Below are 144,179 nucleotides of genomic sequence, written 5' to 3'. Positions count from 1 at the left end.
ACTGAGGTCTACTCACTGCACCTCCTCCTATATGGATACACAGCAACTACAGATAGAGCATTATATACTGATAACTGTACTGAGGTCTACTCACTGCACCTCCTCCTATATAGAGACACAACAACCACAGATAGAGCATTATATACTGATAACTGTACTGAGGTCTACTCACTGCACCTCCTCCTATATAGAGACACAGCAACCACTGATAGAGCATTATATACTGATAACTGTACTGAGGTCTACTCACTGCACCTCCTCCTATATAGAGACAAAGCAACCACAGATAGAGCATTATATACTGATAACTGTACTGAGGTCTACTCACTGCACCTCCTCCTATATGGATACACAGCAACTACAGATAGAGCATTATATACTGATAACTGTACTGAGGTCTACTCACTGCACCTCCTCCTATATAGAGACACAACAACCACAGATAGAGCATTATATACTGATAACTGTACTGAGGTCTACTCACTGCACCTCCTCCTATATAGAGATACAGCAACCACAGATAGAGCATTATATACTGATAACTGTACTGAGGTCTACTCACTGCACCTCCTCCTATATAGAGACACAGCAACCACAGATAGAGCATTATATACTGATAACTGTACTGAGGTCTACTCACTGCACCTCCTCCTATATAGAGACACAACAACCACAGATAGAGCATTATATACTGATAACTGTTCTGAGGTCTACTCACTGCACCTCCTCCTATATAGAGACACAGCAACCACAGATAAAGCATTATATACTGATAACTGTACTGAGGTCTACTCACTGCACCTCCTCCTATATATAGACACAGCAACCACAGATAGAGCATTATATACTGATAACTGTACTGAGGTCTACTCACTGCACCTCCTCCTATATAGAGACACAGCAACCACAAATAGAGCATTATATACTGATAACTGTACTGAGGTCTACTCACTGCACCTCCTCCTATATAGAGATACAGCAACCACAGATAGAGCATTATATACTGATAACTGTACTGAGCTCTACTCACTGCACCTCCTCCTATATAGAGATACAGCAACCAAAGATAGAGCATTATATACTGATAACTGTACTGAGGTCTACTCACTGCACCTCCTCCTATATAGATACACAACAACCATAGATAGAGCATTATATACTGATAATGACTGTACTGAGGTCTACTCACTGCACCTCCTCCTATATAGAGACACAGCAACCACAGATAGAGCATTATATACTGATAACTGTACTGAGGTCTACTCACTGCACCTCCTCCTATATAGAGATCCAGCAACCACAGATAGAGCATTATATACTGATAACTGTACTGAGGTCTACTCACTGCACCTCCTCCTATATAGAGACACAACAACCACAGATAGAGCATTATATACTGATAACTGTACTGAGGTCTACTCACTGCACCTCCTCCTATATAGAGATACAGCAACCACAGATAGAGCATTATATACTGAAAACTGTACTGAGGTCTACTCACTGCACCTCCTCCTATATGGATACACAGCAACTACAGATAGAGCATTATATACTGATAACTGTACTGAGGTCTACTCACTGCACCTCCTCCTATATAGAGACACAACAACCACAGATAGAGCATTATATACTGATAACTGTACTGAGGTCTACTCACTGCACCTCCTCCTATATAGAGACACAGCAACCACTGATAGAGCATTATATACTGATAACTGTACTGAGGTCTACTCACTGCACCTCCTCCTATATAGAGACAAAGCAACCACAGATAGAGCATTATATACTGATAACTGTACTGAGGTCTACTCACTGCACCTCCTCCTATATGGATACACAGCAACTACAGATAGAGCATTATATACTGATAACTGTACTGAGGTCTACTCACTGCACCTCCTCCTATATAGAGACACAACAACCACAGATAGAGCATTATATACTGATAACTGTACTGAGGTCTACTCACTGCACCTCCTCCTATATAGAGACACAGCAACCACTGATAGAGCATTATATACTGATAACTGTACTGAGGTCTACTCACTGCACCTCCTCCTATATAGAGACAAAGCAACCACAGATAGAGCATTATATACTGATAACTGTACTGAGGTCTACTCACTGCACCTCCTCCTATATAGAGATACAGCAACCACAGATAGAGCATTATATACTGATAACTGTACTGAGGTCTACTCACTGCACCTCCTCCTATATAGAGACACAACAACCACAGATAGAGCATTATATACTGATAACTGTACTGAGGTCTACTCACTGCACCTCCTCCTATATAGAGATACAGCAACCACAGATAGAGCATTATATAGTGATAACTGTACTGAGGTCTACTCACTGCACCTCCTCCTATATAGAGATACAGCAACCACAGATAGAGCATTATATACTGATAACTGTACTGAGGTCTACTCACTGCACCTCCTCCTATATAGAGACACAGCAACCACAGATAGAGCATTATATACTGATAACTGTACTGAGGTCTACTCACTGCACCTCCTCCTATATAGAGATACAGCAACCACAGATAGAGCATTATATACTGATAACTGTACTGAGGTCTACTCACTGCACCTCCTCCTATATATATAGACACAGCAACCACAGATAGAGCATTATATACTGATAACTGTACTGAGGTCTACTCACTGCACCTCCTCCTATATAGAGACACAACAACCACAGATAGAGCATTATATACTGATAACTGTACTGAGGTCTACTCACTGCACCTCCTCCTATATAGAGACACAGCAACCACAGAGCATTATATACTGATAACTGTACTGAGGTCTACTCACTGCACCTCCTCCTATACAGAGACACAGCAACCACAGATAGAGAACTATATACTGATAACTGTACTGAGGTCTACTCACTGCACCTCCTCCTATATAGAGATACAGCAACCACAGATAGAGCATTATATACTGATAACTGTACTGAGGTCTACTCACTGCACCTCCTCCTATATAGAGACACACAGGTGGGCTCATCCTGAGCTTCCTGGTGCCTGCACTTTGATTTGTAAACAGGAAGAACAGTTATAGGAGACAATTTCCGTATTGACACAACACATGGGGTGCGGCGCGGCCCTCATGATGATGATGATGATGATGACATATTTACACAGCGACGCAGGAGACGTTACTGAGCTCCACCGACTCCATAAAGATCCTTCCTTGATAAACACCGAAAAAGTGATGGGAAAGGCAGGATCATAAACTGCTGCCATCCACACTGTGCCACAACACCTGGAGCCACACTTAACATGACTCTGCCACGCTGAACGCCTCTGATCTGGTTTTATAAAAATACATTAAAAAATGTTGCAATAATTATTTATTGGCCACAGAGACCGTCAGCAGGAGGCCTTCTATAATATACGTGTTACATAATAATGGGATGGAGGATGTGCTGACTGCCGTACACATCTCAGCAGTGCCTCCAACTTAACTGCATTGTCTACTGGAGCAGGCCATCCACCATGCTTTACTCTACAGGTCCAGCCATGATCAGTGACTTCAGCTTAGCTTCACTGTCTACTGGTACAGGCCATGTCTCATTAGATACCATCCACCATGCTTTACACTACAGGTCCAGCCATGATCAGTGACTTCAGCTTAGCTTCACAGTCTACGGGTACAGGCCATGTCTCATTAGATACCATCCACCATGCTTTACCCTACAGGTCCAGCCATGATCAGTGACTTCAGCTTAGCTTCACAGTCTACTGGTACAGGCCATGTCTCATTAGATACCATCCACCATGCTTTACACTACAGGTCCAGCCATGATCAATGACTTCAGCTTAGCTTCACAGTCTACTGGTACAGGCCATGTCTCATTAGATACCATCCACCATGCTTTACACTACAGGTCCAGCCATGATCAGTGACTTCAGCTTAGCTTCACAGTCTACGGGTACAGGCCATGTCTCATTAGATACCATCCACCATGCTTTACACTACAGGTCCAGCCATGATCAGTGACTTCAGCTTAGCTTCACAGTCTACTGGTACAGGCCATGTCTCATTAGATACCATCCACCATGCTTTACACTACAGGTCCAGCCATGATCAGTGACTTCAGCTTAGCTTCACAGTCTACGGGTACAGGCCATGTCTCAGATACCATCCACCATGCTTTACACTACAGGTCCAGCCATGATCAGTGACTTCAGCTTAGCTTCACAGTCTACTGGTACAGGCCATGTCTCATTAGATACCATCCACCATGCTTTACACTGCAGGTCCAGCCATGATCAGTGACTTCAGCTTAGCTTCACAGTCTACGGGTACAGGCCATGTCTCATTAGATACCATCCACCATGCTTTACACTACAGGTCCAGCCATGATCAGTGACTTCAGCTTAGCTTCACAGTCTACTGGTACAGGCCATGTCTCATTAGATACCATCCACCATGCTTTACACTACAGGTCCAGCCATGATCAGTGACTTCAACTTAGCTTCACAGTCTACTGGTACAGGCCATGTCTCATTAGATACCATCCACCATGCTTTACACTACAGGTCCAGCCATGATCAGTGACTTCAGCTTAGCTTCACAGTCTACTGGTACAGGCCATGTCTCATTAGATACCATCCACCATGCTTTACACTACAGGTCCAGCCATGATCAGTGACTTCAGCTTAGCTTCACAGTCTACTGGTACAGGCCATGTCTCATTAGATACCATCCACCATGCTTTACACTACAGGTCCAGCCATGATCAGTGACTTCAGCTTAGCTTCACAGTCTACGGGTACAGGCCATGTCTCATTAGATACCATCCACCATGCTTTACACTACAGGTCCAGCCATGATCAATGACTTCAGCTTAGCTTCACAGTCTACTGGTACAGGCCATGTCTCATTAGATACCATCCACCATGCTTTACACTGCAGGTCCAGCCATGATCAATGACTTCAGCTTAGCTTCACTGTCTACTGGTACAGGCCATGTCTCATTAGATACCATCCACCATGCTTTACACTACAGGTCCAGCCATGATCAGTGACTTCAGCTTAGCTTCACAGTCTACTGGTACAGGCCATGTCTCATTAGATACCATCCACCATGCTTTACACTACAGGTCCAGCCATGATCAATGACTTCAGCTTAGCTTCACAGTCTACTGGTACAGGCCATGTCTCATTAGATACCATCCACCATGCTTAACACTGCAGGTCCAGCCATGATCAGTGACTTCAGCTTAGCTTCACAGTCTACGGGTACAGGCCATGTCTCATTAGATACCATCCACCATGCTTTACACTGCAGGTCCAGCCATGATCAGTGACTTCAGCTTAGCTTCACAGTCTACTGGTACAGGCCATGTCTCATTAGATACCATCCACCATGCTTTACACTACAGGTCCAGCCATGATCAATGACTTCAGCTTAGCTTCACAGTCTACTGGTACAGGCCATGTCTCATTAGATACCATCCACCATGCTTAACACTGCAGGTCCAGCCATGATCAGTGACTTCAGCTTAGCTTCACAGTCTACGGGTACAGGCCATGTCTCATTAGATACCATCCACCATGCTTTACACTACAGGTCCAGCCATGATCAATGACTTCAGCTTAGCTTCACAGTCTACTGGTACAGGCCATGTCTCAGATACCATCCACCATGCTTTACACTACAGGTCCAGCCATGATCAGTGACTTCAGCTTAGCTTCACAGTCTACTGGTACAGGCCATGTCTCATTAGATACCATCCACCATGCTTTACACTACAGGTCCAGCCATGATCAGTGACTTCAACTTTTTTTTTTTTTTATCAGAAAGTTATACAGATTTGTAAATTACTTCTATTAAAAAAAATCTTAATCCTTCCAGTACTTATTAGCTGATGAATACTACAGAGGAAATTCTTTTCTTTTTGAAACACAGAGATCTCTGCTGACATCATGACCACAGTGCTCTCTGCTGACATCTCTGTCCATTTTAGGAACTGTCCAGATCAGCATATGTTTTCTATGGGGATGGGGAGAGGTGTCAGCAGAGAGCACTATGTTCATGTCAGCAGAGAGCTCTGTGTTCCAAAAAGAAAATAATTTCCTCTGTAGTATTCATCAGCTAATAAGTACTGGAAGGATTAAGATTTTTTTTTATAGAAGTAATTTACAAATCTGTTTAACTTTCTGGAACTGTTCTTGTGGCGTACGCGGCTTCCGCCCTGCTCCTGGATCCCAGTTTTGCGGCGTGACGTGGGTCAACTGCCCTTAGGAATACGGTACTTTTTTGTATAAATGACATTTAATTGTATTGTTGTTATGAACCTGAGCAAGACGCCTGCTCTGGCGTTGAAACGCGTTGTTCTGCAATAAATGACCTTTGGTTATTCACATTGACCCTACTTTCCTTAAGCCATTCACCAGCATTGCTGTATATACCTAGTTCCATTGCCTGCGCCTGAATTAACCCTGAGTGGTTTGGAGGATTTATATGTAACATGTATATCATTGAAGGCCTCCCCGGAGTACCCCTTTAATGACCACAGCTTAGCTGCATTGTCTAACAGAACAGGCCATGTCTAATTAGAGGCCATCCACCATGCTTTGCCTTGATCAATGACTTCACCTTAGCTGCTTTGTCATCTCATCAGACGCTCAAGCTGCTGCTCTGCCTCTCCCCATGCTTTACACTGCAGCACAGCTACATAAAGACACAGCTATGGATAGTAACTCCCGCATAGCTGCATTGTCTATTAGAGTCTGAGATAATCTGAAATGCACTTACTATATCCTTACTATGTCCCCAGAATCTCAGGCTGCTTCTTATTAATCCCCCTCCATGCTTTACACTACAGCTCTGCTCGTTCAGCTCGACTGCTGCTAAACATACAAGCTCAGCAGGAAATGAGCATATATATATATAGCAGTGTTTCCCAACCAGGGTGCCTCCAGCTGTTGCAAAACTACAACTCCCTGCATGCCCGGACAGCCAACGGCTGTCCGGGCATGCTGGGAGTTGTAGTTTTGCAACAACTGGAGGTCCACAGTTTGGAGACCTGTTTAGAACAATGATGTGCAACCTGTGTGTCTCCAGTTGTTACAAAACTATAACTTCCAATGGCTTTCTGGGCATGCTGGGAGTTTTAGTTTTGCAACAGCTGGAGGCACACTGGTTGGAAAACACGGATATAGGTCTCCAAACTGTGGACATGCTGAGACTTGTAGTTTTGCAGCATCTAGAGGTTCACAGTTTGGAGACCTATATCAGTGTTTTCCAACCAGCGTGCCTCCAGCTGTTGCAAAACTACAACTCCCAGCATGCCCGGACAGCCAACGGCTGTCCGGGCATGCTGGGAGTTGTAGTTTTGCAACAACTGGAGGTCCACAGTTTGAAGACCACTGCTTTAGAACAATGATGTGCAACCTGTGTGTCTCCAGTTGTTACAAAACTATAACATCCAATGGCTGTCTGGGCATGCTGGGAGTTGTAGTTTTGCAACAGCTGGAGGCACACTGGTTGGAAAACACGGATATAGGTCTCCAAACTGTGGACATGCTGAGACTTGTAGTTTTGCAGCATCTAGAGGTTCACAGTTTGGAGACCTATATCAGTGTTTTCCAACCAGCGTGCCTCCAGCTGTTGCAAAACTACAACTCCCAGCATGCCCAGACAGCCAACCGCTGTCCGGGCATGCTGGGAGTTGTAGTTTTGCAACAACTGGAGGTCCACAGTTTGGAGACCACTGCTTTAGAACAATGATGTGCAACCTGTGTGTCTCCAGTTGTTACAAAACTATAACTTCCAATGGCTGTCTGGGCATGCTGGGAGTTTTAGTTTTGCAACAGCTGGAGGCACACTGGTTGGAAAACACGGATATAGGTCTCCAAACTGTGGACATGCTGAGACTTGTAGTTTTGCATCATCTAGAGGTTCACAGTTTGGAGACCTATATCAGTGTTTTCCAACCAGTGTGCCTCCAGCTGTTGCAAAACTACAACTCCCAGAATGCCCGGACAGCCAACGGCTGTCCGGGCATGCTGGGAGTTGTAGTTTTGCAACAACTGGAGGTCCACAGTTTGGAGACCACTGCTTTAGAACAATGATGTGCAACCTGTGTGTCTCCAGTTGTTACAAAACTATAACTTCCAATGGCTGTCTGGGCATGCTGGGAGTTTTAGTTTTGCAACAGCTGGAGGCACACTGGTTGGAAAACACGGATATAGGTCTCCAAACTGTGGACATGCTGAGACTTGTAGTTTTGCATCATCTAGAGGTTCACAGTTTGGAGACCTATATCAGTGTTTTCCAACCAGCGTGCCTCCAGCTGTTGCAAAACTACAACTCCCAGCATGCCCGGACAGCCAACGGCTGTCCGGGCATGCTGGGAGTTGTAGTTTTGCAACAACTGGAGGTCCACAGTTTGGAGACCACTGCTTTAGAACAATGATGTGCAACCTGTGTGTCTCCAGTTGTTACAAAACTATAACTTCCAATGGCTGTCTGGGCATGCTGGGAGTTGTAGTTTTGCAATGACTGGAGGTCCACAGTTTGGAGACCACTGCTTTAGAACAATGATGTGCAACCTGTGTGTCTCCAGTTGTTACAAAACTATAACTTCCAATGGCTGTCTGGGCATGCTGGGAGTTTTAGTTTTGCAACAGCTGGAGGCACACTGGTTGGAAAACACGGATATAGGTCTCCAAACTGTGGACATGCTGAGACTTGTAGTTTTGCATCATCTAGAGGTTCACAGTTTGGAGACCTATATCAGTGTTTTCCAACCAGCGTGCCTCCAGCTGTTGCAAAACTACAACTCCCAGCATGCCCGGACAGCCAACGGCTGTCCGGGCATGCTGGGAGTTGTAGTTTTGCAACAACTGGAGGTCCACAGTTTGGAGACCACTGCTTTAGAACAATGATGTGCAACCTGTGTGTCTCCAGTTGTTACAAAACTATAACTTCCAATGGCTGTCTGGGCATGCTGGGAGTTGTAGTTTTGCAGCAGCTAGAGGGAATTCACAGTTTGGGGAACACTGCTTAGACCAACCTGTGTGTCTCCAGCTGTTGCAAAACTACAACTCCCAGCACTTTGTGGTGTCAGAATCCCATCAGCCTTCTGCTTCTTCTTGTCACCATAAGTGAAACGCTTCTTGTTCTTCCCTCTGATGATGTCATCAAACGTCTTCAATAGCCGCCCCCCCCCCCTCCCCCCGCGCCAAACACAGACACAAGGAAAACCGTCTCTTTGTGTCTAAGTTGCAGGTGACTCAATCATTGTGCGAAGAAGCTGGAACACGGGGTCAGGGCTCCGGAGTCTCTGCCGGGTCTTATTGGTCTCGGGATATGAAGGATGAGTCTAATAACTTTATAAGATCCGAAGCCCTCGGGGCGACACAAGTGATATAGATTACAGTGAGAACGTGGTGACCGGAGCGGAGGACGCCTCCTGGACACAGACTGAGGTGTTTCCTACCATCAGTCACTGTACAGATACATTTCTATCCATTACAATGTTCTTAGGCTGCTTTCACACTGTGAAATAGTTCCGTTTAGGAACTTCCGCCAGAAGTTCCGTCACTATATCGTCGTGACTAAATTGCATTGCATGCAGTAATTTTTCCGCCACGATGTCCCGTCACTATATAACGCCCGTAATGAATTACGGGCACATGCGGGTGCAAACGGGCAGTTACAGAACCCCATAGGCTGCAATGCAATTTAGTCACGGCCGTCAGGGGTTTTGTAACGGACGGGTTTTGCAGCTGTAGTGACGGAACATGTGACGGAAGTTTGTAAACAGAAAAATTCATAGTGTGAAAGGAGCCTTACACTGTGCACTTCTGAAATGGGATCCGGTGGGGATCACAGCCAGACTGTCAGGGAATGATGGGAGTTGTGGTTTTGCAACAGCTGGAGGGCCACAGGTTGGAAAACAGTGCTAAGGGACATATGCAGACAATCAGGGCATGATGGGAGTTGTAGTTTTGCAGCAGCTGAAGAGCCACAGGTTGGAAAATACAGCTTGGGAACACACGTAGACTGTCAGGGCATGATGGGAATTGTAGTTTTGAAACAGCTGAAGAGCCACAGGTGTGAACACAGTGCTGAAAAATGTATGCTGGCGGATAATGGATCACATGCAGACTGACAGGGAATGATGGGAGTTGCAGTATTGCAACAGCTGGAGGGCCACAGGTTGGAAAACAGTGCTGGAGAACATATGCAGACTATCGGGGCATGATGGGAGTTGTAGTTGTGCAACTGCTGAAGAGCCACAGATTGGAACACAGTGTCGGGGAATACACACAGAGTGGTAAAAGGAACACATGCAGACTGACGGGCAATGATGGGAGTTGTAGCACTGCAACAGCTGGAGGGCCACAGGATGAAAAGCAGTGCAGGGGATAACAGGCAGACTGACAGGGCATAATGGGAGTTGTAGTTTTGCAACAGCTGAATCCACAGGTTGGGAAATACTGCTGGGAAATACATGCAGGGTGTTAGGGCATGATGGGTGTTGTAGTTTTGCAACAGCTGAAAAGCCACAGGTTTGAACACAGTGCTGGGAAATGCATTCGGGTGGAGGAACACATGCAGACTGACAAGGGAATGATGGGAGTTGTAGTACTTCAACAGCTGGAGGGCATCAGGTTGGGAAATACTGCTGGGGAAAACACGCAGGGTGTTGGGGTATAATGGGAGTTGTGGTTCTGCAACAACTAAGGAGCAATAGGTTGGAAAAGAATGTAGGGGGAATACATGCAGAGCGACAGGGTATGATGGGAGTTGTAGTTTTGTAAAAGCTGAAAAGCCACAGGTTGGAAATCCGGGCTGAGAATATATGGTAAAGGAACATTTGCGGACTGACAGAGCATAATGGGAGTTGTAGCTTTTCAACATCTGGAGGGCCACAGGTTGGAAAGCAGTGCGGGGATCACACACAGACTAAAGGGGAATGATGGGAGTTGCAGTATTGTAACAGCTGAGGAGCCATAGGTTGGACACAGTGCTGGGAATACATTAGGCTTGGGGATCACTATTCTAGATCATAGTTGTGTTCTGGAGCACTACACAGGTGATGGACTGATATGCGTCTTCTCTGTACAGCGCCGCAGAATATGTTGGTGCTATATGATAAATCAATAGACTAAAACAGTGTTTCCCAATCAGGGTGCCTCCAGATGTTGCAAAACTACAACTCCCAGCATGCCCGGACAGCCGTTGGCTGTCCGGGCATGCTGGGAGTTGTAGTTTTGCAACATCTGGAGGCACCCTGGTTGGGAAACACTGGACTAAACAGTATCTCCAGTGCCAGGACTCACCACGTTTATACAGTAGACATCTCCTACACAGCGGCCATGATGAAGCCTATAGGATTTACCACTTACCGATAGTCGACACCACCGTTCCCACAAAGTAGAACGCTCCGGTGAAATCCCACCTGGGTCTTATGGTGTCCACCCTGATCCCGGCCACATTGGCCTCCTCGTAGTCACGCAGGAAGTTGTGCAGGTCACTTTTGCTGAGGTTGTATTTTTGGGTGAAGTTGTCGAACTTATGCTGCCACCTCTCCTTGGCCTCCTTCTCCTTTGGCTGCTCGATGGCTGAGAAGACGGCGGCTCCGCACAACATGTAGAGGACGATCAGGATGGCCAACAACAGGAAGCGACCATTGTCTTCATTCAGGTGACCAAATCCGCAGCAGCAGCAGCAGCAGCCACCTCGACAAGCCATCCTCTGCCCCCGGGCAGTGTGACCAGGACTCCGGAGGACCAGCTTCTTACATTACGAAGATGTTCACAGAAAACCCAATGGACCAAATATCAACTTACAGGACAGGTCCAGCTCGTTGAGTCTGTGGTTCTAGACTTGGTAGTCATCTTACAGCTCACCTGAAGACATCACTGGATCTTCTTGGTTGTCTACAATGATCCATAAAGTTTATACACCCCCAGCCCATTGGTCAGCAGAGCTTTGTGCCCAGCGATGGTAAGAAAAGGCAATGGCGGGTTGGGTGGTCATGACTCTACTTGGTGCAAAGATTATCCCAGCTCCATGGTCCTGTCTGACACCATCCCTCACCCTACGTATATTGGACCCACAGTGGACAACGGTGAAGGTTCTGACCCAGCACCCAATGACCGGATGATTTGGCACATAGCCCCCTCATTTCTCAATGGTCAACAATCGCCTTTTGTCAGGACTTTGGATACAGAACCAAAAAGTTCCTTCTCCCTGAGCCTTGAGGAGATCAGCAAACCCTTGTTGTGGAGTTGTTGTAGATCCAGTGTAGTCCAGGAGAACCAAGGAAGATGTTACTGTAGATCCAGTATAGTCCAGGAGATCCCAGGAAGATGTTACTGTAGATCCAGTATAGTCCAGGAGATCCCATGCAGATGTTACTGTAGATCCAGTATAGTCCAGGAGATCCCAGGAAGAAGTTACTGTAGATCCAGTATAGTCCAGTAGATCCCAGGGAGATGTTACTGTAGATCCAGTATAGTCCAGGAGATCCCAGGGAGATGTTACTGTAGATCCAGTATAGTCCAGTAGATCCCATGCAGATGTTACTGTAGATCCAGTATAGTCCAGGAGATCCCAGGGAGATGTTACTGTAGATCCAGTATGGTCCAGGAGATCCCAGGAAGATGCTACTGTAGATCCAGTATAGCCCAGGAGATCCCAGGAAGATGTTACTGTAGATCCAGTATAGCCCAGGAGATCCCAGGGAGATGTTGCTGTAGATCCAGTATAGTCGAGGAGATCCCAGGGAGATGTTACTGTAGATCCAGTATAGTCCAGGAGATCCCAGGGAGATGTTACTGTAGATCCAGTATAGTCCAGGAGATCCCAGGGAGATGTTACTGTAGATCCAGTATAGTCCAGGAGATCCCAGGGAGATGTTACATCCAGTGCATTGTGACTATTACAGAATTGATGGCAGGTCTATGAGGTCCCAGCTATGGTCTATGAGGTCCCAGCTATGGTCTATGAGGTCCCAGCTATGGTCTATGAGGTCCCAGCTATGGTCTATGAGGTCCCAGCTATGGTCTATGAGGTCCCAGCTATGGACGGACATGTTAACTTTTACAGCACATCTTGTACTTCTCTTCTGGGGCTCCAGTCTGGTCCATTGTGTGAGATCCTGTATGTTCAGCCCTTCATTGTGTCTGGTGCCCAGCCATTGGCTATCCTCCCCAGGATGACCCCATTCACACCTGATTCATAACTTTGGGGAACTTCCCGGCTCCGTCTTGTAGTCGGGCTGTGCAGACTCTCGGTCTTTGTTTTCCACAGACGTGAAGGGTCTTCGGAGGAGACTTGCAAAACACAGGATCAGTTCCCTGAAGGGTTAATGTTTAACCCTCTCCTGCCCGGCTCCTGGTGGGCTGCAGCTGTGACCCCAGCTCGTGTGTAGTGATCACTAGTGTGTGGAGCCCGTGCAGCCCCCGGTCCTCGCCTCCCCCGGGCTCCTCAGCAGATGCTGCTCCTCTCCCGACTCATCCCTTCTGCTTCCTCAGCCTGGTGTCAGCGCCCCGTGCGGTGAGCGGAGGAAGTGCAGCCCGGTAGTGTTATTATTACCGAGTATAAGAGCCACGTGAATACAGACTGGGCAGGAGACATGGTAACCAGGAGTGCCAGCCTGATCCTGGCAGGAGACATGGTAACCAGGAGTGCCAACCTGATCCTGGCAGGAGACATGGTAACCAGGAGTGCCAACCTGATCCTGACAGGAGACATGGTAACCAGGAGTGCCAACCTGATCCTGGCAGGAGACATGGTAACCAGGAGTGCCAACCTGATCCTGGCAGGAGACATGGTAACCAGGAGTGCCAACCTGATCCTGACAGGAGACATGGTAACCAGGAGTGCCAGCCTGATCCTGACAGGAGACATGGTAACCAGGAGTGCCAACCTGATCCTGGCAGGAGACATGGTAACCAGGAGTGCCAACCTGATCCTGGCAGGAGACATAGTAACCAGGAGTGCCAACCTGATCCTGGCAGGAGACATGGTAACCAGGAGTGCCAACCTGATCCTGGCAGGAGATATGGTAACCAGCAGTGCCAGCCTGATCCTGACAGGAGACATGGTAACCAGGAGTGCCAACCTGATCCTGGCAGGAGACATGGTAACCAGGAGTGCCAACCTGATCCTGGCAGGAGATATGGTAACCAGGAGTGCCAACCTGATCCTGACAGGAGACATGGTAACCAGGAGTGCCAACCTGATCCTGGCAGGAGACATGGTAACCAGGAGTGCCAACCTGATCCTGGCAGGAGACATGGTAACCAGCAGTGCCAACCTGATCCTGGCAGGAGACATGGTAACCAGGAGTGCCAACCTGATCCTGACAGGAGACATGGTAACCAGGAGTGCCAACCTGATCCTGACAGGAGACATGGTAACCAGGAGTGCAGCCTGATCCTGGCAGGAAACATGGTAACCAGGAGTGCCAACCTGATCCTGGCAGGAGACATGGTAACCAGCAGTGCCAGCCTGATCCTGACAGGAAACATGGTAACCAGGAGTGCCAACCTGATCCTGGCAGGAGACATGGTAACCAGGAGTGCCAACCTGATCCTGACAGGAGACATGGTAACCAGGAGTGCAGCCTGATCCTGGCAGGAGACATGGTAACCAGGAGTGCCAACCTGATCCTGACAGGAGACATGGTAACCAGCAGTGCCAACCTGATCCTGACAGGAGACATGGTAACCAGGAGTGCCAGCCTGATCCTGGCAGGAGACATGGTAACCAGCAGTGCCAGCCTGATCCTGGCAGGAGACATGGTAACCAGGAGTGCCAGCCTGATCCTGACAGGAGACATGGTAACCAGGAGTGCCAACCTGATCCTGACAGGAGACATGGTAACCAGGAGTGCCAACCTGATCCTGACAGGAGACATGGTAACCAGGAGTGCCAGCCTGATCCTGACAGGAAACATGGTAACCAGGAGTGCCAACCTGATCCTGGCAGGACACATGGTAACCAGGAGTGCCAACCTGATCCTGACAGGAAACATGGTAACCAGGAGTGCCAGCCTGATCCTGGCAGGACACATGGTAACCAGGAGTGCCAACCTGATCCTGACAGGAAACATGGTAACCAGGAGTGCCAACCTGATCCTGGCAGGAGACATGGTAACCAGGAGTGCCAGCCTGATCCTGACAGGAGACATGGTAACCAGGAGTGCCAACCTGATCCTGGCAGGAGACATGGTAACCAGGAGTGCCAACCTGATCCTGACAGGAGACATGGTAACCAGGAGTGCCAACCTGATCCTGGCAGGAGATATGGTAACCAGCAGTGCCAGCCTGATCCTGGCAGGAGACATGGTAACCAGGAGTGCCAACCTGATCCTGGCAGGAGACATGGTAACCAGGAGTGCCAACCTGATCCTGACAGGAAACATGGTAACCAGGAGTGCAGCCTGATCCTGGCAGGAGACATGGTAACCAGGAGTGCCAACCTGATCCTGGCAGGAGACATGGTAACCAGGAGTGCCAGCCTGATCCTGACAGGAGACATGGTAACCAGGAGTGCCAACCTGATCCTGGCAGGAGACATGGTAACCAGGAGTGCCAACCTGATCCTGGCAGGAGACATGGTAACCAGCAGTGCCAGCCTGATCCTGACAGGAGACATGGTAACCAGGAGTGCCAGCCTGATCCTGGCAGGAGACATGGTAACCAGGAGTGCCAGCCTGATCCTGGCAGGAGACATGGTAACCAGCAGTGCCAGCCTGATCCTGACAGGAGACATGGTAACCAGGAGTGCAGCCTGATCCTGGCAGGAGACATGGTAACCAGGAGTGCCAACCTGATCCTGGCAGGAGACATGGTAACCAGGAGTGCCAGCCTGATCCTGACAGGAGACATGGTAACCAGCAGTGCCAACCTGATCCTGGCAGGAGACATGGTAACCAGGAGTGCCAACCTGATCCTGACAGGAGACATGGTAACCAGCAGTGCCAACCTGATCCTGGCAGGAGACATGGTAACCAGGAGTGCCAACCTGATCCTGGCAGGAGATATGGTAACCAGGAGTGCCAACCTGATCCTGACAGGAGACATGGTAACCAGGAGTGCCAACCTGATCCTGGCAGGAGACATGGTACCCAGGAGTGCCAACCCGATCCTGGCAGGAGACACGGTAACCAGGAGTGCAGCCTGATCGTGGCATGAGGCATGGTAACCAGCAGTGCCAGCCTGATCCTGACTGGAGACATGGTAACCAGGAGTGCCAGCCTGATCCTGACAGGAGACATGGTAACCAGGAGTGCCAGCCTGATCCTGACAGGAGACATGGTAACCAGGAGTACCAACCTGATCCTGGCAGGAGACATGGTAACCAGCAGTGCCAGCCTGATCCTGACAGGAGACATGGTAACCAGGAGTGTCAGCCTGATCCTGGCAGGAGACATGGTAACCAGGAGTGCAGCCTGATCCTGGCAGGAGACATGGTAACCAGGAGTGCCAACCTGATCCTGGCAGGAGACATGGTAACCAGGAGTGCCAACCTGATCCTGGCAGGAGACATGGTAACCAGGAGTGCCAACCTGATCCTGGCAGGAGACATGGTAACCAGGAGTGCCAGCCTGATCCTGACAGGAGACATGGTAACCAGGAGTGCCAACCTGATCCTGACAGGAGACATGGTAACCAGCAGTGCCAACCTGATCCTGGCAGGAGACATAATAACCAGGAGTGCCAACCTGATCCTGACAGGAGACATGGTAATCAGGAGTGCCAACATGATCCTGGCTGGAGACATGGTAACCAGGAGTGCCAACCTGATCCTGACAGGAGACATGGTAACCAGGAGTGCCAGCCTGATCCTGACAGGAGACATGGTAACCAGGAGTGCCAACCTGATCCTGACAGGAGACATGGTAACCAGGAGTGCCAACCTGATCCTGACAGGAGACATGGTAACCAGGAGTGCCAACCTGATCCTGGCAGGAGACATGGTAACCAGGAGTGCCAACCTGATCCTGACAGGAGACATGGTAACCAGGAGTGCCAACCTGATCCTGACAGGAGACATGGTAACCAGCAGTGCCAACCTGATCCTGGCAGGAGACATGGTAACCAGGAGTGCCAGGCTGATCCTGACAGGAGACATGGTAACCAGGAGTGCCAGCCTGATCCTGGCAGGAGACATGGTAACCAGCAGTGCCAACCTGATCCTGGCAGGAGACATGGTAACCAGGAGTGCCAACCTGATCCTGACAGGAGACATGGTAACCAGGAGTGCCAACCTGATCCTGGCAGGAGACATGGTAACCAGGAGTGCCAACCTGATCCTGGCAGGAGATATGGTAACCAGGAGTGCCAACCTGATCCTGACAGGAGACATGGTAACCAGGAATGCCAACCTGATCCTGGCAGGAGATATGGTAACCAGGAGTGCCAACCTGATCCTGGCAGGAGACATGGTAACCAGGAGTGCCAGCCTGATCCTGGCAGGAGACATGGTAACCAGGAGTGCCAACCTGATCCTGGCAGGAGACATGGTAACCAGGAGTGCCAACCTGATCCTGACAGGAGACATGGTAACCAGGAGTGCCAACCTGATCCTGGCAGGAGACATGGTAACCAGGAGTGCCAACCTGATCCTGGCAGGAGACATGGTAACCAGGAGTGCCAACCTGATCCTGACAGGAGACATGGTAACCAGGAGTGCCAGCCTGATCCTGACAGGAGACATGGTAACCAGGAGTGCCAACCTGATCCTGGCAGGAGACATAGTAACCAGGAGTGCCAACCTGATCCTGGCAGGAGACATGGTAACCAGGAGTGCCAACCTGATCCTGGCAGGAGATATGGTAACCAGCAGTGCCAGCCTGATCCTGACAGGAGACATGGTAACCAGGAGTGCCAACCTGATCCTGGCAGGAGACATGGTAACCAGGAGTGCCAACCTGATCCTGGCAGGAGATATGGTAACCAGGAGTGCCAACCTGATCCTGACAGGAGACATGGTAACCAGGAGTGCCAACCTGATCCTGACAGGAGACATGGTAACCAGGAGTGCCAGCCTGATCCTGGCAGGAGACATGGTAACCAGGAGTGCCAACCTGATCCTGGCAGGAGACATGGTAACCAGCAGTGCCAACCTGATCCTGGCAGGAGACATGGTAACCAGGAGTGCCAACCTGATCCTGACAGGAGACATGGTAACCAGGAGTGCCAACCTGATCCTGACAGGAGACATGGTAACCAGGAGTGCAGCCTGATCCTGGCAGGAAACATGGTAACCAGGAGTGCCAACCTGATCCTGGCAGGAGACATGGTAACCAGGAGTGTCAGCCTGATCCTGGCAGGAGACATGGTAACCAGGAATGCCAGCCTGATCCTGGCAGGAGACATGGTAACCAGGAGTGCCAACCTGATCCTGACAGGAGACATGGTAACCAGGAGTGCCAACCTGATCCTGACAGGAGACATGGTAACCAGGAGTGCCAACCTGATCCTGGCAGGAGACATGGTAACCAGCAGTGCCAGCCTGATCCTGACAGGAAACATGGTAACCAGGAGTGCCAACCTGATCCTGGCAGGAGACATGGTAACCAGGAGTGCCAACCTGATCCTGACAGGAGACATGGTAACCAGGAGTGCAGCCTGATCCTGGCAGGAGACATGGTAACCAGGAGTGCCAACCTGATCCTGACAGGAGACATGGTAACCAGCAGTGCCAACCTGATCCTGACAGGAGACATGGTAACCAGGAGTGCCAGCCTGATCCTGGCAGGAGACATGGTAACCAGCAGTGCCAGCCTGATCCTGGCAGGAGACATGGTAACCAGGAGTGCCAGCCTGATCCTGACAGGAGACATGGTAACCAGGAGTGCCAACCTGATCCTGACAGGAGACATGGTAACCAGGAGTGCCAACCTGATCCTGACAGGAGACATGGTAACCAGGAGTGCCAGCCTGATCCTGACAGGAAACATGGTAACCAGGAGTGCCAACCTGATCCTGGCAGGACACATGGTAACCAGGAGTGCCAACCTGATCCTGACAGGAAACATGGTAACCAGGAGTGCCAGCCTGATCCTGGCAGGACACATGGTAACCAGGAGTGCCAACCTGATCCTGACAGGAAACATGGTAACCAGGAGTGCCAACCTGATCCTGGCAGGAGACATGGTAACCAGGAGTGCCAGCCTGATCCTGACAGGAGACATGGTAACCAGGAGTGCCAACCTGATCCTGGCAGGAGACATGGTAACCAGGAGTGCCAACCTGATCCTGACAGGAGACATGGTAACCAGGAGTGCCAACCTGATCCTGGCAGGAGATATGGTAACCAGGAATGCCAGCCTGATCCTGGCAGGAGACATGGTAACCAGGAGTGCCAACCTGATCCTGACAGGAGACATGGTAACCAGGAGTGCCAACCTGATCCTGGCAGGAGACATGGTAACCAGGAGTACCAACCTGATCCTGACAGGAGACATGGTAACCAGGAGTGCCAACCTGATCCTGACAGGAGACATGGTAACCAGCATTGCCAGCCTGATCGTGACAGGAAACATGGTAACCAGGAGTGCCAACCTGATCCTGGCAGGAGACATGGTAACCAGCAGTGCCAGCCTGATCCTGGCAGGAGACATGGTAACCAGGAGTGCCAACCTGATCCTGGCAGGAGACATGGTAACCAGGAGTGCCAACCTGATCCTGACAGGAAACATGGTAACCAGGAGTGCAGCCTGATCCTGGCAGGAGACATGGTAACCAGGAGTGCCAACCTGATCCTGGCAGGAGACATGGTAACCAGGAGTGCCAGCCTGATCCTGACAGGAGACATGGTAACCAGGAGTGCCAACCTGATCCTGGCAGGAGACATGGTAACCAGGAGTGCCAACCTGATCCTGGCAGGAGACATGGTAACCAGCAGTGCCAGCCTGATCCTGACAGGAGACATGGTAACCAGGAGTGCCAGCCTGATCCTGGCAGGAGACATGGTAACCAGGAGTGCCAGCCTGATCCTGGCAGGAGACATGGTAACCAGCAGTGCCAGCCTGATCCTGACAGGAGACATGGTAACCAGGAGTGCAGCCTGATCCTGGCAGGAGACATGGTAACCAGGAGTGCCAACCTGATCCTGGCAGGAGACATGGTAACCAGGAGTGCCAGCCTGATCCTGACAGGAGACATGGTAACCAGCAGTGCCAACCTGATCCTGGCAGGAGACATGGTAACCAGGAGTGCCAACCTGATCCTGACAGGAGACATGGTAACCAGCAGTGCCAACCTGATCCTGGCAGGAGACATGGTAACCAGGAGTGCCAACCTGATCCTGGCAGGAGATATGGTAACCAGGAGTGCCAACCTGATCCTGACAGGAGACATGGTAACCAGGAGTTCCAACCTGATCCTGGCAGGAGACATGGTACCCAGGAGTGCCAACCCGATCCTGGCAGGAGACACGGTAACCAGGAGTGCAGCCTGATCGTGGCATGAGGCATGGTAACCAGCAGTGCCAGCCTGATCCTGACTGGAGACATGGTAACCAGGAGTGCCAGCCTGATCCTGACAGGAGACATGGTAACCAGGAGTGCCAGCCTGATCCTGACAGGAGACATGGTAACCAGGAGTACCAACCTGATCCTGGCAGGAGACATGGTAACCAGCAGTGCCAGCCTGATCCTGACAGGAGACATGGTAACCAGGAGTGTCAGCCTGATCCTGGCAGGAGACATGGTAACCAGGAGTGCAGCCTGATCCTGGCAGGAGACATGGTAACCAGGAGTGCCAACCTGATCCTGGCAGGAGACATGGTAACCAGGAGTGCCAACCTGATCCTGGCAGGAGACATGGTAACCAGGAGTGCCAACCTGATCCTGGCAGGAGACATGGTAACCAGGAGTGCCAGCCTGATCCTGACAGGAGACATGGTAACCAGGAGTGCCAACCTGATCCTGACAGGAGACATGGTAACCAGCAGTGCCAACCTGATCCTGGCAGGAGACATAATAACCAGGAGTGCCAACCTGATCCTGACAGGAGACATGGTAATCAGGAGTGCCAACATGATCCTGGCTGGAGACATGGTAACCAGGAGTGCCAACCTGATCCTGACAGGAGACATGGTAACCAGGAGTGCCAGCCTGATCCTGACAGGAGACATGGTAACCAGGAGTGCCAACCTGATCCTGACAGGAGACATGGTAACCAGGAGTGCCAACCTGATCCTGACAGGAGACATGGTAACCAGGAGTGCCAACCTGATCCTGGCAGGAGACATGGTAACCAGGAGTGCCAACCTGATCCTGACAGGAGACATGGTAACCAGGAGTGCCAACCTGATCCTGACAGGAGACATGGTAACCAGCAGTGCCAACCTGATCCTGGCAGGAGACATGGTAACCAGGAGTGCCAGGCTGATCCTGACAGGAGACATGGTAACCAGGAGTGCCAGCCTGATCCTGGCAGGAGACATGGTAACCAGCAGTGCCAACCTGATCCTGGCAGGAGACATGGTAACCAGGAGTGCCAACCTGATCCTGACAGGAGACATGGTAACCAGGAGTGCCAACCTGATCCTGGCAGGAGACATGGTAACCAGGAGTGCCAACCTGATCCTGGCAGGAGATATGGTAACCAGGAGTGCCAACCTGATCCTGACAGGAGACATGGTAACCAGGAATGCCAACCTGATCCTGGCAGGAGATATGGTAACCAGGAGTGCCAACCTGATCCTGGCAGGAGACATGGTAACCAGGAGTGCCAGGCTGATCCTGACAGGAGACATGGTAACCAGGAGTGCCAGCCTGATCCTGGCAGGAGACATGGTAACCAGCAGTGCCAACCTGATCCTGGCAGGAGACATGGTAACCAGGAGTGCCAACCTGATCCTGACAGGAGACATGGTAACCAGCAGTGCCAACCTGATCCTGGCAGGAGACATGGTAACCAGGAGTGCCAACCTGATCCTGGCAGGAGATATGGTAACCAGGAGTGCCAACCTGATCCTGACAGGAGACATGGTAACCAGGAGTGCCAACCTGATCCTGGCAGGAGACATGGTAACATGGCGTGCCAACCTGATCCTGACAGGAGACATGGTAACCAGGAGTGCCAACCTGATCCTGGCAGGAGACATGGTAACCAGGAGTGCCAACCTGATCCTGACAGGAGACATGGTAACCAGGAGTGCCAACCTGATCCTGACAGGAGACATGGTAAACAGGAGTGCCAGCCTGATCCTGGCAGGAGACATGGTAACCAGGAGTGCAGCCTGATCGTGGCATGAGGCATGGTAACCAGCAGTGCCAACCTGATCCTGGCAGGAGACATGGTAACCAGGAGTGCCAACCTGATCCTGACAGGAGACATGGTAACCAGGAGTGCCAGCCTGATCCTGGCAGGAGACATGGTAACCAGGAGTGCCAGCCTGATCCTGACAGGAGACATGGTAATCAGGAGTGCCAACCTGATCCTGACAGGAGTGATGCCACCTGCGCCCTGTACACAGCCCTCCCAGTGCAGTCCAGTGTGAACAGAAACATGAGAGGCCAGGGCTGCTCCTCAGGGGTTAAATGTAGCATGAAATGTCATCTCCCCATGGTCCTCCCCCACCTGGGATACCACTTCAAAGGGAGTCAAAGGTTTGGCAGGAACCAGTACAGGACCTGTCTATGGTGCTGGAACCAGTAAAGAACTTGTTTATGGTTCTGAAACCAGTAAAGAACTTGTCTATGGTGCTGGAACCAGTACAGGACCGGTCTATGGTGCTGGAACCAGTACAGGACCTGTCTATGGTGCTGAAACCAGTACAGGACCTGTCTATGGTGCTGGAACCAGTCCAGGACCTGTCTATGGTGCTTGAACCAGTAAAGAACTTGTCTATGGTGCTGGAACCAGTACAGGACATTTCTACCGTGCTGAAACCAGTACAGGACCTGTCTATGGTGCTGGAACCAGTAAAGAACTTGTCTATGGTGCTGAAACCAGTACAGGACCGGCCTATGGTGCTGGAACCAGTACAGGACCTGTCTATGGTGCTGAAACCAGTAAAGGACCTGTCTATGGTGATGGAACCAGTAAAGAACTTGTCTATGGTGCTGGAACCAGTACAGGACCTGTCTATTGGTGCTTGAACCAGTAAAGAACTTGTCTATGGTGCTGGAACCAGTACAGGACATGTCTACGGTGCTGAAACCAGTACAGGACCGGCCTATGGTGCTGGAACCAGTACAGAACCTGTCTATGGGGCTAGAAGTAGTACAGGACCTGTCTATGGTGCTGGAACCAGTACAGGACATGTCTACGGTGCTGAAACCAGTACAGGACCGGCCTATGGTGCTGGAACCAGTACAGAACCTGTCTATGGGGCTAGAAGTAGTACAGGACCTGTCTATGGTGCTGGAACCAGTACAGGACCGGCCTATGGTGCTGGAACCAGTAAAGAACTTGTCTATGGTGCTGGAACCAGTACAGGACCTGTCTATGGTGCTGGAACCAGTAAAGCACTTCTCTATGGTGCTGGAACCAGTACAGGACCTGTCTATGGTGCTGGTACCAGTAAAGAACTTGTCTATGGTGCTGGAACCAGTACATGACCTGTCTATGGTGCTGGAACCAGTAAAGAACTTGTCTATGGTGCTGGAACCAGTACAGGACCGGCCTATGGTGCTGGAACCAGTAAAGAACTTGTCTATAGTGCTGGAACCAGTATAGGACCGGCCTATGGTGCTGGAACCAGTAAAGAACTTGTCTATGGTGCTGGAACCAGTACAGGACCTGTCTATGGTGCTGGAACCAGTACATGACCTGTCTATGGTGCTGGAACCAGTAAAGAACTTCTCTATGGTGCTGGAACCAGTACAGGACCTGTCTATGGTGCTGAAACCAGTACAGGACCTGTGTTTGGTGCTGGAACCAGTAAAGAGCTTGTCTATGGTGCTGGAACCAGTACAGGACCTGTCTATTATGCTGGAACCAGTAAAGAACTTGTCTATGGTGCTGGAACCAGTACAGGATATGTGTACGGTGCTGAAACCAGTACAGGACCTGTCTATGGTGCTGGAACCAGTGAAGAACTTGTCTATGATGCTGGAACCAGTACAGGACCTGTCTATGGTGGTGAAACCAGTACAGGACCTGTCTATGGGGCTGGAAGCAGTACAGGATCTGTCTATGGGGCTAGAAGCAGTACAGGACCTGTCTATGGTGTTGAAACCAGTACAGGACCTGTCTAGGGTGCTTGAACCAGTAAAGAACTTGTCTATGGTGCTGGAACCAGTACAGGACCGGCCTATGGTGCTGGAACTAGTAAAGAACTTGTCTATGGTTCTGAAACCAGTACAGGACCTGTCAATGGTGCTGGAACCAGTAAAGAATTTGTCTATGGTGCTGGTACTAGTAAAGAACTTGTCTATGGTGCTGGAACCATTACAGGACCTGTCTATGGTGCTGGAACCAGTACAGGACCTGTCTATGGTGCTGGAACCAGTACAGGACCTGTCTATGGTGCTGGAAGCAGTACAGGACCTGTCTATGGGGCTAGAAGCAGTACAGGACCTGTCTATGGTGCTGAAACCAGTACAGGACCTGTCTAGGGTGCTTGAACAAGTAAAGAACTTGTCTATGGTGCTGGAACCAGTACAGGACCTGTCTATGGTGCTGGAACCAGTACAGGACCGGCCTATGGTGCTGGAACTAGTAAAGAACTTGTCTATGGTGCTGGAACCAGTACAGGACCTGTCTATGGGGCTGGAACCAGTAAAGAACTTGTCTATGGTTCTGAAACCAGTACAGGACCTGTCAATGGTGCTGGAAGCAGTACAGGACCTGTCTATGGTGCTGGAAGCAGTACTGGACCTATCTATGGTGCTAGAACCAGTACAGGACCTGTCTATGGTGCTGGAACCAGTACAGGACCTATCTATGGTGCTGGAACCAGTACAGGACCTGTCTATGGTGCTGGAACCAGTACAGGACCTGTCTATGGGGCTGGAAGCAGTACAGAACCGGTCTTTGGTGCTGGAACCAGTACAGGACCTGTCTATGGGGCTGGGACCAGTACAGGACCTGTTTATAGATCTAAATCTTTCCTTTACACTTCTGCTTTTAGGATCCACTTCCAGCTTTAGCTGAGATCTGCCCAGAAGGGAAGGCACCTAATCCAAGGTCCAGGGTGTGATACTCCATATGTATCTAAGTAGTTGTGACAGAATCTCCCCCCTGATGCCCGGCTGGTGAATGTTCTGTGTGTGATCGCTCCGTCCTCTATGGATGTCCCCGGTGCTGGAGCAGAGGGGACGGATACATTGTATCCCAGCTGTTTCTGCACATGTATTATCCATCTTGAAGTTGATAAACATAACAAGCAGCAGATGGTTGTGCTGATATAAAAGGAGCCGACGATCGGAGCCCCGCTGGGCATCAATGGGGCCGCACAGTCGGATAATTGGGAATTAGTTCTGCCAGAGAAGGTAGAAAGTCTCCGGATCCAGAGCACCGAGGCTCCTCCTGTCACCAGGCGCGGCCCGTCACTCGCTGATACATTGTAACGTCCCCGGATGATCGTGTTAATTGCTTTATCTTACAGCTCTATTTATACCCAGATCCTCAGACGAAACGCCGCAGGACGGACGCTGCAAGAAAGGCGGCCAGAAATACCAAATTGTTACCATCTACCCATGGCCTGGTCCTCAGGAGGGGCACAGCATCCCCATCACTACTGCCCACAGATACCCACACATGGCAGCTTACACATAAATTCATTCTGTTCATATCTATATGGAAGGAAGAGAGTCATTTTTCCGATACAGAGTTCCAAACCCCCTGTGGACAGCCAGAAATTTACATAGCATGGCTGCATCCACCACTAGGGGGAGTTACTGAGGACATATCTCCTATTGAATTCAATGGAAGCTACAGAAATCTCTTTGCTGTGAGCTCCCCCTAGTGGTGGTTTCAGGCCACCAGAATGTTATTATGTAACTCTACGACCGCGAGATGGAAAGCAGGGAATATACAAAAAACTGGATTGAATCATTTACAGTGTAGATCAGTGTTTCCCAAGCAAGGTACCTCCAGCTGTTGCAAAACTACGACTCCCAGTATGCCCGGACAGCCTTTGGCTGTCCGGGCATGCTGGGAGTTGTAGTTTTGCAACAGCTGGAGGCAGCCTGGTTGGGAAACACTGGTGTATATGCTGCTGATCCTCCCCAGGGCATACAGCAGCTGCATGCCCCATCTCTGGCAGGTCCAGGGTATAGATGAGGCTCCGCACCTTTGTGGCGTCACATTGCAGTCACGTGTTTGTCCGTTCTTCCTGGGAAGCATTAGCCATGAGGATTCAGTGAGCGGCAGAGGACGGGCGGCACGCCATGACAGATGGCTCCTATTTACCACCATAAAATACTTGTCAATGTTTAGATCCTTCTGTTTTATCTCAGCTCCATTACATTCATCTGATGCCAAGACACGAAGCCTGACGCCACGGAAACATGAGGGCCACAGGTAAGGAGCCCGGCCAAGAAACACCGCCAAAAACTCTGCTGGAATGAAAATCCTGTGTGATACCGTCTGCTGAGGTCATGTATCTAAGCCTATCATGTGTGATACCGTCTGCTGAGGTGATGTATCTAGGCCTATCGTGTGATACCGTCTGCTGAGGTCATGTATCTAGGCCTATCATGTGTGATATCATCTGCTGAGGTGATGTATCTAGGCCTATCGTGTGTGATATCATCTGCTGAGGTGATGTATCTAGGCCTATCGTGTGATACCGTCTGCTGAGGTCATGTATCTAGGCCTATCATGTGTGATATCATCTGCTGAGGTGATGTATCTAGGCCTATCGTGTGATACCGTCTGCTGAGGTGATGTATCTAGGCCTATCATGTGTGATACCATCTGCTGAGGTGATGTATCTAGGCCTGTCATGTGTGATACTGTCTGCTGAGGTTATGTATCTATGTGTGATATTGTCTGCTGAGGTGATGTATCTAAGCCTGTCATGTGTGATACTGTCTGCTGAGCTGCTGTATCCAATCCTGTTCATGAGTGATACTGACTGCTGAGCTGCTGTATGTAATCCTGGTCATGTGTGATACTGTCTGCTGAGGTGATGTATCTAAGCCTACCATGTGTGATACTGTCTGCTGAGCTGCTGTGTCTAAGTCTATCATGTGTGATACTGTCTGTTGAGCTGAGTATCTGATGCTGTGTGTATGATTACACAGTAGTTTCATCTAAGCCTATCATGTGTGATACTGTCTGCTGAGGTATTGTATCTAAGCCTGTCATGTGTGATACTGTCTGCTGAGCTGCTGTATCCAATCCTGTTCATGTGTGATACTGTCTGCTGAGCTGCTGTATCCAATCCTGTTCATGTGTGATACTGTCTGCTGTATGTAATCCTGGTCATGTGTGATACCGTCTGCTGTGGTGATGTATCTAAGTCTATCATGTGTGATACTGTGTGTTGAGCTGAGTATCTGATGCTGTGTGTATGATTACACAGTAGTTTCATCTAAGCCTATCATGTGTAATAGTGTTTGCTGAGCTGCTGTATCTAAGCCTCTCCTGTTTGATACCCTCTTGTGGCCGCATCACTTTCTATGATGTTCATTGTCTTCTCCTAAACCGTTCGGTCTTTATTGAAGCTCAGAGAACCAGTAGTGACTTCTCGATTTCATTATTCATTGGATACAATGTATCCGTTCTGTACATTCTCGTGTGATAATGAATCCTCTATACACATCGGAGCTTCTCTCCTCCATGAAGATGGTAACGGCTGAAATCTGGGCCTGAGATAGAGAATGATGAAGAGGTGGACAGTACTGATCCCCATAATAAAGTACAAGCTCCACCCACTATTATTAGCCACCATCACTAGCTCCACCCACTACCACTGTTTCCTTATCTTGTACAGACAGCGTACGGATTATATCTGCAATCCATACAAATATATCAAGGCCGGGTGGATCTCCCCATTGTGGTAACTTTATTCTCCTCCTGGGGCGACAAATCCTTCCTTATATTTTCATATGACAATCAATATTTTGGTAACTTCCATAATTTAGTTTTTCTATAGCTCGTCCTGCTCTCAGCTGAGAAGTGATACAATTGTGTCCAGTCTAGACAATGCTCTGTGAGCTAAACATCCTGGACCCAAGACTGATACATTGTATATAGCTAGTCCTGCTCTCAGCTGAGAAGTATATACCATTGTATCCAGGCTAGACAATGCTCTGTGAGCTAAACATCCTGGACCCCAGACTGATACATTGTACATAGCTAGTCCTGCTCCCAGCTGAGAAGTGATACAATTGTGTCCAGTCTAGACAATGCTCTGTGAGCTAAACATCCTGGACCCCAGACTGATACATTGTACATAGCTAGTCCTGCTCCCAGCTGAGAAGTGATACAATTGTATCCAGCCTAGACAATGCTCTGTGAGCTAAACATCCTGGACCCCAGACTGATACATTGTACATAGCTAGTCCTGTTCTCTGCTGAGAAGTGTTACAATTGTATCCAGTCTAGACAATGCTCTGTGAGCTAAACCTCCTGGACCCCAGACTGATACATTGTACATAGCTAGTCCTGCTCTCAGCTGAGAAGTGATACAATTGTATCCAGTCTAGACAATGCTCTGTGAGCTAAACCTCCTGGACCCCAGACTGATACATTGTACATAGCTAGTCCTGCCTTCAGCTGAGAACTGATACAATTGTACCCAGTCTAGACAATGCTCTGTGAGCTAAACCTCCTGGACCCCAGACTGATACATTGTACATAGCTAGTCCTGTTCTCTGCTGAGAAGTGTTACAATTGTATCCAGTCTAGACAATGCTCTGTGAGCTAAACATCCTGGACCCCAGACTGATACATTGTACATAGCTAGTCCTGCTCCCAGCTGAGAAGTGATACAATTGTATCCAGTCTAGACAATGCTCTGTGAGCTAAACATCCTGGACCCCAGACTGATACATTGTACATAGCTAGTCCTGCTCTCAGCTGAGAAGTGATACAATTGTATCCAATCTAAAGTTACAGAGTTTGATATAAATCGGGGAAAACAAACAGAAATATGTAAAAATAAATATTTGGAAATTCCATGATAGAAATTACATTTTATTATTGTTCTCCATTTCCTTATTTTTGTGAGAAAACGTAAAAAAAAATTCTGCTACATGACGGACTGAAACCTCTGCGCTCGGGGCTCCAGTGCTGGTCCTGTCGTCTCTTCTTCACATCTATAGGGGGTCGGGGGTCCTACGAGGGGCACCAGATATTCCCGTGGGAGTCCGGAGCGTTAACATATGGAATGTTCCAGATCCAGGGTCTATCTGAAAGACAAGAGCAGAGGTGAGCGGGGTGGGGGGGCTGGTTGCCTGGCGATCGAAGGCCGATGAAGATAGAAGCGCGGGGAACGCTCGGAGGGGGCGGGCGCAACTATCAAGGATTTTATGAATAAATTGGAAGAGTCCGCGCCTACAGGAGACAAGAAAACCAGAAGAAATTATAACAGGAACAAGATGGAAGAGCTGCGTCCCCTCCATGGGAAGACGTGGTCATGTGACTGCGGTAAAAATGCAAAGAAATGCCACAATTCCATGACTCCACTGTCCTTCCTGAGCCTCCTGATGCACGAATATAATTCTGAAGTTACAGTAAAGACTGACACATTGATTTAAAACAAGCAGGGTGTCTATAGCTGTTGTAAAACTACAACTCCCAGCATGCCCAGACCGCCTTCAGCTGGAGGTACCCTGGTTGTGAAACACTGCTCTATACAATGTATAGTTATGTGCCAATCAGGGTCTTGCATTAGCCGAGTGTTCAGCCTGAGCCTCCTGGTGCATGAATATAATTCTGAAGTTGCAAAACTACAACTCCCAGCATGCCCAGACCAACCAGAGTGCCTCCAGCTGTTTCTAAGCTGCAACTTCCAGCATGACTGGACCAACCAGGGTGCCTCCAGCTGTTGCTAAGCTGCAAATCCCAGCATGACCGGACTAACCAGAGTGCCTCCAGCTGTTGCAAAACTAAAACTCCCAGCATGCCCAGACCAACCAGAGTGCCTCCAGCCATTGCTAAGCTACAACTCCCAGCATGACTGGACCAACCAGGGGGCCTCCAGCTGTTGCAAAACTAAAACTTCCAGCATGCCCAGAGCAACCAGAGTGCCTCCAGCTGTTGCTAAGCTACAAATCCCAGCATGACCGGACCAACCAGGGTGCCTCCAGCTGTTGCAAACCTAAAACTCCTAGCATGCCCGGACAGCCTGTGGCCCCCTAGTTGGGCAACACTGCTCTATAACAATGTATGTGCCAATCAGGCTCTTGGATAAGTTTCCTGAGGCATAAATATAATTATGAAACTGCAAAACTATAACTCTTACCATTCTCCTCCAGCTGTTGCAAAACTACAACTCCCAGCATACCCGGACAGCCAAAGGCATGCTGGGAGTTGTAGTTTTGCAACAGCTGGCGACATCCTGGTGGGCAAACACTACTCTATACCAATGTATAGTTATGTGCTAATCAGGGTCTTGGATAAGCCGGGTGTTCAGCCTGAGCCACCTGATGCATGCATATCATTCTGAAGTTACAGTAAAGACTGACACATCGATATATCACAAGGGTCTGACTCTATATAACACTGTTTCCAACCAGGGCGCCTCCAACTGTTGCAAAACTACAACTGCCAGCATGCCCAAACAGCTTTTGGCTGTCCGGGCATGCTGGGAGTTGTAGTTGCAACAGCTGGAGGCACCCTGGTTGGGAAACCCTGGTCTATAACAATGTATAGTTATGTGCCCATCAGGGTCTGACTAACCTCAGCTGTCCGGGCATGCTGGGAGTGGTAGTTCCACAGAGGTGTAATCTCGTTAGCTGGATTAGTGTAACACTACCGTACACCGTCGTGCGTGGCGTTAATCCAGCGAGTGATTTTCCACCGTACGCGGCGGCTTTCTTCCCGTCGCTGGAGATTTATTTGCCGCTGAACGCCTGTCAGACTCTGGTGATTCACGGAGCGATCACGCACTCGTTTTCACGCCATTAACACTGTGATTTCTTTTCTTTTTTTACCACCCACAGTCTCATATTATTCTCCCTTCACTGGCAAAAACTTTAACCCCGCAGTGGCCGAGAGATGAGTAATCTTCTTTCTAGGAAACCGTACGCCACTCCTGGCAAGTGCTTTACTTTTAAAGGGGCCTCATACCAATTTATTTTCCATTCATTTTACAGAATCTTCCCAATAATTATTATTATTTCTTTGCTTGTATTGTGCAGCATTGTTGGAGAATAGTGTAGAGGTTCTCGTGTATGCCTTGCGCTTACCTGTTTTAGCTGCTGTGGCAGGCATGCGTTTTTCAGCCATACTAATAGCAATTATATTGCAGAAATTATTTCCTAATGCCGCCTACGTTTCCCATGAATCCTCTGGCTTTGCAGAGAGAAAGAGAGAGAGGTTGGAGTCTGATCACTGCACCTGGTCATCTAATTAGTCTACTGGTGCTGGAGGTCACCCAGATGATCTGATTAGACTATGGACAGTTCACAATAGGTGAAGTTTTTATGCTTTTTCTTATTCAATATCGTTTTTTATTTTTTAGAGAAAATATTACCACAAGGAGAAAGAGATTTGACCTATAATCACAACTGAAGTGTTTTATGAAGATTTCAAGTCTTTAGGCTGTATTCACATGTTTATTTTTGTAGCTTTTTTTTTTTTTGACCATGTTTTTTGCTGCAACGTTTTACTTTGATTTGTGTAATTGGTTTAATTAATATAGTCTAACTACTATACTGAACATCCTGATCCTATAGAGATAGCAGCAGCAGTATACAGATAGAGCTGTAATAATTTGCCCCCCCCCCATCTGTAATAACGTGGATTCCCCCCTCCCCCCCGAGCTGTAATAATTTGGGTCCTTTACCCCCTTATCTGTAATAATGTGGGTCCTTCCCCCCCCGATCTGCAATAATTTGGGTCCTTTCTTCTCCCTGATCAGTAATAATTTGGGTCCTTCCTTCTCCCCGATCTGTAATAATTTGGGTCCTTCCCCCCCCCGATCTGTAATAATTTGGGTCCTTCCTCCCCGATCTGTAATAATTTGGGTCCTTCCTCCCCGATCTGTAATAATTTGGGTCCTTCCTCCCCGATCTGTAATAATTTGGGTCCTTCCTCCCCGATCTGTAATAATTTGGGTCCTCCCCCGCCAATCTGTAATAATTTGGGTCCTCCCCCGCCAATCTGTAATAATATGGGTCCCACCCCCTGATCTGTAATAAATTTGGGTCCTTCCCCCCCCCCCCATCTGTAATAATTTGGGTCCTTTTCCCTCCGATCTGTAATAATTTGGGTCCTTTCTCCCACAATCTGTAATAATTTGGGTCCTTTCTCCCCCAATCTTTAATAATTAGGGTCCTCTCCCCCGACATGTAATAATTTGGGTCCTTCCTCCCCCAATCTGTAATAATTTGGGTCCTTCCTCCCCCAATCTGTAATAATTTGGGTCCTTCCTCCCCGATCTGTAATAATTTGGGTCCTTCCTCCCCCGATTTGTAATAATTTGGGCCCTTCCTCCCCCGATCTGTAATAATTTGGGTCCTTCCTCCCCCAATCTGTAACAATTTGGGTCCTTCCTCCCCGATCTGTAATAATTTGGGTCCTTCCTCCCCCAATCTGTAATAATTTGGGTCCTTTCTCCCCCAATCTGTAATAATTTGGGTCCTTCCTCCCCCGATCTGTAATGATTTGGGTCCTTCCTCCCCCAATCTGTAATAATTTGGGTCCTTCCTCCCCCGACATTTAATAATTTGGGTCCTTCCTCCCCCGATCTGTAATAATTTGGGCCCTTCCTCCCCCGATCTGTAATAATTTGGGTCCTTCCTCCCCCAATCTGTAATAATTTGGGTCCTTTCTCCCCCAATCTGTAAAAATTTGGGTCCTTCCTCCCCTGATCTGTAATGATTTAGGGCCTTCCTCCCCCAATCTGTAATAATTTGGGTCCTTCCTCCCCCGACATTTAATAATTTGGGTCCTTCCTCCCCCGATCTCTAATAATTTGGGTCCTTCCTCCCCCGATCGGTAATAATTTGGGTCCTTCCTCCCCTGATCTGTAATAATTTGGGTCCTTCCTCCCCCGATCTGTAATAATTTGGGCCTTTTCTTCTCCCTCCGGTGAGTACGAGATGATGGAAATCTTATTTTCGCCTCCTCGGAGGAGAAGTGACAGTAATGCATTGTGTGACAGAATCATAAAGCCGAGACATAATGAATTCTCAATGAGAGCGGCGCCAATTTCCTTCAGATGCTCCTAAAATTGGTGTTCGGCGTAATCATAATGTCGCCACTTTTAGAGAACGCGTTGCGCTCGCACGGCGAGGTTGTGCAGACCCCAAGCTGCGAGGTGCTCTGCTCTGTACCAGCCTGAACATCACTTCTCCCCTTTTTGTAATTAAAAGACACAAAAAACATAAAGCTCCAATTATGAGTGCGAGGACGGAGGATGACAGCAATTAACCCCTTCACCTACAGCATTCATCTGCAGCTTAAAGTGTTCCTTTACTTTTTAGATATTTTTATAAACCTTTTTAGTTTTATTAGATTAACCCTTCAGGGTGGTGACAAGGTGATTTCTGACCTCTCAGTGCATCATAACTCACACAAATTAGTTCCTCTTTTACTTGTCTGGCCAATCACGGTACAGTACATACTCCTCTCTGCTATAACATGAAAAAGTGATGGAGAAAATGTACAAAACTGACCAACCAGGCTGGAACTGTGCTGAGCGGATGATGTACATAGTAAATACTAAATGGCATTGGAGATAGAAGCTGTTACTGGTGCATTGGGTTTGCATGGTGCCGTGTGAGCAGAAAGGAACAAGGAAAGGGTTACACTAAGCACTGAGCTTCTACTGTTGCTGCTGCTGACAAAGTAAATAAAGGGGAAAAGGGAAAATTAAACTGCAGCACTGAGGACGTTCATCAATGGGAACATGACATTTACACAACTGACAGCTGCCCTGATCTTTATGGGTGGCAAAAGATGAGAGAGAAGCCTTGATTTACCTCTGAGAGACAGTGTGGATCATCTTAAGCAGGCAGACTAGCTCAGATGCAGGTCCACAGCTCAGTCTCTCTCTCTTGCTCACAGCATATGCTAAGCACTGCCCCCAATTCCTGCAATTTGTCCTTCTTTATCTGTTACTAGAGACAGATTTTGCCTGACAACAGATAGTGGACAGCAGATTGCAGAGAATTGAGTTATTCTGGGGTGTGGAGTCATTTTTAGTATATGAAGTGATTTACAAATAGGTTAGGAATAATATTTGTCATCAAACCGTATATGACAATTTAAAGTGTCAGACTGATGCAAACAAAGATAAATCAGTAGATAATGAAAACTTCTGCAAATCCTTATCTTACAATTTCATCCAATTTTTAGGAACTCCGTTTGCTGTCAGTGAATGTGAGTATTCTCATAATCATGTTTACAAATAAGAAAGAAAGAAGACTTTGTGGAGTCACGGAGATAAGCGCACATCACATGACTCTCACGTACAGTCGGGGTCTTGGACGCACATCACATGACTCTTACCTTTTCCAGTGTATCGCTCAGGTGGTAAATCAAAGGGAACCGGGAAGGATCCTGTAGAATCTCCCTTCTTGGCGTAGACATTCAGCTTCACATGGAACGTTCCACTGGGGCGGTCCTGCACAGGAGAACAGAGGATTTCAGGAATGTTCATCATCCTCAGTGATAAGAATAAAAACAAAATAATTCTAAGATGTTTCCTGGCAGATGAAACATCATCATTAAGGAATGAAAGTTCGGCAGAATCCGCTCGGAGGTGCACTGCTGTCTGTAGAGGGCGGTCCTAGTGCCGACTTGTTTTGCCAGCGCCCGATCCAGATGGATCCCCAGCCAGAGATTACGTAGTGTGAATGAGCCCTAAGAAGATGCATCTCTTAACCCCTTGGGGACGGAGCCCATTTTGACCCTAAGGAGAGGAGCATTTTTTGCAAATCTGCCCTTTGTCCCTTTATGCATTAATAACTCTGGGATGCTTTTACTTATAAATTTAATTCAGAGAATGGTTTTTCGCAACATATTCTACTTTATGTCAGTGGTAAATATTCGTCGATACTTGCTACATTTCTTGGTGAAAAATTCTCAAATTTCAGGAAAAATTAGAAAATGTAGCATTTTTCTAACTTTGAAAGTCTCTGCTTGTAAGGAAACTGAACATGCCAAATAAATTATGTATTGATTCACATATACAATATGTTTACTTTATGTTGGCATCACAAAGTTGACATGTTTTTACTTTTTGAAGACATTAGAGGGCTTCAAAGTTTAGCAGCAATTAAAAATTTTTTTTTAAAAATCTGAATTTTTTAGGGACCAGTTCAGTTTTGAAGTGTATTTGAGGGTCTTTATGTTAGAAATGACCTATAATGGACCCCATTATGAAAACTGCACCCCTCAAAGTATTCAAAATGACATCAAAAAAGTTTGTTAACCCTTTAGGTGTTTCACAGGAAAAGCAGCAATGTGAGGGAGAAAATTCTAAATCTAAATTTTTTACACTAACATGTTATTGTAGCCAGGGCTGTGGAGTAGATAAATGTTCTGACTCAGACTCCGAAGTTTTTTGTACTTCTGACTCCCCGACTCCTCTGTATTAATATGTGAATGTATTTATAAACACTTACAGTTGAATCCAAGAAGCTGTTCCACCAAGTTCTTCTAAGCTCTTCTAGCAGAGAGAGGTAGTTGGGCAGAAGCTGCTGCCTTCTCCTTTTTGTGTGCTGATCTGCTGCTGAAGATAGGGCAGTGGGAGGATCCAGGAAGGGGCATTTATTATAAAACATGATTTCCCTAGTAGAATCCCATAGTCATGTTTAAAGTTTAAGCTAGCACTCGGCATTTTCAAGTTTTTATAGCCTTAGCTGAATGGCAGCAGTTTTTCCAATGGTTTACAGCTTCAGTCTTGAACTAATGACCCTCCATTCCCTTATCTTATACAAGTTTCTCTAGTCCTGCAAAAAACATATTTCCTTAACCCCTTATCAGTGAGAGGCTAGGTTACCCATGGGTTCCCTGTAACAGCAGAACACAACACTATGGAAAGTATAAGTATTGCCGCTCCTAATTGTGCGTTGCGTGCCATATAGTGAAGCACATGAAAAGCTTCTTCACAGTCACTTAACGTGTTCGTTTTGCGGTTACGTGAGGCACTGCATGCATTGGCCTTTATTCTTACAGTAGAGAAGTCATTAATTACAACTTTTTGTGAATTGGGACATTTAAACTTTCTTTTTTTATTTTTTTTATTCCAATCTAAATTTAGTAGGCGTCGGAGTCGGTGCATTGTTTGCAGACTCCGACTCCAGGTACCCAAAATTTTGTCCGACTCCTTGACTCCGACTCCACAGCACTGATTGTAGTCCCATACCAAGTAAGGAAACACCTCATATGTGGATGTAAAGTGCTCTGCGAGCGCACTACAGGGCTCAGAGGGTAAGGAGCGACAATGGGATTTTGGAGAGTGAATTTTGCTGAAATGGTTTTTGGGGGGCATGTCGCATTTAGGAAGCCCCCATGGTGGCAGGCAAAAAACCCTCCACATGGCATACTATTTTGACAACTACACCCCTCACGTAACAAGGGGTAAAGTGAGCCTTAATACCCCACAGGTGATTGAAGAACTTTCGTTAAAGTGGGACGTGAAAATGAAAAATTTGATTTGTAACACTAAAATGCTGGTGTTACCCCAAACTTTTCATTTTCGCAAGATATAATAGGAGAAAATACCCCCCAAAATTTTTAACCCCATTTCTCTCGAGTAAGGAAATACCTCACATGTGGATGTAAAGTGTTCTGTGGGTGCACTAGAGGGCTCAGAAGGGAAGGAGCGACATTGGGCTTTTGGAGAGCGAATATTGCTGAAATGGTTTTTGGGGGACGTGTCGCATTTAGGGAGACCCCATGGTGCCTAAAAAGCAAAAAAAAAAAACACATTGTACACTATTTGGCAAAACTACACCCCTCAAGGAACGTAACAAGGGGTACAGTGAGCCTTAATACCCAACAGGTGATAGACGAACTTTCATTAAAGTGGTACGTGAAAATGAAAAATTTTATTTTTTTCAAAAAATGCTGGCGTTACCCCAAAATTTTTCATTTTCACGAGGGGTAATAGGAGAAAAAGCCTGAATAAATTGCAACACCATTTCTTCTGAGTATGGAAATACCCCGTATGTGGATATAAAGTGTTCTGCGGGTGAACTACAATGCTCAGAAGAGAAGGAGCGCTATTGGGCTTTTGGAGAGAGAATTTGGTTGGAATAGAATTGGGAGGCCATGTGCATTTACAGAGCCCCCCGTGGTGCCAGAACAGTGGACCCTCCCCACATGTGACCCCATTTCGGAAACTATACCCCTCACGTAATGTAAGGTTAATCTATTACCCCTTGTGAAAATGAAAAATTTGGGGCAACACCAGCATTTCTGTAAAAATAAATAAAATTTTTCATTTTCACGTCCAACTTCTATGAAAATTCGTCAAAGACCTGTGAAGTGTTAAGGCTCACTATACCCCCCTTGTTAAATTCCTTGAGGGATGTAGTTTCCAAAATGGGGTCACATGTGGTTGTTTTCGTTTTTGCGTTAATGTCATCACCCCTGTGCAAATCACCAATTTTTGCCTCAAATGTACATGGTGTGCTCTCACTCCTGAGCCCTGTTGTGCGCCCGCAGAGCACTTTACGTCCACATATGGGGTATTTCAGTACTCAGGAGAAATTGTGTTACAAATTTTGGGGGTCTTTTTCTCCTTTTACCGCTTGTGAAAATATGTGGGGCAACACCAGCATGTTAGTGTAAAAAAATAAAAAAATTTTTTTTTACACTAACATGCTGGTGTAGCCCCTAACTTTTCCTTTTCATAAGGGGTAAAAGTAGAAAAAGCCCCCCAAAATTTGTAACGCAATTTCACCCGAGTACGGAAATACCTCATATGTGGCCCTAAACTGTTGCCTTGAAATATGACAGGGCTCTGGAGGGAGAGAGCGCCATGTGCACTTGAGGTCTAAATTAGGGATTTGCTGTACAATAAGTTTTTTATTGGGAGGGGGGGGGGGGGGGGCAGTGTAAGGGTGTGTATATGTAGTGTTTTACCCTTTATTTTGTGTCAGTGTAGAGTTTTTAGGGTACAGTCACATAGGCAGGGGTTCACGGCGAGTTTCCCGGTGAGAGTTTGAGCTGCGGCAGAAAATTTGCAGGAAACCCACTGTAAACCCCCGCCCGTGTGAATGTACCTTGTAAATTCACATGGGGTGGGGTGGATGCCTCCAGCTGTTGCAAAACTACAACTCCAAGTATGCACTGACAGACTGTGCATGCTGGGAGTTGTAGTTTTGCCACAGCTGTAGGCATACAGGTGAGGCAACACCAAGTTAGGTAACAGACTAACTCAGTGTTTCCCCACAAGGGTGCCTCTAGCTGTTGCAAAACTACAACTCCCAAGTCTCCCATCATGCCCATACAGCTGAAGGCTGGGAGTTGTAGTTCTGCTACAATTAAAAGGCCCTGATACCATGTATCTCATGGCCCAATGAGAACTGTTGTGTTGCCGCAGCTGAGAAGCCACAAGTTGGGAAACCCTGATCTAAGTGATCTAATGGCATGATGGGAATTGTAGTTTTGAAACGTCTGGAGAGCCACAGTTTTCAGGACATTGATGTAAGGGCTCTCAGAGTATGATGGGAGTTGTAGTTCTGCTACATCTGGAGGCTGAGAAACAGAAACACAAAGTACAGTGGGGCAAAAAAGTATTTAGTCAGCCACCAATTGTACAAGTTCTCCCCCTAATAAAGATGAGAGGCTGTAATTATCATCATCGGTTATAACCTCAACTATGAGAGACAGAATGAGAAAAAATCCATAAAATCACATTGTCTGATTATTAAAGAATTTATTTGCAAATTATGGTGGAAAATAAGTATTTGGTCACCTACAAACAAGTAAGATTTCTGCCTCTAACAGACCTGTAACTTCTTCTGTAAGAGTCTCCTCTGTCCTCCACTCGTTACCTGTATTAATGGCTCCTGTTTGAACTTGTTATCATTATAAAAGACACCTGTCCACAACCTCAAACAGTCACACTCCAAACTCCACTATGGCCAAGACAAAAGAGCTGTCGAAGGACACCAGAAACAAAATTGTAGACCTGCACCAGGCTGGGAAGAATGAATGTGCAATAGGCAAGCAGCTTGGTGTGAAGAAATCAACTGTGGGAGCAATTATTAGAAAATGGAAGACATACAAAACCACTGATAATCTCCCTCCATCTGGGGCTCCATGCAAGATCTCACCCCAAAATGATCACAAGTGAGCACAAATCCCAGGACCACACGGAGGGACCTAGTGAATGACCTGCAGGGAGCTGGGACCAAAGTTACACAGGCTATCATAAGTAATACACTATGCCGCCAGGGACTCAAATCATGCAGTGCCAGACATGTCCCCATGCTTAAGCCAGTACATGTCCGGGCCCGTCTGAAGTTTGCTAGAGAGCATTTGGATGATCCAGAAGAGGATTGGGAGAATGTCATATGGTCAAATGAAACCAAAGTAGAACTTTTTGATAAAAACTCTACCCGCCATGTTTGCGAGGAGTAAGAATGCTGAGTAGCATCCAAAGAACACCATACCTACTGTGAAGCATGGGGGTGGAAACATCATGCTTTGGGACTGTTTTTCTGCTAAGGGACCAGAACGACCGATCAGTGTAAAGGAAAGAATGAATGGGGCCATGTATTGTGAGATTTTGAGTGAAAACCTCCCCCCAACAGCAAGGGCATTGAAGATGAAACATGGCTGGGTCTTTCAGCATGACAATGATCCCAAACACATCACCCGGGCAATGAAGGAGTGGCTTCATAAGAAGCATTTCAAGGTCCTGGAGTGGCCTAGCCAGTCTCCAGATCTCAACCCCATAGAAAACCTTTAGAGGGAGTTGAAAGTCTGTGTTGCCCAGCGACAGCCCCAAAACATCACTGCTCTAGAGGAGATCTGCATGGAGGAATGGGCTAAAATACCAGCAACAGTGTGTGAGAACCTTGTGAAGACAGAAAACATGTGACCTCTGTCATTGCCAACAAAGGGGATATAACAAAGTATTGAGATGAACTTTTCTTATTCACCAAATACTTATTTTCCACCATAATTTGCGGATAAATTCTTTAATAATCAGACAATGTGATTTTATGGATTTTTTCTCATTCTGTCTCATAGTTGAGGTTATAACCTATGATGATAATTACAGCCTCATCTTTATAAGGGGGAGAACGTGTACAATTGGGGGCTGACTAAATACTTTTTTGCCCCACTGTATGTAAGGAAGAAATAAAATGTCTGTTTTATAAAGCTGGACGAGCCCCTTATGCTGGAGGCACACTGGTTGGGAAACACTGTCTAAATGTAAAGTGAAAAATTACGGACATTTTTTCTTTTTAATCTCCTTGTCATTTGCAGATTCTGTTTGCTGTCAGTGAATGGAAACCTTCTTGTTCTCACACTCTGGCCTCGCACAGCTGGAGTCTGTCATACAGTAATGGGTGCTCTGTGGTGGGGGTGGCAGAGGAGGTCGGAGCACTGTACGGAGATGGCGGCGGGGGCAGGATTGCGGTGAGGAGTCTCGCAGCTATTCACACCTGGGAATAGATTTGTCGGCTTCATGTTCCCTCTTCTCGAAGCACAATGGGGAAACAATCGCTGAATATTAAGTGGAGGAGCTGCGTAAATCTGCGATGGCCACGTCACCGTATCTGAACGATCTGCGCTGGTACAAAACGTCTACCAGGAAGGAACATAAAGGGACCGTACACCCCAGGCTGTGCCGACAATCTGATCCCTACTTACCTCCGCCAGATCTGTCAATACTCTGCAGATAAATATCTCAAGTCTATGGTCGGTCCCTGGTGAGATGATGACACACTGTGACGCTATACCCTGCTGTGAAGCACACGACACAGTGCAGCGTCATCTCTGCTATCAGTCACTAAGCTTCTTATCAGAGGAGAACACATTACAGAGGAAGCATCAAATGTATCTGTACAGTCTGTCCTCATATTGGTCCTACCTGTATATAGGGGCAGTATTATAGTAGTTATATTCTTGTATATAGGAGGCAGTATTATAGTAGTTATATTCTTGTATATAGGAGCAGTATTATAGTAGTTATATTCTTGTATATAGGAGCAGTATTATAGTAGTTATATTCTTGTATATAGAGGCAGTATTATAGTAGTTATATTCTCGTATATAGGAGCAGTATTATAGTAGTTATATTCTTGTATATAGGAGCAGTATTATAGTAGTTATATTCTTGTATATAGGAGCAGTATTATAGTATTTATATTCTTGTATATAGGGAGCAGTATTATAGTAGTTATATTCTTGTATATAGGAGCAGTATTATAGTAGTTATATTCTTGTATATAGGAGCAGTATTATAGTAGTTATATTCTTGTATATAGGAGCAGTATTATAGTAGTTATATTCTTGTATATAGGAGGTAGTATTATAGTAGTTATATTCTTGTATATAGGAGCAGTATTATAGTAGTTATATTCTTGTATATGGGAGCAGTATTATAGCAGTTATATTCTTGTATATAGGAGGCGGTATTATAGCAGTTATATTCTTGTATATAGGAGGCGGTATTATAGTAGTTATATTCTTGTATATAGGAGGTAGTATTATAGTAGTTATATTCTTGTATATAGGAGCAGTATTATAGTAGTTATATTCTTGTATATAGGAGCAGTATTATAGTAGTTCTATTCCTGTATATAGGGGCAGTATTATAGTAGTTATATTCTTGTATATAGGAGCAGTATTATAGTAGTTATATTCTTGTATATAGGAGCAGTATTATAGTACTTCTATTCCTGTATATAGGGGCAGTATTATAGTAGTTATATTCTTGTATATAGGAGCAGTATTATAGTAGTTATATTCTTGTATATAGGAGCAGTATTATAGTAGTTCTATTCCTGTATATAGGGGCAGTATTATAGTAGTTATATTCTTGTATATAGGAGCAGTATTATAGTAGTTATATTCTTGTATATAGGAGCAGTATTATAGTAGTTATATTCTTGTATATAGGAGCAGTATTATAGTAGTTCTATTCCTGTATATAGGGGCAGTATTATAGTAGTTATATTCTTGTATATAGGAGCAGTATTATAGTAGTTATATTCTTGTATATAGGAGCAGTATTATAGTAGTTATATTCTTGTATATAGGAGAAGTATTATAGTAGTTATATTCTTGTATATAGGAGGTAGTATTATAGTAGTTATATTCTTGTATATAGGAGCAGTATTATAGTAGTTATATTCTTGTATATAGGAGCAGTATTATAGTAGTTATATTCTTGTATATAGGAGCAGTATTATAGTAGTTATATTCTTGTATATACGAGCAGTATTATAGTAGTTATATTCTTGTATATAGGGGCAGTATTATAGTAGTTATATTCTTGTATATATAGGAGCAGTATTATAGTAGTTATATTCTTGTATATATAGGAGCAGTATTATAGTAGTTATATTCTTGTATATAGGAGCAGTATTATAGTAGTTATATTCTTGTATATGGGAGCAGTATTATAGCAGTTATATTCTTGTATATAGGAGGCGGTATTATAGCAGTTATATTCTTGTATATAGGAGGCGGTATTATAGTAGATATATTCTTGTATATAGGAGCAGTATTATAGTAGTTATATTCTTGTATATAGGAGGCAGTATTATAGTAGTTATATTCTTATATATAGGGCAGTATTATAGTAGTTATATTCTTGTATATAGGAGCAGTATTATAGTAGTTATATTCTTGTATATAGGAGCAGTATTATAGTAGTTATATTCTTGTATATAGAAGCAGTATTATAGTAGTTATATTCTTGTATATAGAAGCAGTATTATAGTAGTTATATTCTTGTATATAGGAGCAGTATTATAGTAGTTATATTCTTGTATATAGGAGGCAGTATTATAGTAGTTATATTCTTGTATATAGGAGCAGTATTATAGTAGTTATATTCTTGTATATAGGAGGCAGTATTATAGTAGTTATATTCTTATATATAGGGCAGTATTATAGTAGTTATATTCTTGTATATATAAGGCAGTATTATAGTAGTTATATTCTTGTATATAGGAGCAGTATTATAGTAGTTATATTCTTGTATATAGGAGCAGTATTATAGTAGTTATATTCTTGTATATAGAAGCAGTATTATAGTAGTTATATTCTTGTATATAGGAGCAGTATTATAGTAGTTATATTCTTGTATATAGGAGGCAGTATTATAGTAGTTATATTCTTATATATAGGGCAGTATTATAGTAGTTATATTCTTGTATATATAAGGCAGTATTATAGTAGTTATATTCTTGTATATAGGAGCAGTATTATAGTAGTTATATTCTTGTATATAGGAGCAGTATTATAGTAGTTATATTCTTGTATATAGAAGCAGTATTATAGTAGTTATATTCTTGTATATAGAAGCAGTATTATAGTAGTTATATTCTTGTATATAGGAGCAGTATTATAGTAGTTATATTCTTGTATATAGGAGGCAGTATTATAGTAGTTATATTCTTGTATATAGGAGCAGTATTATAGTAGTTATATTCTTGTATATAGGAGGCAGTATTATAGTAGTTATATTCTTATATATAGGGCAGTATTATAGTAGTTATATTCTTGTATATATAAGGCAGTATTATAGTAGTTATATTCTTGTATATAGGAGGTAGTATTATAGTAGTTATATTCTTGTATATAGGAGCAGTATTATAGTAGTTATATTCTTGTATATACGAGCAGTATTATAGTAGTTATATTCTTGTATATAGGGGCAGTATTATAGTAGTTATATTCTTGTATATATAGGAGCAGTATTATAGTAGTTATATTCTTGTATATAGGAGCAGTATTATAGTAGTTATATTCTTGTATATAGGAGCAGTATTATAGTAGTTATATTCTTGTATATGGGAGCAGTATTATAGCAGTTATATTCTTGTATATAGGAGGCGGTATTATAGCAGTTATATTCTTGTATATAGGAGGCGGTATTATAGTAGATATATTCTTGTATAAAGGAGCAGTATTATAGTTGTTATATTCTTGTATATAGGGGCAGTATTATAGTAGTTATATTCTTGTATATAGGAGCAGTATTATAGTAGTTATATTCTTGTATATAGGAGCAGTATTATAGTAGTTATATTCTTGTATATAGGAGCAGTATTATAGTAGTTATATTCTTGTATATAGAAGCAGTATTATAGTAGTTATATTCTTGTATATAGGAGCAGTATTATAGTAGTTATATTCTTGTATATAGGAGGCAGTATTATAGTAGTTATATTCTTATATATAGGGCAGTATTATAGTAGTTATATTCTTGTATATATAAGGCAGTATTATAGTAGTTATATTCTTGTATATAGGAGCAGTATTATAGTAGTTATATTCTTGTATATAGGAGCAGTATTATAGTAGTTATATTCTTGTATATAGGAGCAGTATTATAGTAGTTATATTCTTGTATATAGGAGCAGTATTATAGTAGATATATTCTTGTATATATATATATATATATATATAGGAGCAGTATTATAGTAGTTATATTCTTGTATATATATATAGGAGCAGTATTATAGTAGTTATATTCTTGTATATAGGAGGCAGTATTATAGTAGTTATATTCTTGTATATAGGAGAAGTATTATAGTAGTTATATTCTTGTGTATAGGAGCAGTATTATAGTAGTTATATTCTTGTATATAGGAGTAGTATTATAGTAGTTATATTCTTGTATATAGGAGGCAGTATTATAGTAGTTATATTCTTGTATATAGGAGCAGTATTATAGTAGTTATATTCTTGTATATAGGAGCAGTATTATAGTAGTTATATTCTTGTATATAGGAGCAGTATTATAGTAGATATATTCTTGTATATATAGGAGAAGTATTATAGTAGTTATATTCTTGTATTTAGGAGCAGTTTTATAGTAGTTATATTCTTGTATATAGTATGCAGTATTATAGTAGTTATATTCTTGTATATAGGATGCAGTATTATAGTAGTTATATTCCTGTATATAGGAGCAGCATTATAGTAGTTATATTCTTGTATATAGGAGCAGTATTATAGTAGTTATATTCTTGTATATAGGAGCAGTATTATAGTAATTATATTCTTGTATATAGGAGCAGTATTATAGTAGTTATATTCTTGTATATAGGAGCAGTATTATAGTAGTTATATTCTTGTATATAGGGGCAGTATTATAGTAGTTATATTCTTGTATATAGGAGCAGTATTATAGTAGTTATATTCTTTTATATAGGAGGCAGTATTATAGTAGTTATATTCTTGTATATAGGGGCAGTATTATAGTAGATATATTCTTGTATATAGGAGGCAGTATTATAGTAGATATATTCTTGTATATAGGAAGCAGTATTATAGTAGTTATATTCCTGTATATAGGAGCAGTATTTTAGTAGTTATATTCTTGTATATAGGAGGCAATATTATAGTAGTTATATTCTTGTATATAGGAGCAGTATTATAGTAGGTATATTCTTGTATATGGGAGCAGTATTATAATAGTTATATTCTTGTATATAGGAGCAGTATTATAGTAGTTATATTCTTGTATATAGGAGCAGTATTATAGTAGTTATATTCTTGTATATAGGGGCAGTATTATAGTAGTTATATTCTTGTATATAGGAGCAGTATTATAGTAGTTATATTCTTGTATATAGGAGAAGTATTATAGTAGTTATATTCTTGTATATAGGAGGCAGTATTATAGTAGTTATATTCTTATATATAGGAGCAGTATTATAGTAGTTATATTCTTGTATATAGGAGCAGTATTATAGTAGTTATATTCTTGTATATAGGGGCAGTATTATAGTAGTTATATTCTTGTATATAGGAGCAGTATTATAGTAGATATATTCTTGTATATAGGAGCAGTATTATAGTAGTTATATTCTTGTATATAGGAGCAGTATTATAGTAGTTATATTCTTGTATATAGGAGCAGTATTATAGTAGGTATATTCTTGTATATAGGATCAGTATTAAAGTAGTTATATTCTTGTATATAGGAGCAGTATTATAGTAGTTATATTCTTGTATATAGGGGGCAGTAATATAGTAGTTATATTCTTGTATATAGGAGCAGTATTATAGTAGTTATATTCTTGTATATAGGGGCAGTATTATAGTCGTTATATTGTTGTATATAGGAGCAGTATTATAGTAGTTATATTCTTGTATATAGGAGCAGTATTATAGTCGTTATATTGTTGTATATAGGAGCAGTGTTATAGTAGTTATATTCTTGTATATAGGAGCAGTATTATAGTCGTTATATTGTTGTATATAGGAGCAGTGTTATAGTAGATATATTCTTGTATATAGGAGCAGTATTATAGTAGTTATATTCTTGTATATAGGAGCAGTATTATAGTAGGTATATTCTTGTATATAGGAGCAGTGTTATAGTAGTTATATTCTTGTGTATAGGAGCAGTATTATAGTCGTTATATTGTTGTATATAGGAGCAGTGTTATAGTAGTTATATTCTTGTATATAGGAGCAGTATTATAGTAGTTATATTCTTGTATATAGGAGCAGTATTATAGTAGTTATATTCTTGTATATAGGGGCAGTATTATAGTAGTTATATTCTTGTATATAGGGGCAGTATTATAGTAGTTATATTCTTGTATATAGGGGCAGTATTATAGTGCATTATGAGTACATGTACAAGAGTACATTGGTGGCAGTATTATATGCAGAAAGCATCTGTGTGAGTCTACAATATACCAGGCCATACACTTTGGCTATTCTCAAATCTATTTATAAGAACTCATTGCCCCATTACCCAGGCAGGAACCTTACTTGACAGGTCTGTGTACTCATTTAACAAAGTAAGAAATCGCAGTTAATGCAGAATTACCAGGAATTAAGATATAACAGTGTAATTTTCCTGGTATGTGACGGTAATTTTCCTGTATACAGATGCTGAGGACATAATGCAGCTACAGGAGCTGTAAGTGAAGGCTCTCGGGGGCAGGTAATGGAGACAGGAGCGGATACAGAGTCAATGGCGTATAATAATACCCAGCAGGCTTAACCCATCGTGACCTTGGCAGCTGATACGCTGTGTGTATAACATTCACTGCGCTGACAGCGGTCCCACAGTATAATGTAAAGCAGCCACTTATGTCTATAGTAATCCTATATGGAGCCATAATCGTCAAGTAGGAAAATTACCCACTACAAGGAATAATACAGGAGAATAAATGGCAGATATTACCAGCAGCATGTTCTCCTGCTGAACCTGCACCACATAAGAAAGCCTATTCACTAGAGATCAGCGGTGACATCACTGAGAATACAGCCTATCCATCACTAGAGATCAGCGGCGGCAGCACTGAGAATACAGCCTATCCATCACTAGAGATCAGCGGTGACATCACTGAGAATACAGCCTATCCATCACTAGAGATCAGCGGTGACATCACTGAGAATACAGCCTATCCATCACTAGAGATCAGCGGTGATATCACTGAGAATACAGCCTATCCATCACTAGAGATCAGCGGTGACATCACTGAGAATACAGCCTATCCATCACTAGAGATCAGCGGTGACATCACTGAGAATACAGCCTATCCATCACTAGAGATCAGCGGTGACATCACTGAGAATACAGCCTATCCATCACTAGAGATCAGCGGTGACATCACTGAGAATACATCCTATCCATCACTAGAGATCAGCGGTGACATCACTGAGAATACAGCCTATCCATCACTAGAGATCAGCGGTTACATCACTGAGAATACATCCTATCCATTCACTAGAGATCAGCGGTGACATCACTGAGAATACAGCCTATCCATTCACTAGAGATCAGCGGTGAGATCACTGAGAATACAGCCTATCCATCACTAGAGATCAGCGGTGACATAACTGAGAATACAGCCTATCCATCACTAGAGATCAGCGGTGACATCACTGAGAATACAGCCTATCCATCACTAGAGATCAGCGGTGACATCACTGAGAATACAGCCTATCCATCACTAGAGATCAGCGGTGACATCACTGAGAATAAAGCCTATCCATCACTAGAGATCAGCGGCGGCAGCACTGATGTATTTATTATTTCTCCTGCGCAGTCATTCGGCCCCTTATAGACTAATAATAACAGAGATGACACAAAACATCTGCTCCAGGTTTGGACTCACAAAGGCAGATGGCAGGAATAAGACCCCCAGTTCATAGGACCGGATAAACAGCTGGGTCCCGCTCTTCTCCAGAGACCCCCATGCAGCTTTGGAGAGGTTTGCACTGAAAGAAAGAAAAAAAATGATGATACAATGAGACGAATATCAGCTCTAAATGTGTCCATTTTGGATAAAAAAACAACAAAATACTGATAGATTGTAAGGAAATCTGCTCTTTAGAAAACATTCTTGTAACATTTTGCATAAAGATTTTAATTAACCTGTCAAAGCCTTGCTCAATGTATATATATGTATAAATAAATAAATATATATATTATATATACACACGATAAGCTCAGCTGAGCATGCATGTGGCGGGCATGCTGGGAGTTGTACCTTTGCAACAGCTGATTTTCGACTGACTTCAATGGGTAGGAAAATCAGCTGCAGAAAATCTGCAGTAAAATACTTACGTGTGAATGGACCCTAGTTTTCCAAATGGACTAGTGTTTTCCAAACAACGTGCCTCCAGCAGTCGCAGAACTACAACTCCCTGCATGCCCGGACAGCCAACACTGGTGTACAGTGTATAGACACCTGTAAGGCTATTTTCACACATGCACATTTTGCCGTGTATTTTACTGCAGATTTTCTGCTATTGGTTTTCCTACTCATTGAAGTCAGGAGAAAATCAGCTTTGGCTGTCAGGGCACGCTGGGAGTTGTAGTTTTGCAATATCTGTAAGTTTACAGTTTGGAGACTCAGATCAGTGTTTCCCAGCCAGGGTGCCTCCAGCTGTTGCAAAAGTACATTTTCCAGCATGCCCGGACAGCCGAAGCTGATTCTCTACTGACTTCAATGAGTAAAAAAACCAATAGCACAAAATCAGCAGTAAAATACACCGCAAAATATGCAAGTGTGAACATAGCCTTACAGGTGTCCATACACTTTGGAGACTTAGGTCAGTGTTTCCCCACCAGGGTGCCTCCAGCTGTTGCCATTGTCTGTCTGGGCATGCTGGGAGTTGTAGTTTTGCAACATCTAAAAGTTCACAGTTTGACTTAGGTCAGTGTTTCCCACAACTTATGTCAGTGTTTCCCAACCAGTGTGCCTTCAGCTGTTGCAAAACTACAACTCCCAGCATGCCCGGCCATCCATTGGCTGACCTGGCATGCTGGGATTTGTAGTTCTGCAACATCTGGAAGTTCACAGTTTGGAGACTTAGATCAGTGTTTCACCACCAGGGTGCCTTCGGCTGTTGCAAAACTACAACTCCCAGCATGCCCGGACAGCCGTTGGCTGTCCGGGCATGCTGAAAGTTGTAGTTTTGCAACAGCTGGAGACACACTGTTTGGATAACACTGGAGTATAGAGTCAGGGACGCCCCATACGATGCCTCTCTAACAAATCATTACTGGTCAGGTGACCCGCCAGCCCCTTGTCGCCGTATTGTTTTAGCGCTGAAAGGTCACGCGCATTTTGTTCGGTCGATGCACAACACGACATTCAGCACTGTATTCTGTCGGGCACAATGTAAACGCTGCACAGTGGGAAACCTCAGCCGCAGCGAGAGGATTATTTACCTCGTGTCCTCGGTCACATCCCCTTGGACACGGTGCAGCAGAGCAGAGTTTGATATCTGACATGACTCATGGGGAGGATTTATTATTAGCATCAACATTTTCTTTCCATTTGTGCAGGGTTTCTAATTTACAAAAATGGCGCACAACAAAATAAATTGTGCCAATCTTTAAAAAGGATGCGCAACGGGAAAAAAATACACATATTAATGAACTCTCCAGATCCCATCCCGGTGCAATAGTTATTTTTATGCTGATGAGAAATGCAACATCTGAGCCAACTAAGCCACGTCCCCTCCACGCGCAAACATAAAGAAAAATTACAAAGCGAGCGCAAATTGTCAACAGCTGTCCGGGCATGCTGGGAGCTGTAGTTTTGCAACAGCTGGAGGCACACTGGTCTACTAATTTGAACAGATAAACCTGCTTAAGACATAAAAGGAGAAGTCACATTGTAAAGTAAACTTGATCACATAGTTTCTTTCTTTTGTTTTGTTGTTTTCCCAGTTTTCTGGATGCAGCCTGCAGTGTTAAGAATGGAGGTGTATATATATATATATATATATATATATATATATATATATATATATATATATATCTCTAGTCTGGATCAGTGTTTCCCAGCCTGTGCGCCGTCAGCTGTTGCAAAACTACAACTCCCATCATGCCCAGACAGCCGGCAGCCAACAATGCAGTGATATTATCTATATTATGTGTTGTATTAGATTCCATTAGGTATAGTATAGTGTGTACAGCTAGTATAGTCGCTGTCTGGGCATGATGGGAGTTGTAGTTCTAGAGAGCCACAGGTTGCATCATCTGTTCATGAAGGGATAATCCGGATATGTTTATGGGGGGGGGGGGGGGTTGCGCTGTGCAGCCACATTTGGTCTCCTCCTTGTTGTCCTTTCGCGAAGTCACAAAATACGCACAACAGATCGCGTATTAATGGAGAGCACCGGGGGGGGGGGGGGGGGGGAGGGGCTCAATTACATTCCGGGGGTTTCGCGGTTGAGAACGACGAAGGATCTGAAGTAAGGCGGTAATCAAACATTGTTACCAGGATACATGATCGCGCCTCAAGGACTTCAAGACGAGGAATATCTTCAATCACAACAAACAGCCGTTACCATGGCAGCACAGCGCCAAATACAGAGCAAGGGCATTCAGGAGGAAAATCGCTTACAGGACAACTCCAGGACACGCAACCTCATGTCCCGCATATCAGGGACCTATTACACTCAGCTATCTCTAAGTTTTATCTGCTCCTGGGAAAGTTGGGTCACACCTGACACTCTTCATTATGGCTCCCAGCTCTCCCGGACTTGTGACAGACAGCTTACCTTAGCTCACTTATAATTACCCCCTCGCCTAAGAATTAGTATCCGATTTGTTGTGCAGGATCCTAAGAAAGCTGTGTGACACCTGACACCCTCCATTATAGCTCCCAGCACCTAAACTTGAGACAGACAGATTACCTTAGTTCCCTCATAATTACCCCCCTTCCTAAAATGTTTTATCCAATTTGTTGTGCAGGATTGTAGGAAAGCTGGGTGACAACTGACACCCCCATTACGACTCCCCGCTCTGCCAGACTTCTGAGTGACAGCTTAGCTCTCTCATAATTATAACCCTTTCCTAAAAAATAGTATCTGACTCCGAAGAAAGCTGTGTGACACCTGACACCCTCCAATATGGCTCTCAGTTCTCCCAAACTTCTGATTGACCAGAGACGCTGGGGATGTTGGAGTCACCGGAGATACCGGAGTCACTGGGGATACCGGGGTCACTGGAGATACCGGAGTCACTGGGGATACCGGAGTCACTGGGGATACCGGAGTCACTGGGGATACCGGAGTCACTGGGGATACCGGAGTCACTGGAGATACCGGAGTCACTGGAGATACCGGAGTCACTGGAGATACCGGAGTCACTGGAGATACCGGAGTCACTGGAGATACCGGAGTCACTGGGGATGTTGGTGTCACTGGAGATACCGGAGTCACTGGGGATACAGGAGTCACTGGGGATACCGGAGTCACTGGGGATACCGGAGTCACGGGGGATACCGGAGTCACTGGAGATACCGGAGTCACGGGGGATACCGGAGTCACGGGGGATACCGGAGTCACGGGGGATACCGGAGTCACGGGGGATACCGGAGTCACGGGGGATACCGGAGTCACGGGGGATACCGGAGTCACGGGGGATACCGGAGTCACGGGGGATACCGGAGTCACGGGGGATACCGGAGTCACGGGGGATACCGGAGTCACGGGGGATACCGGAGTCACGGGGGATACCGGAGTCACGGGGGATACCGGAGTCACGGGGGATACCGGAGTCACGGGGGATACCGGAGTCACGGGGGATACCGGAGTCACGGGGGATACCGGAGTCACGGGGGATACCGGAGTCACTGGAGATACCGGAGTCACGGGGGATACCGGAGTCACGGGGGATACCGGAGTCACTGGGGATACCGGAGTCACTGGAGATACCGGAGTCACGGGGGATACCGGAGTCACTGGAGATACCGGAGTCACGGGGGATACCGGAGTCACTGGAGATACCGGAGTCACTGGGGATACCGGAGTCACTGGGGATACCGGAGTCACGGGGGATACCGGAGTCACTGGGGATACCGGAGTCACTGGGGATACCGGAGTCACTGGGGATACCGGAGTCACTGGAGATACCGGAGTCACGGGGGATACCGGAGTCACCGGGGATAGCTCCCCCTCTAAACTGCATCAAATTCACCAAACAACCATCTGGTGTATAGCAAACTCCCGACTCTTTTGTCCCGATGGTAGATCAGTGTTTCACAAACAGGGTGCCTCCAGATTTTGAAAAACTACAACTCCCAGCATGCCTGGACAGCCTTTGGCAGTCCAGGCATTCTGGGAGTTGTAGTTTTGCAACACGTGGAGGCACCGGAAACACTGTGGTAGATGATGGGAGAGGGAAGGATCAGGCTGTTGGATTTCCCCATTCCTGATCCTCCTGATCTCAGATAGAAAAGGTGATGGCAGAGATGTCTGTGCAGAAGAGGGGGAGGCAGTAAGACTATAGGAGGGAGACTGGTGAAGAGTCTGGAGGAGGAGGAGGACAGAGGAGTCTGGAGGAGGAGGACAGAGGAGTCTGGAGGAGGAGGAGGACAGAGGAGTCTGGAGGAGGAGGAGGACAGAGGAGTCTGGAGGAGGACAGAGGAGTCTGGAGGAGGAGGAGGACCGAGGAGTCTGGAGGAGGAGGACAGAGGAGTCTGGAGCAGGAGGACAGAGGAGTCTGGAGCAGGAGGACAGAGGAGTCTGGAGCAGGAGGACAGAGGACAGAGGAGGAGGACAGAGGAGTCTGGAGGAGAAGGACAGAGGAGTCTGGAGGAGGAGGAGGACAGAGGAGTCTGGAGGAGGAGGACAGAGGAGTCTGGAGGAGGAGGAGGACAGAGGAGTCTGGAGGAGGAGGACAGAGGAGTCTGGAGGAGGACAGAGGAGTCTGGAGGAGGAGGAGGACCGAGGAGTCTGGAGGAGGAGGACAGAGGAGTCTGGAGCAGGAGGACAGAGGAGTCTGGAGCAGGAGGACAGAGGACAGAGGAGGAGGACAGAGGAGTCTGGAGGAGAAGGACAGAGGAGTCTGGAGGAGGAGGACAGAGGAGTCTGGAGGAGGAGGACAGAGGAGTCTGGAGGAGGAGGACAGAGGAGTCTGGAGGAGGACAGAGGAGTCTGGAGGAGGAGGAGGACAGAGGAGTCTGGAGGAGGAGAGAGGAGTCTGGAGGAGGAGGACAGAGGAGTCTGGAGGAGGAGGAGGACAGAGGAGTCTGGAGGAGGACAGAGGAGTCTGGAGGAGGAGGAGGACAGAGGAGTCTGGAGGAGGAGGAGGACAGAGGAGTCTGGAGGAGGACAGAGGAGTCTGGAGGAGGACAGAGGAGTCTGGAGGAGGACAGAGGAGTCTGGAGGAGGACAGAGGAGTCTGGAGGAGGAGGAGGACGAGGACAGAGGAGTCTGGAGGAGGAGGAGGACAGAGGAGTCTCTCAGTTGAGTTGTGTGATGGGACAGGTAGGTGTTGTGTGATGGGACAGGTAGGTGTTGTGTGATGGGACAGGTAGGTGTTGTGTGAGCGGCCATTCCTCTGCGGTGTTGGGTGGTCTCCTCCCCTCCAGTGAATAGTCATTAACCTGTGAAGTGTTTTCTCCCACTCGGACACACGGGCCCCATCCACCCACCGCGCGTTTCTTCACACGCTCCCCATAGCATCACACCGTAACCTAGGTCACCGTCTCCTAGCAACCACCCCCAGGATAATGGCGGCTCCCACTATAGCTCACGGTGTCATTTTCCTATTTTCTTAATTCATACAATTACTAGAAAGAAAACTCTAGACAGAAGCTTCAATAGGATAAGGCGGGAGACCTCTCAGCCATCGCTATGGAAACCTGAGATGAGAGGAACGCACCCAACTCTTCACACAGGTGCAAGACTACAACTCCCAGCATGTACGGACAGCTAAAGGCCGGTGTTTCCCAATGAGTGTGCCTCCAGCTGCTTCAAAACTACAACTCCCAGCATGAACGGACAGCATGTACAGACAGCTTAAGGCCAGTGTTTCCCGAGTGTGCCTCCAGCTGTAGCAAAACTACAACTCCCATCATGTACTGACAGATGAAGGCTGGTGTTTCCCAACGAGTGTGATCCCAGCTGTTTCGAAACTACAAATCCCAGCATGCCCAGACAGCTATTGGCTGTCTGGGCATGCTGGGAATTGTAGTTTTGCAACAGCTGGAGGCACACTCGTTGAAAAACACTGTGATAACTTGTCTGTTCCATGTGGAGTCCATAGGCGCCGGTGTAACTCTGCTACATGTGAAGAGGGAATACTTCATACCAGCGTCCGGTCGTAATAAGGTTGAGGAGGGAGTGCCAGGAGAGAGGCCGGTGCAGTCCGGGCGTGAAGCGACGGATGCGGTAAATTGCGCAGACTTTAACAAGAGCTCGGCAGGACGTCCGGGAGTGCTCGGCGGGTACAGGAAATTATTGGCGATTTTCAGCCGCGAGCGCCGGTATTTATTGTCTTTCTTCTATTTATTTGCAAAGTGAAACAAGCAAATAAATCGATCCCTGAGCGCGGCAGAGCCGACATTGTTTCCCGCCGCACAGCCGGATTGTGGAAGTTACATAATGAGGGTATAGATCTGTGGAGCCGCTTTATGTCAGGACAATGAGAACCGCAAATACGGGAACGGGGCGACAGTGGAACGGATCAATGGGAGGGTCATGTGATCACGTCATCGCCATACGGCACCTGCCAGACAAACAGGATACATAGGACTGCAGGTCACATCTATACATTATCTGTACTCAGAGTTATCACTGTGTTATCTGTGGTGTTACATAGGACTGCAGGTCACATCTATATTATCTGTACTCAGAGTTATCACTGTTATCTGTGGTGTTACATAGGACTGCAGGTCACATCTATACATTATCTGTACTCAGAGAGTTATCACTGTTATCTGTGGTGTTACATAGGACTGCAGATCACATCTATACATTATCTGTACTCAGAGAGTTATCACTGTGTTATCTGTGGTGTTACATAGGACTGCAGGTCACATCTATACATGATCTGTACTCAGAGAGTTATCACTGTTATCTGTGGTGTTACATAGGACTGCAGGTCACATCTATACATTATCTGTACTCAGAGAGTTATCACTGTGTTATCTGTGGTGTTACATAGGACTGCAGGTCACATCTATACATTATCTGTACTCAGAGAGTTATCACTGTGTTATCTGTGGTGTTACATAGGACTGCAGGTCACATCTATACATGATCTGTACTCAGAGAGTTATCACTGTTAAACTTATCTGTGGTGTTACATAGGACTGCAGGTCACATCTATACATTATCTGTACTCAGAGAGTTATCACTGTGTTATCTGTGGTGTTACATAGGACTGCAGGTCACATCTATACATTATCTGTACTCAGAGAGTTATCACTGTTATCTGTGGTGTTACATAGGACTGCAGGTCACATCTATACATTATCTGTACTCAGAGAGTTATCACTGTTATCTGTGGTGTTACATAGGACTGCAGGTCACATCTATACATTATCTGTACTCAGAGAGTTATCACTGTGTTATCTGTGGTGTTACATAGGACTGCAGGTCACATCTATACATTATCTGTACTCAGAGTTATCACTGTGTTATCTGTGGTGTTACATAGGACTGCAGGTCACATCTATACATTATCTGTACTCAGAGAGTTATCACTGTGTTATCTGTGGTGTTACATAGGACTGCAGGTCACATCTATACATTATCTGTACTCAGAGTTATCACTGTTATCTGTGGTGTTACATAGGACTGCAGGTCACATCTATACATTATCTGTACTCAGAGAGTTATCACTGTGTTATCTGTGGTGTTACATAGGACTGCAGGACACATCTATACATTATCTGTACTCAGAGAGTTATCACTGTGTTATCCATGGTGTTACATAGGACTGCAGGTCATATCTATACATTATCTGTACTCAGAGAGTTATCACTGTGTTATCTGTGGTGTTACATAGGACTGCAGGTCACATCTATACATTATCTGTACTCAGAGAGTTATCACTGTTATCTGTGGTGTTACATAGGACTGCAGGTCACATCTATACATTATCTGTACTCAGAGAGATATCACTGTTATCTGTGGTGTTACATAGGACTGCAGGTCACATCTATACATTATCTGTACTCAGAGAGTTATCACTGTTATCTGGGGTGTTACATAGGACTGCAGGTCACATCTATACATTATCTGTACTCAGAGAGTTATCACTGTTATCTGTGGTGTTACATAGGACTGCAGGTCACATCTATACATTATCTGTACTCAGAGAGTTATCACTGTGTTATCTGTGGTGTTACATAGGACTGCAGATCACATCTATACATTATCTGTACTCAGAGAGTTATCACTGTTATCTGTGGTGTTACATAGGACTGCAGGTCACATCTATACATTATCTGTACTCAGAGAGTTATCACTGTGTTATCTGTGGTGTTACATAGGACTGCAGATCACATCTATACATTATCTGTACTCAGAGAGTTATCATTGTGTTATCTGTGGTGTTACATAGGACTGCAGGTCACATCTATACATGATCTGTACTCAGAGAGTTATCACTGTGTTATCTGTGGTGTTACATAGGACTGCAGGTCACATCTATACATTATCTGTACTCAGAGTTATCACTGTGTTATCTGTGGTGTTACATAGGACTGCAGACTGTATCACATTATATAATATTGCGTCTCCCCCCCCCCCCCCCCGTACCTTGTCACCAGGAACCACGCCAGCTCCCGGCAGTCCGGTGACATGCGCATATACGTCTTGATGTGCGGCATGGCTCGGCTGCGGCCGGATGTTTCTGCTTTCCACTTGCTGTAAAGAGACGGATGGATGTTGTTAGAATGAAGGGTTAACCCCTCGTAACATAGTCGACGACTACTGACTTTCACATCTGGACTACTTGCGAAGTTATTGCATTTTATGCACTGGAGAAATGCAAACCTACAGGATGCAAAAATGGACAAGTCCTTTAAATCACACAGGGAGTGATAATCTGCAGCACAGCAGAGCGTTACCTACTGGAAGAAGGTGTGGAGCCAGGGCTGCTTCTGAGCCGTCTGGAGCCCGTACGGGAGGGAGCCGCCAGCTGCAAGACACAAAGCGAACAACAAGTGCCCAATGTTTTCCACTGTAGAGATGTCATCCTAGAGCAGGTTTTCCAACCAGGGTGCCTCCCGCTGTTGCAAAACTACAACTCCCAGCATGCCCGGACAGCCAACGGCTGTCTGGGAATGCTGGGAGTTGACGTTTTGCAAAAGCTGGAGATACCCTGGTGGGGAAACACTGTCCTAGAGGCCGGGCTGCAGATTCCTCACCTGGATATCCTTCCAGACTGGTCCTAACATTGTCCACAGACGGGTAGATCTGCATAAAAAACATTGTAGGTATTACATTGTATTCATGAAGACTCCCCCAGCAGAATAGTGAGTACAGCTCTGGGGTATAATACAGGATATAACTCAGGATCAGTACAGGATAAGTAATGTAATGTATGTACACAGTGACCTCACCAGCAGAATAGTGAGTACAGCTCTGGGGTATAATACAGGATATAACTCAGGATCAGTACAGGATAAGTAATGTAATGTATGTACACAGTGACCTCACCAGCAGAATAGTGAGTACAGCTCTGGAGCATAATACAGGATATAACTCAGGATCAGTACAGGATAAGTAATGTAATGTATGTACACAGTGACCTCACCAGCAGAATAGTGAGTACAGCTCTGGGGTATAATACAGGATATAACTCAGGATCAGTACAGGATAAGTAATGTAATGTATATACACAGTGATCTCACCAGCAGAATAGTGAGTACAGCTCTGGAGTATAATACAGGATATAACTCAGGATCAGTACAAGATCAGTAATGTAATGTATGTATACAGTGATCTCACCAGCAGAATAGTGAGTACAGCTCTGGAGTATAAAACAGGATATAACTCAGGATCAGTACAGGATAAGTAATGTATATGCTAAGTGATGAGGTGATGTTAACAGCATGTAGCATAGAATGTTCCGCTCCGGATTTTACCAATTGCAGGGGTTTTTGGGAATGCGGCAGAGTTTTCTCCCCCTTCCCCAGGGTCTTCATACTCTCACTGAATTCTGAATGCAGCCATTTGCTTTGATCGGTTCCCATTGAGCCTATACTGGAGAACTGCCCAATCACCGGCCAAGATTCCACACCAGCGATGGGGCCGCACTTCTCTCTTAAAATCTACAAGATAAACATATGAAGAAGAGAAATGAGGCATCAGGAGGGTGACATGTGGGTAGCAGGTCAGGACACAGGAAAGGACCACTTACCTTTCTAAGGCGGAAGTGCCCCCATTTCTCCTTCTCATATCCCTGGAACCTCCCGGGTGTCGATGCCACCAAATACACCCTGCAACAAGTCACCATCACAGTAATTCAACTCCGACCCCATGGGTGGGGAAAAAAAAATGAAAACAAAACTGCATCGTCACCAAATCCTAAAATGTGAGGTTCTCAGGATAATAAAATCTGGTCTCTTCCAGAAACAAAATCACCCCAATCAATGGGTGGTGCCTGGTACTGCAGCTCAGCCTTACTGAAGAGAGGGGTCTAGGGTGCAATACCTCCAACAACCTGTACACAAGTGTGGTGCTGTATTTGGAAGAAAGAAGCCATATTCTTTTAATTCAAATGCCACATAAGTCCCTAATGTTGCAGGTAGACGTTGCAGACGTGCTGTGTACCTGGCATTAAAGAAGCACACGTGCCGTGTACCTGACCTTACAGTAGCAGACGTGCCGTGTACGTGACCTTACAGTAGCAGACGTGCCTTGTACCTGACCTTACAGTAGCAGACGTGCCTTGTACCTGACCTTACAGTAGCAGACGTGCCGTGTACCTGACCTTACAGTAGCAGACGTGCCGTGTACCTGACCTTACAGTAGCAGACGTGCCGTGTACCTGACATTACAGTAGCATGTGTGCTGTGTACCTGACATTACAGTAGCATGTGTGCTGTGTACCTGAAATTACAGTAGAAGACGTGCCGTGTACCTGACATTACAGTAGCAGACGTGCCGTGTACCTGACATTACAGTAGCAGACGTGCCGTGTACCTGACATTACAGTAGCATGTGTGCCGTGTACCTGACATTACAGTAGCATGTGTGCTGTGTACCTGACATTACAGTAGCAGACGTGCCGTGTACCTGACCTTAAAGTAGCAGACGTGCCGTGTACCTGACCTTACAGTAGCAGACGTGCCGTGTACCTGACCTTACAGTAGCAGACGTGCCGTGTACCTGACCTTACAGTAGCAGACGTGCCGTGTACCTGACCTTACAGTAGCAGACGTGCCGTGTACCTGACATTACAGTAGCATGTGTGCCGTGCACCTGACATTACAGTAGCAGACGTGCCGTGTACCTGACCTTACAGTAGCAGACGTGCCGTGTACCTGACATTACAGTAGCAGACGTGCCGTGTACCTGACCTTACAGTAGCAGACGTGCCGTGTACCTGACATTACAGTAGCATGTGTGCTGTGTCCTTGACATTACAGTCGGGATGCAGAACATTTTTATGGATAAGCTGCAGCCCCAATTGTGGTGTGAAAGTTACCTGTAGCTGCAGGCGATGTACAATACATCTGGGTCACTGAGATACATAGGTATGAATGTCTCTTCTATAATTTGTTCCATTGTTACCTCTGTGGACTGTTCCCGACCCCCCACCATGTGCGTTCGGTAGATACAGACCTGGTCTCTGACAGATCGTGCTGCTTAATGATGTCCGTCCATTCCCTGAGGCTCGGAGAGTTGTACGCGGTCAAATAAGCCACCAAGTCAGCCCTGAAGTTGGTTATTGACTCCCCGGCTAATGATGAAGACCCCTCAGGCAGTCTGGGATACAGAGGACTCAGCCAGATCCTGACACCGACCCAAGAAGAAGAGGAGATAATAAGATATAAAGTGACTGCACAACGGAGTAATAATACACTGAGGAAGAGGGAACGGAACAGACTAAATATAGTATACTACAGTATATATACACACAATATTACAGTATATTAGATATAAGGGAACATTCTAATATACAAGAGGTTGCTGAGAATACTAGAGGATCAGCGGTGACATCACTGAGAATACCGCCTATCCATCACTAGAGATCAGCGGTGACATCACTGAGAATACCGCCTATCCATCACTAGAGATCAGCGGTGACATCACTGAGAATACATCCTATCCATCACTAGAGATCAGCGGTGACATCACTGAGAATACAGCCTATCCATCACTAGAGATCAGCAGTGACATCACTGAGAATACAACCTATCCATCACTAGAGATCAGCGGTGACATCACTGAGAATACAGCCTAACCATCACTAGAGATCAGCGGTGACATCACTGAGAATACAGCCTATCCATCACTAGAGATCAGCGGTGACATCACTGAGAATACAGCCTATCCATCACTAGAGATCAGCGGTGACATCACTGAGAATACAGCCTATCCATCACTAGAGATCAGCGGTGACATCACTGAGAATACATCCTATCCATTCACTAGAGATCAGCGGTGACATCACTGAGAATACATCCTATCCATCACTAGAGATCAGCAGTGACATCACTGAGAATACAGCCTATCCATCACTAGAGATCAGCGGTGACATCACTGAGAATACATCCTATCCATCACTAGAGATCAGCAGTGACATCACTGAGAATACAGCCTATCCATCACTAGAGATCAGCGGTGACATCACTGAGAATACAGTCTATCCATCACTAGAGATCAGCGGTGACATCACTGAGAATACAGCCTATCCATCACTAGAGATCAGCGGTGACATCACTGAGAATACAGCCTATCCATTCACTAGAGATCAGCAGTGACATCACTGAGAATACATCCTATCCATCACTAGAGATCAGCGGTGACATCACTGAGAATACAGCCTATCCATCACTAGAGATCAGCGGTGACATCACTGAGAATACAGCCTATCCATCACTAGAGATCAGCGGTGACATCACTGAGAATACAGTCTATCCATCACTAGAGATCAGCGGTGACATCACTGAGAATACAGTCTATCCATCACTAGAGATCAGCGGTGACATCACTGAGAATACATCCTATCCATCACTAGAGATCAGCGGTGACATCACTGAGAATACAGCCTATCCATCACTAGAGATCAGCGGTGACATCACTGAGAATACAGTCTATCCATCACTAGAGATCAGCGGTGACATCACTGAGAATACAGCCTATCCATCACTAGAGATCAGCGGTGACATCACTGAGAATACAGCATATCCATCACTAGAGATCAGCGGTGACATCACTGAGAATACAGCCTATCCATCACTAGAGATCAGCGGTGACATCACTGAGAATACAGCCTATCCATCACTAGAGATCAGCGGTGACATCACTGAGAATACAGCCTATCCATCACTAGAGATCAGCGGTGACATCACTGAGAATACAGCCTATCCATTCACTAGAGATCAGCAGTGACATCACTGAGAATACATCCTATCCATCACTAGAGATCAGCGGTGACATCACTGAGAATACAGCCTATCCATCACTAGAGATCAGCGGTGACATCACTGAGAATACAGCCTATCCATCACTAGAGATCAGCGGTGACATCACTGAGAATACAGCCTATCCATCATTAGAGATCAGCGGTGACATCACTGAGAATACAGCCTATCCATCACTAGAGATCAGCGGTGACATCACTGAGAATACAGCCTATCCATCACTAGAGATCAGCGGTGACATCACTGAGAATACAGCCTATCCATCACTAGAGATCAGCGGTGACATCACTGAGAATACAGCCTATCCATCACTGGAGATCAGCGGTGACATCACTGAGAATACAGCCTATCCATCACTAGAGATCAGCGGTGACATCACTGAGAATACAGCCTATCCATCACTAGAGATCAGCGGTGACATCACTGAGTTTGCCGCTGGAAGCTGTTGGTTCTATACTCCATGTAGTGGTGGTTCTGGGTACTGCAGCCTCAGTTTCTACCCTCTTCCTCTGAACAGGCCATGAATAGTCTTTTCCTGAATACCCCTGTATGTTCTGTACTTCTAGCTCAGCGGTATTAATAGCGCAGGCCGTGCTCATCCCCTGGGGACACTCTCTTCTGTATTATTCGGTCCTGTTCATTGTCTTGTAGACATGATTCGGTCCTGTCATTTATAAACAGGTAAACAATGTCTGTACTGGATATAAAGCAACCCAGAAATCCAGAGAGCACTCAGTCACCAGAAAGCCTGAGACAAAGGAACAAAGAGTCAGAAGTGATGTGTTTGAAGACCGTGAGAGCGATGGCTCAGGAGGAGAACACGAACACGAGACACGAAAGGAAAAAAGCTTTTAGATGTAATGTAGGAGAATCAGAGAGAGAGGACAATGGCCGGGGGTGCGACTGATCCACAGAACTACTGATCTTCACAATGGTGTCATACTACACAAGCAGGTGTATCATATGTAGTAAGAGCTCCGCCCCTTTATGATATAATAGTAATATGACATGTGATCACAGCCCCGCCCCCTGTATGACATCACTGATATAATATAATAGTAATATAATGACATGCGATCACAGCCCCGCCCCCTGTATGACATCACTGATATAATATAATAGTAATATAATGACATGTGATCACAGCCCCGCCCCCTGTATGACATCAATGATATAATATAATAGTAATATAATGACATGTGATCACAGCCCCGCCCCCTGTATGACATCACTGATATAATATATTAGTAATATAATGACATGTTATCACAGCCCCGCCCCCTGTATGACATCACTGATATAATGTAATAGTAATATGACATGTGATCACAGCCCCGCCTCCTGTATGACATCACTGATATAATATAATAGTAATATAATGACATGTGATCACAGCTCCGCCCCCTGTATGACTTCACTGATATAATATAATAGTAATATAATAACATGTGATCATAGCCCCGCCTCCTGTATGACATCACTGATATAATATAATGACATATGATCACAGCCCCGCCCCCTGTATGACATCACTGATATATAATAGTAATATAATGACATGTGATTACAGCCCCGCCCCCTGTATGACATCACTGATATAATATAATAGTAATATAATGACATGTGATCACAGCCCCGCCCCCTGTATGACATCACTGATATAATATAATAGTAATATAATGACATGTGATCACAGCCCCGCCCCCTGTATGACATCACTGATATATAATAGTAATATAATGACATGTGATCACAGCCCCGCCCCCTGTATGACATCACTGATATAATATAATAGTAATATAATGACATGTGATCACAGCCCCGCCTCCTGTATGACATCACTGATATAATATAATAGTAATATAATGACATGTGATCACAGCCTCGCCCCCTGTATGACATCACTGATATAATATAATAGTAATATAATGACATGTGATCCCAGCCCCGCCCCCTGTATGACATCACTGATATAATATAATGACATGTGATCACAGCCCCGCCCCCTGTATGACATCACTTAATACAGAATATAGAAGATGTGGGCGCTGGATTACTTGATATTCCAGAAGAGACAAGTAGCAGTTTGTCAGTATTTCTGTATTACAGGATGTCACATTACAGCTACAGCCTTTGGCATGCTGGGAGTTGTAGTTTGGCCACAGCTGGAGGCACCCTGGTTGGGAAACACTGCATTACAGTCCCCACATCCACGTGGTCACAATCACTCAGGGCACTATGGGTGGCACATACCCCTGGGTCTTCTGGTGCCAGTCATCGCGGATCAGATTGCTGGTGTGGATGACGACTCGCAGTCCTTCCTCGTATAAGAGCAGCATCATTTTCCTTCAAGAGACGCAAACATCTTATTATAAGGTTAGAAAAGAGCAGCTCTGAGTATGTTGTGCAGAGGTACAGAGCCCCCCCGCAGAGGTACAGAGCCCGCCACCCCATAAGAGGAACAGAGCCCGCCACCCCCTAAGAGGAACAGAGCCCCCGAGGTACAGAGCACGCCACCTGCTAAGAGGTACAGAGCCCCCCCGCAGAGGTACAGAGCCCGCCACCCCATAAGAGGAACAGAGCCCGCCACCCCCTAAGAGGAACAGAGCCCCCGAGGTACAGAGCACGCCACCTGCTAAGAGGTACAGAGCCCCCCCGCAGAGGTACAGCGCCCGCCACCCCCTAAGAGGAACAGAGCCCGCCACCCCCTAAGAGGAACAGAGCCCCCGAGGTACAGAGCCCGCCACCCGCTAAGAGGTACAGAGCCCCCCCGCAGAGGTACAGGGCCCCCGAGGTACAGAGCCCCCCACCCACTAAGAGGTACAGGGCCCCCGAGGTACAGAGCCCCACACCCCCTAAGAGGTACAGAGCCCCCGAGGTACAGAGCCCCACACCCCCTAAGAGGTACAGAGCCCCCGAGGTACAGAGCCCCACACCCCCTAAGAGGTACAGAGCCCCGGAGGTACAGAGCCCCCGAGGTACAGAGCCCCACACCCCCTAAGAGGTACAGAGCCCCCGAGGTACAGAGCCCCACACCCCCTAAGAGGAACAGAGCACCCCACCCCTTAAGAGGTACAGAGCTCCCGAGGTACAGAGCCCACGAGGTACAGAGCCCCCCACCCTCTAAGAGGTACAGAGCCCCCCACCCCCTAAGAGGTACAGAGCCCCCCACCCCCACAGAGATACAGAGCCCCCCACCCCCACAGAGATACAGAGCCCCCCACCCCCACAGAGATACAGAGCCCCCCACCCCCACAGAGATACAGAGCCCCCCCCTCCGGTAGAGGTACAGAGCTCCCCACCCCCCCCAGTAGAGGTACAGAGCTCCCCACCGCTGGCAGAGGTACGGCCCCCCCCCTCCCCGCAGAGGTACAGAGCCCCCCCCCCACCCCGTACATGTACAGAGCCCCCCACCCGCCCGCAGATGTACAGAGCCCCCTCCCGATAGATGTACAGAGCCCCCTCCCGATAGATGTACAGAGCCCCCCACCCGCCCGCAGATGTACAGAGCCCCCTCCCGATAGATGTACAGAGCTCTCTCCACATGCACTTCTATTCCTTGAGTATGACGCGGAGGTGGCGGGAGAACACTCTGAACATATCGGAGAACAATATATGGAATTATTAGACCCGTGGAGCCTGCACTGAAATAGAAAAGAACATTACACTGCGCCGCAAGAGCCACTCCAGCTGAGATCCGCGTTATCGTTACAGCAGTGATCCCCATCCTGCAGCTCTCCAAGTGTTGCAAAACTACGACTTCTATCATGATGGGAGTTGTAGTTTTGCAATGGTTGGAAAGACAGAGGTAGGGGAATAACATGCAATGATGGGATGCACTGAAGGCCTGGGCATGATGAGAGTTGTAGTTATGCAACAGCTGGAGAGTCCCAAGTTGGGGAACACTGCTATATGGAGTGCAGAGGTTGTGGTTGCATCTAGGAAACTGAATAAGCAGCATTTCTGCACTTTATACTTTATACTATAAACTGATGCTGAATGCAGCAAGACCAGCGCTCCAAGGGTAGTAAGGAGGAGTGACTGCAGTGCTGAGGGTCTGTTACAATTGTATCTATTCTACACAATGTGAAATAGTCCATACAGATACATCTCTACACCGATACAAAGTATCAAACCATCAGGACAGCAGAGAGATTTGTGCTTCCTTTTTATTAAGCTCCCAGAAGGTTGTGTAGACAGGATACAATTGTAACAACCCCTGAACTGTGAGATACAATTGTAACAACCATGAACTGTGAGATACAATTGTAACAACCCCTGAACTGTGAGATGTAACTGTAACAAACCCTGAACTGTGAGATACAACTGTAACAAACCCTGAACTGTGAGATGTAACAAATCCTGAACTGTGAGATACAATTGTAACAAACTCTGAACTGTGAGATACAATTGTAACAACCCCTGAACTGTGAGATACAATTGTAACAAACTCTGAACTGTGAGATACAATTGTAACAAACCCTGAACTGTGAGATGTAACTGTAACAAACCCTGAACTGTGAGATGTAACTGCAACAACCCCTGAACTGTGAGATACAATTGTAACAACCCCTGAACTGTGAGATGTAACTGTAACAAATCCTGAACTGTGAGATACAATTGTAACAAACCCTGAACTGTGATATACAACTGTAACAACCCCTGAACTGTGAGATGTAACTGTAACAAATCCTGAACTGTGAGATACAATTGTAACAAACCCTGAACTGTGAGATACAATTGTAACAACCCCTGAACTGTGAGATACAATTGTAACAACCCCTGAACTGTGAGATACAACTGTAACAAACCCTGAACTGTGAGATACAATTGTAACAAACCCTGAACTGTGAGATACAACTGTAACAAACCCTGAACTGTGAGATACAACTGTAACAAACCCTGAACTGTGAGATACAATTGTAACAAACCCTGAACTGTGAGATACAATTGTAACAAACCCTGAACTGTGACATGTAACTGTAACAAACCCTGAACTGTGAGATACAACTGTAACAAACCCTGAACTGTGAGATACAACTGTAACAAACCCTGAACTGTGAGATACAACTGTAACAAACCCTGAACTGTGAGATACAACTGTAACAACCCCTGAACTGTGAGATACAACTGTAACAAACCCTGAACTGTGAGATACAACTGTAACAAACCCTGAACTGTGAGATACAACTGTAACAAACCCTGAACTGTGAGATACAACTGTAACAAACCCTGAACTGTGAGATACAACTGTAACAAACCCTGAACTGTGAGATACAACTGTAACAAACCCTGAACTGTGAGATACAACTGTAACAACCCCTGAACTGTGAGATACAACTGTAACAAACCCTGAACTGTGAGATACAACTGTAACAAATCCTGAACTGTGAGATACAACTGTAACAAACCCTGAACTGTGAGGTACAACTGTAACAAATCCTGAACTGTGAGATACAATTGTAACAACCCCTGAACTGTGAGATACATGTAGCAAACTCTCAGCTCTGCTGTATTATCCCTTATATAGTAAAGGGGTACTCCGCCCCTAGACATCTTATCCATAGGATAGGGCAGTGGTCTTCAGCCAGCGGACCTCCAGATGTTGCAAAACTACAACTCCCAGCATGCCCGGACAGCCAACGGCTGTCCAGGCATGCTGGGAGTTGTAATTTTGCAACATCTGGAGGTCCGCAGGTTGGAGACCACTGGGATAGGGGATAAGATTGTGGGGGTCCTACCACTGGGGACTCCTGTGATCTAGGCTGTGGCACCCCAGACATCCGGTGCACGGAGAAAACTTCGCTCCAAGCCGGATGACTGGCGATGCGGGGCGAAGGCTCCTGACGTCACGGCCACGCCCCCTCAATGGAAGTCTATGGGAGGGGGTGTGACGGCCCATAGAGGATAAGATGTCTAGGGGCGGCGCACCCCTTTAAAGCTGCAGATCCGCGTCATTAGAATGGTGATCAGCCAGGAAACAACAATGGCGCCATATACTGCTCGTTTATGTGGCCTATGGCGGGTACAAGAAAAAGGCTGGAACGGTGAATAATTAGATTATTTATTATACGATAATTCATCTTCATTTAGACACCGCCAGAAAAACCTGAAGAACCGTAACCCATGACGACCATTGAAGTGTCAGCCGACCATTGTCCTCATGTATATCCTATATCCCGGCAGCCATGTGCCACCGCAAAACGGATCTCAGCGAGAGGCACAGCGAGCATTTAGTAACTAATAGTACATGGCGAGATGGGAGCGAGTGGTGCACACCGCCAGGAAGTTCCTCTCTTCCTCGTCTGTTGCTTGGAAACTGCTACTGGAGACTGAAATGAAGGGAACACAGAGCGTTCCCATCACCAGGGAGAATGTGCGCGGCCTCCAGTCACACAGGGAACGCCAAAATCTGAAGAGATCTCAAGGGCGAGACCCTACAGCTGCACTCTCAAGCATGTGGCTCTATAGCTGCTGGAAAACTACAACTCCCAGCATGCCGTGATAACTATATCCAATTACTATTACAGAGTGAGTTCTGCATCCTGTGATTTTCTAGATCAGGGTTCCCCAACCAGTGTTCCTCTAAGACACAGCCCGGTCTATATAAGGTCTCACAGCTGACAATGTATATCAGAGCAAATACTATGAGGAAGAAAGAACTGCCTGTAGAGCTCAGACACAGCCCTGTCTATATAAGGTCTCACAGCTGACAATGTATATCAGAACAAACACTATGAGAGGGGAAAGAACTGCCTGTAGAGCTCAGATACAGCCAGGTCTATATAAGGTCTCACAGCTGACAATGTATATCAGAGCAGATACTATGAGGAGGAAAGAGGAAAGGGTGTGTGTGAGAAGACTTTCTGTATACATTGTATATAGTGACTGGGGGTGAAGACTTTCTGTATACATTGTATATAGTGACCGGGGGGGGGGGGAAGACTTTCTGGATACATTGTATATAGTGACCGGGGCTGAAGACTTTCTGGATACATTGTATATAGTGACCGGGGGTGAAGACTTTCTGGATACATTGTATATAGTGACCGGGGGTGAAGACTTTCTGTATACATTGTATATAGTGATCGGGGGTGAAGACTTTCTGTATACATTGTATATAGTGACCGGGGGTGAAGACTTTCTGGATACATTGTATATAGTGACCGGGGGGGTGAAGACTTTCTGGATACATTGTATATAGTGACCGGGGGTGAAGACTTTCTGAATACATTGTATATAGTGACCGGGGGGTGAAGACTTTCTGGATACATTGTATATAGTGACTGGGGGTGAAGACTTTCTGGATACATTGTATATAGTGACCGGGGGTGAAGACTTTCTGGATACATTGTATATAGTGACCGGGGGGGTGAAGACTTTCTGGATACATTGTATATAGTGACCGGGGGTGAAGACTTTCTGGATACATGGTATATAGTGACCGGGGGTGAAGACTTTCTGGATACATGGTATATAGCGACCGGGGGTGAAGACTTTCTGGATACATTGTATATAGTGACCAGGGGGGGGGGGGGCACTTTCTGAATACATGGTATATCTATGCCAAACAACCCATTGTTCTGCAGCTGTTGCAAAACTGCAATTCCCAGCATGCCCTGGCAGCCTTTGTCATTACAGAAGTATTATATAAAGTTATATGTAAAGATCATAATTCCACTTACGTATGGTGAGTGCCGAACGCCTGATCCAGCCGAGCCTATGGGACAACAAATGACTTGTTAGTAAACTTAGGGCAGAAGAAAGAAAATAAAGAGGTCCCCGGTTGTGAAGCAGAAGCAGCTTGATCTGTAGTTCCCATATTCGGCATTAGTGACAGTGTGACGCCCTCTAGTGCTCAAATGTGACATAACTCAAACAGATCCTATTGATGTAAAAAGGAGTTAAGAGCCCGATCCAGGGATATTATCAGGGATCTTTTATGTATTAGGGGAAAGCTTCTTGATTTCATAATCTAATTATAATCAGCTTGTATGCGGTTTGTGTCCTCTAACAGGACAGAACTGGTGAAAATGATGGACTATTACACTGTAAGTGATACAGCAAATAGTGGAAAGTGTCACTGTCACTTTCAAAAACTTTTGACACGTTACAGGAACATGCCTGCACTGAGCCCTGTCACCTCCCCTCCTCTCTGCACTGACACCTGTCACCTCCCCTCCTCTCTGCACTGACACCTGTCACCTCCCCTCCTCTCTGCACTGACACCTGTCACCTCCCCTCCTCCCTGCACTGACACCTGTCACCTCCCCTCCTCACTGCCTGCTCTGACACCTGTCTCCTCCCCTCCTCACTGCATGCTCTGACACCTGTCTCCTCCCCTCCTCACTGCATGCTCTGACACCTGTCTCCTCCCCTCCTCCCTGCACTGACACCTGTCTCCTCCCCTCCTCACTGCCTGCTCTGACACCTGTCTCCTCCCCTCCTCACTGCATGCTCTGACACCTGTCTCCTCCCCTCCTCACTGCATGCACTGACAGCTGTTTCTTCCCCTCCCTCCTGCAATTACATCTATCTCCTGCCCTCCTCCCTGCCTGCACTGACAGCTGTTTCTTCCCCTCCCTCCTGCAATTACATCTATCTCCTGCCCTCCTCCCTGCCTGCACTGACACCCGTCTCCTCCCTGCCTGCACTGACACCCGTCTCCTCCCTGCCTGCACTGACACCCGTCTCCTCCCTGCCTGCACTGACACCCGTCTCCTCCCTGCCTGCACTGACACCCGTCTCCTCCCCTGCCTGCACTGACACCCGTCTCCTCCCCTGCCTGCACTGACACCCGTCTCCTCCCTGCCTGCACTGACACCCGTCTCCTCCCTGCCTGCACTGACACCCGTCTCCTCCCTGCCTGCACTGACACCCGTCTCCTCCCTGCCTGCACTGACACCCGTCTCCTCCCTGCCTGCACTGACACCCGTCTCCTCCCTGCCTGCACTGACACCCGTCTCCTCCCTGCCTGCACTGACACCCGTCTCCTCCCTGCCTGCACTGACACCCGTCTCCTCCCCTGCCTGCACTGACACCCGTCTCCTCCCTGCCTGCACTGACACCCGTCTCCTCCCCTGCCTGCACTGACACCCGTCTCCTCCCTGCCTGCACTGACACCCGTCTCCTCCCTGCCTGCACTGACACCCGTCTCCTCCCCTGCCTGCACTGACATCCGTCTCCTCCCCTGCCTGCACTGACACCCGTCTCCTCCCCTGCCTGCACTGACATCCGTCTCCTCCCCTGCCTGCACTGACACCCGTCTCCTCCCCTGCCTGCACTGACACCCGTCTCCTCCCCTGCCTGCACTGACATCCGTCTCCTCCCCTGCCTGCACTGACACCCGTCTCCTCCCCTGCTTCCTGCACTGACACATGTCTCCTCTCCTCTTCACTGCCCGCACTGACACCTGTCTCCTCCCCACCTTACTGCCTGCAATGACACCTGTCTCCTCCCCTTCTCCCTGCCTGCACTGACACCTGTCTCCCCCCTCTTACTGCCTGCACTGAGAGCTTTGATGATTAGACATTTGAGAATTTTTTATGTAGAATTAAAGAATAACAGATAGGATGTGAGTACCTGGCAGAGCCGGACGTTCTCATAGGGATGAGCATCTTCATGTAGTCGAGCTTTGGATTCCTGCTTCTCCCCATGAACGATCAATAATGGTTTATCCCTACAACACAACAGAGAAGGGCGAGAATGGAATATGACAAATTCCCTCTGCTTGCTGTCTGGAATAGAAACTCTCCGTTACCATACAGACCTTTGTTACAACTTTATCCAAGGTAAAAAATCCTGGAAAAGCTACTGATTGGATGTTACGTTCTCTTGTTGTCTTATAGATTATCTATGATCAGCCATGTTTAAAAGGTTCTTAGGTTATAACAAAATGGACTCACCGAAACTCCTGCGGGTACTGCTTCACCAGCCAGGCCACGTCTATGCAGTAGTTAAACTGGCAAAATACAAAAACAAATGTAGAATAAACGTTAAGACAGCGACAATGTGTATATGACTGACATTATAGTCACTTACAGGTAATACTTATAATAAAGGACACAATAACACAATAACTAGGAAGAAGACGTCATCAACGATTCTGTGTGAACAGGATGATTGAAATCTATAGGATGTATCTAATGGTGACAATTCACACATAATGGTAGAGATCCTCCTCCTGTCAGTATAATATAATATATATATTAGGGATCGACCGATATCGTTTTTTTAGGGCCGATACCGATAATCTGTGCAGGTTAGGGCCGATAGCCGATAATTTATACCGATATTCCGGTATAAGTTATCGGCTATTTAACCCCCTGCGACACCGCTGCAGATCATTGATTTAAAGTGGGCGCTTTAAATCAATGATCTGCAGTGGCTTTTGCGGGGCCATAGACCGCCGCCGCCACCACCCGCTTCTCTCCCCTACCTGCCAGGGTGCTCCGGCCATCCATCCATCATTCCTGTAGTGTCCGGGGGCATTCCGGGTGGAGGGTGGTCCGGTCCGGGCTGTCCTTCTCCGGCGGGGCTCTTCTCCACTCCGGGCAGGCTCCGGCCAAGTACGCTGCATAGACGTCGCTGCGCAGTGACGCCCGTGCGCAGCGACACACCTGACGTCACGGCGTAGCGGCGTCTATGCAGCGTACTAGGCCGGAGCCTGCCCGGAGTGGAGAAGAGGCCCGCCGGAGAAGAAGGACAGCCCGGACCCGACCACCCTCCACCCGGAACGCCCCCGGACACTACATGAAGGAAGGATGGCCTGGACCACCCCTATTACGGGTAAGTTTAATTTTTTTATTCACTCGGAGGGTGGGGGAGGGGCCCGACCGGTATAGCGGTATGGGAAAAAATCCATACCGGTATACCGCCTAGCATCACGGTGGGGGTGTGACGCGGTGCGGTGGGTCGGAGGTGCGGTGCAGCGGGTCGAGGGGGTGGCGGTCGCGGTGCGGTGGGGGCGGTGCGGGGCATTATCGGCTTATCGGCAAGATAATTGCCGATACCGATAATGCCCAAAATCGTGATTATCGGCCGATAATATCGGCCATACCGATAATCGGTCGATCCCTTATATATAATGTCCTGTCTGTATAATAAAAATATATATAATGCTTCTGTCTGTATAATAAATTATATATAATGCTCCCGTCTGTATAATATAATATATAATGCTCCTGTCTGTATAATAAAATATATTATTTATATTAGGGGTGTGAATTGACAAGAATCTGGCGATACACGTATGACCATACGATATATCTTGATTCTGTCTCAAAAATGATATATTGCAATTTTTACTCGCGCAGTGATATGAAATGTTTACTTTTATTATGTCTACATGTTTTTATATAGGAATAGGGGGTGATTTGAACTTTTAATATGGAAGGGGTTAATGTGTGTCTTTTAAACTTTTATTAAAACTTTTTTTTTTTATACACTTTATTAGACTTTTAGGAGGAATCATTAGATTCCTCAGACAGATGAATAGATTCTATTGAACTAAATTGCTCTGCGCTCCATTGATAGAGCCTGGTCCAGCCAGGATCTATCAATGACAGAGCCGGGACAGGAGGAAGCAGAGGTAAGCTCCACAGTGGATCGCCCACCCGCAACCGTGCTGGGGGGGGGGGGGCTATCCACCCTACTAGCCCACCAGGGAGAGTTCACAGTTCTGCTTTGACAGCGGCGATCTAAAGGGTCAATAGCCAGCCGCGGCGATCGCCGCATGGTGGCTATTAGCGGCAGCCCCCGGCTACTGAAATCAGCCGGGGGCTGCAGAGTACGGAGCGGGCACGAGTCGGGAGCCCCCCTCAATACACCCAGAGCGCCGCTGCGCTTGTCAGGTCCAGCCCTGCTAGCATGAGATGGAAAAATTCACCTGCCCAGAACTGCATGTCCCGGGCGTCGGGAGATACGAATTCCACATCCCTAAAAAGATCGATTCAAAAATATTTTGAATCGATACAGTATCGCCAAATGAAAAATCGCGATAATCGAGTGAATAGATTTTTTCTTACACCCCTAATATATAATGTTCCTGTCTGTATAATAAAATATATTATATATTTATATATAATGCTCCTGTCTGTATAATAAAATATAATATATATATATATAATGCTCCTGTCTGTATAATAAAATATATTATATATAATGCTCCTGTCTGTATAATAAAATATAATATATATATATATAATGCTCCTCTCTGTATAATAAAATATAATATATATATATATATAATGCTCCTGTCTGTATAATAAAATATAATATATATATATATATATATATAATGCTCCTGTCTGTATAATAAAATATATTATATATAATGCTCCTGTCTGTATAATAAAATATAATATATATATATAATGCTCCTGTCTGTATAATAAAATATAATATATATAATGCTCCTCTCTGTATAATAAAATATTATATATATATAATGCTCCTGTCTGTATAATAAAATATATATAATGCTCCTGTCTGTATAATAAAATATATTATATATATAATGCTCCTCTCTGTATAATAAAATATAATATATATATAATGCTCCTCTCTGTATAATAAAATATTTTATATATAATGCTCCTGTCTGTATAATAAAATATAATATATATATATATATATATATATATATATAATGCTCCTGTCTGTATAATAAAATATATATAATGCTCCTGTCTGTATAATAAAATATATATAATGCTCCTGTCTGTATAATAAAATATATATAATGCTCCTGTCTGTATAATAAAATATATATAATGCTCCTGTCTGTATAATAAAATATATATAATGCTCCCGTCTGTATAATAAAATATATATAATGCTCCTGTCTGTATAATAAAATATATATAATGCTCCTGTCTGTATAATAAAATATATATAATGCTCCTGTCTGTATAATAAAATATATTATATATATATAATGCTCCTCTCTGTATAATAAAATATAATATATATATATATATAATGCTCCTCTCTGTATAATAAAATATATTATATATAATGCTCCTGTCTGTATAATAAAATATATTATATATAATGCTCCTGTCTGTATAATAAAATATAATATATATATATAATGCTCCTGTCTGTATAATAAAATATATATAATGCTCCTGTCTGTATAATAAAATATAATATATATATATATAATGCTCCTGTCTGTATAATAAAATATAATATATATATATATATATATATATAATGCTCCTGTCTGTATAATAAAATATAATATATATATATATATATATATATAATGCTCCTGTCTGTATAATAAAATATAATATATATATATAATGCTCCTGTCTGTATAATAAAATATATATAATGCTCCTGTCTGTATAATAAAATATATATAATGCTCCTGTCTGTATAATAAAATATATATAATGCTCCAGTGATACGGACGATGCCGCCATGGTTGGGGCAGATATAATCCTTATGGTGCAATAAGGCCGACTATAAGGGGACGTACCTGAACTGAAGACACCAGAGTCCCAAAAAGAGGAGACAGAATATCTGACAATATAGAAATACATAATGATCAATACATGGATTCATAGAGCTAAACTATAACAGCATGGCGGGTACAGAATATAGCTGCTAACATATACACAGTGAGCACTCATCACGGGGGAGGACGCCCACCAGCACTCATCACAGGGGAGGACGCCCACCAGCACTCATCACGGGGGAGGACGCCCACCAGAACTCGTCACGGGGGAGGGCGCCCACCAGAACTCATCACGGGGGAGGACGCCCACCAGCACTCGCCCCGGCAGAGGACGCCCACCAGCACTCATCACGGGGGAGGACGCCCACCAGAACTCATCACGGGGGAGGACGCCCACCAGAACTCATCACGGGGGAGGACGCCCACCAGAACTCATCACAGGGGAAGAAGCCCACCAGAACTCATCACGGGGGAGGACGCCCACCAGAACTCATCACGGGGGAGGACGCCCACCAGAACTCATCACGGGGGAGGACGCCCACCAGAACTCATCACGGGGGAGGACACCCACCAGAACTCATCACGGGGGAGGACGCCCACCAGCACTCATCACAGGGGAGGACGCCCACCAGCACTCATCACAGGGGAGGACGCCCACCAGCACTCATCACAGGGGAGGACGCCCACCAGCACTCGCCCCGGCAGAGGACGTCCACCAGCACTCGCCCCAGCAGAGGACGCCCACCAGCACTCGCCCCAGCAGAGGACGCCCACTAGCACTCGCTGCAGAGGACGCCCACTAGCACCGGGCCCCGCAGAGGACGCCCACTAGCAAAGGCCCCTGCAGAGGACGCCCACTAGCACCGGCCCCTGCAGAGGACGCCCACTAGCACCGGCCCCCGCAGAGGACGCCCACTAGCACCGGCCCCCGCAGAGGACGCCCACTAGCACCGGCCCCCGCAGAGGACGCCCACTAGCACCGGCCCCCGCAGAGGACGCCCACTAGCACCGGCCCCTGCAGAGGACGCCCACTAGCACCGGCCCCTGCAGAGGACGCCCTCCAGCACTCGCCCTGGCAGAGGATGCTCAGCATGCCCTAGAGCCAAAGGGAGAGTGCTGAAATACTCCGTGCTGCTGCAGTCTGAAGTTTCATCTGTCCACATGCTACCGGATAGTGCATCTAGATGTAGGGTGATGTTTTCCAACCAGTGTGCCTCCAGCTGTTGCAAGACTACAACTCCCAGCATGCCCAGACAGCCTTTGGCTGTAGTTTTACAACAGCTAGAGGCACCCTGGTTGGGAAACAATGATATAAGTGCAACAACCTGATACTAATATATATTCTTAGACCCAAAGAAAAACTAATGAGCACATTTTGGGGGGTACGCTGTACCTGTAACCCCCCCTAGCAGGTTATTCTGAGCGCTCACTCACCTTTGATGTGGAGCGCTCCAGTGTTATACTTGGGCTTGATCCCTGTGACTTTAGTCAAATAAAAGCGGAAAGGTTCGCCAGCCTGCAGAACATCCCAGGGGTCCTGAGTGTCGCTGGGGGTCCTATACTTGTCCTGGGTGTCGGGGCTATGTCCGCTTTCCTTCTTCAGCTTTGGCGCCTCCGTTTTCGTTGACGTCTCGGCTCTCTCTGACTTCACCCTCCTCTCCGGTTTGGACTCGTCCTCACTGCTGGACAGACACCAACCTGAATCCTCTCGGTCTATTTTCGGCTTCTTGGCTGGTGATGGCTCCTTACCGGGGATCTCCTCAAACTTCAGAGGATTTGACTTCCTCTTGTAAGACTCCTTCCGGGCGTCCGAGCCGGGATACTGGGGAGGAGGAGGAGGAGGGGGGCTGGCGCTGGGTTTCACCTCAGATCTAAAAGACGTCCCCTGATCCTCGGACTCATCTTCGCTACTGGACAATGTCCACTTGCCGTAACTCCCCTGTTGGGAACCAGAGCCCCTGCAAGACACAAAGAGACATTTCTAATACACATATCAACACTAAGAGGCTTATTCACATTTATAGAAGCACTCCGGGAATTTATTATTGCTATGATAGATTATATATATATATATATATATATATATATATATATATATATATATATACACACACACGAGATATATATATATTTATATTATATGCAGCACCACTTATCCAAGTCCACAGCAGGTGCAAGCGCCCCGGACTCGATCATCGATCACAGCCCATGAGATATAAATAGTAGAAAAGGCGCAGCATTCCTCCAATAAAGCTGCTATGTGAGCAAATAAATACACTTTTTTCACTTTATTAGAGGAGTGCTGCCCCTTTTCTACTATATATATATAAATAGATATATATATTAGTGCAGCATTAGGCTTTTATTACAGAATAACGTAGAAGTTCTTGTGTATGCATTGTGCTTACCAGTTTTAGCTGACGTGGCAGGCATGGTGTTTGCAGCCATCTTTATTCTATTAAAGCTAGGGATGTCCCGATACCTTTTTTTTTTTTTTTAAATACTCGCAGAATTTTTAAATACTCGCAGATTTTTTTAAATACTCGCGGATAGTCATGTAACAGTTTTTTTTCCTTTATTGGGAAAAAGGCTTTACTTTTTTATTTTAGTTTTTATAAGAGAAATTTTTTTTTATATAAATATATATATATATTATTTTTTTATTTAAACTTTTTTGAAAAGGGGGGTGATTACAATTTTTTATTGGGAAGGGGTTAATTCGCATTTATTATAATTTTTTTACACATTGCCCCCCCCCCACACTTTTTTAGTTCCCATAGGGGACTATTACATGCAATCTGCAGATTGCATACTGATCAATGTTATGCCATAGTACAGCATTGATCAATGTTATCGGCTACTGCCGGAGCAGATTAGATGCACGGAGCAGGTAAGGGAACTCCAGCCGTCCTCACACCTGCTCGGGACACCTCGATTATGCTGATCAGCATCCCTGAGCTAACCGGCAGTAAATCTCAGGAATTTTAGATGCCACGGCATCTAAAGGGTTAATGCGGATCCCGGCTATGTGTGCGCTCAGCTGCTGAACGCACTGCATAGCTCAGGAGCGGAGTGATAGGTTTTAGATCAGGTATCGAGGACATTTTCACGATTGAAAGTACAGCAGTGTTTTTCAAACAGTGTGCCTCCAGCTGTTGCAAACTACAACTCCCAGCGTGTCTGGACAGCCTTTGGCTGTCCGGGCACGTTGGGAGTTGTAGTTTTGCAACAGCTGAAGACACATTGTTTGGAAAACACTTTATTACAGAAATTATTTCCTAATACTGCCTACATTTCCCATGATTCCTCTGGCTTTGCAGAGAGAGTGAGTGGCTTCTCATCACTGTGACTCACCTAAGGAGATCACCTGGCTAGACTCCAGCAACCAGAAGTGTAAACTGCTGAGACTCATAGGTGTGTTGGTGTCAGTTCACACTAAATGTAGTGTTGATGCAGTTTTTTTTTTAACCCCCCCCCCCCCCCCAAAAAAAAAGACTCATCACCGCTCTGAAAAACATTTAAAATCAGTCCTTAGAGCAGTGTTTCCAGGCATGCTGGGAGTTGTAGTTTTGAAACAGCTGGAAGTATCCTGGTTGGGAAACACTGTCTTAGAGGCAAGACAGATTATCAGCTCACTGAGGGGTCAGGTTACAGCTACTTAGACAAGTCTACAGAGCAGTATTTCCCAACCAGTGTGTCTTCAGCTGTTGCCAAACTACAACTCACATCATAAAAAGTTGTACTTTTGCAACAGCTGGAGGCACTCTGGATGGGTTACACTGCTATAGATAGGTGTGGGGGAAGAGGGCTATAGGAGGGGGTAGTGACCGTAACGAGACAGAAGCAGACAGTAAAGAGACTACACAATCTTAAAGTATTACATCTCCCCCTCCACAGTACTGAACTTAAATCTTACACTACTCAGTAGTGCTCTATAATGTCCTCTATGCTGCATCTGTGTGTGCTGTGGAAACACTAGGGAGCAGACTCACCTCTAAACTGCTGACTTGAAATGCTAACTCCAGGACTTTTACTACACTGATGGCATACGGTCAGTATAAGAGGGGACCCGATGTTGAGCCCCCCAGGTTTTTGTGGCTCAGCTCTCACTGTAGTAAATGGGAAGTGAGCTGTGGTAACCCAGCACCACCGTTACACCATGATCACAGCCGACTGCTTCAAGCCCGTTCATTGTGTATATACTGGGGCCGCGGCTCTGTTGAACAGCCTGAATACTAGGTGTCGGTATCCCACCATCGACGTGAAAGTCCTGGAAAACCCCTTTAAATGTAAGTTGTGTGTGACAAAAAAGCAAATAGAGGGGATCCTGCTCACCTATATCTCTATAGCACACACAGAAGCAGCATGGAGGACATTATAGAGCACTACTGAATAGTGTTAGATGTTAATACAGCAAATCGAAAAGGTGCTTAGTGTTGGTGGTTTTCCATCTGTGACAATAATTCAGCGGGGTTTGGACTTTCTGCAAGTGTCACAGTTACATGTCGTGTGTACGAACACAATCACAATCACCTGTCCGGGCATGCTGGGCAACTGCTGTAGGCACGCTGGTTCGGAAATACTGGCACCCTTGCCCTTGCTAGACTTACATTTTACACTACTTAGTAGTGCTCTATAATGTCCTCCTTGCTGCTGCAGCTTCTGTGTGTGCTGTAGGAAAGCACTGCCCCAAGTTTTTGCTTTGCTTTATTTTTTTTCCTAACAGAATGGAGATTTATTAAGAGTTGAACATAAACCTATTAGAAACTTGCCGGCTCCACCCCTTCCCAACTAACCCCACCCAGTTTTCTCTCCTTTTGCCACTTTAACAACAGATTTGGCGTGCACCAAAATGTAGAACTTTTTATGCGCCATAAACCTGGCACAAAGCTAATGATAAGTTTCCCCTAATAGTAAAGTAACGGTGGATGAATAAATCAGAGTCGGGCAGGTAAGGAAGATTCTGCATTATTAACGCGGCGTGCACGGCTGCGGACTGACATTATTAATAAACAACATCTGCTTCTGCCCAAACTTTCCGCCGCCGATGAGTAAATCAATCCCATTTGGCTCATTGCGGGGTCCCAGACGTCGCCGATGTAGAACACGGAGTGCTGGATTCTGTCTCCGCCATCTGCTGAGAAGCCGCACTCAGCCCGAACGCTGAACAGACGACTGCAGAAAGAAAGGCTCAGGGTGCTGGCGCCGCTTATCACCTGGAGCCATCACTTCATCATTAAGTGTGAACGAGAACCGGACAGGGGATGGGAAAGAGAGCAGAGCCAGGGAAAGTTCTGCTTCAAAACTAAATCTGAATCAAAAAACAGATGATGGAACAAGAGGATGAGCTGAACAACGCTGATCCTATACTGAGATAACATATGAATATAAAGGCGTGCACTACAACTCCCAACATGCCCTGACCAACTACATGTGTTCTGCAAACTGTGGCTCACCAACTGCTGCAAAAGTACAACTCCCAACATGCCCCGACATTCACCTGTCCTCATCCCCGCACTACTCCCCTCATCATCATCATCAACTGTCCTCATCCCTGCACTACTCCCCTCATCATCATCACCTGTCCTCATCGCTGAACTACTCCCCTCACCATCACTTGTCCTCATCCCTGCACTACTCCCCTCACCATCATCACCTGTCCTCATCCCTGCACTACTCCCCTCATCATCATCATCACCTGTCCTCATCCCTGCACTACTCCCCTCATCATCATCACCTGTCCTCATCCCTGCACTACTCCCCTCATCATCATCACCTGTCCTCATCCCAACACTACTCCCCTCATCATCATCATCAACTGTCCTCATCCCAGCACTACTCCCCTCATCATCATCAACTGTCCTCATCCCTGCACTACTCCCCTCATCATCATCATCACCTGTCCTCATCCCTGCACTACTCCCCTCATCATCATCATCACCTGTCCTCATCCCAGCACTACTCCCCTCATCATCATCATCACCTGTCCTCATCACAGCACTACTCCCTTCATCATCATCATCATCATCATCACCTGTCCTCATCCCTGCACTACTCCCCTCATCATCACCTGTCCTCATCCCTGCACTACTCCCCTCATCATCATCACCTGTCCTCATCCCTGCACTACTCCTCATCATCATCATCACCTGTCCTCATCCCAGCACTACTCCCCTCATCATCATCATCATCACCTGTCCTCATCACAGCACTACTCCCTTCATCATCATCATCATCATCATCATCATCATCATCATCACCTGTCCTCATCCCTGCACTACTCCCCTCATCATCACCTGTCCTCATCCCTGCACTACTCCCCTCATCATCATCATCACCTGTCCTCATCCCTGCACTACTCCTCCTCCTCATCATCATCATCATCATCATCATCACCTGTCCTCATCCCAGCACTACTCCCCTCATCATCATCACCTGTCCTCTTCCCTGCACTACTCCCCTCATCATCATCACCTGTCTTCATCCCTGCACTACTCCCCTCACCATCACCTGTCCTCATCCCTGCACTACTCCCCTCATCATCATCACCTGTCCTCATCCCTGCACTACTCCCCTCATCATCATCATCATCATCATCACCTGTCCTCATCTCTGCACTACTCCCCTCATCATCATCACCTGTCCTCATCCCTGCACTACTCCTCCTCCTCATCATCATCACCTGTCCTCATCCCAGCACTACTCCCCTCATCATCATCACCTGTCCTCATCCCTGCACTACTCCCCTCCTCATCATCATCACCTGTCCTCATCGCTGAACTACTCCCCTCACCATCACCTGTCCTCATCCCTGCACTACTCCCCTCATCATCATCATCATCATCACCTGTCCTCATCATCATTATCATCACCTGTCCTCATCGCTGAACTACTCCCCTCACCATCACCTGTCCTCATCCCTGCACTACTCCCCTCATCATCATCTGTCCTCATCCCTGCACTACTCCCCTCATCATCATCACCTGTCCTCATCCCTGCACTACTCCCCTCCTCATCATCACCTGTCCTCATCCCCGCACTACTCCCCTCATCATCACCATCACCTGTCCTCATCCCTGCACTACTCCTCATCATCATCATCATCATCATCATCACCTGTCCTCATCGCGGAACTACTCCCCTCACCATCACCTGTCTTCATCGCTGCACTACTCCCCTCATCATCATCATCATCACCTGTCCTCATCCCTGCACTACTCCCCTCCTCATCATCACCTGTCCTCATCCCTGCACTACTCCCCTCCTCATCATCACCTGTCCTCATCCCTGCACTACTCCCCTAATCATCATCATCTGTCCTCATCCCAGCACTACTCCCCTCATCATCATCATCATCACCTGTCCTCATCCCAGCATTACTCCCCTCACCATCATCATCACCTGTCCTCATCCCTGCACTACTCCCCTCACCATCATCAACTGTCCTCATCCCCGCACTACTCCCCTCATCATCATCATCACCTGTCCTCATCCCTGAACTACTGTCCTCATCCCTGCACTACTCCCCTCATCATCATCATCATCATCACCTGTCCTCATCCCAGCACTACTCCCCTCACCATCATCACCTGTCCTCATCCCTGCACAACTCCCCTCACCATCATCCCCTGTCCTCATCCCTGCACTACTCCCCTCACCATCATCACCTGTCCTCATCCCTGCACTACTCCCCTCCTCATCATCACCTGTCCTCATCCCTGCACTACTCCCCTCACCATCATCACCTGTCCTCATCCCTGCACTACTCCCCTCCTCATCATCACCTGTCCTCATCCCTGCACTACTCCCCTCACCATCATCGCCTGTCCTCATCCCTGCACTACTCCCCTCATCATCATCATCACCTGTCCTCATCCCTGCACTACTCCTCTCACCATCCCCACACTACTCCCCTCACCATCATCACCTGTCCTCATCCCTGCACTACTCCCCTCATCATCATCACCTGTCCTCATCCCTGCACTACTCCCCTCATCATCATCACCTGTCCTCATCCCTGCACTACTCCCCTCATCATCATCATCATCATCATCATCACCACCTGTCCTCATCCCTGCACTACTCCCCTCCTCATCATCACCTGTCCTCATCCCTGCACTACTCCCCTAATCATCATCATCTGTCCTCATCCCAGCACTACTCCCCTCATCATCATCACCTGTCCTCATCCCTGCACTACTCCCCTCATCATCACCATCACCTGTCCTCATCCCAGCACTACTCCCCTCCTCATCATCACCTGTCCTCATCCCTGCACTACTCCCCTCATCATCACCATCACCTGTCCTCATCCCTGCACTACTCCCCTCACCATCATCACCTGTCCTCATCCCAGCACTACTCCTCTCACCATCCCCACACAACTCCCCTCACCATCATCACCTGTCCTCATCCCCGCACTACTCCCCTCCTCATCCCTGCACTACTCCCCTCATCATCTGTCCTCATCCCCCGCACTGCTCCTCACCATCCTCTTCAGTCTTCCCCTCGCTGACCCCGCCCCCTCTTTCCGTTACAATGTGTCACTTTAGTTCCCATCTGTTACCTGCTCATTCTGCGGGTCAGCTCCACATGTGTCGCGCGGTGATGACGTCACCAAGCGGCGCGCGCACAGACGTCACCTCCTCTAATTTCAGGTATATCCCCGTGGTCTCCGGTTATAGTTGACCGTCTACTGCCCCCTACCGGCACATATAGGACGACAACTCCCACCCGTCAGTTGGACTGTCTCTATCTTCACGGCGCTATACCGGCTGCTGACGAGGCTCGCTGGGTGTTGTAGTACAGAGTGATAAATACAGGACTGACAGGACCTTTCGATAGGAGCCAATAGACGGCTTGTTTACACTGACGTCACCTGCCAGTGACCAATGAGATGCAGCGTTAGGTTTGCGCGGCCCTTTCAGATCCTGGGTTGCTATGGAGACGCGGCCTGCAGGAGTCTACGGGGTCAGTGAGGCGTCGGTTGTGTCCGGTGTAGGAGGCGGCATGTCAGGTGCGGGGCCCCGAGGAGTGAGGGACTCGGACCGGAGGAGGTTCCTGCAGGTAAGAAAACCCTCTATATCTCCGTACGGGAAAGCTGGGTAACCAATATGGCGGCCACATGGGCTATTACCCGACTGACTGTACAACAGTTACCATTCAGGAGTCCGAGAAAGCTGAGTGACAACTTATTGGGGCTGTGGGCGGTAACTATCGGTGGGTGTGGGCGGTAACTATCGGTGGGTGTGGGCGGTAACGATCGGTGGATGGTAATGATCAGTGAATGTGGGCGGTAATGATCAGTGGATGTGGGCGGTAACGATCAGTGGGTTGTAACAATCAGTGGATGTGGGCGGTAATGATCAGTGGATGTGGGCGGTAACGATCAGTGGATTGTAATGATCAGTGGATGTGGGCGGTAACGATCAGTGGGTTGTAACAATCAGTGGATGTGGGCGGTAACGATCAGTGGATTGTAATGATCAGTGGATGTGGGCGGTAACGATCAGTGGGTTGTAACAATCAGTGGATGTGGGCGGTAATGATCAGTGGATGTGGGCGGTAACGATCAGTGGATTGTAATGATCAGTGGATGTGGGCGGTAACGATCAGTGGGTTGTAACAATCAGTGGATGTGGGCGGTAATGATCAGTGGATGTGGGCGGTAACGATCAGTGTATTGTAACGATCAGTGGATGTGGGCGGTAACGATCAGTGGATGGTAATGATCAGTGGATGTGGGTGGTAACGATCAGTGGATGTGGGCGGTAACGATCAGTGGGTGGTAACGATCAGTGGATATGGGCGGTAACGATCAGTGGATGTGGACGGTAACGATCAGTGGATGTTAATGATCAGTGGATGTGGACGGTAACGATCAGTGGATGGTAATGATCAGTGAATGTGGACGGTAACGATCAGTGGGTGGTAACGATCAGTGGATATGGGCGGTAACGATCAGTGGATGTGGACGGTAACGATCAGTGGGTGGTAACGATCAGTGGATATGGGCGGTAACGATCAGTGGGTGGTAACGATCAGTGGATATGGGCGGTAACGATCAGTGGATGGTAATGATCAGTGAATGTGGATCCACAATTGATTGTTATGAATAGGATCCTGACCGGCTTCACCGCCCTCAGTGGAGGACCCTCCACCATTCACAAGACCAGTGGACATTATGTTTAACCCCTTAAGGACATGGGTCCTTAAGGGGTTAAAAACACACAACAAGTTCCCTCTGCATGTTTCAGTGAATCATCAGGAGGAATTGAGTCAAGCGTCCACCCAGGTGCAGGCCGGGGGTATATATGGACTGTGGGGTCCGGCATCATCTAATTGCCTCATACCCGCGTCCTATCCCAGTCAAGTAAACGGGACGACCTATCACACTTATTAATACATAATACTGCCTGATAACTGACCCATCACACTTATTAATACATAATACTGCCTGATAACTGACCCATCACACTTATTAATACATAATACTGCCTGATAACTGACCCATCACACTTATTAATACATAATACTGCCTGATAACTGACCCATCACACTTATTAATACATAATACTGCCAGATAACTGACCCATCACACTTATTAATACATAATACTGCCTGATAACCGACCCATCACACTTATTAATACATAATACTGCTTGATAACCGACCCATCACACTTATTAATACATAATACTGCTTGATAACCGACCCTTCACACTTATTAATACATAATACTGCCTGATAACCGACCCATCACACTTATTAATACATAATACTGCCTGAAAACCGACCCATCACACTTATTAATACATAATACTGCCTGATAACCGACCCATCACACTTATTAATACATAATACTGCCTGATAACCGACCCATCACACTTATTAATACATAATACTGCCTGATAACCGACCCATCACACTTATTAATACATAATACTGCCTGATAACCGACCCATCACAGCATGCGTCACAAAGCGGCATACTTACATAGCGCCATTCTGTCATAGACAACAATCATAATAAAGCGCTGCATTGTGATCTCGTGATACTATGCACATACATGATTGTCCAGGCTTAGAAAAATACTGCACCACTTCTGTCCACAGGTCTTGTGTAGTACTGCAGCTTATATCAACAAATATGGGGGACAACCCCCAACGGGGACCCTAAACTAGAACCCCCCCCCCCCCTCCCCCCAAAAAAAAATAAAAAATAAATAAAATGTAACCTTTATTTAGCACTTTATTTAGAAGATTTACCATCCAGGACAATTGGAGCTGGTGACGTCCCCGGTGGGGGAGACATTTTGCCTCCTCCGCCCCAATGGAACTGATGGGGGATAAAAGTCTGTAATAAATGAGACATTTATCATAAGCGGAGAAACCTGCATCCCCGACATCGTTCATTGCTGCTGGTGACTGTGGCGATTGCTGCCGGTGACTGTGGCGAATGCTGCCAGTGACTGTGGAGATTGCTGCCGGTGACTGTGGCGAATGCTGCCGGTGACTGTGGCGAATGCTGCCGGTGACTGTGGCGGTTGCTGCCGGTGACTGTGGCGGTTGCTGCCGGTGACTGTGGCGGTTGCTGCCGGTGACTGTGGCGGTTGCTGCCGGTGACTGTGGCGGTTGCTGCCGGTGACTGTGGCGGTTGCTGCCGGTGACTGTGGCGGTTGCTGCCGGTGACTGTGGCGGTTGCTGCCGGTGACTGTGGCGGTTGCTGCCCATGATCTCTTGTTTCTGCAGGTTTTCCAGGCTTGTGATAAAGGCCAGAAAGGATACCTGAGCAGGGAGGATCTGAAGGTGGCTGTGGTGATGTTATTCGGCTATAAACCATCTAAGGTAATTTCTTCCGCCCTGGACACACAATCTGTTATCCTGTAATGTAATAATGGATGGTGATAAAACGTGGAAACATTTTCTACACAATCTGTGTTACCACCGTTATCCAGTAGATGTCAGCAGGGAGTCAGTGTTTGTGGCCCGGAGGTTATAGATATCCCTGCACCTTATGTCTGCAGTCACAATATTTTACCATTCACTCTGTCCTGCTGGGGATTATAGTGCACCCTGCTGAACAATGGCATGATGTGGAATTTCTATAAACTGGTCCCACGGTCAGCAAATGGTTTGAATTGGTTAATGTCCCTGTGGTGTCCTCATGCATATAGCATTTACATACTTTTATATACATACACCTGAACAATCGCAGTCCTTTACTATGAGCTGGAACAGGTTCACGGTGCATTACCAGAGAGCTCTGACACACTGAGACGAGGCATACACCAGCGTCACTTTAATCTGGATAAAAGAACTTTACTTACTGATTCTGAGGGTCGTTTTCTCCATTCACCTCCAGAGCAGCTTTTAAAAATCTGCTGGTCTGTCCCTTCTATGAGACATGCGTCCTGTCTGAAACTGCCCATACGCATCAGATTGTGGCCCCGTACGCATCAGACTGTGGCCCCGTACGCATCAGACTGTGTGGCCCCCGTGCGCACCAGACTGTGTGGCCCCCGTGCGCACCAGACTGTGTGGCCCCCGTGCGCACCAGACTGTGTGGCCCCCGTGCGCACCAGACTGTGTGGCCCCCGTGCGCACCAGACTGTGTGGCCCCCGTGCGCACCAGACTGTGTGGCCCCCGTGCGCACCAGACTGTGTGGCCCCCGTGCGCACCAGACTGTGTGGCCCCCCGTGCGCACCAGACTGTGTGGCCCCCGTGCGCACCAGACTGTGTGGCCCCCGTGCGCACCAGACTGTGTGGCCCCCGTGCGCACCAGACTGTGTGGCCCCCGTGCGCACCAGACTGTGTGGCCCCCGTGCGCACCAGACTGTGTGGCCCCCGTGCGCACCAGACTGTGTGGCCCCCGTGCGCACCAGACTGTGTGGCCCCCGTGCGCACCAGACTGTGTGGCCCCCGTGCGCACCAGACTGTGTGGCCCCCGTGCGCACCAGACTGTGTGGCCCCCGTGCGCACCAGACTGTGTGGCCCCCGTGCGCACCAGACTGTGTGGCCCCCGTGCGCACCAGACTGTGTGGCCCCCGTGCGCACCAGACTGTGGCCCGTTAATATAGACAATTGTAACTGAAATGGCCGTTCCCTGGGTGATCTCTTACAATGAGATGTTGTTTATCTGATTGATGATAAATTCCTATTATCTATTATTGCAATCTTTGGACAATAGTTAGAGAAGGATGTTTCATTCAGGAAAGATTTTTCCTCCACGAACGATCTCTTGGGGAAAGAAAATTCTCAGAATGTTCCTAGAATATTCAGAGAAAGATCGTTCATCCTCCTTCCGGTGTCATTGATCATGTTTGGCCTGTCAGAGACTTATCATAAACTCTGCAGAGGAAAAGTGGAGCAGTAGCCCATAGCATCAGATTGCTATTTAATTTTTAAAAAGGCTTTTGAAGGAAGCGATCCGATTGGTTAAAGTAGGCAACTGTTCTCCATTATCATATTTTATTTATTTTTTTTAAACATTTTCTCCATTATGAACTTAAATGTTTACGGCTGTGAGTTAATTGTTCATCAATATGTAGGGGAGAAAAGACAGACAGATGCGACACTAATAGTGGCGGTTATCCGTGGATAACGGATGGTAGGTATATAGGTAGGTAAGAGCCTACTCACCTTAGTTGGTGGACTGATGAGAAGAACGATCAGGGAGAGAAGATGGCAGCCATATGCTCCACCCTCCGCTCTGGGTCTGGATGGCTCCATAGACTTGGATTATGAGTCGGGTCACGTGACACAGAGCCTAAGACTAAGTTCACACTGCAGAATCTCCAGGGATCCCGCAGGCAGCACTAGGACCGCATGGACTGCATTATGGTCCCCATAGACGTTTCTGAGCAGGGATTCCGCAGAATGAACCCACCTACGAGTTGTTGTTCAATCACCAACTTACTATGTGTATGGTCAGATTGGATTGGAAACTTTTGGCATGTCATAGACCCACCTCAAAAGTTTTCATCAATTAGGGTCTTGGTGCTGAGACCACCACTGACCACTAAAACCAACCAAGAGGAGCACTTGGCTGATCTCTGTTTCTCTTTACTGTCTCCATTTTGCTGAATATGAATGTCTATGGGACCATCTTTATTGAGCCCCTGAGGCAGCACTTCATTACATTCTAGTGATCGCCGGGGGTTTCACAGACTGATACGTTTCTATGACGTGTCAAAAGTTTTCCGAAAGGATTGTTACACTTTATCTGTCTACATCATCTGATCTCGTACCTCTAAACCTGTAGTATTGTGGCTTCTCATCGCTCCGTCCATTACATAGATCTTTATTCAGCTGTTTTCCTGTTAGGCTACTTTATTGTAAACGTAATGATAGTTACCTGATGTTCTGATATATTTTAATAGTAATTTTGTCGTTTTCCTCCAGATTGAAGTGGATACGATGATGTCGGACTTGGTAAATGGGAACACTGGAGGTAAATGGGAACAGCATTTGCAGTGTTAAAGGGCAGCTGTGAATTTTGTGACTTGTTTTGTAAAGATGGCCGTACACCTTTTAGACAAAACTGGTCGATTTGGCTGACTGTCTAAAAGGTATTGCAGCTTACCGACAGATAATAGAGAACGTGTATGGGTCGGGTGTGTTGGATTTTGACTGCCCAACCCTATTGTTCTGGAGCAGTGTTTTCCAAACAGTGTGACTACAGCTGTTGCAAATCTACACTCCCAGCCGTTGGCTGTCCGGACATGCTGGGAGTTGTAGTTTTGCAGCAGCTGTAGGCACAGGGTTTGGAAAACACTGCTGTGGAGTGATAAACCAGAGCTTTCACGTGAACATTCTGAAACATGACCATTCGGCCATGTCCGATGTTAAAGGGGTATTCCGGGCAAAAACATTTTATTCCCTATCCAAAGGATAAGATGTCTGATCGCAGGGGGCCCGCCGCTGGGACCCCCCGCGATCTCCCTGCAGCACCGGCATTCTATGCGGGAGCTGCGTCTCCAGTTTTGGAAACCTCTGGGTTTCCGGGACTGGGGACGTGACGTCACACCATGCCCCCTCCATTCATGTCTATGGGAGGGGGCGTGATGGCCCCCACCCATAGACATGAATGGAGGGTTGTGGCGTGACGTCACGTCCCCAGTCCCGGAAACCCGGAGGTCATGAAGAATAAGCTTGTGAAGCTGCAAACACCGTGCACTAGGGCTTCACAAGCATATTCTAGGCCAGTGTTTCCCAACCAGGGTGCCTCCAGGTGTTGCAAAACTACAACTCCCAGCATGCCTGGACAGCCAAAGGCTGTCCAGGCATGCTGGGAGTTGTAGTTTTGCAACATCTGGAGGCACCTCAGTTAGGAAACACTGTAATAAGTATACATTTGGTGTTACGTTAGGGTGCTTTATGAAACCCTAGTGCACGGTGTGTGCAGCTTCACAATCATATTCTTCCTGACAGTTTCGCTTTAAAGGAAACCTGTCACCTGTTTTATGCTGCAGCATGAAACGGGTGCAAGGAGCGGGGTTCCATAACACAAGGATTTACACTGTTATGCTCTTTGTCCTATGATACGTCTCCCACTTTTCCGGGTTCCGGTAGATTTTTTTTAAACTCATGATATCTCAAAAATGTCAGAGCTTTTCAATTAAATTATAACGTTTCCATGACTTGCTCCCTACAACTATTTCTTGCCATTGTTGGTTTGAACATCATTAAACAGGTGACAGGTTCCCTTTAAGGTGTATGCGTCGGGAGAGAGAACCAGTTTGTCTGAGAGTTATGAAGATTTATGGCCGCCTTAATGGGGTACTCCAGTTCAGAAATATGTATCCCCTATACAAAAGGGAGAGCTGGAGATACACGAGTACAGCTCTTCGGCTGTCCCATAGAGATGCATTGAGGAAGGGTGCCAACCCCCACTCCGTGCATGAGGAGAGCCAGAGCGCCAGGCAGGAGATCACGGCAGGCACCCTCCATGTACCTCTATGGGAGAGCTGAAGTGCTGTACTCGTGTATCTCCAGCTTTCCCGTAAAGATGCATGGATGGAGGAAGGTTGTCGACCATTGCTTCATGCGGTGGTCGACCCAGCTCAGTACATGGGGGACGCCGGGGTGCCTGGCAGAAGAACGTGGGGGATCCCAGCGGTTGGACCCCCGCCATCTGACACTTATACATTTGCCGAAACTGGGCTGCACCTTTTTAAGTTACTAATCTTGTCATCGCTGCTCAGGGTCAATAAACAAATGAGGACTAACAAATCCCTTATATATACAATAGTCCCTCAAGTTACAATATTAATTGGTCCCAGGACGACCATTGTATGCTGAAACCATTGTATGTTGAGACCAGAACTCTATGGAAACCTGGTAATTGGTTCTGAAGCCACCAAAATGGCATCCAAAAGTAGGAAAAAAGGAGGATTAAATAAAAATAAGTAGATAACTAATATAGATACAGCAAATCCTTTATATATAAAAGTAATAAAGATCTGCTGGGAGCTGTAATCACTGTCTATGTAGAGGAGAGGAGCTTCTTCAGGGTCCTGTACAGAACACCACAATGTCCTAAAAAAGTAATGGAGCCGCCCCCACCTGGTGTCCAAAGGAGCAGCTAACCCTGGTACAGGTAAAGAGTACAGAACATGTAATACCTCCCTGTACTGTAGGGGGCGCTACCAGACACCAGTCAATGCATACACTTCAGTAATACAGTAAAGAGTACAGAACATGTAATACCTCCCTGTACTGTAGGAGGCGCTAGCAGATGCCAATAGTCACTGCATACACTTCAGTAATACAGGTAAAGAGTACAGAACATGTAATACCTCCCTGTACTGTAGGGGGCACTACCAGACACCAGTCACTGCATACACTTCAGTAATACAGGTAAAGAGTACAGAACATGTAATACCTCCCTGTACTGTAGGGGGTGCTACCAGACACCAGTCAGTGCATACACTTCAGTAATACAGGTAAAGAGTACAGAACATGTAATACCTCCCTGTACTGGAGGGGGCGCTACCAGACACCAGTCAGTGCATACACTTCAGTAATACAGGTGTTTTACCAGTGAATTTCCATTCTGATTGGTCGGTTCTTCCGGCCATTGACATGTTTCACAGATATGGACTGTCCGTACTTTGTATGTTGAGTCTGGCTTCAAGTTAGTACAGTACACACAATGCCCTAAAAAAGTAATGGAGCCGCCCCCACCTGGTGTCCAAAGGAACAGCTAATCCTGGTACAGGTAAAGAGTACAGAACCTGTAATACCTACCTGTACTGTAGGGGGCGCTACCAGACACCAGTCAGTGCATAGACTTCAGTAATACAGTCAAGAGTACAGAACATGTAATACCTCCCTGTACTGTAGGGGACGCTAGCAGATACCAGTCAGTGCATACACTTCAGTAATACAGGTAAAGAGTACAGAACATGTAATACCTCCCTGTACTGTAGAGGGCGCTACCAGACACCAGTCAGTGCATACACTTCAGTAATACAGGTAAAGAGTACAGAACATGTAATACCTCCCTGTACTGTAGGGGGCGCTAGCAGATACCAGTCAGTGTATACACTTCAGTAATACAGGTAAAAAGTACAGAACATGTAATACCTCCCTGTACTGTAGAGGGCGCTACCAGACACCAGTCAGTGCATACACTTCAGTAATACAGGTAAAAAGTACAGAACATGTAATACCTCCCTGTACTGTAGAGGGCGCTACCAGACACCAGTCAGTGCATACACTTCAGTAATACAGGTAAAGAGTACAGAACATGTAATACCTCCCTGTACTGTAGGGGGCGCTACCAGACACCAGTCAGTGTATACACTTCAGTAATACAGGTAAAGAGTACAGAACATGTAATACCTCCCTGTACTGTAGAGGACGCTTCCAGACACCAGTCAGTGCATACACTTCAGTAATACAGGGGTTTTACCAGTGAATGTCCATTCTGATTGGTCGGTTCTTTCAGCCATTGACACGTTTCACAGATCTGGACTGTCCGTACATTGTATGTTGAGTCTGGTTTCAAGTTACAATGATCCAGAAAAGACCATTGTATGTTGAGGGATCACTGTGTGTGTGTGTGTTTGTGTGTGTGTGTGTGTGTGTATATATATATATATATATATATATATATATATATATACATACATACATGATATTAGATTTGCTCCTCTTATGTGCAGTTGTTGGGTTTCCTGTTAGTCTCTGATTGGCTGTGTTTATTTGATAAATATCTGTGTTCCTTTCACACTATTCTGTTGCTCCGTTACAAACGGACGTTAATGGCTTTTTTTTTCTTCTACTTTTGGCTGCTATTAATGTCAGTTATTGTAACGGAGCAAAGCGGGAATCATAACGAGCAAAGAGGATCTCATTCACTTCAATGGGATTCCTCTAACGTCCGTTCTAAGTCCCGTTATGTATACATGCGCACATTTTTCTCCCGCTGTCTTCCTAACGGACAAAGTGTGAACGGAGTCTTATGTGACGAGCTCACACCTGTCCAATGCCTCTTTGTTGCCTTGATCGTCCCTTTGAGGCGCCTTTGATCAATGTTTATCCCATAGGATTGGGTACATAGAGGAGTTGTCACCCCAGGGGCTGTCCAGCCATATTACATTAATGTAAAATACTATATGCTGGCGTTCTATGATAAAAAGGAGAAGTGTTCATAGGATTGACAGCTTTGGCGTAAGGTCCAGTGCGGGGAGATGTCTGAACGCACAAATATTGGCATTAGAAGACATTCTATACAGACTTGGTAACTACGTCATCTTCTTACCCCGTAGGAGTGAGGGCGGATGAGTTTGTGAAGCTGATGGCCCTGAAGAGGAGCGCACAGATGAGCTTCGGAGACCACAGGCAGATCTTTTCGGTGTTTGATACGCACTGTGAGTATTCGCTGTTCGCCTCTAGGTGTCATGGTTACTGTAAAGCTGCAGGGACAGACATGACAAGCAGCGTCTGTGATAATGTGCAACTTTTCCTTAGTAGTATAATGTATCTTTTAACTCTCCCTGCAGCCGAAACCTTACCCTAAATGCTGAATTCTATTACCACACGTTCATTTGGCTTTACAAGCGGATCTCCAAATAGGTCCTGAGCTTTCATAAATTGGTGCTACAATATATATATATATCAGTATTTCCCAACATTGGTACCTTCAGCTGTTCCAAAACTACAACTCCCAGCATGCTCGGACAGCCTTAGGCCAGTGTTTTCTCAAGCATGGGGCCTTCAGCTGTTGCAAAACTACAACTCCCAGCATGCCCGGACAGCCTTAGGCCAGTGTTTTTTCAAGCATGGTGCCTTCAGCTGTTGCAAAACTACAACTCCCAGGATGCTCGGACAGCCTTAGGCCAATGTTTTCTCAAGCATGGTGCCTTCAGCTGGTTCAAAACTACAACTCCCAGCATGCCCGGACAGCCTTAGGCCAGTGTTTTTCAAGCATGGTGTATTCAGCTGTTGCAAAACTACAACTCCCAGCATGCCCGGACAGCCTTAGGCCAGTGTTTTTCAACCATGGTGCCTTCAGCTGTTGCAAAACTACAACTCCCAGCATGCTCGGACAGCCTTAGGCCAGTATTTTTCAAGCATGGTGCCTTCAGCTGTTGCAAAACTACAACTCCCAGCATGCTCGGACAGCCTTAGGCCAGTGTTTTTCAAGCATGGTGCCTTCAGCTGTTGCAAAACTACAACTCCCAGCAGGCCCGGACAGCCTTAGGCCAGTGTTTTTCAACCATGGTGCCTTCAGCTGTTGCAAAACTACAACTCCCAGCAGGCCCGGACAGCCTTAGGCCAGTGTTTTTCAACCATGGTGCCTTCAGCTGTTGCAAAACTACAACTCCCAGCAGGCCCGGACAGCCTTAGGCCAGTGTTTTTCAATCATGGGGCATTCAGCTGTTGCAAAACTACAACTCCCAGCATGCCCGGACAGCCTTTGGCTGTCCGGGCATGGTGGAAGTTGTAGTTTTGCAACACCTGGGTGTTGTAGTTTTCACAGCAGAAGGCATACTGATTGCTCCGGCCATGCTGGGAATTGTAGTTTTGCAATGGCTGGAGGCACCCTGGCTGGGAAACACTGATATACATCTTGTCCTGAGGGGGTTATGTGAAGCTGTATGTCATGTTTACACAGCATAATTTGTGCGGAATGTCCGCACATTTCATTAATCCGGCAGGCACTAGGACCGCTCGGAAACGCGCCTTCTCATAGGCGGCAGTGCATTTTCAAGCCATATCCGCAAAAAGAATAGACAAGTCTTTTCTTTTTGCAGACACCAGAATCGGGATTTCTACTGAAATTCCACCGTGTGAACAGTGCAGCAGATGCCAATTGAAATCAGTTTGACCCTGCTGCAGCGGAATATTCCTGCAAAATTCCGCACAGACATTCCGACAGGTGAACATGGCCTAACATCATCTTCCAATCCTCATTGCAGAAGAAGAGAGGGGCTTTTCTGAAGAAAATAACTAGTGCAATAATATTTCAGGATGCCACCTGAATGAAAATAATCTTAATCTGCATAGCCACACCCCTTTTTTTTTTTTTTTTTTTTTTTTTACTTTTTGAAATACAATTCTATGTAAGGGTACGTTCACACGTACAGGATCTGCCGCATATCTGTGCCACATATTTTGAGCAGCTGGTTTTACTACCCTATAACTTCAATGGGTAGCAAAATCAGCTGCAGAAAATATGCAGCAGATCCTGTACATGTGAACATACCCTAATGGAGTAAATTCATGCACGTGCCTCAATTTATGCCGCACAGCACAATTTTTTTGTATCGCATATTGATACACAATCCTCCATGTATCTGTGCATAGTATTTAACCCCTTAAGGAAACAGACAATTTTTTTTTAGCATTTTCGTTTTTTCCTCCTCACATACCAATAAATGTTATTTGGCTGTAGACCGATCCATTTAAGTCTGCTATTTAAAGGGGTACTCCACTGGAAAACTTTTTTTTTTTTTTTTTTAAATCAACTGGTGCCAGAAAGTTAAACAGATTTGTAAATTGCTGTATTTTTCAGAGGAAGTTCTTTTCTTTTTGAATTTCCTTTCTGTCTGACCACAGTGCTCTCTGCTGACACCTCTGTCCATGTCAGGAACTGTCCAGAACAGGTGCAAATCCCCATATAAAACCTCTCCTGCTCTGGACATGGACAGAGGTTTTAGCAGAGAGCACTGTGGTCAGACAGAAAGGAAATTCAAAATGAAAAGAACTTCGTGTGTAGCATACAGCAGCTGATAAGTACTGGAAGGATTAAGATTTTTAAATAGAAGTAAATTACAAATCTGTTTAAATCTGGCATCAGTTGATTTTAAAAAAAAAAATGTTTTCCAGGGGAGTACCCCTTTAATGCTGTGTTTGTGATTTTGTCAACAGGCCGCGGATTTTTAAACTTGGACGACTTTAAGCGCGCCTTTAATCGAGTGGCCCCGCATCTCTCCGAGCAGACGGTCATTGAGGCTTTCAGGTCAGGAGATTACATTGTCAGGACTGCAAAATATTCTTTACCACATAATTTTATTTCCATTAATGGGGCATGTTTACAAGGTGAAAAAGGCTGAAAACGCCAAATCCGCGTCTCAAATGCACACGGATTATGATGCAGCTTTTGACAGAGATTCTTAAAGCATTGCTGTCATTAAGAAATGTTTTTGACATATTTCCTAGATATGTCAAAAGTTTTGATCACACGGTATCTTTCCCCTGAGACCCGCTGTGATCACTAGTTATAAGCTGGGGAAGTTTGTGGCCGCTCTTGCCTCAGTCCACGGCTGTCAATCAAATGCGACCCTTTCTTTGCACAATTCTATGCTGAGAGAAGGTCGAATCTGTCGGAGGAGTCAAGCGTGGGGCTGCGCACTTCCCTGGCTTATAACTAGTGACATCCGGTGCAATCAAAACTTTTGCCATATCTGAGGAACATGTCAAAAGTTTTTAAGCTTTAAGCTACCATTCATTTTACTGGGAGACATTTTTTGGGGGAAAACATGCAAAAAAAAAGTTTTTTTTCAGTGCGGATTTATTTTTGTTTATCAGTGTCTAATGCAAGTGACAGCCATTTTCTATTGAATTCAATGAGAGGTGTTTTTTAAGTGACAAAGATGCTGATTTGACATGGAATTGGAGAGGATTCCACCGCAGCACCTATTTTTACTGTGTGAGGCCTTAGGTCCGTTTCACAGGGTTGTACCATGCCCGTAATTTTAAAGCTCACATTAAATAGAGTTTGGTGATGAAGTTTTATTCAGTAGCATTACTGTCCGGGTTTTGTGGTTGCAATATAGATGCTAAAATCTTACCATATACTGGCCCTGTTTAGCCGACCTTAGGATGTTTTCATACCAGCGCAGTAGGGGTGCAAGCCCTGGCTGACTGCTGGTCTGATGCCCAAGAGTGCTATCATCAGACTCGGGGGTCAGGCTGTGATATGTTTGCAAAAGATTTGTCCGTAATACATCTGTGTGAATCCAGCCTTAGGGTACATTTGTCAAGGATGGTTGCGGATAAGGCCTTAAAATGTGCGTTGTGTTTATTATGCGGAAGCGCATTAGTTTTTACATTTGACAAAAAGGGAGGTTAGTTATCATGTCAAAATCATCGTGTTACATTTTGATTGGTTATTTGAGCTTATATCTGTATGTCTGTATATATTTGCATATTTAAGCATCTCTTTCTTTCTTGGTCAAAGTTCACTTATGCAGCTCTCTCGCTCTTCATACTGGAAAATCCCAGATCTTTGTCCTTCTATACAATCTGTATCCTCTTCAAATATTTTGTCCTCTGACGTCTCATCTTGGGCCTCCTGGCATCATCCCAAGGCCTCCATCTTAGTTGCAAGCAAATAGCAAACTGATATATAGATTATAAGGAAAACAATGTTTTTCTGCAGCATATTAGCATATATGTCTATTTCTTTTTATATATATATATATATATATATATATATATATATATATATGTGTATATAGATCAGTAATCAAAATGATAAAGGTCATCCCTGTCACATTCACACGCACATAATCTGCTGTGGGTTTCACCAGCGGAAATTCCAATTGCTGATTTTCCTCTTTGAAATTCTGCAAGCGGATTGGCTGCGGGAGGTCACGAGTGAGCACCCTGGGCGGTTTGTAGCGGTCCGTCGGTCATTTGTATCTGAGACCCATGCTGTCCGAATAAAAAGGAAAATGTATTGCTACGTGGTGAGTGATTTATTGATTAAGTGATTTATTTATTTTTAATTATTATTCTCTACAGTTTGGTCTGAGTGACTAACTAAAGACTTAAGAAAATATTCCAAAACATATTTATGCTGACATTTCCACTTTGAGCAGCACCCACCCTGCTGCACATCTAATACGTATGTAAACCCAGGCTTAAAGGGGTACTCCGCCCCTAGACATCTTCTCCCCTATCCAAAGGGTAGGAGATAAGCTCTGATTGTGGGGGTCCCGCTGCTGATCCGATGTTCGTTTAGAGCCTCGGATGCAGCATCGGAGGCTCGTGACGTCACAGCCATGCCCCCTCAATGCAAGTCTATGGGAGGGGGCGTGACAGACGTCACGCCCCCTCCCATAGACTTGCATTGAGGGTGTGTGGCCATGACATCATGAGCCTCCAGCCCCGCATCGCCAATCATCCGACACGGAGCGAAGTTTACTCCGTGCACCAGATGTCTCAGCCGAGATCGCGGGGGGGTCCCCAGCAGCGGGACCCCAGCGATCAGACATCTTATCTCTATCCTTTGGATGGGGGATAAGATGTCTAGGGGCGGAATACCCCTTTAATTGGTTGCCTATTGTGATTCGGACCATTAGGGGGTCCAGGACTCAGCTGTTACTGCTGGAAGATGCGGCTGCTAAGTATTCACTTGCCCTCCACAGGACACATTAGGCGGCTCCCGCTGCTCTTTATAGTGACTCCGCTCCGGCTTTGGACCCCCTTCTGTTACCTGCATATGCTCTAATAGAGGGTGTGATAAATGTGTAATGTATATGTAATAGGGAGGTAATACTTCTTATCTGCCCAGACTCCGTGTGTATCGCTGCCGCTCTGACAATGAGAATAGCATTAGCGCTGATTTATTGAATAAGATAGCGGCCTCCATTATATGCAGCGACATCTGTAGCGACACGCTCTCTCTCTTTAACATTCCATTCTGTCCTCTCCCGTTCATCACTTCTAACTTGCAGCCAAAATTCCAGCCAGACTATTATACCAGTTGCTGCGGAATTATGAACCCAGACAAGACAACACAGGAGGTGGTCGGAGGCGTTTAGAGCCCGGGAGCGCACATTACAAACCTCCCGCATTATAAGAAATAACCCTGAGGTAATGGCTACATCTGCAAACCAGCCCCAGAGCGGCGGCCACATCAAAACCGTACAAACACGTCCAATCCCGCCAGCTCGTACAACGCAGGACGTAATAAACGCCACTTGCAAAACTGGAAATGGCGCTTTTTATTACGCGTTGATTAGCATGCTTGGAAGGCTGCGCGTGCTGCTTTTTACTGCACGATTATAGCCTTCTATTATCTCCTCGCGGGTCCATCCCGGCAGCTCCTGCGCCGCATTAGATAAACACGGGGGTCAGATGCCAGGTGCGCCTCCGATTATTTCACTTCATTGTCCGCTAATAACGACCTCATTGTTTCGCGGCGCTTGGCTGTAATTAGAAGCAGAAGCCAAACGACGCGCGTCTCGCGACAATGGAGGCGCGCCGATACCGAGCTCCCTCTGCAAGTTAGATTTATGAACCTGTACTACAGAGCGGAATGAATCTCCTGCGTTCATCTCCCAATGCCGGTCGCCATGGAAACCACATACACAGAGCAGCGTCGTTTCACCTCTGGTGATTCCGTCAGACGATTTTCTTTTTTTTTTTTTTTTTCCTTTGTTGCTCCAGCTTTAGCAGCTGTCTTCCCGTCCTTTCATCAGCAGACAATTAATCATTGGCGCAGGTTCTTCTCTCCGCCATGCGTCTTCCTCATACAACATTTATAAACGTCTTTGTTGCGCTGCAAAAAAAAATGTAAAATAAAAAAAATTTGAAATAAAGTGAAGAGCGGCGAGTGAGTAACAGGCTGCCATTTACAGCATAGCTGTCTCCTACGCCCAGGTAGGTGCGGCCATTTTACACTGAGCAGTGAGGCATCACCAAGGCGCAGTGTGAGGTAAAAGATCTCTGTTTTATTTCGCCATCCATCGTTTTTTTTTGTAAAGCTTTGGATGACACTGAGGACATTGGCGTCCACCATTAAAGGCGCCATCATGTCCATTGTTACCAAGAACAGGAATTTCTGGAATTTTCTTTGGACTTGGAGTCCTAAAGCATCAGCAGTTTGTCTGGAAATCCTGGGTGAACCAATATGGCCGCCGTTGTCTGTCATCCTGCTTTTTAAGTTTTCTGAAAGACGTATTTGCCTTGTGCAGCAGTACGGACACGGAGGAGGCATCTGTATATATGGTAAAGCGAAATCTCCTCCAGTGGATGTAATAGCAGCCATGTTTGTTTCCCTCTTCTTGTATAACACCAAGATCACATCAATCCCTGTCCCCTGTTCGGGCTGATGTGAGAAAATACTCAGTAGATCATGTATTACATTCAATTATATCTCTGCTCATTCTGGGCTAAAGAGTCCAGTGGGCGGTCCTTATCATTGACTGACTGGTGCATATACAGCAGTGTTTTAGTAACACATAAGTATTTTGTTTTTACTATCCAGGCATGCTGGAAGTTGTAGTTTTGCAACAGCTGGAGGCACACTGGTTGGTAAACACTGGTATATAGGGAGGCTGTCAATTGTTCATTGACACCGCCCACTGGACTCTTAGACACAGAATGAAAAGGAGTTTCCTTTCATCGGTTCCTAAATTCTATTAAAGGGGTATTCCGGGCAAAAACATTTTATCCCCTATCCAAAGGATAGGGGGTAAGATGTCTGATTGTGGGGGGCCCACTGCTGAGACCCCCCGCGATCTCCCTGCAGCACCCGCATTCTGTGCCGGTGCTGAATCTCCATTTTCGAAACCTCCGGATCTGGGGACATGACGTCACGCCACGCCCCCTACATTCATGTCTATGGGAGGGGGCGTGACTGCCGTCACGCCACCCCCCCATAGACATGAATGGAGGGGGCGTGCCGTGAAGTCACATCCCCAGTCCCGGAAACCCGGAGATTCAGCACTCGCATAGAATCCGGGTGATGCAGGGAGATCGCGGGGCGGGGGGGGGGGTCTCAGCAGCGGGCACCCCGCGATCAGACATCTTCCAAAGGATAGGGGATAAAATGTTTTTGCCCAGAATACCCCTTTAAATCTTTTTACACAAAACTAATATTGTAATAATAACTTTATAACATGGCAGCAGAAGACTAAATAGCATTTTATGGTGACGGGTTCTCTTTAACCCCTTAATGACATATATCCGCCATGGCGCCGCTAAGGGTGTATGGAAAGGGAGCGGGGCTCGAGCTACTGGTAATCTGCTATAGGCCTTAGGCTGAACCAGCAGATCATTGATAGAATAGATAAGTGTAATATATTATTGAATTGATCTGTATAAGCAATCAAATGATTGCTCATACAGATCCCTGAACGGTACTAAAAAAAAAAAAAAAATCTTTAAAAAGATAAATAAAATCCCTCCCTCCTTCAATAATAAAATAAAAAATTAAAAATGTGCAGAATTGTCCAAACTATTAAAATATAAATTTTAAACATTTTAGAATTGCACTTTTTTTTTTTTTTTTTTTATCACATCCTAGAAAGATAAATAAATATCAAAAATTATCATAAAATGATCACGGAGGGGTACCTGTAAAAACTACAGATCACTGCCCCAAAAATGAGCTTCCACACAGCTACATAGGTGAAGAAATGTAAAAAGTTATAGGTCTCAGAACAGGAAAATAAAAAAATATATATATATAATAAAATAATAATAATAATAATAATAATAAAAAAATAATAATCTATTTAAAAAACTAGTAAATCATAGCAACCATTTCCAATGATTATATAAGTGTTTTTCTCAACAGTTGGAGATACACAAGTTTAATAGATGTGACAGCCTGTTACTACTGTATATTCAAGGAAATATATTTAGCTTAGTAGGATTTCCATGATGATAAAATAAAAAGTTTTGAGATAAAAGTTTTGATATACTGGAGTATAAAGGTGTTAAATTAGTTGTGACTCAGCTTTCCCAGAAACAGATAACCTATGTCAGTGTTCCCCCTCCTGTGGGAGTTGCAGGTTGGGGATAAGACTAATCCCTGTTATATTTGTGTTGAGGATTTAGATTGCAAGCTCTTGGGTTCAGCATTCACCTTCCCCTAATGAGGCTCCGTGGACGTCCGGATCCGCAGGAACGAGTAACAACCTTGTACGCTGAGTAAATAAGTGATGGTTCCGTCTCCTCCATCTGCTGCAAGATTTCCTCCCGCTACTTTCAAGTGCCGCAGCCGTATATACGGACCAGAAAACTATTTACGGCAGATACTGCGCCCCCTGTAGGTTAGGAAACAATTACATTGTAGCCTGCTGGGTACTGCTCATCTGTCAGGGTGGTGGAAGGGTTAAAGTTCTGCCTCTGGTGCCATAGAGCTTGTATGCATCTCACTATATCTGTTGCAAAACTACAACTCCCAGCGTGCCCGGACAGCCAACGGCTGTCCGGGCATGCTGGGAGTTGTAGTTTTACAACAGCTGGAGGCACCCTGGTTTGGGTACCACTGTATTATATGCTGCCATTCTGGGCCCGCACACATCCCGCCATCAGTCACACCTTACTTTTGCGCACTTCTCAGGCCTCTTACAGAGTGAAGAAAATGAGATATGGTGTAAGTTCCTGGAAGAAACCCCCGCGGTCTTTGTTTGATAAAAACACAGCTCGCGCCTTTCGCAAAGATAACTGCAACCCGCTGCCCGGTGTTATAGCGCTGCTCTCCGCGACCTTCCTTGCGGTTTTGTCATTGATGCTGCAGATGACTCTTCACTGTCACAGCTTGTAGGATTATATTATATTATCGTACTCGTACAGTGTTATATGATGTCCTGTAATGTTATATAATATCATGGGGTATTATACCGCCATATAGTTTATTATGTGGGGATATATTATAGAACATTATTATATCTTATGTTATATCAGGGGTTATTATATAGCTGTATAGTTTATTATGTAGTGATATATTATAGAATATTATTATATCTTATGTTATATCAGGGGGTATTATACAGCTGTATAGTTTATTATGTGGTGTTATATTATAGTACTGTATAGAATGTTATATCAGGGGGTATTATACAGCTGTATAGTTTATTATGTAGTGATATATTATAGAATATTGTTATCTTATGTTATATCAGGGGGTATTATACAGCTGTATAGTTTATTATGTGGTGTTATATTATAGAATATTATTATATCTTATGTTATATCAGGGGGTATTATACAGCTGTATAGTTTATTGTGTGGTGATATATTATAGAATATTATTATCTTATGTTATATCAGGGGGTATTATACAGCCATATAGTTTATTATGTAGTGATATATTATAGAATATTATTATATCTTATGTTATATCAGGGGGTATTATACAGCTGTATAGTTTATTATGTGGTGTTATATTATAGAATATTATTATCTTATGTTATATCAGGGGGTATTATACAGCCATATAGTTTATTATGTAGTGATATATTATAGAATATTATTATATCTTATGTTATATCAGGGGGTATTATACAGCTGTATAGTTTATTATGTAGTGATTATATTATAGAATATTATTATATCTTATGTTATATAAGGGGGTATTATACAGCTGTATAGTTTATTATGTGGTGATATATTATAGAACATTATTATATCTTATGTTATATCAGGGGGTATTATACAGCTGTATAGTTTATTATGTAGTGATATATTATAGAATATTATTATATCTTATGTTATATCAGGGGGTATTATACAGCTGTATAGTTTATTATGTGGTGTTATATTATAGAATATTATTATCTTATGTTATATCAGGGGGTATTATACAGCCATATAGTTTATTATGTAGTGATATATTATAGAATATTATTATATCTTATGTTATATCAGGGGGTATTATACAGCTGTATAGTTTATTATGTGGTGTTATATTATAGAATATTATTATCTTATGTTATATCAGGGGGTATTATACAGCCATATAGTTTATTATGTAGTGATATATTATAGAATATTATTATATCTTATGTTATATCAGGGGGTATTATACAGCTGTATAGTTTATTATGTGGTGTTATATTATAGAATATTATTATCTTATGTTATATCAGGGGGTATTATACAGCCATATAGTTTATTATGTAGTGATATATTATAGAATATTATTATATCTTATGTTATATCAGGGGGTATTATACAGCTGTATAGTTTATTATGTAGTGATATATTATAGAATATTGTTATCTTATGTTATATCAGGGGGTATTATACAGCTGTATAGTTTATTATGTTGTGTTATATTATAGAATATTACTATATATTATGTTATATCAGGGGGTATAATACCGCCATATAGTTTATTATGTGGTGTTATATTATAGGATATTATTATATCTTAAGTTATATCAGGGGGTATTATACAGCTGTATAGTTTATTATGTGGGGTTATATTATAGGATATTATTATATCTTATGTTATATCAGGGGGTATTATACAGCTGTATAGTTTATTATGTGGTGTTATATTATAGAATATTATTATCTTATGTTATATCAGGGGGTATTATACAGCCATATAGTTTATTATGTAGTGATATATTATAGAATATTATTATATCTTATGTTATATCAGGGGGTATTATACAGCTGTATAGTTTATTATGTGGTGTTATATTATAGAATATTATTATCTTATGTTATATCAGGGGGTATTATACAGCCATATAGTTTATTATGTAGTGATATATTATAGAATATTATTATATCTTATGTTATATCAGGGGGTATTATACAGCTGTATAGTTTATTATGTAGTGATATATTATAGAATATTGTTATCTTATGTTATATCAGGGGGTATTATACAGCTGTATAGTTTATTATGTTGTGTTATATTATAGAATATTACTATATATTATGTTATATCAGGGGGTATAATACCGCCATATAGTTTATTATGTGGTGTTATATTATAGGATATTATTATATCTTAAGTTATATCAGGGGGTATTATACAGCCATATAGTTTATTATGTAGTGATATATTATAGAATATTATTATATCTTATGTTATATCGGGGGTATTATACCGCTGTATTGTTTATTATGTGGTGTTATATTATAGTACTGTTCAGAATGTTATATCAGGGGGTATTATACAGCTGTATAGTTTATTATGTGGTGTTATATTATAGAATATTATCTTATGTTATATCAGGGGGTATTATACAGCTGTATAGTTTATTATGTGGTGTTATATTATAGAATATTATTATCTTATGTTATATCAGGGGGTATTATACAGCCATATAGTTTATTATGTAGTGATATATTATAGAATATTATTATATCTTATGTTATATCAGGGGGTATTATACAGCTGTATAGTTTATTATGTAGTGATATATTATAGAATATTGTTATCTTATGTTATATCAGGGGGTATTATACAGCTGTATAGTTTATTATGTTGTGTTATATTATAGAATATTACTATATATTATGTTATATCAGGGGGTATAATACCGCCATATAGTTTATTATGTGGTGTTATATTATAGGATATTATTATATCTTATGTTATATCAGGGGGTATTATACAGCTGTATAGTTTATTATGTAGTGATATATTATTGAATATTGTTATCTTATGTTATATCAGGGGGTATTATACAGCTGTATAGTTTATTATGTTGTGTTATATTATAGAATATTGTTATCTTATGTTATATCAGGGGTTATTATACAGCTGTATAGTTTATTATGTTGTGTTATATTATAGAATATTATTATATCTTATGTTATATCAGGGGGTATAATACCGCCATATAGTTTATTATGTGGTGTTATATTATAGGATATTATTATATCTTATGTTATATCAGGGGTATTATACAGCCGTATAGTTTATGTGGTGTTATCTTATGTTATATAATGGGGTTTTATACTGCGGTATAGTTTATTATGTAGTGTTATATTAAAGAATATTATTATATCACGGTGTATTATACTGCTGTAGAGTTTATTATGTGGGGTTGTATTGTAGGATATTATTACGGTATATCTTGTAATGTTATATAATATCATGGGGTATTATTCTGCTGTATATTGTATGTGGTGTTATAAGATAGAATACCCCACTATATAATATTACATTACAAGATATTAAAGATATAAGTTTTTTATTTTTTTTATTTCCCCCCCCCCCTCATTCCGACAGTATATGTCATATGCAATTACACAGTGTGAAAAAACAACTTGCAGCTATCATGACTCAAATGAGGGCAAATAGAAATAACAAATGTAAAGAAAAGAACCTTTTCCCAGATGGGGGGCAAAAACATGATTGTTGCAAGATCTCGATCTGTGTGGATATACTCAATAGTGTAATATTACATCTTGTCTTTTATTTAACCCTTTCGGGTATCTACTGTCCAAACACATGATCCAGTAAACTTCCCTGTCGAGAAGTTTTTGCCTATGATTTCCTCCCCTCGTTGGCATGGCTACTCTCTCTATGCCTTGGAGAATAAGTGTATCAGTGTTGCCATTGTGTTTGTCCGCACAGTGTTGGCTGATCATGGACACATGTCTAGAATTAAAGTGCTTGATATCAGACAGATGTTTCCGAATCCTTGTCTTTAGGGGGCAAGTGGTGCACCCTACATACTGTACATTGCACTTTCGACATGTGACCAGATAGACAACGTAGCTTGTGTTGCAGTTTATGTATTGTCTTATGGTATGAACCTCATTTCTGTGGCGGAGCAAAAATCTTTAGATGGATACATATGGATACATACGTATGTATCCATCTAAAGATTTTTGCTCCACCACTAGAAATGAGGTCCATACCATAAGACACTTCAGTAATACAGGTAACGAGTACAGAACATGTAATACCTCCCTGTACTGTAGGGGGCGCTACCAGACACCAGTCAGTGCATACACTTCAGTAATACAGGTAACGAGTACAGAACATGTAATACCTCCTGTACTGTAGGGGGCGCTACCAGACAGCCAGTCAGTGCATGCACTTCAGTAATACAGATGTTTTACCAGTAAAATGCTCATTCTGATAGGTCAATGGCTGGAAGAACTGACCAATCACAGATCTGAACTGTCTGTACATTGTATGTTGAGTCTGGTTTCAAGTTACATTGGTCCAGAAACTATTGTATGTTGAGGCCATTGTGAGTGTAGGGATCACTGTAGTTTAGTGATGGGGCAAGACTGATTGCCCCGTCACATGTGAATTCTTCAAGCATTTAGCGCTGCAGCGCTAAATGCCTGAAGAATTCACCTGACCATTGCCCAGAACTGTCCCGGGCATTGGGCGATACAATTTCCACATCCCTTCCCCAGGTAGATGCCCCCTGTATGTAGTTTTCTTTAGTAAGCTGAAAGCCCCCAGTGAGTAGTTTCCTCCAGTAGGTGGACTCCTTCTCTAGGTAGAACTCTCCTGTAGGTAGGACCACTCTAAAGTTGAAGAAATAAAGTCTCTACCTTTGGGACGCGCATAGTGACGTCACTTATTGTGCCCTATATAGTAAACGCTCCTGGCCTTTAGTGGCTGCAGACATGATGCTGCCTGCGGCCTAGAGACATTGAACCCAAGTGCACCTAAGCCAAAAGTGTCCTAGCGCATCCAGCCGCCGCCATCTTTTCCCCTGGAATGCCCCAGCCTCCCATTTGGGAACCACTTGTGTAGAGACACGCCCCTTTGATAAGGGGATCGGTAACATCCAGTTTTAAATGTATTCATAAATAACAAAGAAATGGCACAAAGCAGAGTTGTAAGAAATAATTTATGAGGAACACAAGTATTTGCTCAAACAGAGGGGTCAGAAGAGGCGAGAGCTCCTCTTTGTAGGGGTTTTCCAGTTACAACATGCCAGAAAATTGGGCTGTTTTCACCCTGAAATTTGCCGCCGCTCTGGTGGCCACTGCCGGTACTACTGCGATAACATGACCTACCTCCTGTGCACATGACTCGATCACTGGGCTTAAAGGGCTCTTCCTTTTTAAAGCAGCCATCAAAAATAGAACTCTTACCTGGTGTTCCATCAGTGGCTCATGGCAAGCATCTTCTTCTTCCTGGCACATGAGACTTAGATACAATTGGGTACACACTGTGACAATGTTACCTACATCCTAGAGCAGTGTTTTCCAACCAGGGTGCCTCCAGCTGTTTCAAAGCTGCAACTCCCAGCTTGCCCGGACAGCCAACATGCTAGGAGTTGTAGTTTTGCAACAGCTGAAGGCACCCAGGTTGGGAAATACTGAATTATTCCATTGGAAAAATCGTTCCCCCAGACCTCTCTCTGTCCCCCTCCTCCCAGACCTTCTCCCCCTCCTCCTCCCAGACTCCTCTGTCCCCCTCCTCCTCACAGACCTCCCTCTGTCCCCCTCCTCCCAGACTCCCTCTGTCCCCCTCCTCCCAGACTCCCTCTGTCCCCCTCCTCCCAGACTCCCTCTGTCCCCCTCCTCCTCCCAGACTCCCTCTGTCCCCCCCCTCCTCCTCCCAGACCCCCCTCTGTCCCCCTCCTCCTCCCAAACTCCTCTGTGCCCCTCCTCCTCCCAGACCCCCCTCTGTCCCCCTCCTCCTCCCAGACCCCCCTCTGTCCCCCTCCTCCTCCCAGACTTCCTCTGTCCCCCTCCTCCTCCCAGACTCCCTCTGTCCCCCTCCTCCTCCCAGACTCCCTCTGTCCCCCTCCTCCTCCCAGACTCCCTCTGTCCCCATCCTCCTCCCAGACTCCCTCTGTCCCCATCCTCCTCCCAGACTCCCTCTGTCCCCATCCTCCTCCCAGACTCCCTCTGTCCCCATCCTCCTCCCAGACTCCCTCTGTCCCCATCCTCCTCCCAGACTCCCTCTGTCCCCATCCTCCTCCCAGACTCCCTCTGTCCCCATCCTCCTCCCAGACTCCCCTCTGTCCCCCTCCTCCTCCCAGACTCCTGTTCCTTCTCCTCCCAGACTCCCTCTGTCCCCATCCTCCTCCCAGACTCCCTCTGTCCCCATCCTCCTCCCAGACTCCCTCTGTCCCCCTCCTCCTCCCAGACTCCCTCTGTCCCTCTCCTCCTCCCAGACTCCCTCTGTCCCTCTCCTCCTCCCAGACTCCCTCTGTCCCTCTCCTCCTCCCAGACTCCCTCTGTCCCTCTCCTCCTCCCAGACTCCCTCTGTCCCTCTCCTCCTCCCAGACTCCCTCTGTCCCTCTCCTCCTCCCAGACTCCCTCTGTCCCTCTCCTCCTCCCAGACTCCCTCTGTCCCTCTCCTCCTCCCAGACTCCCTCTGTCCCCCTCCTCCTCCCAGATTCCCTCTGTCCCCCTCCTCCTCCCAGATTCCCTCTGTCCCCCCCCTCCTCCTCCCAGATTCCCTCTGTCCTCCCCCTCCTCCTCCCAGACCCCCTCTGTCCCCTCCTCCTCCCATACTCCTCTGTCCCCCTCCTCCTCCCAGACTCCTGTTCCTTCTCCTCCCAGACTCCTCTGTCCCCCTCCTCCTCCCAGACTCCTGTTCCTTCTCCTCCCAGACTCCTGTCCCCCTCCTCCTCCCAGACTCCTGTTCCTTCTCCTCCCAGACTCCTATGTCCCCCTCCTCCTCCCAGACTCCTGTTCCTTCTCCTCCCAGACCCCCTCTGTCCCCCTCCTCCTCCCAGACTCCCTCTGTCCTCCTCCCAGACTCCTGTTCCTTCTCCTCCCAGACCCCCTCTGTCCCCCTCCTCCTCCCAGACTCCCTCTGTCCTCCTCCCAGACTCCTGTTCCTTCTCCTCCCAGACCCCCTCTGTTCCCCTCCTCCTCCCAGACTCCCTCTGTCCTCCTCCCAGACTCCTGTTCCTTCTCCTCCCAGACCCCCTCTGTCCCCTCCTCCTCCCATACTCCTCTGTCCCCCTCCTCCTCCCAGACTCCTGTTCCTTCTCCTCCCAGACCCCCTCTGTCCCCCTCCTCCTCCCAGACTCCCTCTGTCCTCCTCCCAGACTCCTGTTCCTTCTCCTCCCAGACCTCTCTGCCCACCACACTGCCCTAGAGTAAGCAGAACATACTGAAAATGCTGCTAGGCAAAGAGTGGGGCTTAGATACGTGATCACTGGGGAGAACTGAAAACTTCCTAAAGAAAAATTACAATGTATAAACCAAAACATCTCCTAAAAATCTGTGCCTGGAAGAACTGGGGCACCTGGGATGAAAAGGGGGGATACGGCAGCGATGAGACCTTTCCTTTTATAAAAGGACGGTAATACAATGAATGCAGTTACTGCCGGTGCCCCGGATGGCGCTGGTTTATGTTGCGTTTGGCAGACGCTCTGTTTGTTTCCTTCACTTTCCATTTTTTTCCACTTTGAGAAAAGTTCTCCCCACCCCCCGGGGATCATCGCATCATTCACCGCTAACGTGTGAAGCAATAAACGGCAACACTTCATATTCTCAGCTTTCTGACAACCAAAATATGATACTAGAAGAAAAAAATTATCTCCGCCATATGGCTTGAAAAATGTGTCAGCGAACGGACTGCGCAAAGCCTCCCAGGCACAATCTCTCACGTGCTGAGTGTGCGCGGCGAGCGAAATCTGCTGAGAGGAGGAAACCTTCCCAGATAATTAGATATTATACATCTGAGGAGGTCGGGACAGGACGTGTAATAGTGTCAGAACCTGACCATAAACATAGAATCTGCAGAATAGTGAGTGCAGCTCTGGAGTATAATACAGGATATGACTCCACCAGCAGAATAGTGAGTACAGCTCTGGAGTACAGGATAAGTAATGTAATGTATGTACACAGTGACCTCACCAGCAGAATAGTGAGTACAGCTCTGGAGTATAATACAGAATATAACTCAGGATCAGTACAGGATAAGTAATGTAATGTATGTACACAGTAACCCTACCAGCAGAATAGTGAGTACAGCTCTGGGGTATAATACAGGATATAACTCAGGATCAGTACAGGATAAGTAATGTAATGTATGTACACAGTGATCTCACCAGCAGAATAGTGAGTACAGCTCTGGAGTATAATACAGGATATAACTCAGGATCAGTACAGGATAAGTAATGTAATGTATGTACACAGTGACCTCACCAGCAGAATAGTGAGTACAGCTCTGGGGTATAATACAGGATATAACTCAGGATCAGTACAGGATAAGTAATGTATGTACACAGTGACCTCACCAGCAGAATAGTGAGTACAGCTCTGGAGTATAATACAGGATATAACTCAGGATCAGTACAGGATAAGTAATGTAATGTATATACATAGTGACCTCACCAGCAGAATAGTGAGTACAGCTCTGAAGTATAATACAGGATATAACTCAGGATCAGTACAGGATAAGTAATGTAATGTATGTACACAGTGATCTCACCATCGGTATTGTGAGTGCAGCTCTGGAGTATAATACAGGATATAACTCAGGATCAGTACAGGATAAGTAATGTAATGTATGTACACAGTGACCTCACCAGCAGAATAGTGAGTACAGCTCTGGAGTATAATGCAAGACTGTATATATTGTGGGTTTTAGAAAACTTAGACTCCAATAGAAACTTCATCTTAGCTGGGGTCCCATAAACCTTTTATTGATAGAGCAGTGCTTCAGTGTAAAGAATAAGGGCATAATGAAAACCCACATTCATTCAGTGTTGCAGGTGACCTCTGGCATTTTTAATTGGTTATCCAGTTACTTAACACATTCCTTGCTGGAGAGGAATAGCGATGTAAAGCAAGTGGTTAAGTTGCGCCTGATCAGGATCCGTTCTCCCTCCTGATTTATAATTGGTCCCTGGGAGAGGAGTCAATTACTTAATGTGCGCAGCTCCTGACGGCGGTATTGTCAGGCGTCTTATCCATACGAGATACAGCGCCTCTTGTATTCAGTAACGGAGAAACAAACAGAATGAGCCATGTAATTAATCTGAGTCGCTGAACACTGGGAAACAATGGCGCGTAGTGGAGTGATAGCTAGCAGGAGATTCCCCACAGGAGGTGCCTGGAGCCTGCGCAGCCACTGAACGGAATCGAGCGGCTATTATCGCTGTCCTTCTGGTCACATGGGGAAAGACCGTCCGGCGGCATTATATCTCCGGGATTTACATATATCCTTCCTGGCAGCCCAAGCATTGACCAGGCCACATTCTAAGTAATGTGACCATTGCAACAAGTGTGTTTCTCAGAACCTGCGAGAGCAGATACTGTAAAGCATCGGCATGTCCAGAGTTACCTGGAGATCCACAGTTTGGGGACCACTGGCATACAGCAATGCTCTAAGGGTGCAGCGTTCTCTTAAAACGTCCAATCTGAGGGCCACTTCCCAACAAGAACTTTAAGGATTAGGGTCAGCAAGCTCAGTGCCAAGTGTCAGCTGGAAAGGGCTATTGCCACCAGCAATGGAGGAGATGAGTTTGCTAGAGGAATGATTCTCAGTTTGGAAGAGTTTGCTAGAGGAATGATTCTCCTGATGGAGCAATCTGGAGTTCAGTTTGGTATACCTCCCACGATATAACAGAAGTTATGGTCAGGGTCTGGTGTTCATGATTAGAAGTTATGGTCAGAGTTTGGTCTTTATGGTTAGAAGTTATGGTCAGGGTCTGGCCTACATGATCTGAAGTTATGGTCAATGTTTGGTGTTCACGGTTGGAAGTTGTGGTCAGGGCTTGGTGTTTATGATTAGAAGTTATGGTTAGGGTTTTTAGTCTTCATGGTTAGAAGTTAGGGTTTTTAGTCTTCATGGTTAGAAGTTATGGTTAGAGTTTGGTCTTTATGGTTAGAAGTTGTGGTTACGGTCTGGTCTTCATGGTTAGAAGTTGTGGTCAGAGTTTGGTCTTCATGGTTAGAAGTTGTGGTCAGAGTTTGGTCTTCATGGTTAGAAGTTGTGGTCAGAGTTTGGTCTTTATGGTTAGAAGTTATGGTCAGGGTTTGATCTTCATGGTTAGTAGTTATGGTCAGGGTCTGGCCTACATGATCTGAAGTTATGGTCAATGTTTGGTGTTCACGGTTGGAAGTTGTTGTCATGGCTTGGTGTTTATGATTAGAAGTTATGGTTAGGGTTTTTAGTCTTCATGGTTAGAAGTTATGGTTAGAGTTTAGTCTTTATGGTTAGAAGTTGTGGTTACGGTCTGGTCTTCATGGTTAGAAGTTGTGGTCAGAGTTTGGTCTTCATGGTTTGGTCTTCAGGGTTAGGCGTTGTGGTCATTGTCTGGTCTTCATGGTTAGAAGTTGTGGTCAGGGTTTGGCCTTCATGGTTTGACGTTGTGGTCATGGTCTGGTCTTCATGGCTTCTGATGATTTACTTAGGGACTAATGAAGGGCCATGGAAAATAGATTGATTTTGGGGAAACCTGGTCATATCCCCCCAGGGTCGGTGCTCAACCTCAGTTATGCTCTTTGTGCTGTAATTGTGACAAACCATCAGCTTTGTTATTTGGAAGAAAACTGGACAAGATTTTAGCCTCTGAATGTACAAAAGAATGTTCTCATTCGATTACAGCAAGCAGTGATCTTTTTAAATAGAGATTAATTGAATAAAAGCTGCAGAACTTTAGAATTCCTAAGTGTAGCTCTGAAGTGATCGCTCTATTGCTGCGGCTAAACTCCTTGAAGCTTTTGTGATCAGCCATGCTGACTGTCACCATCGGTGAGACACAATAAATGAAGTAATGAATGACAAATGTCCTTCCAGAACATTCCCTATTCCATCTGTGCCCTGCAGAGGGCCCCGTTCAGCTGGTAAATCCTGGACACTTGCTTGTGTTATGTTGCACCAGGTCAGTACACCCCATGCTGATCACTTTATATACTTCACATCCATTTCTATACATCCAGGAACCAAAGATACTTTGTTTAAAAAAAAAATTGTTTACTATGTTTAATTTGTGTTTTCAAAAAGCTGCCACTGGGTGTCTCCCTACTTGTCCAGAGCACATTTCCCCCCATCTCTTGCACAGAATTTGGATTCCAACTGGCCTGGGAGAAGTCCAAAATCAGGAAATGCTGAGGGTGTTGTGCAGCCTTAGCCAATCATAGCTCTTCTCACACTAAACTGCTCTGGGCTGTGGGTAGCAGAGTGAGGGAGGAAGTTCTCTCCTGTATGGATTCAGATGCTGTCACTCCTGCTGGGGAACGCCCCTTCCCAGTCTGTGAATCTGACTGAGACTGAGCAGAAAATACAGAGCAATATCAAGGTAGAAAACTAAAAAATAATAAAAATAAAGGCAGGGGGTGGTTTATCATGATGGGGGCCGTGACGTGGGAGGATTATAACATTTCACAAGATCATGACAGGTACTCTTTAAGCTTGTCAGCATCATATTATAGAGCAGAAGGAGCTGAGCATAAAAATAAATAGAACATTATGGGAAAAGATTCAGCAGACCTTTTCGTTTATTGATTGATTTTAGTCTGGGCGTAGGTGTCCGGTGGGCGGTCCTTTTTAGTGACCGACAGCGATCTTTGAATGTAAACTCATACAGAGAAGCCTGTCAATCACTGGTAGGACCACCCACTGGACTCCCAAGGCAAAAATGAGTAATAAATGTCACTGTAGTTCTGGCATCCTATTCATAAACCATGAAGATCAGGGTATGTATGGGTCACTACCTGAAGAGTGAGCAGAGCAGAGCAGAGCGGAATGGAGTGAACCTAGAGGACGAATGAACATATTCATTCATTACTTCATCAAAATTGCCGAAATCGATGACGCATGTTTGATTGTGGCCGCACCTGCTGGGATTGCAGGCGGGAAATCCATAGTGAATGGGTCCTTGGGGTATATACACAAGTGTGTACGCTGCAGATTTTCTTTTGTGTAATTTAGTTTAAGTTAATAGTTGAACACAACATAAAGTCCATCAGTTTGTACAGTACATGTGAACATACCCTTGGGGGGAATTTGCACATTTCTGGAAGAATTTTCTGAGACTTGTCTTATTCGTATAAATGGGGCTTTAATAAATCTGAAGTCAATGGGCAGCAAAATCTGCAGCAGAAAATACGCACATGTGAATGTACCCTTTAGTGTAGGGTCTTCTTGTAGCAGCAATCTGCAGGAACAGCTGGAGGCACACTGTAGGGTCCATCGTCGTATGAGCCGCAGCGTAAAATATGTCTTCTGTGGGATCCTACCCTTACTGTGTATTCACACATACTGTATCCTTGCGTGTATTTGATGCTGCAGATTTAAACTAAATCACTGAACTTCGATTTAAAGGGGTACTCCACCCCTAGACATCTTATCCCCTATCCAAAGGACATAAAATAACAACTCAACTTCAGCAGCTGATAATTATTGAAAGGATTAAGATTTTTTATTAGAAGTAATTTACAAATCTGTTTAACTTTCTGGAGCCAGTTGATATAAAAAAAAAAAAGAAAAGTTTTTTTTCCTGGCATACTGTCTGTGTCAATGCCCCCATAATGTGATTACCATCATTGCTTTATATCTTGGTTTCCGAAATACAGTAGATTTCTAGTTGTTTTCCGTCCTCTTGTAGACCCCGTAATTGCCCCTTCCCTGGTAGTCAGGAATTCCCAGATCATTTTCTCTGGCTGTGTTGGCGCGCCGGGCTCCGATCTCCAAGATCGCACTTCTTAACGGATTAAATGATTAGCCTCTCCGGCCTATTATCTCCAGCATATAATCACTTTAAGATGCTTCTAGATACTTACCTGCTGGAGTGCTTGGAGATGATTTGATCCCCACTCACAGGAGCGTGCGCCGCGCAGCATTATGTGGATGGCACTTGTGCACCTGGTCCCTACATTCGGGGCTCCTCTCCACTGCTATCTTTTTAAAACTGGAGAGATACTTCAGTGAGTAATTGTTCTTCACCACCGCTCGGCCTTCTTACCATTTTGCTGGGGGAAGCCAATGTTTAACAAGAGCGGAGCCGTATGATGGGCTGATAAAAGCCGCGATCAAGTGAGCTGCGGATAATGCCGCTACGTGTTCTCTGAGCGCATACCTGGTCACTATTAGAAATATATAAAATGTATATACAAGATCTCTGCTATCTGTGAATACAGACATTCTTGTTTACATTCAGAGTCCCGCTTAACCTAGCGCTGCTCTCCCAGTTAATAGAATCATCGCAGTGTATCAGTCCCTTGGTGCAGAAACTAAACTGATACATTATAACCCTAAAGCTTTAAAGAGAACCTGTCATCAAACCATATTTTCTAAACTAACTCAGATTATATTCCCTAACTCCTCCTAACACCCCACCCCCCGCCCCTTCTGTATCATACCTTTCCCCTTGCTCACATTGTATGAGCTCCGCACAGGAGAAAGTGGGCGTTCCCCAGCAGGTGCAACGTCACTGAAGCCTGCAAGATCTGTTCCTCACCATGCCCCACAAACACTTCCTGAGTTTGGTCTCTTGCCAGGCCAAGAGGAGACCAAACTAACTGTTTCACTTGTGCAGGGAACAGAACAGAGCCACCTAGAGGTCGTTTTTTTCAATTACATTAAAGACATATAAAGGTTGAGAATTTTAACTACATAATTACATAAGGAACAATAAACTAAAAGTTTAGTTTGGTGACGGGTACACTTTAATTGCTGTCAGTTGAATACTTGGTCTGACAACAGCTATTCATCCTGACCCACCTATTCAGACTCCTCTGTCCCCTCCTCCCAGATGCCAGTGCCCCTCTCTTCCAAGACCCCTCTGTCCTCCTCCTTCCAGACTCCCCTGTACTCCCTATTTCAGACCCCTCTGTTCTCCTCCTCCACACTCTTCCTCCACACTCCTCCACACTCTTCCTCCACACTCCTCCACACTCCTCTGTCCTCCTCCTCCAGACCCCTCTGTCCTCCTCCTCCACACTCCTCTGTCCTCCTCCTCCACACTCCACTCCTCTGTCCTCCTCCTCCACACTCCACTCCTTTGTCCTCCTCCTCCACACTCCACTCCTCTGTCCTCCTCCTCCACACTCCACTCCTCTGTCCTCCTCCTCCACACTCCACTCCTCTGTCCTCCTCCTCCACACTGGGGGGGGGGGGCACAAGAGTCTTGGAGGAGCGAGACAGAGAGCTCTGTCAAAAGGATTTTTCCAATGGAATAGTCCAGGATTTCTCAACCTGGATGCCTCCGGCTGTTGCAAAACTACAACTCCTAGCATGCCCGCATAGCCGTTCGCTGTCCGGGCATGCTGAGAGTTGTAGTTTTGCAACAGCTGGAGGCACCCTGGTTTGTATGGGTTTTAGAGGGTTGTCTATAGCGACAGTTACCCATGGCAGCAGTAAGCTGTACGCAGCTCTGATGCAGAATGGAAGCACATCCGAGACGAGTGAGAGGATGAAGACGTGACCATGTGCAGCGGGGGAGCGCGGCTTCACACAATTCATTAGAGATCCCCCGTAGACTAGAATTAAACACATCAACTCATTACCAAGTACAGATGTCTTTAATAAACGACAACATATGACCGGGATAAAACATGCGGCAGCGCTCATCACTCGCCACCGCCGCTCATATTAAGAAGAATCAAACAACGACGAGAAGCTCGGCGAATGAATACGAAGGCTCTGCGGCTGGATGCGCCGGGCGCGCTTCCTTGCGTTCACACTATTTGCAAACACATTTGGCAAAATAATTTCACGGTAAAAAATGAACATTTATCGCAGGAGATGAACATTAGAGGGAACGGCGCCCGCGACATCTAAACTGTTTTACTTCATATCGGAATTGTTGTTGGGGAAAGAATCACAAACTCGTCTCTGCAATCCTTTCTGGAAAAACAGATTAATTTTTAATCCGTCTCAAGGGAATTGATTCTAACAAAATACATTAGACAGATCGCGTTCCTGTAGTTAAGCGAACGCCCGGCGTCCTGAGTGTCCTAATTATAAGTGGTTTCACGCGGACTCGCCGCACCGCCTTTTCTGCACAGGTTATGGTGGATTTCTGGTTTTATGCAAAGTTTAATCATTGTATAATGCAAAAGTTCTGCAACTTTGTCTTTCATTTCCCTAACATTTTCCAGATCCCTGATTTCTTTCACAAGATGAAAACTATATAGAAGTCTATCCTCCTCCACACTCCTCTGTCCTCCTCCTCCACACTCCTCTGTCCTCCTCCTCCAGACTCCTCTGTCCTCCTCCTCCCAGACTCCTCTGTCCTCCTCCTCCAGACTCCTCTGTCCTCCTCCTCCCAGACTCCTCTGTCCTCCTCCAGACTCCTCTGTCCTCCCCCAGACTCCTCTGTCCTCCTTCCAGACTCCTCTGTCCTCCTCCTCCACACTCCTCTGTCCTCCTCCTCCAGACTCCTCTGTCCTCCTCCTCCCAGACTCCTCTGTCCTCCTCCTCCAGACTCCTCTGTCCTCCTCCTCCCAGACTCCTCTGTCCTCCTCCAGACTCCTCTGTCCTCCCCCAGACTCCTCTGTCCTCCTTCCAGACTCCTCTGTCCTCCTCCTTAGAGACTCCTCTGTCCTCCTCCGCCCAGACTCCTCTGTCCTCCTTCCAGACTCCTCTGTCCTCCTCCTTCCAGGCTCCTCTGTCCTCCTCCTTCCAGGCTCCTCTGTCCTCCTCCTTCCAGACTCCTCTGTCCTCCTCCAAACTCCTCTGTCCTCCTCCTCCAGACTCCTCTGTCGTCGTCCTCCTCCTCCAGACTCCTCTGTCCTCCCCCTCCTCCTCCCCCCGGACTCCTCTGTCCTCCTTCTGCTCCCGAACTCCTCAGTCCTCCTCCTCCTGTCCTCCTCCTGGACTCCTCAGTCCTCCTCCCAGACTCCTATGTCCTTCTCCCGGACTCTTCTGTCCCATCCATCACATTAGTGATATAATAGGTTGTTCCATAGCACTCACTGATACCAGCGCGGTGCTGTAATAGGAGCCACCACTGCAAGTCCTTTCCATATGGAGGATTCTTCAGCCTCTGAATCACGTTCCAGGTGATAAGCAGCGGTGACAGCGCAATAATCTTTCCCGACACTTTATAAATTTGACAACGTGAAGTGCAGGGAGGAATGTAAAAGACGGAATGATGTTTTAGGGCAAATCAATAAAAATAGCGCAGGTTTTCAGCGGCATATTTAGTGCAAATTTTCAGTCCTGTCTAGATGGATACATGAAAGCCTCCGAATTACGGAGCTGAAGAATGAAATGTGGATAGATGGGTCTATACGAGCGTCTTACAGAATGAACCATCCGCCATCTTGGGATCACCATTCCCCAGGAAAATCGTGTATTACACGTTTGGATAATGCGACTGCACTGTGTTCGCCGTAGGTTATAGTGCGGGTGAACAGGAGACCGATGCAGGGTTTCTGACCAATATACTGTAAGTACCTGCAGTCCAGCACCCGATCCCTTTGAAGTTGCGTGCTGGAGGCGGGCCTGCCAGTTGGATTTGAATATTCATGGTCGCTGGTCACGTGAGCGCTCAGTAGACACAAGCACTCACATGACCAGCGCTCATGAATATTCAAATCCAACCGTCTGGCCACCTCCAGTGTGCAATTCAGCGCTAGAAGAAGCCGAACTTCAGAGGGATGAGGCGCCGGACTGCAGGAACATATATCGGTCAGAAACCTCGCAACTGTCTCCTGTTCACCCACACTATAACCTGGTGAACGGGTGAACGTTTTCCATTAAAGGGGTACTCTGCCCCTATACATCTTATCCCCTATACAAAGGATAGGGATTAGATGTCTGATCGCCGGGGTCCCGTCACTGTGGACCCCACGATCTCAACTGCGGGACGCCAGACATCCGGTGCACAGAGTGAATTTTGCTCCGTGCTGGATGACTGGCGATGCGGGGCGGAGGCTCATGATGTCAGGGCCACGCCCCCTTAATGCAAGTCTATTGGAGGGGGCATGGCGTCCCCCATGCCCCCTCCCATAGACTTGCATTGAGGGGGCGTGGCAGTGAGGTCATGAGCAGACCATGACATCACGAGCCTTCAGCGTTGTACCCGGTTGCAGCAGGGAGATTGCGGGGTCCCCAGCAATCAGACATCTTATCTTCTATACATTGGATAAAGAATAAGATGAATAGGGATGGAGTACCCCTTTAAGAAATCTTGCTATGTGGGGTGCAGAGATTGTGGTTGCACCTAGACTAAGGCTCTCAGAACATGATGGGAGTTGTAATTTTGCAACACGAGAGCCACAGGATGGGAAGCACAAGATTTACACATTGGCCCTGTTTTAGTAAGAGTAAAGTGAAGTTTTCTTTGTGCGTTTTGATCATTGTTTCGCTACGTTTTGCACTTTCCCTACATTTTGCTTTTTTTTTACACCTGCTCGGAGTTGTGGGTTTTTTCCAGAGCTCAAATTCACTGCATTTTTTATGGAAACATTAGTAACTATATTGGGATTTCTTGAGAATTTCGGGGGGCACATCCCTTTTTGAGGACCACGCCTCCTTTCTCAATTGCACGCCCCTTTTTTCAGTCTTTTTTTTATTTTGCCAAATCTGGTGCACAAAGTGTGCGACACAATTTGGACGAAAAACCTGAAACTGTCGGGAGGGGCGGGGGGGGGAAATGTGCTCTGGACAAGTAGAGAGACACCTAGTGGCAGCTTTTTAAACCCAAATAAAACATAGAAAACAATTTTTTTTAAAACAAAGTACATTAGAAAGATTTTTTATTTACAATGAGGAGTGCAATAGCAAAAATAAGTTTTAATGACAGTGCTCATTTAAAGTATTTCTGCAGTCTTAGACACTTATCCCCTATCTGCAGGGGACCGGGTATTACTGCGGCTCTGTGCAGCTAATGCGCGTGTTGTCGACCTCACTGCGGTCTATGACACGCCCCCTCCGTACAGCTCTATGGGAGAGGTGGGGATGCATGAACACAACGTCTCCGCCTCTTCCACAGAGATACATGTATAGGGAGGGGCATGTTGGTCGCGGCGTCATGCTGCGGCTGACACGCCTCCTGCTTGGGAGAGCTGGGGCCCCATACAGGAGATCGCGGGGGTCCAAACGTATGATCAGATACTTATCACCTGTCCTGCGGATAGAGCTTTAAAAGTTTTTCAGTGTATTTTAATGGAGAGAAAAAGGACTTAAAATGGATGCATTTTGAGGCATTAAAGAGCTGTTTTACATAAATACAAAATACACTGCCAAAACTGAGAAGGATTTACCATTGCAAATGCGCCACGATTCTGGCATAATTGGCACAACAAAAAAATGTCTTGCTTGGCTTGCGGCACATTTATTTTACGTATTTTAGACACTTTTTAACCTTGTCAGGGGCTTATCAGAGAAGGGGCGTGGTTACTGTCAAAGGGGAACATGACCTAAATGACCCAAAAATGCTCCAATACATTGATGCACAATTCTGGAGTAAAATAAGATTGACCAGACAGTCTCCAGACGACAGATTGATCAACCAGCCTCACTATCCTATTAAGTTTTGCGCTGTCTAAGAATTAGACCGTTTTAGTAAATTTCCCTCTCCGTGTGAACATGGCTTTATAGAATGTATTCATGTAGGTAAAGACATTTAGCCTGAAATCCAGGACAGAGAAGAGATTTGTGAGGCTGATTTCTTTTTCTTATGAGGGTTTTATAGGCTGGATACATTGTAGCAAACACTCAGCTATGCGAGCAGATTTTCCACAATGTTTGCACAAAAACAGAGAACAAACTGCGTAAATGCAATGTGTGAACACAATAACTACTCTATATTCTGATCCCAGAGAGATAGCAGCAGTATACAGATAGAGCTGGAGGGGAAGTGTATAACTACTATTTATCCTGGTCCCATAGAGAAAGCGGCAGCAATATACAGATAGAGCTGGAGTGGAGGTGTAGAACTACTATATCCTTATCCTATAGAGATAGCAGCAGTATACAGATTGAGCTGGAGGGGAGTTGTAAAAATTAATGTATATCCTGATCCCAAAGGGATAGCGGCAGCAGCAGCCGTAAAACAGATAGAGCTGGGGGGAGAGGTGTATAACTACTATAGCCTAATTGTATAGAGATAGCAGCAGTATACAGATAGAGCTGGATGGGAGGTGTTTCACTATTATATATCCTGGTCCCATAGAGAAAGCAGCAGCAATATACAGATAGAGCTGGAGGGGAGGAGTATAACTACTATATATCCTGATCCCACAGAGATAGTGGCAGTATACAGATAGTGTTGAAGGGGAGGTGTATAGGTACTATATATCCTGATTTAATAAAGACAGCAGCAGTATACAGATAGAGCTGGAGGGGAGGTGTATAGGTACTATATATCCTGATTTAATAAAGACAGCAGCTGTGTACAGATTATGGCTGTGTAGATTATGGCACATCTAAACTATAACCTTTTCTTTGTTTCTTCTGCAGGGAAGTGGACGGAGACTCTGACGGACTCGTGTGCTACAAAGACTTTGAATATGTTATGAATTACGGTGAGGACGAAGATTAGATAGTAACACAGCCTCATAACACATTAAACTAAGGAGCATTTAACCCATAAAACAAAAAATCCACAATAAACCAAAACCTGTGTGTCGTTACTCAATGTTTCCCAACCAGGGTGCCTCCAGCTGTTGCAAAACTACAACTCCCAGCATGCCCGGACAGCCTTCGGCTGTCCGGGCATGCTGGAAGATGTAGTTTTGCAACAGCTGGAGGTCCCCAGGTGTGGAAACACATGGAACCTAGACAGATTTTTTCCTTTCATGCGATGACTCTGGTCACGGCATCCATATTGGCCGGGTTGAATGCCCTCTAAGGCCCAGGTTGTGCATCAAAAACAGTAAAAAAACACAGTAGGGTTCATTCCGTTCCCGTCCACCAACAGTATCAGCATTGCAGACATTACGAATGTGGAAACCGAGCTGAACCTTGCAGAATGAAGGAAATTCAAGAAGGTTTAGCGAGCGTTGCTAGGCAGCGCAGCGTATACACGCGCTCTCCCGTACAAACGCTGACCTTGCTACTGTAGTCGAGCAGAATCTCTGGAGTCCCGCGCAGGAAAACTGGAGCAGGTGCAGAAGTGTCATCTGAGGTTACCAGCGCTGGGGGTGTCATCCGGATCAAACACACAAGTGAATTTCTCCTCTCATATTTGCCATGCGTCCCCTTCGCAGTCTCTTCCAGGGTCTGCGGGCGAAAAAAAAAAAATGAAAGGAGATCCGTAAAAAGCTGTCGCTCGTATTGATATGTACACAAGGGCAGCGACTACCAAGGGACCATTTGCTAGGTCTTTAGATCTTGGGATCAAACTGGAGCAGAGCTATACCCAGACAGGCCAAAGATTCACCCACAGATGATTTTTATTCATGCAGTTTTGTTTTTGTTTTTTTGTTTGATTTAATTTTTTTTATCTTTCATTGATGCTTTTTATTTACTTTAAGGGATTCTGTCATGCTCAAAGCTGAAGACACGGGCAGATAGCTGACAGGGAGACAAAACAGATTATATCTGACTGATAACTGTTTTCCAAGTTATAAAATCATCCTTTCCTTCAAAGCGGTAGAATAGCAGTGCTGAGCTGCAGCATGCACACCTCCTCTTTCCCCCACCCCTCCCCACTTGGTTTCCAGCACTGAGCCCTGTACATCAATCATATGTAGCAAAGAAGTGTGGGGGAGGGAAGAGGCATGTGTGCTTCAGCTGAGCACTGCACCTTTGGCGCTTGGAAGGAAAACATGATTTTATAACTTTGCTAACAGACATCAGCTTAGGCTGGGTTCACACCACGGTTTTTGGTCCCGGTGAAAAACCGTATTGAAACTTATACCTTTTTTTTTTTTGTTAACATGGGAGTCAATGGGAACCGTACAGAACCATATGTGCGTACGGTTCCGTACGTTTTTTGTGTGACTACAATCAAGGCGGAGAAACAGCTCAGAGATGATCAAGAGAAATGGGAGGAGCCAGAGCTAAATGTCATGTGTTGTGGGTATGAATACTTATGTTCATGGGAAATTGTATTTTCCTTATTAATAAATGAGTAAAGCTTTGTAACATTCTGTGATCACTTTGTCATTATGGGGGTTTGAGAGCAGAATGATGGGGAACACAAGAGGAACAGAACAAAGTGCGACAGAAGGGACCGGGGCTGAAGACTGGATGACAACAAAGCGCTGGAGAGTCCTGAAGTGTCAGCAATGAGTCCAGATCTAAATCCCATTGATCACCTGTGGAGAGATCTTATAATTACTGTTGGGAAAAGGCGCCTTCCAATAAGAGACCTGGAGCAGTTTGTAAAGAAAGAATGGTCCAACATTCCGGCTGAGAGGTGTAAGAAGCTTATTGATGGTTATAGGAAGAGTGGTCCAACATTCCGGCTGAGAGGTGTAAGAAGCTTATTGATGCTTATAGGAAGAATGGTCCAACATTCCGGCTGAGAGGTGTAAGAAGCTTATTGATGGTTAAAGGAAGAATGGTCCAACATTCCGGCTGAGAGGTGTAAGAAGCTTATTGATGGTTATAGGAAGAGTGGTCCAACATTCCGGCTGAGAGGTGTAAGAAGCTTATTGATGGTTACAGGAAGAGTGCTCCAACATTCCGGCTGAGAGGTGTAAGAAGCTTATTGATGGTTATAGGAAGAGTGGTCCAACATTCCGGCTGAGAGGTGTAAGAAGCTTATTGATGGTTATAGGAAGAGTGGTCCAACATTCCGGCTGAGAGGTGTAAGAAGATTATTGATGGTTATAGAAAGCCACTGATTTCACTTATTTTTTCCAAAGGGTGTGCAACCAAATATTAAGTTAAGGGGCCAATAATTTTGTCCAGCCCATTTTTGGAGTTTGGTGACATTATGTCCAATTTGCTTTTTTTCCTCCTTTTTTGGTTTAGTTCCAATACACACAAAGGGAATAAACATGTGTATAGCAAAACATGTGTAACTGCAATCCTTTCCTGTGAGGAATACTTCATTTTATAGAAAAATTTAAGGGGTGCCAACATTTACGGCGATGACTGTATATAGAGCTGGTCCATCCTCCCGCCAATGCTCCACCCAGGACCCTTGCGTAGAATATTCAGCTAATGGAAAATTACTTAGAGGACATTGTAGCTGGAATAATCACGGCCATAAATCAGAGCTGACAGAACGCGGCGCAGGTTGAGGTATCGGCAAATGACAAGCGTGGAGACAGGAAATGGGTCCTGAGGATGAAAGGCTGGATCAATGTCCTATCACTGACTATCACTTCTAAAAAAAAAAAGTCTGGGGAACTGCAAGTCACAGCATAACCTGTCAGGCAAGATTAGTGCATTCATTAGGGAGTTTAGAGTCATGTTCATCCTTCACCTCCTGATTCATGAAGAACTTGATCGGACTATAGATATTAGGGATCGATCGATTATCGGATTGGCCGATATTCACCATTTCGAAAGTTATCGGCATGTAACCTGCCAATAATGCGTCCAGCGCTGCTCCGCACGTCAAAATAAGTCGTGCGCACTAGGCGCACGAATCGCAGGACTCAGTTCCGGCCCTGAAACAGTGGCGGATCCAAGGGGGGTGGCAACGGGGCAATTGTCCCCCCGAGATTGTTGCCCCTCTCTGACTGCTGTCAATTGTCCTGCTCCACCACTCCCTCACCTTTCTCAAACGCTGCTCCATTCTTTCAGTGGGAGTGAAATCCGCAGGGACGCCATCCACAGTACTACTCCTATCAGAACACGATAAGCAGAACACACAGCAGAATAGTGAGTACAGCTCTGGGGTATAATACAGGATATAACTCAGGATCAGTACAGGATAAGTAATGTAATGTATGTACACAGTGACCTCACCAGCAGAATAGTGAGTACAGCTCTGGGGTATAATACAGGATATAACTCAGGATCAGTACAGGATAAGTAATGTATATACACAGTGATCTCACCAGCAGAATAGTGAGTACAGCTCTGGAGTATAATACAGGATATAACTCAGGATCAGTACAGGATAAGTAATGTAATGTATGTGCACAGTGATCTCACCAGCAGAATAGTGAGTGCAGCTCTGGAGTATAATACAGGATATAACTCAGGATCAGTACAGGATAAGTAATGTAATGTATATACACAGTAACCTCACCAGCAGAACAGTGAGTACAGCTCTGTAGTTTGATACAGGATATAACTCAGGATCAGTACAGGATAAGTAATGTAAAGTATGTACACAATATGGGCTACCATATTAAAGGGGATGCTGGGAGTTGTAGTTTTGCAATATCTGTATGGACACAATTTAGAGACCGCTGCTCTATACTATACTGTTGTATCTACACTGATCTAAATTGTGCCATGAATTCACCAGGTTATGCTGTGACTTGTAGTTCTACTGGGGTTCCTAAGACTTCTATCGCAAAGCTTCATATTCCTGAGTCGGTCACGGTTAACCTTCTATCTTTACATCAGTTTTATGGAGCAGAGATGGTTTGGAATATATTCTGATCAGAATGGCGCTCTGCGGTGCGGCTCATATGTGATGGATGCTCCAGGACCTTGTTGTCTGCAGCGCGCTCTCTGCAGGGTTCCCATCTCTTCTATAACCAGCACCGAGATAAACTGCACCACAGAAGTAAATTGTATCGGACTGGCAAATCCTATTGGCTTATGTGATTTAGTAACAGCGCATTCAATTGAGGTTACAATATCTGAATGGAAATAGCTCTTTCCACTCTGCCAATAAGGATGAAATGTAATTACGTGCGCGAGAATCACTTTCAGCTCTATCGTAACTCGTAATGTGGCAGCCGCTATCCATGGAACCGACAGGAGCCAGAGGGGTTCATCCCAATGACATTAATACACTTTGTACTGAAGGAAGCCACGCGCTGCTGAAAACTGATCTGTCTTGGTTCGCTCCATCCAGAGATCTGTCTTTTTATGATCCCTTCCAGGACAGGCTAACATAAAATCCAAAAGTCACACAGCCCCCATCCCTACAAATAAATGGGATTATTATACTCCAGTGCTGCACTCACTATTCTGCTGGTGGAGTCACTGTGTACATACCGTACATTACATTACTCGATCCTGAGTTATATCCTGTATTATACTCTAGAGCTGTACTCACTATTCTGCTGGTGAGGTCACTGTGTACATGCATTACTTATCCTGTACTGATCCTGAGTTATATCCTGTATTATACTCCAGAGCTGTACTCACTATTCTGCTGGTGAGGTCACTGTGTACATGCATTACTTATCCTGTACTGATCCTGAGTTATATCCTGTATTATACTCCAGAGCTGTACTCACTATTCTGCTGGTGAGGTCACTGTGTACATACATTACATTACTTATCCTGTACTGATCCTGAGTTATATCCTGTATTATACTCCAGAGCTGTACTCACTATTCTGCTGATGAGATCACTGTGTACACACATTACATTACTTATCCTGTACTGATCCTGAGTTATATCCTGTATTATACCCCAGAACTGCACTCACTATTCTGCTGGAGGGGTCACTGCGTACATACATTACATTACTTATCCTGTACTGATCCTGAGTTATATCCTCTATTATACTCCAGAGCTGTACTCACTATTCTGCTGGTGAGGTCACTGTGTACATACATTACATTACTTATCCTGTACTGATCCTGAGTTATATCCTGTATTATACCCCAGAGCTGTACTCACTATTATGCTGGTGGGGTCACTGTGTACATATATTACATTACTTATCCTGTACTGATACTGAGTTATATCCTGTATTATACTCCAGAGCTGTACTCACTATTCTGCTGGTGAGATCACTGTGTACATACATTACATTACTTATCCTGTACTGATCCTGAGTTATATCCTGTATTATACTCCAGAGCTGTACTCACTATTCTGCTGGTGAGGTCACTGTATACATACATTACATTACTTATCCTGTACTGATCCTGAGTTATATCCTGTATTATACTGCAGAGCTGCACTCACTATTCTGCTGGTGAGGTCACTGTGTACATACATTACATTACTTATCCTGTACTGATACTGAGTTATATCCTGTATTATACCCCAGAGCTGTACTCACTATTCTGCTGGTGAGGTCACTGTGTACATATATTACTTATCCTGTACTGATCCTGAGTTATATCCTGTATTATACTCCAGAGCTGTACTCACTATTCTGCTGGTGAGGTCACTGTGTACATACATTACATTACTTATCCTGTACTGATCCTGAGTTATATCCTGTATTATACCCCAGAGCTGTACTCACTATTCTGCTGGTGAGATCACTGTGTACATACATTACATTACTTATCCTGTACTGATCCTGAGTTATATCCTGTATTATACTCCAGAGCTGTACTCACTATTCTGCTGGTGAGGTCACTGTGTACATATATTACTTATCCTGTACTGATCCTGAGTTATATATCAGACAGGAGACTCATATATTATGCATTAATCTTTCTTTATTAATGCCCATAGCAGAAATTTTATCTTCATTTAAAAAAAAAAAAAAAATGCAAATAGAAAACTTTTCCAACGACTCTCAAATATTACAACTCCCAGCAGTCCTTGTACTCTCAGTAGCCACTCCTAGTCCAGTGGCCGATATATAATGGACTGCCGAGAGTGATCCCTCCTCTTTCTTTCTGCTCATAGCGGCAGTACAGATAAGTAGCTCATGTGTATTTGGTACTTTTAGTCACTTTCCTTTCTATATATGTTATAAGTGTCGGGGTTCTTTCTATACACCCCTCTCTGTCTCACTTCATTCCCTCACTTCACTCCTTCATATAGCCTTGGCACCGGTTCGTTCCGGTTCCAGTCATTCCCTTATAGCTGCCCCGCTTTCGGGCTACTATTCCCTTACTTAAGTATACTTTAAAATCTCTTTCCCTGTCCCCCCCCCCTTTCCCCCCTCTTTTATAGGTGGTCGCCATCTTACCTGCGCCACCATTTTCTATCTCCTTCTTTACCGTCTTTTCGCACGCGCGGGAAGGGGGCGCGGCCTCCGACGTGCCGGCTGCTTCCTCTTCGCGGCCTGCGCACGGGAGAGTAGGCGCGGCCTGTACGCGTCACCAGGAGAGGCTCCGGCGTCCTCCAATCGGGACCCAGAAGGACGTAGTCTCGCGAGACTTCGTCCCCTGGGCGCTAGCATATTCAGGCTCTCCTCCCACCGCAGCGCCAGTGCAGCGCTATCGGTGTGGAGGTAGGAGCCTGTTACTTTAGGTTACATAAATCAAAGTGAATCCCTACAGTTGGACGGAATTTATTACCGTTCATAGCATACACTATCCTAAACTGTAGATCTGACTGGGATCTAGGTGGAGTTTATTCAATTAGTTATCATTATTTATTTCACATCTCCTCCATAAATATGTCTGAGGATCCTACATCCGCTCCCCTCAGAGAGGACAGTTTTTCTGCGGATTCCGCTCAGTTCATGACCGCCAGTCAGATCCAAGATCTGATTAAGAAATCAGTTCAGGCGGCTCTAGCCTCGGCCATGGTGCCCTCCGGTTCGCAACTAGCTGCGGCCGGCATCTCCGTTCCACCACTTCAGAGCGGTGAACCACCAGTTAAACAAGGGAAGGCTTCCCATAAGCGAAAGCATACTATGGTGGCATTCGACTCCCCGGCAGGGGAAGATAACGTGCTCCAGGCAGCTCCTCCCCCGGACTGCCAACCCCAGCATCCTTCAGACTCCAATCGACCCCTGGGCCTCAGGGAGTTACACCAGAAGAGGCAGAAATCCGCGAGACGGACCAAACCCGACTCTTACATAGATTTCCCGGACGAGGATTCGTCCAATCTATCCGATGAGTCTGACGATTCTTCCTGTTCCTGGGCTGTGAATTGTTTGATGTGCTTGGAGGTGAAAATAACCCACCTACCTCAGATTTGCCGCTCTTATCTTCCCGGGATAGAGTACATGTCCTGGTATGAGCGAGGAGAGGAGAATTCCCCGGACTGGCCGCAGGGTCAGCTCACAGTGTGAACCCCATTTCTCAGCCCGGCCTGAGTTCTTCTGTGGACTCTTTGCAGGAGAGTATGGAGTGTGATATGGCGGTGAGCCCCGTCGTTGTTTGCAGTAACAGTGGTTGAGCAGATAAGATATCGACTGTGACGTCGGACAGAGATATTATCTCAGCGATGGGCAGGGAAGGTTCTGGTACATTATGTTGTTCCCTAACAGAAATGGGGGCAGCTTTGTGCCAGAGTCGGCTTCGGGAACTCTGGTTGCTCTGGGCATTGGCGCTGCTTTTCCTTTAGATCGGCGGTGTTGTCGTGAAGGAGCTGCTAAGGTTTCATCCACATCACAATTTTGCTACACGTTTGCAGTATAGTTTTTCGGTTTAAAGACCATATTTAACCCTATAGAAAACCATCAACCTACAATACAAAATATTACTCAACTTGATGTGTCCGGTTGTGTTAGTGTTTGTGTATGTACAGTTTTGTGCACAGTTCTGTACTGTTTTTTACAGTTTATTTTATAGTTGCCCGGGACTCCTGCAGTGTTGCGGTACTACTACTACTCCCATCATGGAACAGACACTGTCCATGATGGGAGCAGTAGTAGGAGGAACAGCTCTATTGACGGCATTATGCTGCATTCCATGGCCGGCCGGCTGTATGTAAGAGCTCTGTATAATTTAAAAAACTCTTCAGAGAGCCGAGAATGGCCAATGGCATCGGTGCCGGCAATTCAGGGCTCCTGGCGGGGGATAAGAATAACAAGGTCTGAATAACAAGGTCTGAAATATATGCTGCAGAGTGCCGCGCCATGCCACCACCCCCCCTGGTTCATAAGTTATGATTACAGCCATCTCAGAAGTGAGACCCAATGCAATCAGTCCCTCAGCACATGTACTACTGCTACTTTCCCATTTTGGAAAAGGGTGGGGTGGGGGCGGGGAGGGGGAATATTGATACAAAACCGTGTTGCAAAATTGTGATGTGAATGAAGCCTAAGTTGGGCTTTAAGGAGCTGACATCTACACCTTGATACATCCTTATGGTTCCCCTGAGTTCGACATCAGCTTTGTTTGGAGGGACTTGAGCTCTTCTGGTCAAATTATGAGCTGGTGAAGAACGAGCCCGGTTGGTGAGACTTTACCCCAACGTCAAGAGGGTGACCGTTATAACTCATAACAAATCATTCTCTTGTATGGACACCATGACGTGGCTAGGACGGTATGGAGAGGTCGTGGAGGTCCCAAAAAAGAACAGGGATGAATATGGCATCTGGTCAGGGGCCGGGATGTTTATGGTCAAGCCAGCAGAATAGTGAGTACAGCTCTGGAGTATAATACAGGATATAACTCAGGATCAGTACAGGATAAGTAATGTAATGTATGTACACAGTGATCTCACCAGCAGAATAGTGAGTACAGCTCTGGAGTATAATAGAGGATATAACTCAGGATCAGTACAGGATAAGTAATGTAATGTATGTACGCAGTGACCCCTCCAGCAGAATAGTGAGTGCAGCTCTGGAGTATAATACAGGATATAACTCAGGATCAGTACAGGATAAGTAATGTAATGTATGTACACAGTGATCTCCCCAGCAGAATAGTGAGTACAGCTCTGGTGTATAATACAGGATATAACTCTGGATCAGTACAGGATAAGTAATGTAATGTATGTATACAGTGACCTCACCAGCAGAATAGTGAGTACAGCTCTGGTGTATAATACAGGATATAACTCAGGATCAGTGCAGGATAAGTAATGTAATGTATATACACAGTGACCCCACCAGCAGAATAGTGAGTACAGCTCTGGAGTATAATACAGGATATAACTCCGGATCAGTACAGGATAAGTAATGTAATGTATGTACACAGTGACCTCACCAGCAGAATAGTGAGTACAGCTCTGGAGTATAATACAGGATATAACTCAGGATCAGTACAGGATAAGTAATGTAATGTATATACACAGTGATCTCCCCAGCAGAATAGTGAGTACAGCTCTGGTGTATAATACAGGATATAACTCTGGATCAGTACAGGATATAACTCTGGATCAGTACAGGATAGTAATGTAAGATATGTACAGAGATATTACGAGTGCTGCTCTGGAGTACAAACGTATTTACAGATTATAGCTGTTTACTTGAATTGGAATTGAACACGTCCTGGAATTGTCAGCACTGGAATGGCGGGGTAGAATGTGACAGGACAAGCCATTACTAGGAAACTCAGGGAGGCTTGAAATTACTTTATCTCCACCAATGCGTATCCTACAGGAAGGACCATAACCTGAGCATAGATAATGTATATATTCAGGGGCCATTCATTCCGTCTTGTGTACACAGGGATCTGGATGACTCTACATGCCCTGACTCCCTGGGACATACATAATCCTCTGAAAATGTTTAGCTTTCATGGTAACCCAGACAATGACAATACGGTACAGCTCTGGAGTCCGCCATGGCGGTGGAATCAGCTACTTATGACATTGCTGGCTGATAAAGTGAACGTACAGTGGGAACCACTCCATCTAAACCAGTGGTCTCCCAACTGTGGCCCTCCAGACCTATCAGTGTCATATATCAGTGTCAGGGTGGATATATTATAGTCAGTGTCATATATCAGTGTCAGGGTGGATATATTATAGTCAGTGTCATATATCAGTGTCAGGCCGGATATATTATAGTCAGTGTCATATATCAGTGTCGGGGTGGATATATTATAGTCAGTGTCATATATCAGTGTCAGGGTGGATATATTATAGTCAGTGTCATATATCAGTGTCAGGGTGGATATATTATAGTCAGTGTCATATATCAGTGTCATATATCAGTGTGAGGGTGGATATATTATAGTCAGTGTCATATATCAGTATCAGGGTGGATATATTATAGTCAGTGTCATATATCAGTGTCATATATCAGTGTCAGGGTGGATATATTATAGTCAGTGTCATATATCAGTGTCAGTGTGGATGTATTATAGTCAGTGTCATATATCAGTGTCATATATCAGTGTCAGGGTGGATATATTATAGTCAGTGTCATATATCAGTGTCGGGGTGGATATATTATAGTCAGTGTCATATATCAGTGTCAGGGTGGATATATTATAGTCAGTGTCATATATCAGTGTCGGGGTGGATATATTATAGTCAGTGTAATATATCAGTATCAGGGTGGATATATCAGTGTCAGGGTGGATATATTATAGTCAGGGTCATATATCGGTGTCAGGGTGGATGTATTATAGTCAGTGTCATATATCAGTGTCAGGGTGGATATATTATAGTCAGTGTCATATATCAGTGTCGGGGTGGATATATTATAGTCAGTGTCATATATCAGTGTCGGGGTGGATATATTATAGTCAGTGTCATATATCAGTGTCGGGGTGGATATATTATAGTCAGTGTCATATATCAGTGTCGGGGTGGATATATTATTGTCAGTGTCATATATCAGTGTCAGGGTGGATATATTATAGTCAGTGTCATAGTGTCAGGGTGGATATATTATAGTCAGTGTCATATATCAGTGTCAGGATGGATATATTATAGTCAGTGTCATATATCAGTGTCGGGGTGGATATATTATAGTCAGTGTCATATATCAGTGTCAGGGTGGATATATTATAGTCAGTGTCATATATCAGTGTCAGGGTGGATATATTATAGTCAGTGTCATATATCAGTGTCAGGGTGGATATATTATAGTCAGTGTCATATATCAGTGTCAGGGTGGATATATTATAGTCAGTGTCATATATCAGTGTCAGGATGGATATATTATAGTCAGTGTCATATATCAGTGTCAGGGTGGATATATTATAGTCAGTGTCGTATATAAGTGTCAGGGTGGATATATTATAGTCAGTGTCATATATCAGTGTCAGGGTGGATATATTATAGTCAGTGTCATATATCAGTGTCAGGGTGGATGTATTATAGTCAGTGTCATATATCAGTGTCAGGGTGGATATATTATAGTCAGTGTCATATATCAGTGTCAGGGTGGATATATTATAGTCAGTGTCATATATCAGTGTGAGGGTGAATATATTATAGTCAGTGTCATATATCAGTGTCAGGGTGGATGTATTATAGTCAGTGTCATATATCAGTGTGAGGGTGGATATATTATAGTCAGTGTCATATATCAGTGTGAGGGTGAATATATTATAGTCAGTGTCATATATCAGTGTCAGGGTGGATGTATTATAGTCAGTGTCATATATCAGTGTCAGGGTGGATGTATTATAGTCAGTGTCATATATCAGTGTCAGGCCGGATATATTATAGTCAGTGTCATATATCAGTGTCGGGGTGGATGTATTATAGTCAGTGTCATATATCAGTGTCGGGGTGGATATATTATAGTCAGTGTCATATATCAGTGTCAGGGTGAATATATTATAGTCAGTGTCATATATCAGTGTGAGGGTGAATATATTATAGTCAGTGTCATATATCAGTGTCAGGGTGGATATATTATAGTCAGTGTCATATATCAGTGTCAGGGTGGATATATTATAGTCAGTGTCATATATCAGTGTGAGGGTGGATATATTATAGTCAGTGTCATATATCAGTGTCAGGGTGGATATATTATAGTCAGTGTCATATATCAGTGTCAGGGTGGATATATTATTGTCAGTGTCCTATATCAGTGTCAGGGTGGATATATTATAGTCAGTGTCATATATCAGTGTCAGGTTGGATGTATTATAGTCAGTGTCATATATCAGTGTCAGGGTGGATATATTATAGTCAGTGTCATATATCAGTGTCAGGGTGGATATATTATAGTCAGTGTCATATATCAGTGTCAGGGTGGATATATTATAGTCAGTGTCATATATCAGTGTCAGGGTGGATATATTATAGTCAGTGTCATATATCAGTGTCAGGATGGATATATTATAGTCAGTGTCATATATCAGTGTCAGGGTGGATATATTATAGTCAGTGTCGTATATAAGTGTCAGGGTGGATATATTATAGTCAGTGTCATATATCAGTGTCAGGGTGGATATATTATAGTCAGTGTCATATATCAGTGTCAGGGTGGATGTATTATAGTCAGTGTCATATATCAGTGTGAGGGTGGATATATTATAGTCAGTGTCATATATCAGTGTGAGGGTGGATATATTATAGTCAGTGTCATATATCAGTGTCAGGGTGGATGTATTATAGTCAGTGTCATATATCAGTGTCAGGGTGGATGTATTTTAGTCAGTGTCATATATCAGTGTCAGGCCGGATATATTATAGTCAGTGTCTTTTATCAGTGTCAGGGTGGATATATTATTGTCAGTGTCATATATCAGTGTCAGGGTGGATATATTATAGTCAGTGTCATATATCAGTGTCAGGGTGGATGTATTATAGTCAGTGTCATATATCAGTGTCAGGCCGGATATATTATAGTCAGTGTCATATATCAGTGTCAGGCCGGATATATTATAGTCAGTGTCATATATCAGTGTCAGGGTGGATATATTATAGTCAGTGTCATATATCAGTGTCAGGGTGGATATATTATAGTCAGTGTCATATATCAGTGTCAGGGTGGATATATTATAGTCAGTGTCATATGTCAGTGTCAGGGTGGATATATTATAGTCAGTGTCATATGTCAGTGTCAGGGTGGATGTATTATAGTCAGTGTCATATATCAGTATCAGGGTGGATATATTATAGTCAGTGTCATATATCAGTGTCAGGGTGGATATATTATAGTCAGTGTCATATATCAGTGTCAGGGTGGATATATTATAGTCAGTGTCATATATCAGTGTCAGGGTGGATGTATTATAGTCAGGTCAGTGTCATATATCAGTGTCAGGGTGGATATATTATAGTCAGTGTAATATATCAGTATCAGGGTGGATATATTATAGTCAGTGTCATATATCAGTGTCAGGGTGGATATATTATAGTCAGTGTCATATATCAGTATCAGGCCGGATATATTATAGTCAGTGTAATATATCAGTATCAGGGTGGATATATTATAGTCAGTGTCATATATCAGTGTCGGGGTGGATATATTATAGTCAGTGTCATATATCAGTGTCGGGGTGGATATATTATTGTCAGTGTCATATATCAGTGTCGGGGTGGATATATTATAGTCAGTGTCATATATCAGTGTCAGGGTGGATATATTATAGTCAGTGTCATATATCAGTGTCAGGGTGGATATATTATAGTCAGTGTCATATATCAGTGTCAGGGTGGATATATTATAGTCAGTGTCATATATCAGTGTCAGGCCGGATATATTATAGTCAGTGTCATATATCAGTGTCGGGGTGGATATATTATAGTCAGTGTCATATATCAGTGTCAGGTTGGATGTATTATAGTCAGTGTCATATATCAGTGTCAGGGTGGATATATTATAGTCAGTGTCGTATATCAGTGTCAGGGTGGATATATTATAGTCAGTGTCATATATCAGTGTCAGGTTGGATGTATTATAGTCAGTGTCATATATCAGTGTCAGGGTGGATATATTATAGTCAGTGTCATATATCAGTGTCGGGGTGGATATATTATAGTCAGTGTCATATATCAGTGTCGGGGTGGATGTATTATAGTCAGTGTCATATATCAGTGTCGGGGTGGATATATTATAGTCAGTGTCATATATCAGTGTCGGGGTGAATATATTATAGTCAGTGTCATATATCAGTGTGAGGGTGAATATATTATAGTCAGTGTCATATATCAGTGTCAGGGTGGATATATTATAGTCAGTGTCATATATCAGTGTCAGGGTGGATATATTATAGTCAGTGTCATATATCAGTGTGAGGGTGGATATATTATAGTCAGTGTCATATATCAGTGTCAGGGTGGATATATTATAGTCAGTGTCATATATCAGTGTCAGGGTGGATATATTATTGTCAGTGTCCTATATCAGTGTCAGGGTGGATATATTATAGTCAGTGTCTTTTATCAGTGTCAGGGTGGATATATTATAGTCAGTGTCATATATCAGTGTCAGGGTGGATATATTATTGTCAGTGTCATATATCAGTGTCAGGGTGGATATATTATAGTCAGTGTCTTTTATCAGTGTCAGGGTGGATATATTATAGTCAGTGTCATATATCAGTGTCAGGCCGGATATATTATTGTCAGTGTCATATATCAGTGTCAGGGTGGATGTATTATAGTCAGTGTCATATATCAGTGTCAGGCCGGATATATTATAGTCAGTGTCATATATCAGTGTCAGGGTGGATATATTATAGTCAGTGTCATATATCAGTGTCAGGGTGGATATATTATAGTCAGTGTCATATATCAGTGTCAGGGTGGATATATTATAGTCAGTGTCATATATCAGTGTCAGGGTGGATATATTATAGTCAGTGTCATATATCAGTGTCAGGGTGGATATATTATAGTCAGTGTCATATATCAGTGTCAGGGTGGATATATTATAGTCAGTGTCATATATCAGTGTCAGGGTGGATATATTATAGTCAGTGTCATATATCAGTGTCAGGGTGGATATATTATAGTCAGTGTCATATATCAGTGTCAGGTTGGATATATTATAGTCAGTGTCAGATATCAGTGTCAGGCCGGATATATTATAGTCAGTGTCATATATCAGTGTCAGGATGGATATATTATAGTCAGTGTCATATATCAGTGTCAGGGTGGATATATTATAGTCAGTGTCGTATATAAGTGTCAGGGTGGATATATTATAGTCAGTGTCATATATCAGTGTCAGGGTGGATATATTATAGTCAGTGTCATATATCAGTGTCAGGGTGGATGTATTATAGTCAGTGTCATATATCAGTGTCAGGGTGGATATATTATAGTCAGTGTCATATATCAGTGTGAGGGTGAATATATTATAGTCAGTGTCATATATCAGTGTCAGGGTGGATATATTATAGTCAGTGTCATATATCAGTGTGAGGGTGGATATATTATAGTCAGTGTCATATATCAGTGTCAGGCCGGATATATTATAGTCAGTGTCTTTTATCAGTGTCAAGGTGGATATATTATTGTCAGTGTCATATATCAGTGTCAGGGTGGATATATTATAGTCAGTGTCATATATCAGTGTCAGGGTGGATATATTATAGTCAGTGTCATATATCAGTGTCAGGATGGATATATTATAGTCAGTGTCATATATCAGTGTCAGGCCGGATATATTATAGTCAGTGTCATATATCAGTGTCAGGCCGGATATATTATAGTCAGTGTCATATATCAGTGTCAGGGTGGATATATTATAGTCAGTGTCATATATCAGTGTCAGGGTGGATGTATTATAGTCAGTGTCATATATCAGTGTCAGGGTGGATATATTATAGTCAGTGTCATATATCAGTGTCAGGGTGGATGTATTATAGTCAGTGTCATATATCAGTGTCAGGGTGGATGTATTATAGTCAGTGTCATATATCAGTGTCAGGGTGGATATATTATAGTCAGTGTCATATATCAGTGTCAGGGTGGATATATTATAGTCAGTGTCATATATCAGTGTCAGGGTGGATATATTATAGTCAGTGTCATATATCAGTGTCAGGGTGGATGTATTATAGTCAGTGTCATATATCAGTGTCAGGGTGGATGTATTATAGTCAGTGTCATATATCAGTGTCAGGGTGGATATATTATAGTCAGTGTCATATATCAGTGTGAGGGTGGATATATTATAGTCAGTGTCATATATCAGTGTCAGGGTGGATATATTATAGTCAGTGTCATATATCAGTGTGAGGGTGGATATATTATAGTCAGTGTCATATATCAGTGTCAGGGTGGATATATTATAGTCAGTGTCATATATCAGTGTCAGGGTGGATATATAATAGTCAGTGTCATATATCAGTGTCAGGGTGGATATATTATAGTCAGTGTCATATATCAGTGTCAGGCCGGATATATTATAGTCAGTGTCATATATCAGTGTCAGGGTGGATATATTATAGTCAGTGTCATATATCAGTGTCAGGGTGGATATATTATAGTCAGTGTCATATATCAGTGTGAGGGTGGATATATTATAGTCAGTGTCATATATCAGTGTCGGGGTGGATATATTATAGTCAGTGTCATATATCAGTGTCGGGGTGGATATATTATAGTCAGTGTCATATATCAGTATCAGGGTGGATGTATTATAGTCAGTGTCATATATCAGTGTCAGGGTGGATATATTATAGTCAGTGTCATATATCAGTATCAGGGTGGATATATTATAGTCAGTGTCATATATCAGTGTCAGGGTGGATATATTATAGTCAGTGTCATATATCAGTGTCAGGCCGGATATATTATAGTCAGTGTCATATATCAGTGTCAGGGTGGATATATTATAGTCAGTGTCATATATCAGTGTCAGGATGGATATATTATAGTCCGTGTCATATATCAGTGTCGGGATGGATATATTATAGTCAGTGTCATATATCAGTGTCAGGGTGGATATATTATAGTCAGTGTCATATATCAGTGTCAGGGTGGATGTATTATAGTCAGTGTCATATATCAGTGTCAGGATGGATATATTATAGTCCGTGTCATATATCAGTGTCGGGATGGATATATTATAGTCAGTGTCATATATCAGTGTCAGGGTGGATATATTATAGTCAGTGTCATATATCAGTGTCAGGGTGGATGTATTATAGTCAGTGTCATATATCAGTGTCAGGGTGGATGTATTATAGTCAGTGTCATATATCAGTGTCAGGGTGGATATATTATAGTCAGTGTCAGGGTGGATATATTATAGTCAGTGTCATATATCAGTGTCAGGGTGGATATATTATAGTCAGTGTCATATATCAGTGTCAGGCCGGATATATTATAGTCAGTGTCATATATCAGTGTCAGGTTGGATATATTATAGTCAGTGTCATATATCAGTGTCAGGGTGGATGTATTATAGTCAGTGTCATATATCAGTGTCAGGCCGGATATATTATAGTCAGTGTCATATATCAGTGTCAGGGTGGATATATTATAGTCACTGTCATATATCAGTGTCAGGGTGGATATATTATAGTCAGTGTCATATATCAGTGTCAGGGTGGATATATTATAGTCACTGTCATATATCAGTGTCAGGCCGGATATATTATAGTCAGTGTCATATATCAGTGTCAGGGTGGATATATTATAGTCAGTGTCATATATCAGTGTCAGGGTGGATATATTATAGTCAGTGTCATATATCAGTGTCAGGGTGGATATATTATAGTCACTGTCATATATCAGTGTCAGGGTGGATATATTATAGTCAGTGTCATATATCAGTGTCAGGGTGGATATATTATAGTCAGTGTCATATATCAGTGTCAGGGTGGATATATAATAGTCAGTGTCATATATCAGTGTCAGGGTGGATATATTATAGTCACTGTCATATATCAGTGTCAGGGTGGATATATTATAGTCAGTGTCATATATCAGTGTCAGGTTGGATATATTATAGTCAGTGTCATATATCAGTGTCAGGGTGGATATATTATAGTCAGTGTCATATATCAGTGTCAGGTTGGATATATTATAGTCAGTGTCATATATCAGTGTCAGGTTGGATATATTATAGTCAGTGTCATATATCAGTGTCAGGGTGGATATATTATAGTCAGTGTCATATATCAGTGTCAGGTTGGATGTATTATAGTCAGTGTCATATATCAGTGTCAGGCCGGATATATTATAGTCAGTGTCATATATCAGTGTCAGGGTGGATATATTATAGTCACTGTCATATATCAGTGTCAGGGTGGATATATTATAGTCAGTGTCATATATCAGTGTCAGGGTGGATATATTATAGTCACTGTGATATATCAGTGTCAGGGTGGATATATTATAGTCAGTGTCATATATCAGTGTCAGGGTGGATATATTATAGTCAGTGTCATATATCAGTGTCAGGGCGGATATATTATAGTCAGTGTCATATATCAGTGTCAGGGTGGATATATTATAGTCAGTGTCATATATCAGTGTCAGGGTGGATATATTATAGTCAGTGTCATATATCAGTGTCAGGATGGATATATTATAGTCAGTGTCATATATCAGTGTCAGGTTGGATATATTATAGTCAGTGTCATATATCAGTGTCAGGGTGGATATATTATAGTCAGTGTCATATATCAGTGTCAGGGTGGATATATTATAGTCAGTGTCATATATCAGTGTCAGGTTGGATATATTATAGTCAGTGTCATATATCAGTGTCAGAGTGGATATATTATAGTCAGTGTCATATATCAGTGTCAGGTTGGATATATTATAGTCAGTGTCATATATCAGTGTCAGGTGGTATTTTATAGTCAGTGTCAGATATCAGTGTCAGGTTGGATATATTATAGTCAGTGTCATATATCAGTGTCAGGGTGGATATATTATAGTCAGTGTCATATATCAGTGTCAGGGTGGATATATTATAGTCAGTGTCATATATCAGTGTCAGGGTGGATATATTATAGTCAGTGTCATATATCAGTGTCAGGGTGGATATATTATAGTCAGTGTCATATATCAGTGTCAGGGTGGATATATTATAGTCAGTGTCATATATCAGTGTCAGGGTGGATATATTATAGTCAGTGTCATATATCAGTGTCAGGGTGGATATATTATAGTCAGTGTCATATATCAGTGTCAGGGTGGATATATTATAGTCAGTGTCATATATCAGTGTCAGGGTGGATATATTATAGTCAGTGTCATATATCAGTGTCAGGGTGGATATATTATAGTCAGTGTCATATATCAGTGTCAGGGTGGATATATTATAGTCAGTGTCATATATCAGTGTCAGGGTGGATATATTATAGTCAGTGTCATATATCAGTGTCAGGGTGGATATATTATAGTCAGTGTCATATATCAGTGTCAGGATGGATATATTATAGTCAGTGTCATATATCAGTGTCAGGGTGGATATATTATAGTCAGTGTCATATATCAGTGTCAGGATGGATATATTATAGTCAGTGTCATATATCAGTGTCAGGGTGGATATATTATAGTCAGTGTCATATATCAGTGTCAGGGGGTGGATGTATTATAGTCAGTGTCATATATCAGTGTCAGGGTGGATGTATTATAGTCAGTGTCATATATCATATATCAGTGTCAGGGTGGATATATTATAGTCAGTGTCATATATCAGTGTCAGGGTGGATATATTATAGTCAGTGTCATATATCAGTGTCAGGGGTGGATGTATTATAGTCAGTGTCATATATCAGTGTCAGGGTGGATGTATTATAGTCAGTTGTCATATATCAGTGTCGGGGTGGATATATTATAGTCAGTGTCATATATCAGTGTCAGGGTGGATATATTATAGTCAGTGTCATATATCAGTGTCAGGGTGGATATATTATAGTCAGTGTCATATATCAGTGTCAGGGGTGGATGTATTATAGTCAGTGTCATATATCAGTGTCGGGGTGGATATATTATAGTCAGTGTCATATATCAGTGTCAGGGGTGGATATATTATAGTCAGTGTCATATATCAGTGTCAGGGTGGATATATTATAGCCAGTGTCATATATCAGTGTCAGGGTGGATATATTATAGTCAGTGTCATATATCAGTGTCAGGGTGGATATATTATAGTCAGTGTCATATATCAGTGTCAGGGTGGATATATTATAGTCAGTGTCATATATCAGTGTCAGGTTGGATATATTATAGTCAGTGTCATATATCAGTGTCAGGGGTGGATGTGTCATAGTCAGTGTCATATATCAGTGTCAGGGTGGATATATTATAGTCAGTGTCATATATCAGGTGTCAGGCCGGATATATTATAGTCAGTGTCATATATCAGTGTCAGGTTGGATATATTATAGTCAGTGTCATATATCAGTGTCAGGGTGGATGTGTCATAGTCAGTGTCATATATCAGTGTCAGGGTGGATATATTATAGTCAGTGTCATATATCAGTGTCAGGGTGGATATATTATAGTCAGTGTCATATATCAGTGTCAGGTTGGATATATTATAGTCAGTGTCATATATCAGTGTCAGGGTGGATGTGTCATAGTCAGTGTCATATATCAGTGTCAGGGTGGATATATTATAGTCAGTGTCATATATCAGTGTCAGGGGTGGATATATTATAGTCAGTTTCATATATCAGTGTCAGGGTGGATATATTATAGTCAGTGTCATATATCAGTGTCAGGGTGGATATATTATAGTCAGTGTCATATATCAGTGTCAGGCCGGATATATTATAGTCAGTGTCATATATCAGTGTCAGGGTGGATGTATTATAGTCAGTGTCATATATCAGTGTCAGGGGTGGATATATTATTGTCAGTGTCATATATCAGTGTCAGGGGTGGATGTGTTATAGTCTTTGTCAGTGTATAAAAGTTTCTTTTATTGTTTATGTATCATTCATTTCCTCTCTTCCTCATTGTATACCCTGTGGATTTCAATACTTTGGATTCTCCTATCAGTATCTAAGGCTTTCTGTCTCCTTAGAATCTAGTGTTACCGGCAGGGGGCCCCTCAT

At 44.9% G+C, this 144,179-nt stretch overlaps 3 protein-coding genes across 6 annotated transcripts in view; 1 reads left to right on the top strand and 2 right to left on the bottom strand.

Annotated features, from left to right (window-relative positions):
* The window catches only part of KCNK13 (potassium two pore domain channel subfamily K member 13), a 58,211-nt gene extending 44,735 nt beyond the window's left edge, over positions 1-13,476 (bottom strand). The window contains exon 1 of the mRNA XM_056546149.1: positions 11,385-13,476. Within this exon, the coding sequence (XP_056402124.1) occupies positions 11,385-11,730 (346 nt within the window). The 5' untranslated portion in view covers positions 11,731-13,476. The remainder of the gene's footprint in view (positions 1-11,384) is intronic.
* Positions 13,477-29,078: 15,602 nt separating this feature from the next.
* TDP1 (tyrosyl-DNA phosphodiesterase 1) lies at positions 29,079-84,266 on the bottom strand. 3 transcript variants are annotated; one of them, XM_056546135.1, is made up of 17 exons: positions 84,130-84,266; positions 76,998-77,521; positions 75,585-75,628; positions 72,001-72,056; positions 71,678-71,774; positions 69,781-69,815; positions 64,349-64,441; positions 60,291-60,461; positions 58,864-58,942; positions 58,589-58,774; positions 57,869-57,917; positions 57,573-57,639; positions 57,258-57,365; positions 48,362-48,464; positions 34,584-34,698; positions 33,647-33,703; positions 29,079-29,314 (listed from the first exon to the last, which is right to left on the bottom strand). In XM_056546135.1, exons 1-17 carry the CDS (start codon positions 84,135-84,137, stop codon positions 29,241-29,243), a joined length of 1,866 nt encoding a protein of 621 aa, XP_056402110.1. In that variant the 5' UTR covers positions 84,138-84,266; the 3' UTR covers positions 29,079-29,240. The 3 variants fall into 3 exon arrangements, with proteins under 3 accessions (XP_056402110.1, XP_056402112.1, XP_056402113.1); XM_056546137.1 differs by lacking the exon at positions 33,647-33,703; XM_056546138.1 differs by lacking the exon at positions 64,349-64,441.
* Positions 84,267-84,348: 82 nt separating this feature from the next.
* Positions 84,349-123,282, top strand: EFCAB11 (EF-hand calcium binding domain 11). 2 transcript variants are annotated; one of them, XM_056546151.1, is made up of 6 exons: positions 84,349-84,629; positions 87,314-87,409; positions 89,967-90,015; positions 94,340-94,441; positions 96,945-97,035; positions 123,082-123,273. In XM_056546151.1, exons 1-6 carry the CDS (start codon positions 84,504-84,506, stop codon positions 123,161-123,163), a joined length of 546 nt encoding a protein of 181 aa, XP_056402126.1. In that variant the 5' UTR covers positions 84,349-84,503; the 3' UTR covers positions 123,164-123,273. The 2 variants fall into 2 exon arrangements, with proteins under 2 accessions (XP_056402126.1, XP_056402127.1); XM_056546152.1 differs by lacking the exon at positions 87,314-87,409 and having other exon boundaries at positions 84,498-84,629; positions 123,082-123,282.
* The last annotated feature ends 20,897 nt before the right edge of the window (positions 123,283-144,179 follow it).

The sequence above is a fragment of the Hyla sarda genome, chromosome 11, assembly GCF_029499605.1.
Source record: "Hyla sarda isolate aHylSar1 chromosome 11, aHylSar1.hap1, whole genome shotgun sequence".
NCBI lineage: Eukaryota > Metazoa > Chordata > Amphibia > Anura > Hylidae > Hyla > Hyla sarda.
The sequence above is the reverse complement of the archived record's forward strand: the minus strand, read 5'-3'. Positions and strand labels throughout refer to the sequence as shown.

Coding starts and splice junctions, on each gene's coding strand:
- EFCAB11 (XM_056546151.1), top strand. CDS start 84,504: ATGGAGACGCGGCCTGCAGGAGTCTACGGGGTCAGTGAGGCGTCGGTT. Junction 84,630..87,313: donor ACCGGAGGAGGTTCCTGCAG/GTAAGAAAACCC, acceptor TTGTTTCTGCAG/GTTTTCCAGGCTTGTGATAA. Junction 90,016..94,339: donor GGTAAATGGGAACACTGGAG/GTAAATGGGAAC, acceptor CTTACCCCGTAG/GAGTGAGGGCGGATGAGTTT.
- TDP1 (XM_056546135.1), bottom strand. Junction 71,775..72,000: donor CAGTACCCGCAGGAGTTTCG/GTGAGTCCATTT, acceptor GTTGTGTTGTAG/GGATAAACCATTATTGATCG. Junction 48,465..57,257: donor GCGTGGTTCCTGGTGACAAG/GTACGGGGGGGG, acceptor TCTTTCTTTCAG/TGCAAACCTCTCCAAAGCTG.